Source organism: Parasteatoda tepidariorum, chromosome 7 (genome assembly GCF_982258835.1).
Source record: "Parasteatoda tepidariorum strain Cologne lab strain chromosome 7, Ptep-v5.0, whole genome shotgun sequence".
NCBI lineage: Eukaryota > Metazoa > Arthropoda > Arachnida > Araneae > Theridiidae > Parasteatoda > Parasteatoda tepidariorum.
In genome coordinates, this window is record NC_141761.1 from 13,716,243 (window position 1) to 13,860,421 (window position 144,179).

General features: G+C 30.3%; 3 protein-coding genes and 3 long non-coding RNA genes across 7 annotated transcripts in view; 5 read left to right on the top strand and 1 right to left on the bottom strand.

Annotated features, from left to right (window-relative positions):
* Positions 1–20,792: 20,792 nt before the first annotated feature.
* On the bottom strand, positions 20,793–21,914 carry LOC147806867 (uncharacterized). The gene is made up of 3 exons (XR_015435748.1): positions 21,713–21,914; positions 21,254–21,385; positions 20,793–20,929 (listed from the first exon to the last, which is right to left on the bottom strand). It is a non-coding gene; the product is annotated as an uncharacterized LOC147806867 (long non-coding RNA).
* Positions 21,915–64,902: 42,988 nt separating this feature from the next.
* Positions 64,903–69,918, top strand: LOC147806868 (uncharacterized). The gene is made up of 3 exons (XR_015435323.1): positions 64,903–65,021; positions 67,745–67,864; positions 69,796–69,918. It is a non-coding gene; the product is annotated as an uncharacterized LOC147806868 (long non-coding RNA).
* A 15,244-nt stretch (positions 69,919–85,162) lies between these two features.
* On the top strand, positions 85,163–89,491 carry LOC147806869 (uncharacterized). The gene is made up of 3 exons (XM_087167356.1): positions 85,163–85,512; positions 85,649–85,749; positions 85,824–89,491. Exons 1-3 carry the CDS (start codon positions 85,360–85,362, stop codon positions 88,432–88,434), a joined length of 2,865 nt encoding a protein of 954 aa, XP_087023482.1. The 5' UTR covers positions 85,163–85,359; the 3' UTR covers positions 88,435–89,491.
* Positions 89,492–99,410: 9,919 nt separating this feature from the next.
* On the top strand, positions 99,411–105,590 carry LOC147806870 (uncharacterized). Of its 2 annotated transcripts, XR_015435331.1 has the most exons (4): positions 99,411–99,719; positions 103,452–103,583; positions 103,916–103,942; positions 104,951–105,453. It is a non-coding gene; the product is annotated as an uncharacterized LOC147806870 (long non-coding RNA). The 2 variants fall into 2 exon arrangements; XR_015435330.1 differs by lacking the exons at positions 103,916–103,942; positions 104,951–105,453 and adding an exon at positions 105,462–105,590 and having other exon boundaries at positions 99,426–99,719.
* A 2,271-nt stretch (positions 105,591–107,861) lies between these two features.
* On the top strand, positions 107,862–120,039 carry LOC147806871 (nonsense-mediated mRNA decay factor SMG8-like). Its single transcript, XM_087168619.1, has 6 exons — positions 107,862–107,865; positions 108,180–108,336; positions 112,781–112,958; positions 114,594–114,807; positions 116,107–116,235; positions 117,908–120,039. Exons 1-6 carry the CDS (start codon positions 107,862–107,864, stop codon positions 118,102–118,104), a joined length of 879 nt encoding a protein of 292 aa, XP_087024745.1. The 3' UTR covers positions 118,105–120,039.
* Positions 120,040–130,222: 10,183 nt separating this feature from the next.
* LOC147806872 (uncharacterized) overlaps positions 130,223–144,179 on the top strand; it is a 19,118-nt gene continuing 5,161 nt past the window's right edge. Inside the window, exons 1-4 of the mRNA XM_087167366.1 lie at positions 130,223–130,308; positions 131,129–131,238; positions 133,047–133,232; positions 137,891–137,954. Coding sequence (XP_087023492.1) covers positions 133,135–133,232; positions 137,891–137,954 — 162 coding nt within the window. The 5' untranslated portion in view covers positions 130,223–130,308; positions 131,129–131,238; positions 133,047–133,134. The remainder of the gene's footprint in view (positions 130,309–131,128; positions 131,239–133,046; positions 133,233–137,890; positions 137,955–144,179) is intronic.

A 144,179-nucleotide genomic window follows, 5' to 3' on the forward strand; every position in this document is an offset into this window, starting at 1 on the left:
GAACCCTATCAAAGAGAAAACACATACCTTGCATTACACATCAATGTTAAATGATATAACATGGCTTGAATGATGCATGTATTGTAAATACATTTTACAATACCTGAAAAGAAATTTTACAGCAATCGGAAAACTTTCTTCTTCTCCCTTCCTTTCATGGTGTTTCTCTTTTCTTTCATCCACTTCTATTTCGAGATTCCTCACTTTACATCTGATTCCATTCCACTTCTCGTTCGATTCCGAACCCTATCAAAGAGAAAACACATACCTTGCATTACACATCAATGTTAAATCATATAACATGGCTTGAATGATGCAAGTATTGTAAATACATTTTACAATACCTGAAAAGAAATTTTACTGCAATCGGAAAACTTTTTTCCTCGCCCTTCCTTTCATGGTGTTTCTCTTTTCTTTCATCCACTTCTATTTCGAGATTCCTCTCATTACATCTGATTCCATTCCACTTCTCGTTCCATTCCGAACCCTATAAATATAAAACACATACCTTGCATTACACATCAATGTTAAATGATATAACATGGCTTGAATGATGCATGAATTGTAAATACATTTTACAATACCTAAAAAGAAATTTTACAGCAATCGGAAAACTTTCCTCTTCTCCCTTCCTTTCATGGTGTTTCTCTTTTCTTTCATCCACTTCTATTTCGAGATTCCTTTCATTACATCTGATTCCATTCCACTTCTCGTTCGATTTCGAACCCTATCAAAGAGAAAACACATACCTTGCATTACACATCAATGTTAAATGATATAACATGGATTGAATGATGCATGTATTGTAAATACATTTTACAATACCTGAAAAGAAATTTTACAGCAATCGGAAAACTTTCTTCTTCTCCCTTCCTTTCATGGTGTTTCTTTTTTCCTTCATCCACTTCTATTTCGAGATTCCTCTCATTACATCTGATTCCATTCCACTTCTCGTTCCATTCCGATCCCTATCAAAGAGAAAACACATACCTAGCATTACACATCAATGTTAAGTGATATAACATGGCTTGAATGATGCAAGTATTGTAAATACATTTTATAATACCTAAAAAGAAATTTTACAGCAATCGGAAAACTTTCTTCTTCTCCCTTCCTTTCATGGTGTTTCTCTTTTCTTCCACTTCTATTTCGAGATTCCTCTCATTACATCTGATTCCATTCCACTTCTCGTTCCATTCCGAACCCTATCAAAGAGAAAACACATACCTTGCATTACAAATCAATGTTAAATGATATAACATGGCTTGAATGATGCATGTATTGTAAATACATTTTACAATACCTGAAAAGAAATTTTACAGCAATCGGAAAACTTTCTTCTTCTCCCTTCCTTTCATGGTGTTTCTCTATTCCTCCACTTCTATTTCGAGATTCCTCTCATTAAATCTGATTCCATTCCACTTCTCGTTCGATTCCGAACCCTATCAAAGAGAAAACACATACCTTGCATTACACATCAATGTTAAATGATATAACATGGCTTGAATGATGCATGTATTGTAAATACATTTTACAATACCTGAAAAGAAATTTTACAGCAATCGGAAAACTTTCTTCTTCTCCCTTCCTTTCATGGTGTTTCTCTTTTCTTTCATCCACTTCTATTTCGAGAATTCTCTCATTACATCTGATTCCATTCCATTTCTCGTTCCATTCAAAACCCTATCAAAGAGAAAACACATACCTTGCATTACACATCAATGTTAAGCGATATAACATGGCTTGAATGATGCAAGTATTGTAAATACATTTTACAATACCTAAAAAGAAATTTTACAGCAATCGGAACTTTCTTCTTCTCCCTTCCTTTCATGGTGTTTCTCTTTTCTTTCATCCACTTCTATTTCGAGATTCCTCTCATTACATCTGATTCCATTCCACTTCTCGTTCCATTCCGAACCCTATAAATATAAAACACATACCTTGCATTACACATCAATGTTAAATGATATAACATGGCTTGAATGATGCATGTATTGTAAATACATTTTACAATACCTAAAAAGAAATTTTACAGCAATCGGAAAACTTTCTTCTTCTCCCTTCCTTTCATGGTGTTTCTCTTTTCTTTCATCCACTTCTATTTCGAGATTCCTCTCATTACATCTGATTCCATTTCACTTCTCGTTCCATTCCGAATCCTATCAAAGAGAAAACACATACCTTGCATTACACATCATTGTTAAATGATATAACATGGCTTGAATAATGCTTTTATTGTAAGAACATTTTACAATACCTGAAAGGAAATTTTACAGCAATCGGAAGACTTTCTTCTTTTCCCTTCCTTTCATGGTGTTTCTCTTTTCTTCCACTTCTATTTCGAGATTCCTCTCATTACATCTGATTCCATTCCACTTCTCGTTCGATTTCGAACCCTATCAAAGAGAAAACACATACCTTGCATTACACATCAATGTTAAATGATATAACATGGATTGAATGATGCATGTATTGTAAATACATTTTACAATACCTGAAAAGAAATTTTACAGCAATCGGAAAACTTTCTTCTTCTCCCTTCCTTTCATGGTGTTTCTTTTTTCCTTCATCCACTTCTATTTCGAGATTCCTCTCATTACATCTGATTCCATTCCACTTCTCGTTCCATTCCGATCCCTATCAAAGAGAAAACACATACCTAGCATTACACATCAATGTTAAGTGATATAACATGGCTTGAATGATGCAAGTATTGTAAATACATTTTACAATACCTAAAAAGAAATTTTACAGCAATCGGAAAACTTTCTTCTTCTCCCTTCCTTTCATGGTGTTTCTCTTTTCTTTCATCCACTTCTATTTCGAGATTCCTCTCATTACATCTGATTCCATTCCATTTCTCGTTCCATTCAAAACCCTATCAAAGAGAAAACACATACCTTGCATTACACATCAATGTTAAGCGATATAACATGGCTTGAATGATGCAAGTATTGTAAATACATTTTACAATACCTAAAAAGAAATTTTACAGCAATCGGAACTTTCTTCTTCTACCTTCCTTTCATGGTGTTTCTCTTTTCTTTCATCCACTTCTATTTCGAGATTCCTCTCATTACATCTGATTCCATTCCACTTCTCGTTCCATTCCGAGCCCTATCAAAGAGAAAACACATACCTTGCATTACACATCAATGCTAAATGATATAACATGGCTAGAATGATGCAAGTATTGTAAACACATTTTACAATACCTGAAAAGAAATTTTACAGCAATCGGAAAACTTTCTTATTCTCCCTTCCTTTCATGGTGTTTCTCTTTAATTTCATCCACTTCTATTTCGAGATTTCTCTCATTACATCTGATTCCATTCCACTTCTCGTTTCATTCCAAACCCTATGAAAGAGAAAACACATACCTTGCATTACACATCAATGCTATATGATATAACATGGCTTGAATGATGCAAGTATTGTAAATACATTTTACAATACCTGAAAAGAAATTTTACAGCAATCAGAAAACTTTCTTCTTCTCCCTTCCTTTTATGGTGTTTATCTTTTCTTTCATCCACTTCTATTTCGTGATTCCTCTCATTACATCTCATTCCATTCCACTTCTCGTTCCATTCCGAACCCTATAAATATAAAACACATACCTTGCATTACACATCAATGTTAAATGATATAACATATCTTGAATGATGCAAGTATTGTAAATACATTTTACAATACCTGAAATGAAAGTTTACAGCAATCGGAAAACTTTCTTCTTCTCCCTTCCTTTCATGGTGTTTCTCTTTTCTTTCATCCACTTCTATTTCGAGATTCCTCTCATTACATCTGATTCCATTCCACTTCTTGTTCCATTCCGAACCCTATCAAAGAGAAAACACATACCTTGCATTACACATCAATGTTAAGTGATATAACATGGCTTGAATGATGCAAGTATTGTAAATACATTTTACAATACCTGAAAAGAAATTTTACAGCAAACGGAAACCTTTCTTCTTCTCCCTTCCTTTCATGGTGTTTCTCTCTTCTTTCATCGACTTCTATTTCGAGATTTCTCTCATTACATCTTATTCCATTCCACTTCTCGTTCCATTCCAAACCCTATCAAAGAGAAAACACATACCTTGCATTACACATCAATGTTAAGTGATATAACATGGCTTGAATAATGCTTTTATTGTAAGAACATTTTACAATACCTGAAAAGAAATTTTACAGCAATCGGAAAACTTTCTTCTTCTCTCTTCCTTTCATGGTGTTTCTCTTTTCTTTCATCCACTTCTATTTCGAGATTCCTCTCATTACATCTGATTCCATTCCACTTCTCGTTATATTCCGAGCCCAATCAAAGAGAAAACACATACCTTGCATTACACATCAATGCTAAATGATATAACATGGCTTGAATGATGCAAGTATTGTAAATACATTTTACAATACCTGAAAAGAAATTTTACAGCAAACGGAAAACTTTCCTCTTCTCCCTTCCTTTCATGGTGTTTCTCTTTTCTTTCATCCACTTCCATTTCGAGATTTCTCTCATTACATCTGATTCCATTCCACTTCTCGTTCCATTCCAAACCCTATCAAAGAGAAAACACATACCTTGCATTACACATCAATGCTAAATGATATAACATGGCTTGAATGATACAAGTATTGTAAATACATTTTACAATACCTGAAAAGAAATTTTACAGCAATCGGAAGACTTTCTTCTTTTCCCTTCCTTTCATGGTGTTTCTCTTTTCTTCCACTTCTATTTCGAGATTCCTCTCATTACATCTGATTCCATTCCACTTCTCGTTCGATTTCGAACCCTATCAAAGAGAAAACACATACCTTGCATTACACATCAATGTTAAATGATATAACATGGATTGAATGATGCATGTATTGTAAATACATTTTACAATACCTGAAAAGAAATTTTACAGCAATCGGAAAACTTTCTTCTTCTCCCTTCCTTTCATGGTGTTTCTTTTTTCCTTCATCCACTTCTATTTCGAGATTCCTCTCATTACATCTGATTCCATTCCACTTCTCGTTCCATTCCGATCCCTATCAAAGAGAAAACACATACCTAGCATTACACATCAATGTTAAGTGATATAACATGGCTTGAATGATGCAAGTATTGTAAATACATTTTACAATACCTAAAAAGAAATTTTACAGCAATCGGAAAACTTTCTTCTTCTCCCTTCCTTTCATGGTGTTTCTCTTTTCTTTCATCCACTTCTATTTCGAGATTCCTCTCATTACATCTGATTCCATTCCATTTCTCGTTCCATTCAAAACCCTATCAAAGAGAAAACACATACCTTGCATTACACATCAATGTTAAGCGATATAACATGGCTTGAATGATGCAAGTATTGTAAATACATTTTACAATACCTAAAAAGAAATTTTACAGCAATCGGAACTTTCTTCTTCTACCTTCCTTTCATGGTGTTTCTCTTTTCTTTCATCCACTTCTATTTCGAGATTCCTCTCATTACATCTGATTCCATTCCACTTCTCGTTCCATTCCGAGCCCTATCAAAGAGAAAACACATACCTTGCATTACACATCAATGCTAAATGATATAACATGGCTAGAATGATGCAAGTATTGTAAATACATTTTACAATACCTGAAAAGAAATTTTACAGCAATCGGAAAACTTTCTTATTCTCCCTTCCTTTCATGGTGTTTCTCTTTAATTTCATCCACTTCTATTTCGAGATTTCTCTCATTACATCTGATTCCATTCCACTTCTCGTTTCATTCCAAACCCTATGAAAGAGAAAACACATACCTTGCATTACACATCAATGCTATATGATATAACATGGCTTGAATGATGCAAGTATTGTAAATACATTTTACAATACCTGAAAAGAAATTTTACAGCAATCAGAAAACTTTCTTCTTCTCCCTTCCTTTTATGGTGTTTCTCTTTTCTTTCATCCACTTCTATTTCGAGATTTCTCTCATTACATCTTATTCCATTCCACTTCTCGTTTCATTCCGAACCCTATCAAAGAGAAAACACATACCTTGCATTACACATCAATGCTATATGATATAACAGGGCTTGAATGATGCAAGTATTGTAAATACATTTTACAATACCTGAAAAGAAATTTTACAGCAATCAGAAAACTTTCTTCTTCTCCCTTCCTTTCATGGTGTTTATCTTTTCTTTCATCCACTTCTATTTCGTGATTCCTCTCATTACATCTCATTCCATTCCACTTCTCGTTCCATTCCGAACCCTATAAATATAAAACACATACCTTGCATTACACATCAATGTTAAGTGATATAACATGGCTTGAATGATGCAAGTATTGTAAATACATTTTACAATACCTGAAAAGAAATTTTACAGCAAACGGAAACCTTTCTTCTTCTCCCTTCCTTTCATGGTGTTTCTCTCTTCTTTCATCGACTTCTATTTCGAGATTTCTCTCATTACATCTTATTCCATTCCACTTCTCGTTCCATTCCAAACCCTATCAAAGAGAAAACACATACCTTGCATTACACATCAATGTTAAGTGATATAACATGGCTTGAATAATGCTTTTATTGTAAGAACATTTTACAATACCTGAAAAGAAATTTTACAGCAATCGGAAAACTTTCTTCTTCTCTCTTCCTTTCATGGTGTTTCTCTTTTCTTTCATCCACTTCTATTTCGAGATTCCTCTCATTACATCTGATTCCATTCCACTTCTCGTTATATTCCGAGCCCAATCAAAGAGAAAACACATACCTTGCATTACACATCAATGCTAAATGATATAACATGGCTTGAATGATGCAAGTATTGTAAATACATTTTACAATACCTGAAAAGAAATTTTACAGCAAACGGAAAACTTTCCTCTTCTCCCTTCCTTTCATGGTGTTTCTCTTTTCTTTCATCCACTTCCATTTCGAGATTTCTCTCATTACATCTGATTCCATTCCACTTCTCGTTCCATTCCAAACCCTATCAAAGAGAAAACACATACCTTGCATTACACATCAATGCTAAATGATATAACATGGCTTGAATGATACAAGTATTGTAAATACATTTTACAATACCTGAAAAGAAATTTTACAGCAATCGTAAAACTTTCCTCTTCTCCCTTCCTTTCATGGTGTTTCTCTTTTCTTTCATCCACTTCCATTTCGAGATTTCTCTCATTACATCTGATTCCATTCCATTTCTCGTTCCATTCCAAACCCTATCAAAGAGAAAACACATACCTTGCATTACACATCAATGTTAGTGATATAACACGGCTTGAATGATGCAAGTATTGTAAATACATTTTACAATACCTGAAAAGAAATTTTACAGCAATCGGAAAACTTTCTTCTTCTCCCTTCCTTTCATGGTGTTTTTCTTTTCTTTCATCGACTTCTATTTCGAGATTTCTCTCATAATATCTTATTCCATTCCACTTCTCGTTCCATTCCAAACCCTATCAAAGAGAAAACACATACCTTGCATTACAAATCAATGTTAAGTGATATAACATGGCTTGAATGATGCATGTATTGTAAATACATTTTACAATACCTAAAAAGAAATTTTACAGCAATCGGAAAACTTTCTTCTTCTCCCTTCCTTTCATGGTGTTTCTCTTTTCTTTCATCCACTTCTATTTCGAGATTCCTCTCATTACATCTGATTCCATTCCACTTCTCGTTCCATTCCGAACCCTATCAAAGAGAAAACACATACCTTGCATTACACATCATTGTTAAATGATATAACATGGCTTGAATAATGCTTTTATTAAAAGAACATTTTACAATACCTGAAAGGAAATTTTACAGCAATCGGAAAACTTTCTTCTTTTCCCTTCCTTTCATGGTGTTTCTCTTTTCTTTCTCTTCTATTTCGAGATTCCTCTCATTACATCTGATTCCATTCCACTTCTCGTTCGATTTCGAACCCTATCAAAGAGAAAACACATACCTTGCATTACACATCAAAGTTAAATGATATAACATGGCTTGAATGATGCAAGTATTGTAAATACATTTTACAATACCTGAAAAGAAATTTTACAGCAATCGGAAAACTTTCTTCTTCTCCCTTCCTTTCATGGTGTTTCTCTTTTCTTTCATCCACTTCTATTTCGAGATTCCTCTCATTACATCTGATTCCATTCCACTTCTCGTTCGATTCCGAACCCTATCAAAGAGAAAACACATACCTTGCATTACACATCAATGATAAATGATATAACATGGTTTGAATGATGCAAGCATTGTAAATACATTTTACAATACCTGAAAAGAAATTTTGCAGCAATCGGAAAACTTTCTTCTTCTCCCTTCCTTTCGTAGTGTTTCTCTTTTCGTTCATCCACTTCTATTTCGAGATTCCTCTCATTACATCTGATTCCATTCCACTTCTCGTTCGATTCCGAACCCTATCAAAGAGAAAACACATACCTTGCATTACACATCAATGCTAAATGATATAACATGGCTTGAATGATGCAAGTATTGTAAATACATTTTACAATACCTGAAAAGAAATTTTACAGCAATAAGAAAACTTTCTTCTTCTCCCTTCCTTTCATGGTGTTTCTCTTTTCTTTCATCCACTTCTATTTCGAGATTTCTCTCATTAAATCTGATTCCATTCCATTTCTCGTTCCATTCAAAACCCTATCAAAGAGAAAACACATACCTTGCATTACATATCAAAGTTAAGCGATATAACATGGCTTGAATGATGCAAGTATTGTAAATACATTTTACAATACCTAAAAAGAAATTTTACAGCAATCGGAAAACTTTCTTCTTCTCCCTTCCTTTCATGGTGTTTCTCTTTTCTTTCATCCACTTCTATTTCGAGATTCCTCTCATTACATCTGATTCCATTCCACTTCTCGTTCCATTCCGAACCCTATCAAATATAAAACACATACCTTGCATTACACATCAATGTTAAATGATATAACATGGCTTGAATGATGCAAATATTGTAAATACATTTTACAATACCTGAAAAGAAATTTTACAGCAATCGGAAAACTTTCTTCTTCTCCCTTCCTTTCATGGTGTTTCTCTTTTCTTTCATCCACTTCTATTTCGAGATTCCTCACATTACATCTGATTCCATTCCACTTCTCGTTCCATTCCGAGCCCTATAAAAAAGGGAAAACACATACCTTGCATTACACATCAATGCTAAATGATATAACATGGCTTGAATGATGCAAGTATTGTAAATACATTTTACAATACCTGAAAAGAAATTTTACAGCCATCGGAAAACTTTCTTCTTCTCCCTTCCTTTCATGGTGTTTCTCTTTTCTTTCATCGACTTCTATTTCGAGATTTCTCTCATTACATCTTATTCCATTCCACTTCTCGTTCCATTCCAAACTCTATCAAAGAGAAAACACATACCTTGCATTACACATCAATGTTAAGTGATAAACCATGGCTTGAATGATGCATGTATTGTAAATACATTTTACAATACCTAAAAAGAAATTTTTCAGCAATCGGAAAACTTTCTTCTTCTCCCTTCCTTTCATGGTGTTTCTCTTTTCTTTCATCCACTTCTATTTCGAGATTCCTCTCATTACATCTGATTCCATTCCACTTCTCGTTCCATTCCGAGCCCTATCAAAGAGAGAACACATACCTTGCATTACACATCAATGCTAAACGATATAACATGGCTTGAATGATGCAAGTATTGTAAATACATTTTACAATACCTGAACAGAAATTTTACAGCAATCGGAAAACTTTCTTCTTTTCCCTTCCTTTCATGGTGTTTCTCTTTTCTTCCACTTCTATTTCGAGATTCCTCTCATTACATCTGATTCCATTCCACTTCTCGTTCGATTTCGAACCCTATCAAAGAGAAAACACATGCCTTGCTTTACACATCAATGTTAAATGATATATCATGGCTTGAATGATGCATGTATTGTAAATACATTTTACAATACCTGAAAAGAAATTTTACAGCAATCGGAAAACTTTCTTCTTCTCCCTTCCCTTCATGGTGCTTCCCTTTTCCTTCATCCACTTCTATTTTGAGATTCCTCTCATTACATCTGATTCCATTCCACTTCTCGTTCCATTCCGATCCCTATCAAAGAGAAAACACATACCTAGCATTACACATCAATGTTAAATGATATAACATGGCTTGAATGATGCAAGTATTGTAAATACATTTTACAATACCTAAAAAGAAATTTTACAGCAATCGGAAAACTTCTTTCTTCTCCTTTCCTTTCATGGTGTTTCTCTTTTCTTTCATCCACTTCTATTTCGAGATTCCTCTCATTAAATCTGATTCCATTCCACTTCTCGTTCCATTCCAAACCCTATCAAAGAGAAAACACATACCTTGCATTACACATCAAAGTTAAATGATATAACATGGCTTGAATGATGCAAGTATTGTAAATAAATTTTACAATACCTGAAAAGAAATTTTTCAGCAATCGGAAAACCATCTTCTTCTCAATTCCTTTCATGGTGTTTCTCTTTTCTTCCACTTCTATTTCGAGATTCCTCTCATCACATCTGATTCCATTCCACTTCTCGTTCGATTTCGAACCCTATCAAAGAGAAAACACATACCTTGCATTACACATCAATGCTAAATGATATAACATGGCTTGAATGATGCAAGTATTGTAAATACATTTTACAATACCTGAAAAGAAATTTTACAGCAATAAGAAAACTTTCTTCTTCTCCCTTCCTTTCATGGTGTTTCTCTTTTCTTTCATCCACTTCTATTTCGAGATTTCTCTCATTAAATCTGATTCCATTCCATTTCTCGTTCCATTCAAAACCCTATCAAAGAGAAAACACATACCTTGCATTACATATCAAAGTTAAGCGATATAACATGGCTTGAATGATGCAAGTATTGTAAATACATTTTACAATACCTAAAAAGAAATTTTACAGCAATCGGAAAACTTTCTTCTTCTCCCTTCCTTTCATGGTGTTTCTCTTTTCTTTCATCCACTTCTATTTCGAGATTCCTCTCATTACATCTGATTCCATTCCACTTCTCGTTCCATTCCGAACCCTATCAAATATAAAACACATACCTTGCATTACACATCAATGTTAAATGATATAACATGGCTTGAATGATGCAAATATTGTAAATACATTTTACAATACCTGAAAAGAAATTTTACAGCAATCGGAAAACTTTCTTCTTCTCCCTTCCTTTCATGGTGTTTCTCTTTTCTTTCATCCACTTCTATTTCGAGATTCCTCACATTACATCTGATTCCATTCCACTTCTCGTTCCATTCCGAGCCCTATAAAAAAGGGAAAACACATACCTTGCATTACACATCAATGCTAAATGATATAACATGGCTTGAATGATGCAAGTATTGTAAATACATTTTACAATACCTGAAAAGAAATTTTACAGCCATCGGAAAACTTTCTTCTTCTCCCTTCCTTTCATGGTGTTTCTCTTTTCTTTCATCGACTTCTATTTCGAGATTTCTCTCATTACATCTTATTCCATTCCACTTCTCGTTCCATTCCAAACTCTATCAAAGAGAAAACACATACCTTGCATTACACATCAATGTTAAGTGATAAACCATGGCTTGAATGATGCATGTATTGTAAATACATTTTACAATACCTAAAAAGAAATTTTTCAGCAATCGGAAAACTTTCTTCTTCTCCCTTCCTTTCATGGTGTTTCTCTTTTCTTTCATCCACTTCTATTTCGAGATTCCTCTCATTACATCTGATTCCATTCCACTTCTCGTTCCATTCCGAGCCCTATCAAAGAGAGAACACATACCTTGCATTACACATCAATGCTAAACGATATAACATGGCTTGAATGATGCAAGTATTGTAAATACATTTTACAATACCTGAACAGAAATTTTACAGCAATCGGAAAACTTTCTTCTTTTCCCTTCCTTTCATGGTGTTTCTCTTTTCTTCCACTTCTATTTCGAGATTCCTCTCATTACATCTGATTCCATTCCACTTCTCGTTCGATTTCGAACCCTATCAAAGAGAAAACACATGCCTTGCTTTACACATCAATGTTAAATGATATATCATGGCTTGAATGATGCATGTATTGTAAATACATTTTACAATACCTGAAAAGAAATTTTACAGCAATCGGAAAACTTTCTTCTTCTCCCTTCCCTTCATGGTGCTTCCCTTTTCCTTCATCCACTTCTATTTTGAGATTCCTCTCATTACATCTGATTCCATTCCACTTCTCGTTCCATTCCGATCCCTATCAAAGAGAAAACACATACCTAGCATTACACATCAATGTTAAATGATATAACATGGCTTGAATGATGCAAGTATTGTAAATACATTTTACAATACCTAAAAAGAAATTTTACAGCAATCGGAAAACTTCTTTCTTCTCCTTTCCTTTCATGGTGTTTCTCTTTTCTTTCATCCACTTCTATTTCGAGATTCCTCTCATTAAATCTGATTCCATTCCACTTCTCGTTCCATTCCAAACCCTATCAAAGAGAAAACACATACCTTGCATTACACATCAAAGTTAAATGATATAACATGGCTTGAATGATGCAAGTATTGTAAATAAATTTTACAATACCTGAAAAGAAATTTTTCAGCAATCGGAAAACTATCTTCTTCTCAATTCCTTTCATGGTGTTTCTCTTTTCTTCCACTTCTATTTCGAGATTCCTCTCATCACATCTGATTCCATTCCACTTCTCGTTCGATTCCGAACCCTATCAAAGAGAAAACACATACCTTGCATTACACATCAATGTTAAATGATATAACATGGCTTGAATGATGCATGTATTGTAAATACATTTTACAATACCTGAAAAGAAATTTTACAGCAATCGGAAAACTTTCTTCTTCTCCCTTCCTTCCATGGTGTTTCTCTTTTCTTTCATCCACTTATATTTCGAGATTCCTCTCATTACATCTGATTCCATTCCACTTCTCGTTCGATTCCGAACCCTATCAAAGAGAAATCACATACCTTGCATTACACTTCAATGTTAAATGATATAACATGGCTTGAATGATGCAAGTATTGTAAATACATTTTACAATTCCTGAAAAGAAATTTTACAGCAATCGGAAAACTTTTTTCTTCTCCCTTCCTTTCATGGTGTTTCTCTTTTCTTTCATCCACTTCTATTTCGAGATTCCTCACTTTACATCTGATTCCATTCCACTTCTCGTTCGATTCGGAACCCTATCAAAGAGAAAACACATACCTTGCATTACACATCAATGTTAAATCATATAACATGGCTTGAATGATGCAAGTATTGTAAATACATTTTACAATACCTGAAAAGAAATTTTACTGCAATCGGAAAACTTTTTTCCTCGCCCTTCCTTCCATGGTGTTTCTCTTTTCTTTCATCCACTTCTATTTCGAGATTCCTGTCATTACATCTGATTCCATTCCACTTCTCGCTCCATTCCGAACCCTATCAAAGAGAAAACACATACTTTGCATTACACATCAATGTTAAATGATATAACATGGCTTGAATGATGCATGTATTGTAAATACATTTTACAATACCTGAAAAGAAATTTTACAGCAATCGGAAAACCTTCTTCACCCTTCATTTCATGAACTTTCTCTTTTCTTTCATCCACTTCTAGTTCGAGATTCCTCTCATTGCATCTGATTCCATTCCACTTCTCGCTCCATTCCGAACCCTATCAAAGAGAAAACACATACCTTGCATTACACATCAATGTTAAATGATAGATGTTAAATGATAGAAATGTTAAATGATTGCTTGAATGATGCAAGTATTGTAAATACATTTTACAATTCCTGAAAAGAAATTTTACAGCAATCGGAAAACTGTCCTCTTCTCCCTTCCTTTCATGGTGTTTCTCTTTTCTTTCATCCACTTCCATTTCGAGATTTCTCTCATTACATCTTATTCCATTCCACTTCTCGTTCCATTCCAAACCCTATCAAAGAGAAAACACATACCTTGCATTACACATCAATGTTAAGTGATATAACATGGCTTGAAAGATGCATGTATTGTAAATACATTTTACAATACCTAAAAAGAAATTTTACAGCAATCGGAAAACTTTCTTCTTCTCCCTTCCTTTCATGGTGTTTCTCTTTTCTTTCATCCACTTCTATTTCGAGATTCCTCTCATTACATCTGATTCCATTCCACTTCTCGTTCCATTCCGAACCCTATCAAAGAGAAAACACATACCTTGCATTACACATCATTGTTAAATGATATAACATGGCTTGAATAATGCTTTTATTGTAAGAACATTTTACAATACCTGAAAAGAAATTTTACAGCAATCGGAAAACTTTCTTGTTCTCCCTTCCTTTTATGGTGTTTCTCTTTTCTTTCATCCACTTCTATTTCGAGATTCCTCTCATTACATCTGATTCCATTCCACTTCTCGTTTCAATCCGAACCCCATCAAAGAGAAAACACATACCTTGCATTACACATCAATAGTAAATGATATAACATGGCTTGAATGATGCAAGTATAGTAAATACATTTTACAATACCTGAAAAGAAATTTTACAGCAATCGGAAAACTTTCCTCTTCTCCCTTCCTTTCATGGTGTTTCTCTTTTCTTTCATCCACTTCTATTTCGAGATTTCTCTCATTACATCTGATTCCATTCCACTTCTCGTTCCATTCCAAACCCTATCAAAGAGAAAACACATACCTTGCATTACACATCAATGTTAAGTGATATAACATGGCTTGAATAATGCTTTTATTGTAAGAACATTTTACAATACCTGAAAAGAAATTTTACAGCAATCGGAAAACTTTCTTCTTTTCTCTTCCTTTCATGGTGTTTCTCTTTTCTTTCATCCACTTCTATTTCGAGATTCCTCTCATTACATCTGATTCCATTCCACTTCTCGTTCCATTCCGAACCCTATCAAAGAGAAAACACATACCTTGCATTACAAATCAATGTTAAATGATATAACATGGCTTAAATGATGAAAGTATTGTAAATACATTTTACAATACCTGAAAAGAAATTTTACAGCAATCGGAAAACTTTCTTCTTCTCCCTTCCTTTCATGGTGTTTCTCTTTTCTTTCATCCACTTCTATTTCGAGATTCCTCTCATTACATCTGATTCCATTGCACTTCTCGTTCCATTCCAAACCCTATCAAAGAAAAAACACATACCTTGCATTACACATCAAAGTTAAATAATATAACATGGCTTGAATGATGCAAGTATTGTAAATACATTTTACAATACCTGAAAAGAAATTTTACAGCAATCGGAAAACTTTCTTCTTTTCCCTTCCTTTCATGGTGTTTCTCTTTTCTTCCACTTCTATTTCGAGATTCCTCTCATTACATCTGATTCCATTCCACTTCTCGTTCGATTTCGAGCCCTATCAAAGAGAAAACACATGCCTTGCTTTACACATCAATGTTAAATGATATACCAAGGCTTGAATGATGCATGTATTGTAAATACATTTTACAATACCTGAAAAGAAATTTTACAGCAATCGGAAAACTTTCTTCTTCTCCCTTCCTTTCATGGTGTTTCCCTTTTCCTTCATCCACTTCTATTTCGAGATTCCTCTCATTACATCTGATTCCATTCCACTTCTCGTTCCATTCCGATCCCTATCAAAGAGAAAACACATACCTAGCATTACACATCAATGTTAAAAGATATAACATGGCTTGAATGATGCATGTATTGTAAATACATTTTACAATACCTGAAAAGAAATTTTACAGCAATCGGAAAACTTTCTTCTTCTCCCTTCCTTCCGTGGTGTTTCTCTTTTCTTTCATCCACTTCTATTTCGAGATTCCTCTCATCACATCTGATTCCATTCCACTTCTCGTTCGATTCCGAACCCTATCAAAGAGAAAACACATACCTTGCATTACACATCAATGTTAAATGATATAACATGGCTTGAATGATGCATGTATTGTAAATACATTTTACAATACTGAAAAGAAATTTTACAGCAATCGGAAAACTTTCTTCTTCTCCCTTCCTTCCATGGTGTTTCTCTTTTCTTTCATCCACTTCTATTTCGAGATTCCTCACTTTACATCTGATTCCATTCCACTTCTCGTTCGATTCCGAACCCTATCAAAGAGAAAACACATACCTTGCATTACACATCAATGTTAAATCATATAACATGGCTTGAATGATGCAAGTATTGTAAATACATTTTACAATACCTTAAAAGAAATTTTACTGCAATCGGAAAACTTTTTTCCTCGCCCTTCCTTCCATGGTGTTTCTCTTTTCTTTCATCCACTTCTATTTCGAGATTCCTGTCATTACATCTGATTCCATTCCACTTCTCGCTCCATTCCGAACCCTGTCAAAGAGAAAACACATACTTTGCATTACACATCAATGTTAAATGATATAACATGGCTTGAATGATGCATGTATTGTAAATACATTTTACAATACCTGAAAAGAAATTTTACAGCAATCGGAAAACCTTCTTCTTCACCCTTCATTTCATGAACTTTCTCTTTTCTTTCATCCACTTCTAGTTCGAGATTCCTCTCATTGCATCTGATTCCATTCCACTTCTCGCTCCATTCCGAACCCTATCAAAGAGAAAACACATACCTTGCATTACACATCAATGTTAAATGATATAACATTGCTTGAATGATGCAAGTATTGTAAATACATTTTACAATTCCTGAAAAGAAATTTTACAGCAATCGGAAAACTTTCCTCTTCTCCCTTCCTTTCATGGTGTTTCTCTTTTCTTTCATCCACTTCCATTTCGAGATTTCTCTCATTACATCTTATTCCATTCCACTTCTCGTTCCATTCCAAACCCTATCAAAGAGAAAACACATACCTTGCATTACACATCAATGTTAAGTGATATAACATGGCTTGAATGATGCATGTATTGTAAATACATTTTACAATACCTAAAAAGAAATTTTACAGCAATCGGAAAACTTTCTTCTTCTCCCTTCCTTTCATGGTGTTTCTCTTTTCTTTCATCCACTTCTATTTCGAGATTCCTCTCATTACATCTGATTCCATTCCACTTCTCGTTCCATTCCGAACCCTATCAAAGAGAAAACACATACCTTGCATTACACATCATTGTTAAATGATATAACATGGCTTGAATAATGCTTTTATTGTAAGAACATTTTACAATACCTGAAAAGAAATTTTACAGCAATCGGAAAACTTTCTTGTTCTCCCTTCCTTTTATGGTGTTTCTCTTTTCTTTCATCCACTTCTATTTCGAGATTCCTCTCATTACATCTGATTCCATTCCACTTCTCGTTTCATTCCGAACCCTATCAAAGAGAAAACACATACCTTGCATTACACATCAATAGTAAATGATATAACATGGCTTGAATGATGCAAGTATTGTAAATACATTTTACAATACCTGAAAAGAAATTTTACAGCAATCGGAAAACTTTCCTCTTCTCCCTTCCTTTCATGGTGTTTCTCTTTTCTTTCATCCACTTCTATTTCGAGATTTCTCTCATTACATCTGATTCCATTCCACTTCTCGTTCCATTCCAAACCCTATCAAAGAGAAAACACATACCTTGCATTACACATCAATGTTAAGTGATATAACATGGCTTGAATAATGCTTTTATTGTAAGAACATTTTACAATACCTGAAAAGAAATTTTACAGCAATCGGAAAACTTTCTTGCTCTCCCTTCCTTTTATGGTGTTTCTCTTTTCTTTCATCCACTTCTATTTCGAGATTTCTCTCATTACATCTGATTCCATTCCACTTCTCGTTCCATTCCGAACCCTATCAAAGAGAAAACACATACCTTGCATTACACATCATTGTTAAATGATATAACATGGCTTGAATAATGCTTTTATTGTAAGAACATTTTACAATACCTGAAAAGAAATTTTACAGCAATCGGAAAACTTTCTTGTTCTCCCTTCCTTTTATGGTGTTTCTCTTTTCTTTCATCCACTTCTATTTCGAGATTTCTCTCATTACATCTGATTCCATTCCACTTCTCGTTCCATTCCAAACCCTATCAAAGAGAAAACACATACCTTGCATTACACATCAATGTTAAGTGATATAACATGGCTTGAATGATGCATGTATTGTAAATACATTTTACAATACCTAAAAAGAAATTTTACAGCAATCGGAAAACTTTCTTCTTCTCCCTTCCTTTCATGGTGTTTCTCTTTTCTTTCATCCACTTCTATTTCGAGATTCCTCTCATTACATCTGATTCCATTCCACTTCTCGTTCCATTCCGAACCCTATCAAAGAGAAAACACATACCTTGCATTACACATCATTGTTAAATGATATAACATGGCTTGAATAATGCTTTTATTGTAAGAACATTTTACAATACCTGAAAAGAAATTTTACAGCAATCGGAAAACTTTCTTGTTCTCCCTTCCTTTTATGGTGTTTCTCTTTTCTTTCATCCACTTCTATTTCGAGATTCCTCTCATTACATCTGATTCCATTCCACTTCTCGTTTCATTCCGAACCCTATCAAAGAGAAAACACATACCTTGCATTACACATCAATAGTAAATGATATAACATGGCTTGAATGATGCAAGTATTGTAAATACATTTTACAATACCTGAAAAGAAATTTTACAGCAATCGGAAAACTTTCCTCTTCTCCCTTCCTTTCATGGTGTTTCTCTTTTCTTTCATCCACTTCTATTTCGAGATTTCTCTCATTACATCTGATTCCATTCCACTTCTCGTTCCATTCCAAACCCTATCAAAGAGAAAACACATACCTTGCATTACACATCAATGTTAAGTGATATAACATGGCTTGAATAATGCTTTTATTGTAAGAACATTTTACAATACCTGAAAAGAAATTTTACAGCAATCGGAAAACTTTCTTGCTCTCCCTTCCTTTTATGGTGTTTCTCTTTTCTTTCATCCACTTCTATTTCGAGATTTCTCTCATTACATCTGATTCCATTCCACTTCTCGTTCCATTCCGAACCCTATCAAAGAGAAAACACATACCTTGCATTACACATCATTGTTAAATGATATAACATGGCTTGAATAATGCTTTTATTGTAAGAACATTTTACAATACCTGAAAAGAAATTTTACAGCAATCGGAAATCTTTCTTGTTCTCCCTTCCTTTTATGGTGTTTCTCTTTTCTTTCATCCACTTCTATTTCGAGATTCCTCTCATTACATCTGATTCCATTCCACTTCTCGTTTCATTCCGAACTCTATCAAAGAGAAAACACATACCTTGCATTACACATCAATAGTAAATGATATAACATGGCTTGAATGATGCAAGTATAGTAAATACATTTTACAATACCTGAAAAGAAATTTTACAGCAATCAGAAAACTTTCTTCTTCTCCCTTCCTTTCATGGTGTTTCTCTTTTCTTTCATCCACTTCTATTTCGAGATTTCTCTCATTACATCTGATTCCATTCCATTTCTCGTTCCATTCAAAACCCTATCAAAGAGAAAACACATACCTTGCATTACACATCAATGTTAAGTGATATAACATGGCTTGAATAATGCTTTTATTGTAAGAACATTTTACAATACCTGAAAAGAAATTTTACAGCAATCGGAAAACTTTCTTGTTCTCCCTTCCTTTTATGGTGTTTCTCTTTTCTTTCATCCACTTCTATTTCGAGATTCCTCTCATTACATCTGATTCCATTCCACTTCTCGTTTCATTCCGAACCCTATCAAAGAGAAAACACATACCTTGCATTACACATCAATAGTAAATGATATAACATGGCTTGAATGATGCAAGTATAGTAAATACATTTTACAATACCTGAAAAGAAATTTTACAGCAATCAGAAAACTTTCTTCTTCTCCCTTCCTTTCATGGTGTTTCTCTTTTCTTTCATCCACTTCTATTTCGAGATTTCTCTCATTACATCTGATTCCATTCCATTTCTCGTTCCATTCCAAACCCTATCAAAGAGAAAACACATACCTTGCATTACACATCAATGTTAAGTGATATAACATGGCTTGAATAATGCTTTTATTGTAAGAACATTTTACAATACCTGAAAAGAAATTTTACAGCAATCGGAAAACTTTCTTGTTCTCCCTTCCTTTTATGGTGTTTCTCTTTTCTTTCATCCACTTCTATTTCGAGATTTCTCTCATTACATCTGATTCCATTCCACTTCTCGTTCCATTCCGAACCCTATCAAAGAGAAAACACATACCTTGCATTACACATCATTGTTAAATGATATAACATGGCTTGAATAATGCTTTTATTGTAAGAACATTTTACAATACCTGAAAAGAAATTTTACAGCAATCGGAAAACTTTCTTGTTCTCCCTTCCTTTTATGGTGTTTCTCTTTTCTTTCATCCACTTCTATTTCGAGATTCCTCTCATTACATCTGATTCCATTCCACTTCTCGTTTCATTCCGAACCCTATCAAAGAGAAAACACATACCTTGCATTACACATCAATAGTAAATGATATAACATGGCTTGAATGATGCAAGTATAGTAAATACATTTTACAATACCTGAAAAGAAATTTTACAGCAATCAGAAAACTTTCTTCTTCTCCCTTCCTTTCATGGTGTTTCTCTTTTCTTTCATCCACTTCTATTTCGAGATTTCTCTCATTACATCTGATTCCATTCCATTTCTCGTTCCATTCAAAACCCTATCAGAGAGAAAACACATGACTTGCATTACACATCAATGTTAAATGATATAACATAGATTGTATGATGCAAGTAATATAAATAAATTTTCGATTACCTAAAAAGAAATATCGCTGCAATCTGAAATATTCTTATTCCTTCCTTACTAGGTGGTTCTCTTATGTTGCATCCTCTTTTTTTCGAGTTTCCCCTCATTACATTCTACTTCTCGCTCCATTCCAATCCCTATCAGAGAGAAAACACATGACTTGCATTACACATCAATGCTAAATGATATAACATAGATTGTGCGATGCAAGTAATATAAATAAATTTTCGATTATCTAAAAAGAAATATCGCTGCAATCTGAAATATTCTTATTCCTTCCTTACTTGGTGGTTCTCTTATGTTGCATCCTCTTTTTTTCGAGTTTCCCCTCATTACATTCTACTTCTCGCTCCATTCCAATCTTTATCAGAGAGAAAACACATGCCTTGCATTACACATCAATGTTAAATGATATAACATAGATTGTATGATGCAAGTAATATAAATAAATTTTCGATGACCTGAAAAGAAATATCGCTTCAATCTGAAATATTCTTCTTATTCCTTCCTTACATGGTGGTTCTCTTATGTTGCATCCTCTTTTATTTCGAGTTTCCCCTCATTACATTCTACTTCTCGCTCCATTCCAATCCCTATCAGAGAGAAAACACATGACTTGCATTACACATCAATGTTAAATGATATAACATAGATTGTGCGATGCAAGTAATATAAATAAATTTTCGATTATCTAAAAAGAAATATCGCTGCCATCTGAAATATTCTTCTTTTTCCTTCCTTACATGGTGGTTCTCTTATGTTGCATCCTCTTTTTTTCGAGTTTCCCCTCATTACATTCTACTTCTCGGTCCATTTCAATCCCTATCAGAGAGAAAACACATGCCTTGCATTACACATCAATGTTAAATGATATAACATAGATTGTATGATGCAAGTAATATAAATAAATTTTCGATGACCTGAAAAGAAATATCGCTACAATCTGAAATATTCTTCTTATTCCTTCCTTACATGGTGGTTCTCTTATGTTGCATCCTCTTTTATTTCGAGTTTCCCCTCTTTACATTCTACTTCTCGCTCCATTCCAATCCCTGTCTGAGAGAAAACACGAACAAAAACTCTACCTATAGCAATACTTTGCATGCTTTCACGTCCCTCAGTGGACTGATCGTTAAGACACGGTTCCCAGCAGATCACCGAATTTAAGCATCACTGGCTGCGGTCAGTGTGCGGGAGGATGACCACTTGGATCAGTCTGAGTAGGGACCGAGGGTGTGCGGTATTTGTCCTCGTTAAACTGTTCTACCGTAAAGTGCTCGACTTCGCGTACAGGTTGTCAGGCTACGAAAGTGGGGGTGTCATCCCCTCTGCAGAGGATCAAAATAGTGATGGCATGTCTTCTGATCATCTTCAGGGATGTTTCCCAGACCGTCGCCAATAGCCCATTGTGCAGCTCTTGTGCGATGTTAAGGAACTACAACTATTTTGTTTTGTGCTTATATCTGTGGGGATTGATATCGTTATCTTGGCGATTTCTATTTTGGTTGTGTTTATCGTCGATATTGAAAAAGCAAACATATATATTTGCATAGTTTTTTATGGGAAAATATAACACTGAAATATTTTATCGTAGTGCACAAGCAGCGGGTGCACCTGGACCGATCTACGTACACCATGGTGCCAGTGGGCATTGGGTTGGGGATCCTTGCCTTGGAGTATTACGTGCTTAGTTAAATTTATCTTTAATTTCAGTAGGTTTTTTTGAAAAAGTAATCTAATAATAACTATAATTTTGAAAACAAGTTCTTCCGGTTAACCGTTACTAAAAGTACTATCAAATGCATAATTTGTTAACCTCATTTTTTTCTCCTGTTAAAAAATTTATGTTATCATAGACTACGGAAATTTTGCCAGAATTTTTTTTCCTCCGTGTTGTTACCAATCGAATTTTTTTTCCGAGTAAAGAAAATAAATTTTGACATTAATTTTGAGTTGACACATTACACATTATAACAAACATTTAAGATTTCCGAAAGTCTTCATAATATTTTCTTATCAACTTGTCTCAGTTTCCCCCCGTAATCAAACAAGCTTGCAATGCACTTAATAATTATGTTATTGGACTTCAGTGGCATTTTATAGAATATCTTTTACATTTTATTTTTTGCCAAACTGATGAGTGGAAAATAAAAGTTTAGTGCCATTTTCATAAATTGTAAGACTATTTCGTTCATTACACCGGAGAATTTGTATCTTATCATTACTGCATGTGCTGAACGCATTTTTTGAATGAATTTAGTCAGTCCTGATCAATTTAATCTTAAGTTTCTCAAGTTTAACAAAACAGATATGCAATTCTTAAAAAGCAATTTTTCTTTTTTCCTTTTGAACAAAGAAACGAAAAAACGAGAATGACCAAAGAAAATTCTTATTAGCCCGTATTGTTGTATTTTTTTTCTATTTTTAAGTCTTCATAATGAAAGGTTTAAAACAAAGGGAAGTAAAATGAGGCAATATTTTTTTTTTCATTTTATTTTATAAACTGTCGTTGAACAGCCTTTCCAATTTTCAGTTCGTGACTGCCAATGTTCAACTCCTTGTAACTTTGAATCCAATTCAGAAGACAAGGGAACATCTGGATAAAGTATTGGGAGAAATTAATTTTAAGGCAGTATATTTTATTTTATATTTTAAAACGATCGTTTAAAAGCCGACGCAATTTTCAGGTTTATGGATACTAATGTTCAACTCCGTAACCTTGCAATTTTGAACCCAATCCAAGAAACAGGGGAACTCCTGGATGTTCAACTCTTTGTAACTTTGAATCCAATTCAGAAGACAAGGGAACATCTGGATAAAGTATTGGGAGAAATTAATTTTAAGGCAGTATATTTTATTTTATATTTTAAAACGATCGTTTAAAAGCCGACGCAATTTTCAGGTTTATGGATACTAATGTTCAACTCCGTAACCTTGCAATTTTGAACCCAATCCAAGAAACAGGGGAACTCCTGGATGTTCAACTCTTTGTAACTTTGAATCCAATTCAGAAGACAAGGGAACATCTGGATTAAGTATTGGGAGAAATTAATTTTAAGGCAGTATATTTTATTTTATATTTTAAAACGATCGTTTAAAAGCCGACGCAATTTTCAGGTTTATGGATACTAATGTTCAACTCCGTAACCTTGCAATTTTGAACCCAATCCAAGAAACAGGGGAACTCCTGGATGTTCAACTCTTTGTAACTTTGAATCCAATTCAGAAGACAAGGGAACATCTGGATAAAGTATTGGGAGAAATTAATTTTAAGGCAGTATATTTTATTTTATATTTTAAAACGATCGTTTAAAAGCCGACGCAATTTTCAGGTTTATGGATACTAATGTTCAACTCCGTAACCTTGCAATTTTGAACCCAATCCAAGAAACAGGGGAACTGCTGGATAAAGTATTGGGAGAAATTTTGCCTTCGTAGAGGACTTTTTTTATCGAACTAACCCGCATTGGCGTTACATGGAGAGGAAGACCACGAGAACCTACCGCTGCTAGTCTAACTGCAAAGGAACTCTAATCCATGATCCGTCTACCACTGATGATATTTCAGGGCAGGACTGTGGTCGGTGCAAGCCGGATGCGGAATTCGTATTGATAATCCATCACAGGGATTCCTTATTTTAATCTAAAGTTCTCCAAGTTAAACAACACAAGTATGAAATTTTTTTATAGCAAAATTTTTATAAATTTGAAAAGAAAAATTTCGCAAATCGTGGCTTTGAAGCTAAACCGTCATAACTCAAAAAATCAAAAAATTAGATATTTGGGTCATTTTGTGTAAAAAAAATCACCCTTTTAGAGAAACAACGTGTTATCTTCATAGTGCCATAAAATTTAGAGAGCAGATAAATCGTTATCGCATTGGCGCGATTCGCCATTTTGGTTTTAGGAAATAGTGTAGCAGTGTGCCAGTTGCAGCAAAACCTTGAAGAAGCTTTGAAACTTAACCGTGATAACTCAAAAAAGCAAGTTTTTCAGGAGAGCGATTTTTTCCTACACTGTTGTATGTCAAAATTTTAAAGGTAATATGTAATATTCGGGAGGATATTTTGAAGAACATCGTTGTATTTTGAAATAGCTCTCCACTTTTAATAAAAGGTTTAGAGAAAAGTGTTGCAACTCAAAGTACCTTAACTTACTTCAAAATTACCACAAAATTAGAAATGCTGCAGGAATCAGGCCTGGTTCATTGAAAATGTAAAGAAACAGGGGTTTTTTGATGTAAACTATTTTGATTTAGTCGCTATAGCTTTGAGTCAACCTGCGATGGAAGTTCCTGAAAAGTTAGAAATCGCTCTCTTGAGAAACTTGCTTTTTTGAGTTACCATAGTTTAGTTTAAAAGCGACGAAATATCCAAAGAAAATCTTATTAGTTTGTATTGTTTTATTTTATTCCTATTTTGGCGACTTGAGATTGAAAGATTTTTGAAAAAAATGGAAGTAAAATGAGACAGTTTAACGAAAAATGTGATGTGTTTTTTTCAATAACTTAAAGAACGCAAAACGTGGTTTTTATAAGATGCAGTTGTTCAATGATTTTGACCAACATCTGAGATGTCGTTTATTTATTTTGTGTTAGTATTGAATCACTTTATAAGGATGATCTAAATTCAAACATGTTAACTGGAGAATGGGCTTTTGTTAAAGCGTCAGCAGAAACAAATCCAAATGGTAACATAGCTTCGGAAGTTGTAGCAGAATGTAAATATTAGGACTTTTTCATTAAGTCGATTACATATTAAGTAAATTAAAATAAATGTAAGCACTAGTGGAAAGTACTAACGCAAAATAAAGTGGTAAAAGAGTGCTGTATAAAGACGATTCTCGTTGTAAGTACGAAACAGGTGAATTAGATTTTAAAAAATGGCTGTGAAATAACTGTTGAAATGAGAAAAAAAAATTTAATTTGAAAAGCAGTAAATTGATATGAAAGAAATGTTCCACCTAGGTTAGAAAATAGTGAAATGGCAATTAAAAAATAATGCATGTTAGGGATTATAAAATCAATAATCTAATGCAGACTGGTACTAAATTTATAAACTGAATCCCAGGAGTTAGGTAAGAAAATAGTTAAAAGTCTATTGAAAAATTTTTGTCAGGGGATCATAAAATCAGTAACTACTGGTACTAATGAAAATAATCCTTTGAGAAACATTAGTGAAAGCGAAATTGTCGACAATTTTATCAATCTTCTTCTAATTATGTTCGTCTCAAAAAGTTAATTCCGGTCATTAATCTGTCACATTTTTCGACTTTGCAATCGGGAAACCACATATTAAATTGCAGATGTTACATTTGAAGCGATGCGTCTAAAATACGCTAATTTATGAATTCCGGAAATATAATTATCTCTCTATATATAATTGTTCCAAATAGACAGGCAATTTTATTTTTTGACTTTCAAAATATGTGTCTACTTTCATCCTTAAAATATGAATTTGACTAAAATATGACTTTGATAAAAACATTTTAGAGCAATACTTTTGCCTTCCGTTAAATTTTTCACAGTAGAAGAATTTTATCGAAAAAATAAAGAATTATAATAGAAGAAATAAAATTTGGTCACCTTAAGCAGAAATAGTTGTCTACAATTTATAGTGACACTTATTAACTAAAACCATAAGATGCTTGCAAATTAAACAAAAAGGTAAAAAAATCATTATATTTCTTTATGATTGCTACTTCCGACGTTTAGTTTATGTTTATAGCTTCCCATATATTAATTATAATTATTAAACTATTGTATTTTAGAAAAAACCAAACAAACGCATAACAAGTTTAATTTGAAAATTAGTTATATGCATTGTAAAGAAAGAATATTATTTAATTTTGAATATCATTAAACCGTTAACTGACTTTGTTTTGTTTTTCTTTTATATTTTAAGAAATAAATATTTAATAAAACACTTTGGCTTACAATTTATAGTTACCTTTCTTCATCCTCGATTAGCAAATTCTTTTATTTCATCCGTCTTTAACAAATTTCTCTAAACTTCAAAGAATAACCTTCACACACGATATCCAATCTCAAAATGAACTCAATAATGATTTTAACTTTTTTTAAAAATAATTTTGCAACAATGAATACTTTTATAGCTAATAATATTTCTCACTTTTGACTGTAATTGTTAAACTGCGTCTTCTAGCTTTGTTGCAACAATGGTGTACACTCAAAAAAAAATGAAAAGCCAACTCAATATCCATTGTTAGATAGGAAATTTATTTAATTTTTCTGATACACATCACAATTTACAAAGCTATTTAAGTCGACACAATTAGTACTTTATTAAAGTTTTTCGCAAAATCCACCCCAAACAGATAATTCTGAAATCCCTGTAAAAATGTATACAAAAATTCTAAATTAACGCAGCTAATGCTGTGTAAAATTTGAAATAAGACAATCGTTTTATTTTATTTCCTAATGGTTAATTGGAGTTATTCTTTTGTTTTACTTTAGGTATGTTTTTTAAAATAGATATCTAAACTATAATAAATTTTTCAAAAACTTGGAATTTTTCAAAATTGGAGGGATCGAAATGTTTTAACTAGTTCATAAGTATCAATTTTTTTTCTTAATTAAAGGAAATAAATACAGTCAATGCAACTTCAGAGTTAAAGTTCTACAATTAAAGGGATGTTAAAATATTTTAAATTTCCCAAAGTCTCGTGTTTATAATATTTGCCTTTAAGCCTCAGTTTTCAATGGCAATCAAGCATGTTTGCATTGCATGCATAGTACTTGATTAAATATCGATAGCATTTATGAAACTTTTGAATATTTTATTTAACCGCTAATAAAGAAGAATAAATCTAAAGCTTTACTCCTTTTACTAGCTATCGTTAAGCTATTTTCTTCATAACACAGGATATTTTTTTAACGTCATTATTATTTTTGTTTTTGTAGAACACGTTTTCCTGAATGAATTTTATCAGATTTACATCTCAGGACAACCGCAATAATAATCCAAATTAACCGTAACAGATTATTAAGACCAGAGATAGAGTTTAAGTCCCGTAACCATAATAAAACCATAATAACCATCATGAATCGTGACAAATGATTAAGACAGTACATCATCTGCCAAATAGAAACCAAAAATTTTTAAATACTTTTTAATTATTATTAACCTCCTAAATTTCAACGAAACAATTCAGAAACGCTTGAAATTCTCCACTTCAGTAAAAGAAAAGGAAAAATTCTATTTCTTAGATGGCTTCAAATAACTTAGGAGATTCGTTCGTGTTCATGTATTTTATACTTATTGCGACGACTCGAGACTGAAAGATTACAATAAAATGGAAGTGAAGTTAGATACTGTAATGAAAAAAGTGATGATGAAATAGTAATAATGGTTTGGCTTTAAGACAGGACTGTTCATTACTCTATCAAGAATTAAACAGGCTGAATTTTCAAAGAGATAAAAACTAAGAGGGTATAGAATACAAATGAGTCTTGCACCAAATACTGGAACAGTTCAGGTTTTATTTGCATTTATTATTTTTGATATCAAGTAATTTCGAAATTTTAAAAAGGATAAAGACGAAACGTCACTTACAAGCTTCGAACGTCCAGGGAAAAAGGCTAAATTTTCAAAGAGATAAAAACTAAGAGGGTATAGAGTACAAATGAGTCTTGCACCAAATACCGGAACAGTTCAGGTTTTATTTGCATTTATTATTTTTGATAAAGTAATTTCGAAATTTTAAAAAGGATAGAGACGAAACGTCACTTACAAGCTTCGAACGTCCAGGGAAAAAGGCTAAATTTTCAAAGAGATAAAAACTAAGAGGGTATAAAGTACAAATGAGTCTTGCACCAAATACTGGAACAGTTCAGGTTTTATTTACATTTATTATTTTTGATATCAAGTAATTTCGAAATTTTAAAAAGGATAAAGACGAAACGTCACTTACAAACTTTGAACGTCCAGGGAAAATGGCATTTGAAGATGGATGCTTACTTTGCTTCTAAAACTTAGTACCGTAGGACATTTTAAATATATTGACCGGAGAATCTCCTAAAGATGCCAAAAAATGGCACTTGAAGATGGGTGTTTAATTTGCCTTTAAAACTTAGTATCGTAGGACATTTTAAATATATTGACCGGAGAATCTCCTAAAGATGCCAGAAAATGGCACTTGAAGATGGGTGTTTAATTTGCCTTTAAAACTTAGTACCGTAGGACATTTTAAATATATTGACCGGAGAATCTCCTAAAGATGCCAGAAAATGGCACTTGAAGATGGGTGTTTAATTTGCCTTTAAAACTTAGTACCGTAGGACATTTTAAATATATTGACCGGAGAATCTCCTAAAGATGCCAGAAAATGGCACTTGAAAATGGGTGTTTAATTTGCCTTTAAAACTTAGTACCGTAGGACATTTTAAAAATATTGACCGGAGAATCTCCTAAAGACGCCAGAAAATGGCACTTGAAGATGGGTGTTTAATTTGCCTTTAAAACTTAATACCGTAGGACATTTCAAAAATATTGACCGGAGAATCTCCTAAAGATGCCAGACTTAGTAAAGTAGCTGATTCTTAACGGATATCATACAGTAAGACATACAGTAAGTACTTAAAATTTTGAGCTCCATGTGAAAACTCCTTAGAATCAGGGGGAAATTTTGCTCAGGAATTGAATTATCATTTTAACGAATGGACTTTAAAACTAAAAAAAATAACCTTTGGTAATTTAAAAAATTTTATGAACAACTAGCAAGTGAAACGTATAGTTAGGAAACATATGACAGTTAAAACAATATTTAAAACTGGTTAGAGGAGTTCAATGGAAAGTTTCCAAATAAGAATTTTATTCACTTAACAAAGGCTCATTTAACAAAAGATTTTGACAAACTCATCGCCGAAATAATGCTTTAAAAACGGTATAATGAACAGTGGGCCACTTTTGAAATGAAGGCCAAGATTTCGTGGCCAAAGTTAGTATTTCGATCAAATTTGTTTCAAAATTTGGTGTTTTTTATTTAGGGTTTTTATGAGCAGGTAAGTTGAATTCATAGTTGAAATTTTGATTTACAAAGAAAACAAGACGGCGGCTGAAATATGGCGAGCAAAAAAATATATATAAACTAAACTCAGTGGCCCATGGATGGCCAAGGCCTACTGTGCCCATCTCTGTTTTCTTGACCTTGGGCTCTGGAGTGCAGGAGCAGGTGTTCCGGTTTGGTGGTCAGCCGAATGCGGAGCCCCCAGTGTTTAGTTCCCAAGCATGCTTGGTACTCATTTATCTACCCACTGAAGGGATGAAAGGCTGAGTCGATCTCGCCCGGCCCAAGGATCGAACCCAGGACCTGTAGCAAAGTGCTACCATTCAGCCACCGGGCGTTATATATATATAGTACGTTTAAATAATTAAATATGGCAATGAAAATATAATAATTAAAAATGAAAAGCAAATTATATTTCCGAAGTAATATTACAAAATAACGCGACTTAATTACAAAATAACGCAAAAACATGAAGAAAAAAAAACCTAATTTTTGTTTTTCGGTATATTTAGTCCACCTTTCCAACACGGGCAAAATGGGACAGGTTTTTTCGAAAAAAGAAACATCAAAGAAGACAACAACAAAAAAAAGTTCAGCTAATTACATTGTGGAACTTTTTGGAGATAAGTTTCGAAAGTGATTCAAGCATTGTAAAATGTCAAATGATAAGATATAGTAAACTATAAGTTTGTCAAGAGTACTAACTAATCCAACACGTTGAAAAATTGTACTATAATTTCAAACTAATTACTCTGATAAAAATGTGACAGAAAGGTGAAATTCCTATATATATTTCTGAAATATAAATTTATAAGTTACATTTAAAAAAAAAAAAATTTAACACATTTTTCACTACATTGTACTCTTGTCGATCCAAAAAGTGCTTGGAATGATTATGAACACTTAATTTGGACGATATTAAAGCTGCCTAAACATATTTTAGTTGAAATTTAATTTTTGACTTTTGGCCAAAGATCATGGTCTTCTGGCCCAGTGTGTAATGAGAGAAAATTTTGAAAGTAGAATATGGATCCAATTTAAGTCCTCAATGTCCGGAACTAATTGGGAATATTGAAATTATTGGCTCTTGTCTTGCATTTAAAAGCAGATTCCCGGCATAAATTATATTATTTCAACTAAAGAAAATAGGGGGTAAAAGCTCCTATTTTACAAGATATTGATATGACTTAATTCATAATAAAGTATGCAAAACCCGAAATGGGTACTGTCTGATTAAATTAATACCCTTTAACGCCGTGATTTGGGTCAAATCAATTATCAAATCAATCGTTTTGAGAAAGAGAAGAAAAATAAAAACATTATTGGAAAACAAGAAATGTACGTTATTAACCTATTGCTAAAAACGGATCAATTGCCAAAACTTAAAAAAAAACGATTTTAAACAAACTTCACAAAAAAATTTAAATTACTTCATAATTAATGAATTATTTTAATTCTTGTCATGAAAACTTTGAAATCTGAATGTTAGCTTGTTAAACAAAATGAATCAACTGTAATTGCGAATATTTAAATTTTGATAATGTTGACAAAGTTCTTATTAGAAAAGATTCGTGCATTTAATTATACTAATTTCTATTGTAAAATAATCGAAAAATGTAAAATGTATTAACACTAGATTGCCTAGGGAAGGCATTTTAACTGCTTTTAATTTCAATCAGAAAAACAATGATGTATATAACTACACATTTTCTTAGAATTTTGTACATTATGTATTTTTTTATTGTTAAAATTTAATAATATGTTAGATGACTGTAAATAATATAAAAAATATTAAAAATTAATTTTAAACAAATTTCTTTACACGTTATTTATTCTTTTACAATCCAGTAATTTTGACTGCTTTTGGGCAATATAGGTATTTACTAAGTATCAGTCTTTCTAGTGTTTAAATGTATAACTATAATTCACCTTTAAAATCAAGATACGAAAATCTAAATAAAAATCATGAAGCTTAAATTTAGTAAGTATCCCGACCACTTGTAAGAAAAATCAAAGAAATGAGAACATTAAAAAAAATCATTAAATGTAAATCTGGGAAAGTATGCAATCGAACTGAAAATAGTTTCTAAGTTTCAGTCTTTTCAATTAATTTATAAGTGGCATTTAACTCACAAAGATATAGAACAGGGGTTTCCAACTTACATGAGGCCGGGAGCCACAATTAAAAACACAAATCAAATGGCGGGCCACAACTTTATCAAAATTTTATGTAGGACTCTTATGTTTGAAGGAACATTAAATATTACAGTCAGATTTTTAACAAATTAAAATAATAAATTACAAGTTAAAATAAGAAGTAGATTTTTTAAAAATATTTAAATGCATATTAAAAAATTCAGGCTACTATAATTTTAATGTGCACCTATGTATTAAACAATTAATGTGCAGCAGATATCTAATTGTTATGATATAAAACTTTAAAAAGGTTGCTATTAAAACTTACATAGTAGCACACAAAATGTTCAATAACAAAATTGAGGTTTGTCTGCTGCAAGCACCAGAGAATATAGATTTACATTTTAAATTTACAAATGTATGTGTAAATATTTTCGTCCAAAATAAGGAGTTTCAAAAAGTTAAATCGGAGAATTTCTTCAAGAAAATTTCTGATACACACATGCTAAATTATATTCACAAGATACAAGCAAATGAAATCTAAAAAAAAGAGCAACATACACGATTATTTTTGTATTTGAATAAATATTTCTTGGATGCAAAACCTGAGAAAAAAAATTTTTTTACACCGTTGGTATGATAAATTTCACAAAAACTAAAAAATTTGGTTTTTATTAACGAGAAAAGCATTTTAAACCCATATAGATTTTTTACAAAAATTGTCCGCAAAAAAATGACAACTATAATATATTTTAGTTCGCGTGCCTTGGGCAGTCAGTTGGAAACCACTGATATAGAATGTAATTAGTTTTAATTTTGCTTTTCAAGAAGCGATTAGTCTAAATTATGATTAAGAATGAAGTTATTAAATATAAAATGCTGTAATTTATAAATTTAAACTCAATTGTTTTAAGCTTGATGCACTACTATTTTGATTCTTTACTTCAAAGTCGTTGTAATAATAACACAAAAGCAGATATGTTAGTATGTTATAGTAATTAGTAGTTATAAGGACAGTATATTGGCGGTTGCTTTTCCGCCTGTCGCCAACGAGAACATTATTACGTATATCGGATAAATACCAAGTTTTAATACAGAAATCAAATATATATATATATACATATAATTATCAAAATTATCGATATTTAGCAATAATCCCAAAGTTTTTTCTTTAAATAACGTCTATTATTTTTACTGGTACTTATATTGGTCATGACTTTCGTTAAATAAACTTTATCAACACTCAATTGAATATTATAATTATTAATTATCATTATTTGGTGTGCAGAGTTATCCATGTTGATCAAAATATTCTCGGTTTTGATATGTATAATTTTCAGGAAGTATGGTTTTTCGAAAAATTTACTTATCACTATGATCTTTCTAACCAGAATCTGGAATATTTTCTTCGTGGTTCTTTAGAGACGATAACAATCTCAAATACAAATACAACAATCTCAAATACAACAAATTTCTCAAATAGTCGCATGTTAACCTTAAAAACATATAATATATTGATAGATGGACAACTTGGTGTGTGAAAAATGGATTACTAGATTAAATGCTATTAATTGTGATTTTTCTTTTCTTTTGGCTACTCATTGTTTCAAATTATAAAAGCTAAATAGAGAAAAAAACTATTAACAAACATTGACGAACAATCATACAGTTCGATGATAAAGATACATTTTTTATGTTAATTACTTTAAAAACTGCAATAAATAATGAACCTCGTAGCATAATGTCTGAAAGCATATGAAAAAGTACACTACTACAGAAAGCAATAACTATCACTAGAATTTATAGCGTTAAATTTGTGTCAAGTAGACATTTTAAACTTAGTTCATACTTTCTCTGTTATAACAGTAATTGTATTATAAAATATTCAATCATTATTATTACATTATCATGAACAATTTAAAGTAAAAATTTATACTAAATGCATAATTTGAAGAAGTTTAAATATTTCTATGATGTTGCAAAAAATGACTTATTTAGGATTAACAGTTCATCTGGATTTTAAACTATTTTTACTTACAGTTTTTAATCAGCTTTAACTACTTCGTATTCGCTACAGCTACAGCACCATCATCACTTGAACTGCAAAACTTTCAGCTTTTGGAATTCAAATACGACCGACACTCACAAATGTTGAATATAAAATGGCTTTAAGCAACTGTTGAAATTATTTTAAACAATGCACACTATTGCAAAAACATGATTTGCAATTTATTAATTTAATCAATTCTTTTACTGCTTCTATTCTTGTGATGACACAATGGTATAGTTCGCTCACCAGAAGTTGGCACTTGGCTCCACCTTCTCGTACGAAGAGTCTATTTGAGCGCGGGAGTAAGAGGAGAAACGTCTTCCCGCTTGAATTTAAGACAACTCTTAATGCGCGCCAAACACAAACAGCGAATTCTTTTTCGTTCACTCACTTCGCTTCATCTGCTATTATACCTTTCGTAATTCTAGTTAATTAAATATATCGCAGCAAAATGTCTCAAAAAAGACAAACTATTCACTCGAAAGAGAAAAATATCAAATTGATGAAATATTTAATGTTAAAAAAATGCAGATAAAGTTTGCGAAATAAATATTTTTGCCAAATAGTCACCTTATTTAGTACTGTTCACATCCTTCTCCCGATAATAGCGAAATAGTATCGTCGGATACTACGTGAAGGCGGTGCCAAGTGCCAACTCCTGGTGAAGGAATTAAAAATAAAAAATTAACTTTCATTGACTAGAAATGGAATATCCCAGGGGTCCCATTTTCCCTGCTCTTAGGGTACATTTTTAAAATTCTATTTTATATCGTTTCTGATTATATTCTTATGAGCAATTAAACTATTTTCGAATGTCATAATTGCAGTTTTAAATGCTTAAATAAGTAGTACTGCTAATTTTACACGAAAATATAACATTTTCCATTTAAAATTACTCTATATTTTATTAACTTTTAAAATTTTAAGACTGTATGCTAATGGCAAAACATATTCAGTTTCGTTCGTAATAATTTTTACTTTTTTTACTAATAAAATATAATAAAAATGACACCGAAATTGATTTTATCAAAAATTAGATTTTTTTTTTGCCGAATTGTGTGTTTTTAACGTCCGCTAATACGACCTTCGCAAACAATGAAATAACCTTTATATATTTTTAGAAACGAATACTGATACATATTGAGGGTCAAGATCAGGTGGCCGAGGGGAAAGAGCACTCGCTGGCTGATGAGGGGGCCCAGGTTTGAACCACAGAGGTGACTGGTCGATACGAAATCTGCATCGGGCTCACAGTATACCAAGATAAAATTTCCTCACAAAGAAAGTTCCCTAGCTGATTTAATAAATTCCTCACCATGCAAATTATTTACAAAGATTTAGGTCCATCGAGCCGGGATATCCCGGTTGGTAGGGCACTGGAACCATGTCCAAGAGGTCGTGGGTTCTATCACCGCTCGCCGGAGACTCCCAGTGTGGTAAATGGTAACTGATTCTAGTTAAATCAGTCGAATCACAAAATCCTTCATGCTTTTGTAACAAATCACTCCTCTGGGAGTATTGATCCAAGAGTTTCCTTGTCTTCTGGATAGGGGTCAAAATTACAAGGCTACGGAGTTGAACATTAGTAGTCGTAAATCCAAAATTGGGTCCGCTATTCAACAACGGTTATAAAATAAAATAAAAAGATAGATCGAGAGATCCCCGGATCAAACCCGGATGCCCCCTGCTATTTCTTTCGAGCCGTGATGCATCATGGGGATAGAACGTTCGCTTTCTAATTAGGTGAAAAGGGTTCGAATCCCAGTGATGGCTGGTTGATTCGAATACCGCACCCTGCTCGAACCGACCACAGTACTGACGTAAAATATCTTCAGTTGTAGACGAATTATGGGTAAGAGTCCCCTTGCCACCAGGCTAACCGTGGGAGGTTTCCGTAGTTTTCCTCACCATGCAACGCAAATGCGGGTAAGTTCCATCAAAATGTCCTCCACGAAGGCAAAATTTCTACCAATACGGGAGTTCCCTTGTCATCTGGATTGGGTTCAAAATTATAAGGATACCTAGTTTGACATTAGTAGGCTGTAACTCGAATATTGGGTCGGCTGTTCAACGACGGTTATAACATAAAATAAAAAGAGTAAGAAGAAAATAATCTGTCCCTTAATTGCTAAATTGCATTAAGAGAGGTTTAAATTGTATTGAAAATCGTGTAATGGTTATCTAACTCGCACAGTTATTAATTCTAGGCAATTTATCATTTTTGAAGGGAAAAAATGCAATAAATTTTAACAACTTTTTAATGAATTTTATTTTATTTTTTATTCCATAATGCTTTCTTTCACAAAGAGACACCATTGATTTTGTACTTAGAACAAAAAATTGCGCCTGTTAAGCTATCGTGAAAATATTGTAAAAGAAGTTTTAAAAAATAATATAATATAAATAAACTAATTTTCCGGGATTTTTCCAGTTTTTCAGCATTATTTGAAATTTGCCGATTAAAAAAAATCTTTTTTATATATGGGAATCTTTAATATATCGAAAAACACATTAAATAAATAAATTAATGCAAAATAAACAAAGGAAGAGAAAAATAAAAAAAAAATTAAAAATTGACCACTGCTGGGATTCGAACCCACGCCCCCTCGCTTCATGCGTATGTCACTAGCACATGGTCTTACCCGTTGGACCACGCTTATACAAAAGCGCGCTACAACATAGCTTCAAGGACCCTCTCCCGGGTTGCTAAACAAAAGACTTAACGGGCCATTGCTTCCCCCCTAATTGGGCTATGAAAATATGCTTCGGTAGAGGGGTTCGGCTCATAGAGGCCTAATTTCGGTCCGAGTTTGAAAGCTATAGCTTAATATTAAAGGGAAGTAGGTTGGCTTGAAATTTGATCCTTTTTCCCGCCATTTCATTTTATTTTATTTCTTATTCCATAATGCTTTCTTTCACAAAGAGGCACAATTGATTTTATACTTAGAACAAAAAATTGTGCCTGTTAAACTATAGTGAAAATATTGTAAAAGGAGTTTAAAAAAATAATATAATATATATAAACTAATTTTAAGGGATTTATCCAATTTTTCAGCATTATTTGAAATTTACCGATTAAAAAAATTCTTTTTAATATATGGGGATCTTTAATATATCGAAAAACACTTTAAATAAATAAATAAATGTAAAATAAACAAAAGAAGAAAAAAATAAAAGAATTTTAAAATTGACCACAGCTGGGATTTGAACCCACGCCCCCTCGCTTCATGCGTATGTCACTAGCACATGGTCTTACCCGTTGGACCACGCTTATACAAAAGCGCGCTACAACATAGCTTCAAGGACCCTCTCCCGGTTTTCTAAACAAAAGACTTAAGGGGCCATTGCTTCCCCCCTAAATGGGCTATAAAAATATGCTTTGGTTGAGGGGTTCACCTCATAGAGGCCTAATTTCAGTCCGAGTTACAAAATTATAGCTTAATATTATAAAGAAGTAGGTAGGCTTGAAATTTGATCCTTTTTCCCGCCATTTCATCTTATTTTATTTTTTATTCCATAATGCTTTCTTTCACAAAGAGACACCCTTGATTTTATACTTAGAACAAAAAATTGCGCCTGTTAAACTATCGTGAAAATATTGTAAAAGGAGTTTAAAAAAATAATATAATATAAATAAACTAATTTTCCGGAATTTTTCCAGTTTTTCAGCATTATTTGAAATTTACCGATTAAAAAAAATCTTTTTTATATATGGGAATCTTTAATATATCGAAAAACACATTAAATAAATAAATTAATGCAAAATAAACAAAAGAAGAGAAAAATAAAAAAAATTAAAAATTGACCACAGCTGGTATTCGAACACACGCCCCCTCGCTCTTTGCGTAAGTCACTAGCACATGGTCTTAGCCGTTAGACCGTGCTTTTACGAGGATCGCGATGCAACATAGCTTCAAGTACCCTCTCCCGGTTTGCTAAACAAAAGATTTAAGGGGCCATTGCTTCCCCCCTAATTGGGCTCTTAAAATATGCTCTGGTTGTTGGGTTCACCTCATAGAGGCCTAATTTCGGTCCGAGTTTGAAAATTATAGCTTAATATTATAAGGAAGTAGGTAGGCTTGAAATTTGATTCTTTTTCCGGCCATTTCATTCTATTCTATTTTTTATTCCATAATGCTTTCTTTCACAAAGAGACACACTTGATTTTATACTTAGAACAAAAAATTGCGCCTGTTAAACTATCGTGGAAATATTGTAAAAGGAGTTTAAAGAAATAATATAATAAAAATAAACTAATTTTCCGGGAATTTTCCAGTTTTTCAGCATTGTTTGAAATTTACCGATTAAAAAAATTCTTTTTTATATATGGGAATCTTTACTATATCGAAAAACACATTAAATAAATAAATTAATGCAAAATAAACAAAAGAAGAGAAAAATAAAAAAAATTAAAAATTGACCGCAGCTGGGATTCGAACCCACGTCCCCTCGCTCTATGCGTAAGTCACTAGCACATGGTCTTAACCGTTGGACCACGCTTATACGAGGATCGCGATGCAACATAGCTTCAAGTACCCTCTCCCGGTTTGCTAAACAAAAGACTTAAGGGGCCATTGCTTCCCCCCCTAATTGGGCTATAAAAATATGCTTTGGTTGAGGGGTTCACCTCATAGAGGCCTAATTTCAGTCCGAGTTGAAAATTATAGCTTAATATTATAAGGAAGTAGGTAGGCTTAAAATTTGAGCCCTTTTCCTGCCATTTCCTTTTATTTTATTTTTTATTCCATAATGCTTTCTTTCACAAAGAGACACCATTGATTTTATACTTAGAACAAAAAATTGCGCCTGTTAAGCTATCGTGAAAATATTGTAAAAGAAGTTAAAAAAAAATAATATAATATAAATAAACAAATTTTCCGGGATTTTTCCAGTTTTTCAGCATTATTTGAAATTTGCCGATTAAAAAAAATCTTTTTTATATATGGGAATCTTTAATATATCGAAAAACACATTAAATAAATAAATAAATGTAAAATAAACAAAAGAAGAAAAAAATAAAAGAACTTTAAAATTGACCACAGCTGGGATTCGAACCCACGCCCCCTCGCTCTAAGCGTAAGGCACTAGCACATGGTCTTAGCCGTTGGACCACGCTTACACGAGGATAGCGATGCAACATAGCTTCAAGTACCCTCTCCCGGTTTGCTAAACAAAAGACTTAAGGGGCCATTGCTTCCCCCCTAATTGGGCTATAAAAATATGCTTTGGTTGAGGGGTTCACCTCATAGAGGCCTAATTTCAGTCCGAGTTGAAAATTATAGCTTAATATTATAAGGAAGTAGGTAGGCTTAAAATTTGAGCCCTTTTCCCGCCATTCCATTTTATTTTATTTTTTATTCCATAATGCTTTCTTTCACAAAGAGACACCATTGATTTTATACTTAGAACAAAAAATTGCGCCTGTTAAGCTATCGTGAAAATATTGTAAAAGAAGTTAAAAAAAATAATATAATATAAATAAACAAATTTTCCGGGATTTTTCCAGTTTTTCAGCATTATTTGAAATTTGCCGATTAAAAAAAATCTTTTTTATATATGGGAATCTTTAATATATCGAAAAACACATTAAATAAATAAATAAATGTAAAATAAACAAAAGAAGAAAAAAATAAAAGAATTTTAAAATTGACCACAGCTGGGATTCGAACCCACGCCCCCTCGCTCTAAGCGTAAGTCACTAGCACATGGTCTTAGCCGTTGGACCACGCTTATACGAGGATCGCGATGCAACATAGCTTCAAGTACCCTCTCCCGGTTTGCTAAACAAAAGACTTAAGGAGCCATTGCTTCCCCCCTATTTGGGCTATAAAAATATGCTTTGGTTGAGGTGTTCACCTCATAGAGGCCTAATTTCGGTCCGAGTTTGAAAATTATAGCTTAATATTATAAGGAAGTAGGTAGGCTTGAAATTTGATCCTTTTTCCGGCCATTTCATTCTATTTTATTTTTTATTCCATAATGCTTTCTTTCACAAAGAGACACACTTGATTTTATACTTAGAACAAAAAATTGCGCCTGTTAAACTATCGTGGAAATATTGTAAAAGGAGTTTAAAGAAATAATATAATAAAAATAAACTAATTTTCCGGGAATTTTCCAGTTTTTCAGCATTGTTTGAAATTTACCGATTAAAAAAATTCTTTTTTATATATGGGAATCTTTACTATATCGAAAAACACATTAAATAAATAAATTAATGCAAAATAAACAAAAGAAGAGAAAAATAAAAAAAATTAAAAATTGACCGCAGCTGGGATTCGAACCCACGTCCCCTCGCTCTATGCGTAAGTCACTAGCACATGGTCTTAACCGTTGGACCACGCTTATACGAGGATCGCGATGCAACATAGCTTCAAGTACCCTCTCCCGGTTTGCTAAACAAAAGACTTAAGGGGCCATTGCTTCCCCCCCTAATTGGGCTATAAAAATATGCTTTGGTTGAGGGGTTCACCTCATAGAGGCCTAATTTCAGTCCGAGTTGAAAATTATAGCTTAATATTATAAGGAAGTAGGTAGGCTTAAAATTTGAGCCCTTTTCCTGCCATTTCCTTTTATTTTATTTTTTATTCCATAATGCTTTCTTTCACAAAGAGACACCATTGATTTTATACTTAGAACAAAAAATTGCGCCTGTTAAGCTATCGTGAAAATATTGTAAAAGAAGTTAAAAAAAAATAATATAATATAAATAAACAAATTTTCCGGGATTTTTCCAGTTTTTCAGCATTATTTGAAATTTGCCGATTAAAAAAAATCTTTTTTATATATGGGAATCTTTAATATATCGAAAAACACATTAAATAAATAAATAAATGTAAAATAAACAAAAGAAGAAAAAAATAAAAGAACTTTAAAATTGACCACAGCTGGGATTCGAACCCACGCCCCCTCGCTCTAAGCGTAAGGCACTAGCACATGGTCTTAGCCGTTGGACCACGCTTACACGAGGATAGCGATGCAACATAGCTTCAAGTACCCTCTCCCGGTTTGCTAAACAAAAGACTTAAGGGGCCATTGCTTCCCCCCTAATTGGGCTATAAAAATATGCTTTGGTTGAGGGGTTCACCTCATAGAGGCCTAATTTCAGTCCGAGTTGAAAATTATAGCTTAATATTATAAGGAAGTAGGTAGGCTTAAAATTTGAGCCCTTTTCCCGCCATTCCATTTTATTTTATTTTTTATTCCATAATGCTTTCTTTCACAAAGAGACACCATTGATTTTATACTTAGAACAAAAAATTGCGCCTGTTAAGCTATCGTGAAAATATTGTAAAAGAAGTTAAAAAAAATAATATAAATAAACAAATTTTCCGGGATTTTTCCAGTTTTTCAGCATTATTTGAAATTTGCCGATTAAAAAAAATCTTTTTTATATATGGGAATCTTTAATATATCGAAAAACACATTAAATAAATAAATAAATGTAAAATAAACAAAAGAAGAAAAAAATAAAAGAATTTTAAAATTGACCACAGCTGGGATTCGAACCCACGCCCCCTCGCTCTAAGCGTAAGTCACTAGCACATGGTCTTAGCCGTTGGACCACGCTTATACGAGGATCGCGATGCAACATAGCTTCAAGTACCCTCTCCCGGTTTGCTAAACAAAAGACTTAAGGAGCCATTGCTTCCCCCCTATTTGGGCTATAAAAATATGCTTTGGTTGAGGTGTTCACCTCATAGAGGCCTAATTTCGGTCCGAGTTTGAAAATTATAGCTTAATATTATAAGGAAGTAGGTAGGCTTGAAATTTGATTCTTTTTCCGGCCATTTCATTCTATTTTATTTTTTATTCCATAATGCTTTCTTTCACAAAGAGACACACTTGATTTTATACTTAGAACAAAAAATTGCGCCTGTTAAACTATCGTGGAAATATTGTAAAAGGAGTTTAAAGAAATAATATAATAAAAATAAACTAATTTTCCGGGAATTTTCCAGTTTTTCAGCATTGTTTGAAATTTACCGATTAAAAAAATTCTTTTTTATATATGGGAATCTTTACTATATCGAAAAACACATTAAATAAATAAATTAATGCAAAATAAACAAAAGAAGAGAAAAATAAAAAAAATTAAAAATTGACCGCAGCTGGGATTCGAACCCACGTCCCCTCGCTCTATGCGTAAGTCACTAGCACATGGTCTTAACCGTTGGACCACGCTTATACGAGGATCGCGATGCAACATAGCTTCAAGTACCCTCTCCCGGTTTGCTAAACAAAAGACTTAAGGGGCCATTGCTTCCCCCCCTAATTGGGCTATAAAAATATGCTTTGGTTGAGGGGTTCACCTCATAGAGGCCTAATTTCAGTCCGAGTTGAAAATTATAGCTTAATATTATAAGGAAGTAGGTAGGCTTAAAATTTGAGCCCTTTTCCTGCCATTTCCTTTTATTTTATTTTTTATTCCATAATGCTTTCTTTCACAAAGAGACACCATTGATTTTATACTTAGAACAAAAAATTGCGCCTGTTAAGCTATCGTGAAAATATTGTAAAAGAAGTTAAAAAAAAATAATATAATATAAATAAACAAATTTTCCGGGATTTTTCCAGTTTTTCAGCATTATTTGAAATTTGCCGATTAAAAAAAATCTTTTTTATATATGGGAATCTTTAATATATCGAAAAACACATTAAATAAATAAATAAATGTAAAATAAACAAAAGAAGAAAAAAATAAAAGAACTTTAAAATTGACCACAGCTGGGATTCGAACCCACGCCCCCTCGCTCTAAGCGTAAGGCACTAGCACATGGTCTTAGCCGTTGGACCACGCTTACACGAGGATAGCGATGCAACATAGCTTCAAGTACCCTCTCCCGGTTTGCTAAACAAAAGACTTAAGGGGCCATTGCTTCCCCCCTAATTGGGCTATAAAAATATGCTTTGGTTGAGGGGTTCACCTCATAGAGGCCTAATTTCAGTCCGAGTTGAAAATTATAGCTTAATATTATAAGGAAGTAGGTAGGCTTAAAATTTGAGCCCTTTTCCCGCCATTCCATTTTATTTTATTTTTTATTCCATAATGCTTTCTTTCACAAAGAGACACCATTGATTTTATACTTAGAACAAAAAATTGCGCCTGTTAAGCTATCGTGAAAATATTGTAAAAGAAGTTAAAAAAAATAATATAATATAAATAAACAAATTTTCCGGGATTTTTCCAGTTTTTCAGCATTATTTGAAATTTGCCGATTAAAAAAAATCTTTTTTATATATGGGAATCTTTAATATATCGAAAAACACATTAAATAAATAAATAAATGTAAAATAAACAAAAGAAGAAAAAAATAAAAGAATTTTAAAATTGACCACAGCTGGGATTCGAACCCACGCCCCCTCGCTCTAAGCGTAAGTCACTAGCACATGGTCTTAGCCGTTGGACCACGCTTATACGAGGATCGCGATGCAACATAGCTTCAAGTACCCTCTCCCGGTTTGCTAAACAAAAGACTTAAGGAGCCATTGCTTCCCCCCTATTTGGGCTATAAAAATATGCTTTGGTTGAGGTGTTCACCTCATAGAGGCCTAATTTCGGTCCGAGTTTGAAAATTATAGCTTAATATTATAAGGAAGTAGGTAGGCTTGAAATTTGATCCTTTTTCCGGCCATTTCATTCTATTTTATTTTTTATTCCATAATGCTTTCTTTCACAAAGAGACACACTTGATTTTATACTTAGAACAAAAAATTGCGCCTGTTAAACTATCGTGGAAATATTGTAAAAGGAGTTTAAAAAAATAATATAATATAAATAAACAAATTTTCCGGGATTTTTCCAGTTTTTCAGCATTATTTGAAATTTGCCGATTAAAAAAAATCTTTTTTATATATGGGAATCTTTAATATATCGAAAAACACATTAAATAAATAAATTAATGTAAAATAAACAAAAGAAGACAAAAATAAGGAAAATTAAAAATTCACCACAGCTGGGATTCGAACCCACGCCCCCTCGCTCTAAGCGTAAGTCACTAGCACATGGTCTTAGCCGTTGGACCACGCTTATACGAGGATCGCGATGCAACATAGCTTCAAGTACCCTCTCCCGGTTTGCTAAACAAAAGACTTAAGGGGCCATTGCTTCCCCCCTAATTGGGCTATAAAAATATGCTTTGGTTGAGGGGTTCACCTCATAGAGGCCTAATTTCGGTCCGAGTTTAAAAATTATTACATTTATTATTTATATTTTGGGGAGAAACATATTAAAAAATTAAGCCGAAATAACAATTAAAAAATATTAATTTAAGTATCCAAAATCAGCGTTTACAAATGGCGAAAAATTACCACAACGATAGCCTATACCCAAATACTACATAAATCTAAATGATACTGTTATAAAGAGCACCGGTCCGCCGGAAAATAAAATTTTACAAAATTGAAAAGATTATCGTCTGAGCGAATGGAATGATGTATTATTAGCCGAAAGTGAAAACGTTTAAATAAAGAAATTTGATGTCAAATTTAGCGATAGAATTCGTTAGCATTGAAATACGTGTTAATACGGCGGTGTGGTACTCTAAGCCTAAATCAATGGAACATCGGAAATCAAAATCTTAAAAAATTAAAAATTAGGCCTCCCAGAGGCTGGAAAAGACTCACCAGTAATGCCAGAGGGAATCACATTTTGTTTTTGATAAGAATTAACTCGAAAAAAGAGACATTTAACGCTTTGAAAGCGATTTTTTTAGGGCTACCAAAGGAGTTGATGCTGCTGCGGTAGTAAGTATATGTGAATTCGTAAAGCTATCAAGCAATAAATTTCAAACTCGGACAGAAATTTGGCCTCTATGAGACGAACCACCCTACAAAGAAAAATTTTTATAGACGTATTAGGGGGGCTGCAAACGACCCTTAAGTCATTTGATTAGCTAACCGGGAGAAGGTACTTGAAACTATGTAGTAGCCCGATCTCCGTATGAACGTGGTTCAACGGCTAAGACCACGACGTGCTAGTGACTTAAGCCTTAAGCGAGGGGGTGCAGGTTCGAACCCCGGCTGAGGTCAATTTCTAAAAATTTTTATATTTTTTTTATTTTTTTTATTTTTTACACTATGTTATTTATTTAATGTGTTTTACGATATATTAAAGGATCCTATATGTAAAAAAAATTTTTTTTTTCGGGAAATTTCAAATAATGCTTAAAAACTGGAAAAATCTAGGAAGATTAGTTTATTTTTATTATATTATTTCTCTTAACTCCTTTTACAATATTTTCACGATAGTTTAGCATTCGAAATGTTTGCCATGCTTAAAATCAAGTGTCTTTCTTGGTGAAAGAACGCATAATGGAATAAAAAATAAAATAAAATGGTGGGGAAAAGGTTCAAATTTCAAGTCCATCTAACTCCCTTTACTATTAAGCCATAAATTTCAATCTCGGACGGAAATTTGGCCTCTATGAGCCGAACCACCCTTTAAAGGAAAAATTTTATAGACCTTTTAGGGGTACTGCAAACGCCCTTAAGTCTTTTCTTTAGCTCACCGGGAGAGGGTACTTGAAGCTATGCAGTTGCCCGATCCCCGTATAAGCGTGGTTCAACGGTGCGTGCTTGCGACTTTCGCCTTAAGCGAATAGGTGCTAGTTCGATCCCCGGCTGAGGCTAATTTTTAAAAATTTTTATTATTTTTCTTTCGATCATTTTACATTATATTATTTATTAAATGTGTATTTCGATATATTAAAGGATCCTATAAATAAAAATAATTTCTTTTTATTCGAAAAATTTCATATAATGCTTAAAAAATCGAAAAGTCCCGAAAAATTAGATTATTTTTATTATATTATTTTTTAAATTTCTTTTACAATATTTTCACGATAGCTCAGCATGCAAAATGTGTTCTGTGTTTGAAATCAAGTGTTTTTTTTTTTTTTTTTTGGGTGAAAGAACGCAAAATGGAATAAAAAATAAAATAAAATAAAATGACGGGGAAAAGGTTCAAATTTCAAGTCCATCTAACTCCCTTTATTATTAAGCTATAAATTTCAAACTCGGACGGAAATTTGGCCTCTATGAGCCGAACCACCCTACAAAGGATAATTTTTATAGACCTATTAGGGGGGCAGCAAACGCCCCTTAAGTCTTTTCTTTAGCTCACCGGGAGAAGGTACTTGAATCTATGTAGTAGCTCGATCACGGTATAAACGTGGTTCAACGGCTAAGACCACGTGATAGTGTCTTACGACTTAAGCTAGGGGGAGCAGGTTCGAACCCCGGCTGAGGAGAATTTTTAAAATTTTTTTTATTTTTTTATTTTCTTTTTTTTACATTATATTATTTTTTTAATGTGTTTTTCGATATATTAAAGGATCCAATATGTAAGAAATAATTTTTTTTATTCGGGAAATTTCCAAGAATGCTTAAAAACTGGTAATATCCAGGAAAATTAATTTATTTTATTATACTATTTTTTTCAACTCCTTTTACAATATTTTCGCGATAGTTTAGCATTCGAAATGTGTTCCATGCTTAAAATCAAGTGTCTTTCTTGGTGAAAGAACGCATAATGGAATAAAAACTAAAATAAAATGACGGGAAAAGGATTCAGATTTCAAGTCCATCTAACTCCCTTTATTATTAGGCTAGAAATTTCAATTTCGGACGGAAATTTGGCCTTTATGAGCCGAACCACCATACAAAGGATAATTTTTATAGACCTATTAGGAAGGCTGCAAACGCCCCTTAAGTCTTTTCTTTAGCTCCCCGGGAGAGGGTACTTGAAGCAATGTAGTAGCCCGATCTTCGTATGAATGTGGTTCAACGGCTGAGACTGCTTGCTTGCGACTTACGCCTTAAGCGAATGGGTGCACGTTCGAAACCCGGCTGAGGTCAATTTTTAAATTTTTTTATGTTTTTTCTTTTGTTTATTTTACATTATATTATTTATTTAATGTGTTCTTCAAAAAATTAAAGGATCCTATGAATCAAAATAATTTTTTTTCTTTATTTCGGAAATTTCAAATAATGCTTTAACACTCGAAAAATCCCAAAAAATTAGTTTATTTTTATTATATTATTTTTTTAACTTTCTTTTACAATATTTTCACGATAGCTTAGCATTCGATATGTGTTCCATGCTTAAAATCAAGTGTCTTTCTTGGTGAAAGAACGCATAATGGAATAAAAAATAAAATAAAATGACGGGAAAAGGGTTCAAATTTCAAGTCCATCTAACTCCCTTTATTATTAAGCTATAAATTTCAATTTCGGACGGAAATTTGGCCTTTATGAGCCGAACCACCATACGAAGGATAATTTTTAAAGACCTATTAGGAAGGCTGCAAACGCCCCTTAAGTCTTTTCTTTAGCTCACCGGGAGAGAGTACTTGAAGCTATGTAGTAGCCCTATCTCCGTATAAGCGTGGTTCAACGGCTAAGACTGCGTGCTAGCGACTGACGCCTTAAGCGAATGGGTGCGCGTTCGAAACCCGGCTGAGGTCAATTTTTAAATTTTTTTATGTTTTTTCTTTTGTTTATTTTACATTATATTATTTATTTAATGTGTTCTTCAATATATTAAAGGATCCTATAAATAAAAATAATTTTTTTTCTTTATTTGGGAAATTTCAAATAATGCTTAAACACTCGAAAAATCCCAAAAAATTAGTTTATTTTTATTATATTATTTTTTTAACTTTCTTTTACAATATTTTCACGATAGCTTAGCATTCGAAATGTGTTCCATGCTTAAAATCAAATGTCTTTCTTGGTGAAAGAACGCATAATGGAATAAAAACTAAAATAAAATGGCGGAAAAAAGGTTCAAATTTCAAGTCCGTCTAACTCTCTTTAATATTAAGTTATAATTTTCAATCTAGGACGGAAAGTTGGCCTCTATGAGCCTAACCACCCTACTAAGGAAAATTTTTATGGACCTATTAGGGGGGCAGCAAACGCCACTTAAGTCTTTTGTTTAGCTCACCGGGAGAGGGTACTTTAAACTATGTAGTTGCCCGCTCACCGTATAAACGTGGTTCAACGGCTGAGACCACGTGCTAGAGACTTACGACTTAAGTGGGGGGTGCAGTTTCGAACCCCGGCTGAGGTCAGTTTTTAAAATTTTTTATATTTCTTTCTTTTCTTTTTTTTTTACATTATATTATTTATTTAATGTGTTTTTCGATATATTAAATGATCCCATATGTAAAAGATAATTTTTTTTATTCGGAAAATTTGAAATCATGCTTAAAAACTGGAAAAATCCAAGAAAATTAGTTTATTTTTATTATATTATTTTTTTAAACTCCTTTTACAATATATTCACAATAGTTTAGCATTCGAAATGTGTTCCATGCTTAAAATCAAATGTCTTTCTTGGTGAAAGAACGCATAATGGAATAAAAACGAAAATAAAATGGCGGAAAAAAGGTTCAAATTTCAAGTCCGTCTAACTCCCTTTAATATTAAGTTATAATTTTCAAACTCGGACGGAAATTTGGCCTCTATGAGCCGAACCACCCTACAAAGGATAATTTTTATGGACCTATTAGGGGGGCAGCAAACGCCCCTTAAGTCTTTTCTTTAGCTCACCGGGAGAAGGTACTTGAATCTATGTAGTAGCTCGATGACGGTATAAACGTGGTTTAACGGCTAAGACCACGTGATAGTGTCTTACGACTTAAGCGAGGGGGTGCAGGTTCGAACCCCGGCTGAGGAGAATTTTTAAAATTTTTTATATTTTTTTATTTTCTTTTTTTTTGCATTATATTATTTTTTTAATGTGTTTTTCGATATATTAAAGGATCCAATATGTAAAAAATAATTTTTTTTATTTGGGAAATTTCCAATAATGCTTAAAAACTGGTAATATCCAGGAAAATTAATTTATTTTATTATACTATTCTTTTCAACTCCTTTTACAATATTTTCACGATAGTTTAGCATTCGAAATGTGTTCTATGCTTAAAATCAAGTGTCTTTCTTGGTGAAAGAACGCATAATGGAATAAAAAATAAAATAAAATGACGGGAAAAGGGTTCAGATTTCAAGTCCATCTAACTCCCTTTATTATTAGGCTATAAATTTCAATTTCGGACGGAAATTTGGCCTTTATGAGCCGAGCCACCATACAAAGGATAATTTTTATAGACCTATTAGGAAGGCTGCAAACGCCCCTTAAGTCTTTTCTTTAGCTCCCCGGGAGAGGGTACTTGAAGCTATGTAGTAGCCCGATCTCCGTATGAATGTGGTTCAACGGCTGAGACTGCGTGCTTGCGACTTACGCCTTAAGCGAATGGGTGCACGTTCGAAACCCGGCGGAGGTCAATTTTTAAATTTTTTTATGTTTTTTCTTTTGTTTATTTTACATTATATTATTTATTTAATGTGTTCTTCAAAAAATTAAAGGATCCTATGAATCAAAATAATTTTTTTTCTTTATTTCGGAAATTTCAAATAATGCTTTAACACTCGAAAAATCCCAAAAAATTAGTTTATTTTTATTATATTATTTTTTTAACTTTCTTTTACAATATTTTCACGATAGCTTAGCATTCGATATGTGTTCCATGCTTAAAATCAAGTGTCTTTCTTGGTGAAAGAACGCATAATGGAATAAAAAATAAAATAAAATGACGGGAAAAGGGTTCAAATTTCAAGTCCATCTAACTCCCTTTATTATTAAGCTATAAATTTCAATTTCGGACGGAAATTTGGCCTTTATGAGCCGAACCACCATACGAAGGATAATTTTTAAAGACCTATTAGGAAGGCTGCAAACGCCCCTTAAGTCTTTTCTTTAGCTCACCGGGAGAGAGTACTTGAAGCTATGTAGTAGCCCTATCTCCGTATAAGCGTGGTTCAACGGCTAAGACTGCGTGCTAGCGACTGACGCCTTAAGCGAATGGGTGCGCGTTCGAAACCCGGCTGAGGTCAATTTTTAAATTTTTTTATGTTTTTTCTTTTGTTTATTTTACATTATATTATTTATTTAATGTGTTCTTCAATATATTAAAGGATCCTATAAATAAAAATAATTTTTTTTCTTTATTTGGGAAATTTCAAATAATGCTTAAACACTCGAAAAATCCTAAAAAATTAGTTTATTTTTATTATATTATTTTTTTAACTTTCTTTTACAATATTTTCACGATAGCTTAGCATTCGAAATGTGTTCCATGCTTAAAATCAAATGTCTTTCTTGGTGAAAGAACGCATAATGGAATAAAAACTAAAATAAAATGGCGGAAAAAAGGTTCAAATTTCAAGTCCGTCTAACTCTCTTTAATATTAAGTTATAATTTTCAATCTAGGACGGAAAGTTGGCCTCTATGAGCCTAACCACCCTACTAAGGAAAATTTTTATGGACCTATTAGGGGGGCAGCAAACGCCACTTAAGTCTTTTGTTTAGCTCACCGGGAGAGGGTACTTTAAACTATGTAGTTGCCCGCTCACCGTATAAACGTGGTTCAACGGCTAAGACCACGTGCTAGAGACTTACGACTTAAGTGGGGGGTGCAGTTTCGAACCCCGGCTGAGGTCAGTTTTTAAAATTTTTTATATTTCTTTCTTTTCTTTTTTTTTTACATTATATTATTTATTTAATGTGTTTTTCGATATATTAAATGATCCCATATGTAAAAGATAATTTTTTTTATTCGGAAAATTTGAAATCATGCTTAAAAACTGGAAAAATCCAAGAAAATTAGTTTATTTTTATTATATTATTTTTTTAAACTCCTTTTACAATATATTCACAATAGTTTAGCATTCGAAATGTGTTCCATGCTTAAAATCAAATGTCTTTCTTGGTGAAAGAACGCATAATGGAATAAAAACGAAAATAAAATGGCGGAAAAAAGGTTCAAATTTCAAGTCCGTCTAACTCCCTTTAATATTAAGTTATAATTTTCAAACTCGGACGGAAATTTGGCCTCTATGAGCCGAACCACCCTACAAAGGATAATTTTTATGGACCTATTAGGGGGGCAGCAAACGCCCCTTAAGTCTTTTCTTTAGCTCACCGGGAGAAGGTACTTGAATCTATGTAGTAGCTCGATGACGGTATAAACGTGGTTAAGCGATGGGGTGCATTTTCGAACCCCTTCTGAGGATTTTAAAATTTTTTATATTTTGTTTTTTTTACATTATATTATTTATTTATTGTGTTTTTCGATATATTAAAAAATCCTATACAAAAAAATTATTTTTTTTATTTGGGAAATTTCAAATACTGCTTAGAAACTCGAAAATTCCTGGAAAATTAGTTTATTTTTTTATATTTTTTTTTACTCCTTTTACAATATTTTCACTATAGTTTAGCGTGCGAAATGTGTTCTGTGTTTAAAATCAAGTGTCTTTCTTAGTGAAAGATCGCATCATGGAATAAAAAATATAGAGCAAGGAACTAACGCTTCACCGTTATAAATTTTGAACATTTTATGCCAGTGATACAAACGAAAAAGAACTAGAGCTATAATTAGAACATTTTAAGCATGATTTGGCCTAGTAGAATAAGTTAGATGAATTTGGAATAGATGCATAAAATAGTAAAAAACAACAATCTCGGAGACACGTTTCCATACATTGACGTTTGTCATATTTTTTTCAAGCGTAACATTGAACAATTGTCACTCATGATAACTAGATGTAGTGGCGCACGTTCATTCTCCATACTAAACTTGATAAAAAATGAACTAAAAATGACTTAAGAAAGAATGATTTTCCATGAGCATTGAAAATGATGTGTAGGAAATAGATTTTAGCAATGTAATAGAAGGCTTCACCTCTCAAAACGCGTAAAAAGTATTGCTACCTTAAACTTTTGGTGAAAAAAATGTAGTTAAAGCTTTTATAATAATGCATCAATGTTTTACTTTCTTAAAATAAAAATTATTCAAAAGCAAAATTTTTTCTTTGAAATTACTCATAAAGAGCCCCCTAATGAAGGCAGGCCGTGGGCCCCCAAAACGGCTCTGCTTTTTGTATTATACATTTTTATTAAAAAAAGTTTAATATATTGCCTGAACGCTAGTTTCGTGTGCAAAATGAATAAATAATGAAAATGTGACCGAGCTTAGACTTTATCGCTCTCATGTATCTGCTATATAACTAAAGTTTTTCTGGAGAGTATGCATAGCGCTATCGAAAGACGGAGCTCCAAAGCTAGTACAGCAGTACGTTTTAGTTCTGGGAGGTAATGTCCCAATAGTTTCGTCAAGAGAGCAGTCCAATGTTTAGAACAATTAATGTTAATTTTACTTTTTGTGTATTTCCCCATATCTCGAAAAATTATAAAAAGAATTTGAAACATTTTTGCTCTCAGTTATATAATTCGTTTATCCAAAAGAAAATTCTATGCAAAATATAACTTTTAGTAAATGCTAATTATTTTATTTAATAATAGTCGAAAAATTGAACTGCAAGGTAGAAATTTTTTTCAAAATTTAACTTTTCACTAATTGACCGATTTTATTGAAATTTTGCTATTTAAAATTGCATTCTTTAAAATGATATAAAAAAAATATCTACTATGCAATTCAAAAATTTTAAGACTTATATTAAATAAAAAAAACAAATATCATTTTCTAAAAGATATATTTTGAGTGGAATTAAATGTAAATAAACGAATTTCATTATTGTGAACAAAAAATTTTCAATTCGTTTAAAAAGTACTCAACAAAAAAAAATTTAACATGAAGGGATCCAAATTTTGGAATTATCCTCTGTCCAAACTATTGGAACCGTATTTCCAGAGTTCTGGCTGCCCCCAATATCTTGGTGGTCAGACATCTACATCACTATAAAAAGGAAGTTGGTTTACTCAGAGAAAGTGCATTTTTGTGTCTGATTTCATAAAATATTGTTACTGTAAGACTGTCTTTTTCGTGTTAAAATGGTATTTTTATTCTATTTCTTTACTATTTGATTAAAAGCGGCTAAATACTGTTTTTGGAGATTCCTGATCTCATTTCAAATCAACTTAAATAGAGTTAAACCGTTTAATCCTCATTATATGAATTATTTGCTTATGCTTTACTGCTACTTTATAACCTGAATTAATAGTGCTTTGTTTTTTAAATAAAGTGGAAAACTGTATTCTTTCTTCTTAGAATAAATCAATTATAATTTAAATGGGAATAAAAAGTACATTGAATGCTTAATTTCTGGATCATTTTTATCAATATTAATGTACTTAAGTGTGTACTCAATAAAAGTCCATTTAAAAAAAGGAGCTATTTTTGTAAATTGTTTTCAAAAATGTTGTAAATCAAGTTTCGTTTCTTTTTTGCCTACTATTGCGGGTAACATAACTTTTTTTTTATTATAATTAATTTAAGACAGAAAGTAAGATTTGTATACTATTGAATTTGTAGTTTTTGTTGAGAAGAATATAATGACATGTATAGAATTGGCATTTTACTTGTATGTTTAAATATCATATTGGTACAAAATCTAAGTCACTGATCCTAACCAATTTCAAGCATTGATTTGAAATAAATACTGTACTGAAATTTGGATATATGTCCAATTTTATTGTGTTTTTAATCGAATTTATTAACACAGAAACTGTTCGTGTAGAACAGTTTCTGTGTTAATAAATTAATACAATTAATTCAAATATGGTATTTTATGTTTTTTAAAGTGTTGACCACGCTGTAATTGGTCTTTTACCTGGAAGGTACTGGGTTCGAATCCCGCTTAGTGCATAGGTGTAATCTATCTGTCCTTTTAAGGGTGACATTGATCCATCTTAATGGGACCCACAAAACAGAAATAAACAATAGTGCCTGTCACGTGCCATATGTTGCCAAAAGTGGTGGGCATTGAAATAATATTTCTGAAAAATATTAATCTTTGGAATGTCTTGCACATCAAAGTCATCTTCAAGACTAACAGTTAAAATTGAGTCAGCCACTTTTAAAAAAAAAGTCTTTCTTGTGTTTCAAATTTTATAAATTAGAATGTCTTTAAAGATTAACAGAATATTGTATTTTAAGTTTATATGATTGTATAATATTTTTATGCTCAATTGACTTAATTAAATGATAAATTTTATATTATGTCTTTTGAGCTAACAATATGTCTTTGTAAATCTATATATATATATATATATATATATATATATATATATATATATATATATATATATATATATATATATATATATATATATATATATATATATATATATATATATATATATGTTACGGCGAATGACCGAAATAGGTGGTTGTTGACTTTCACCGGTGAATGTTGACAAACACCAAATACGTAAGTGAAAGATCGAATATTTCATTACATTATTGTACATTCGGACCCTCACCGGTGTATGTCAACAATCACATAGTCGCTTTGGTGAATGTCCGAAATATTTGTTATATCCAATTTTATAATAATTTATTCGTTGAGATTATTATATTTATTTGATATATTTATTCTGTATTTTAATACTTACTGACGATAGATTAGAAGAAACATCAGTGTTTGGAGTATCGGGCAAATATATACCGGGCAATGGCACTTGACCTTAAAAAAACATCAGTGTCGGGTATAACGGGCAAATGTATACCGGGCAGTGGCTCTTAACCTTAATAAAACATCAGTGTAGGGTATACCGAGCAAATGTATACCGGGCAAATGTAAATGTATGGTCCGATACTCCAAACACGTTTCTTCTGATCTATCGTCAGTAAGTATTAAAATATCGAATAAATGTAATTATATCCACGAATAAATTCATATCAAATCGAATGCAATAAATATTTCGGACATTCACCAAAGCGACTATATGATTGTTGACATTCACCGGTGAATGTCGACATTGTCGAGACTTCGGTCATTCACCGTAACATATATCTAACGTCGTTGCCGAGAGGAAGGATAAAAACAGGTCTTAGGCAGGGAAAGAGGGCACAATATTTAATTTTTAGAGAGAGAACAATCATCAAAGTGACACAAAATCGTTGTGTTCTTCAATAAAAGTTATGTTTCCCAAAACTGTGGCTTTTCTTCAAGTCAAGTGCTAGCTTCTATTGTTCAATACTTATCAGTGTTTCAATCAAATGACTTCTACTAATGTACTATTGGACATATTTTCTAAATTTAAGAAGTTTTTAATTAAATACAGTAGCATTAAATTCTAAATTGAAATTTATTTAAACTGAAACAGTTGAAGTGAAATAGTAGTAAGCTTGTATATTAAGTGAATTAAGTACCTTGGATATGTATTCTATAAAATATCAGCTTTCCCTTAATACTTTCCCTTCAAGAAATGATAAATAAATGAGATACATTTTCCTTTGATAATCTTTATTTTTACCTTTTTATTTATTTTTTTAGTGTCAAGTAATAATACAGCATATGTAAAAAGTATAAAATAGGACGGAAAAAAATTTATAAAATTGGATCAGACAATTTGAAGCATGTATATTTTTTTCATTAGATCTTTCTATGTAATATTTAGGTTTAACGAGTTGCTTTGCTCTAATTGGTATAAAATAGTTGCTATATGTTCTTTATGTCCATTATCTGATATAGCTATAGTTTAAAATTGTTCTATGCTATCCCTTCGAAAATAAATTTGATATTGAAGTACATAAATGATTAAAACAATTTTCTACTCCTAATTTTAAAAAAAACTATATATCTATTTTCTCATTCTTTAAACAAGTTTTTTTTTATCAAGCTTAGTTCTTTGAAAGAAAATTTCATTGATATTTAAAATCGAACAATTTAAATCAAATTAATTTAGATAGCCTTTATTGATTAGTAGATGTAGTTTTAATCTGTTTATCAAATATATGCGATTATGTACATGTTAATATGTTGTTTTATTGTTGTGTTATTCTAGGTCCTGTTTTATACCAAGACGTACTTATAGAAGCTAATGTTGGCTGGAAACTTGTAATAAATTGTCACAATTTTTTTTACTGATAAATGAATTGTAGTGGTATCATCAATGAAGAATTTTCTACCCCATATAAAAGTTGGATAAAAATGAAAATTATTATTATAATATCTGGTTATTGTAACTAAAATTGTCCGCAATATAAAGAAATGTCTACCTTTTTAAAATGTTTGACTTATGAGCAGGATTGTTGATTTTGCAAATTCTTATGAAAAAAAGTCAGCTTTTATATAATTTATTTTCGTTTTGTTACGACATATCTCCTAAAAAATGCATAGAAGGAAAATTATTCAACAATCAAAGAATATTTTCTAGTTAAGGATTAAGCTTTTACTTAAATATATCATTATGCAATGAGAATTGTGTATTACAGTATGCACTCAATATGTTGAAAACCTTGTTATGTCAAAAAAATGTTTTTCTCCTTGACATTATACATCCACCAAATGCTAATTTGAATTCCTATGTTGTAGAATTTCTTCTCAGAACATTATGTTGATTTTTTTTTAAATAAAAGATCATTTCTACTTAATGCATAATTATTTTTGTCTCACTTTTAAAAATAAAATTATTGTTGTGTTTAAAATTATATGTGAATGTACATTTCTGAAGCATTGATGTTAATTCAATAGAAGGGAATATATACATTTTCTGTAATTTTTTAATTACTTTGCATTTTAGAGTAAAAAAAAAGCATTAAATCCTTCAGGATCACAAAGACCTCCAAGGTCCGATAACAATTCAGTGTGGCTGAATGAATGGAGTATGAATGGGCCCTCCTGAAAAAAAACGGCTGTGGCAGGTATATGACTGAAAGTTTATTCTTGGCCATAAATTGCACCGCTGAAAAACAAGACATGAACCCTCAGCCTGAAATTCGTTTGGTTTTCCATTGTTGGTATTGGCAAGTGGCATAAATAAAAACAACAGAAAACTTATGTCTGACCGAGGTATAGTAAACCACCAGAAAACCCAGCAAAATCTACAATAAACAGCGTTTCACAATATAAAAAATCTTTGAAAAAATATTTTTTTCCAGTATAATGCAGAGGTATAGTGGGAAATAGTGTGATTGCAATAGTATATAGTTTGCTTCATAAATTATTAACTAACTGAATAAGTGGAGTCAATCTACAAAAAATAGTTTCCTTACACAAAATTTTATCATACAATGAAATTTTATTCAGAATGTTAATATAAAGCCATTTATTCAAAATATTTTTTGTATAAGGAAATGGTTGCCTCCAGGGCTCGAAAAAACGCAGAAATTTTACCCGTCCCCGAGGACGGCTTGTCCAACAATGTACCCGTCCTCCTTTGAAACTAACCCGTCACTTCTAAATAAATAAAAATATGATTTTCTCTTATTTATTACAAACATTTATATAAATTGCACAATGAATTAGTAGTTACTAGGATTACAAATACTAGGATTACGTTATACAGTGATAAAAGAAATACTAGGTTACTAATAGTAAAACCTAGTATTTCGATTGTGAAATAATTTATTTCTTTGATGAAATAATTTAAATAACAAAGGTTAAGTTATCTGTCAATTATCATGTCAATTTATCCGATGGTACTGCGTTTTTTAAATGAATCAAATATGATGCTTGCCAGTTCCACAATCAAGTCAATGATTTACAGAGGTTTCTGCACAGAAATCTGAAAGAGGTTTTCCATTTAGGTAAATGTTCATAAATTCGTTTAACGCTTCTTGTTTAAGACCAGTAAGTAATGTGTTTTTTTGTAAGTTCATTGCTGAAAAGCCCCTTTCAACCGCTGCAGTACTCCCAGACAGAGAAAACATCAATTCCACCTTGCGCAGTATGTTGCTGTATTTTGAGATTAGAGGGTCATTTTAAAAGTGAGGCGCTAGACTCTTGTAAGATAACAAAAATTTAAATTTATCACGAACATTAACGGGAAAATGGCCGTCCGCGCGGACGCCGGATTCGAGAAATGTCTTGTCCGCGGGGAATTTTTGACTGCCGAGGACGGGCGGTTTTTCGAGCCCTGATTGTCTCTGCTGATGTATGGTAACTATAGAACTGTATAGTGGCTATAGAACAGGGGCTGTATAGTGACTAAATGTTCTATAACAGGGGCTGTATAGTGACTATAGAACATTTAGTCCCTATACAGCCCCTGTGGCAGAACTTTTTCGAGCTATCTACAACAAAACTCTCTATCACTAATATCTTTCTCCAAGATACTTTCAATAATAGCAAACACTTATGTTACTAATTTAAAATAATAAAAGCGCTGTGTTTACAAAGAAAAAAAACTATATAATTTCTTTAATTGAACATGTAACAATTTTTTATTCTAATATTATGGGTGACATTCTCGCCTTTTGCTGGGAGGGGGGGACACACAAATTATTTCTCTCTTCACATTTTGTAAAGAATCATCACAGTAATAAAAATAAAAATCATGAAATCCACTCAGTGGTAATTGCCGAAAAAAAAGATTGACGACAAAATCACGCTAATCGGACTCCTCAAAAGCACGTTTTGTTTCGAGATTAGGTTGCTGTAATAAATAATATTGTATAAAAAATATCGGATTTAAAAACTAAGGTATAACTAACTAATAGCAATAGCTGCACAAAATTTGGTAGAATCATTGCCTTAAAAAAGTATTAACTCAAATGCGCGATTCAAATTTTCCATATTGTTTGAAATATATCGGGATATTTAAAATCCACGTGTTGCTGTTGTTGTTCATTTACGTCGCACTAGAGCTGCACGATGGGCTATTGGCGATGGTCTGGGAAACATCCCTGTGGATGATCCGAAGACATGCCATCACAATTTTGATCCTCTGCAGAGGGGATGGCACCCCCGCTTCGGCAGCCCGACGACCTGCACGCGAAGTCGAGCACTTTACGGTAGAACAGTTCAACGAGGACCAATACCGCACACCCTTGGTCCCTACTCAGGCTGATCCAAGTGGTCACCCACCCGCACACTGACCGTAGCCAGTGATGCTTGACTTCGGTGATATGCTGGGAACCGTGTCTTTACGATCAGTTCACTGCGGAACAAATCCATGTGAAAATCAATATCAGTAACTGCCAAAAAATACAATCGGAACATAAAGGCAGGATTAAAATATTACAAGTAAACTGAAGAAAAGCAATTATTTTCACTTTTCAAAAGAAAAAATCATTCTTCAAGAACTCTAACGTTCTGCGACAATGTCACCGTGTCGCTACGATTCTGCCTCAGGGTATACAGCATACGGCCTTTTCGCCCAATATTCGGTTGGCCTGATGTGAATAGATTTAATAAGGAATAATCTAAAATCGCATATTTTACTCCACATTATTAGAGATTGTTTCTTTACATATTTAAAGTTTTATATCTTGTTTTATGTTTAAAAGAAGAATTAATGTTTTTGTTCGATCGATTCACTCTGCTACTGTCTTTTTTGAGATCTACTCGCATTATTCATTTTAACGAAATGACTTACCTTAAACACTCCTTTACAAGCGTTCATTTTTAATTAAAATTCATAATCATTCACTTTTGAACTTATGACATTGACTAAAATCTTGAATATTTATTTAAATACCTTAAAAAAGGGAAATTAAAGTTCAATAAACTTTTTACATTTTTTTGGAAGAACATATTCTGCAGATTCTGTTGTTGTCCAAGTGCTTCACATTCAGCTTCCTTGTGAATTTGATCAATAGTTTTAAGGATTATTTACATCTCATCTAGGAACCCAATCATTCTAAAAGACAAAAACAAATTTAAATACTCAATTTTAAACTAAAACAAAACTTATAGTGGTAATTTGATATGGTATTTAATGACTTACCCTTTTTAAATCTATAACATCTTGCAACATGAACCTGACCCTAGAGCTAGTTAACCGTTTGTCTACTATCTTTTGCATTTGTGTGAAATAATTTTCCATCTGAAAAAGAGAGATTGCCAAAATATGGGTTTAAAATAAGAGAAAATATGCTAAAATATGGTTACTTACAATATATATTACATCAGTAATAGATTATGAAAAACAAATACACCAGTTTATGTAATTCCTTTTGGTAAAATAGAAGCTAACAATTTCAACTCATTGTTGGTAATTTAAATCAATAGGATAAATTTTTGAACTGTAATGTGTAATATTTTTAGCATCATATTAAATATAGTAATATAGGATAGCAAAATCCGAAATAAAAATAATTACTATTTTAAGAAGATCATCAGAAAGGTTAATAATAATCGTTAAGTTATACAAATGCATGTGTATATATATATATATATATATATATATATATATATATATATATATATATATATATATATATATATATATATATATATATATATATATATATATATATATATATATATATATATATATATATATATATATATATATATATATGACGTAAATGAAGAGCAACAACAACATGGATTATTGGTTCATGAGAATCAAACTTCTCTTGATGGTTTACCACCAATAGTATTAAAGTTGCATTTTCCATCACGGAATAGAGGAAGTTTGTTGGCATATCAAGCACGAAAATGTTTGATGATGGTGACCATCATGCTGTTGTAGATCATTTACTCCACACCAAAGCTACACAATGGACTATTGGCGACGGTCTGGGAAATATCCCTGAGTATGATCCGTAGACATGCCATCACAATTTTGATCCTCTGCAGACGGGATGGCACCCCCGCTTCGGTAGCCCAACGACCTGAACACGAAGTCGAGCACTTTACGGTAGAACAGTTTAACGAGGACCAGTATCACACACCCTCGGTCCCTACGCAGACTGATCCAAGTGTTCACCCACCCGTACACTGACAGCAGCCATTGATGCTTGACTTCGGTGATCTGCTGGGAACCGTGTCTTAACGATCAGTCTACTGCGGGATGAAGCCAACATTAATCACGAAAACTTTTTGATGGGACCATCAAGAATTTTGACTTGAATATGCTACAAGGTGTCTTCATAAACATCTACGGTGGGGATGGAAATCGAACCCGGTACTTAAAATGCCCTGTTACGCTTGGTGGATGCTCAATAACCCGTGAAGTCTCTCTGCTGATATATGTTTGCCATTTCTAACAAAAATACAACTAAATATCAAGATGCATATAATAAAGTTTTACAGAAGTACTCATTCAAAAAAATATTGATAACGCATAGATTTAGCGCTTGCGAAAAATGTCAACTGCTATGTAAAAAATTAGCCTAATTCTCACCTAAAACTTGTTTTTTTGGTAAAAATAGCTCAGTTACAAAGTGATTGCGAAAGACCTGATTAAAATTACACGTTTTTTTAATTATCGTGTTTCACCTCCTCTCAATTACCTCCGTAAATCAAACAGGTTTTGGATGGTTTTTATCTCGCCTCCTTTCTCTTCAGTTATTCGTCACTTTCTGATCTAATTATTCATTTTTTTGGGTGCTCTAATGTTATGATCCTTATAGACTATCATTTTCTAACTTCTATTTTGACCAGGATTCTAGAATTCTTCTGGGGATTATGGAAAATTCATTATAAAAATCTAAGACATCTAAAAATAATGTAAAAATATTGTTTTTGTTTCATAAGGCGTTCTGTTTCGACCATATATTATATATTTTTTAGAATTTTGGAATATATTTATAATATATTTTCAGAATCTTTGTAAAAAAAGGCAAAAATAAGACACATTTGGGATTGATTAAAATTATTTAGGCGAGAATGAAATTTTTTTTTTTTTATTATTTAAAACAAATTTTTTTAATGTTATTTACTTCATATTTTATAATCAAAACTTCTTTGTAAAATGAATCGACCAAAAGTGTACATTTGCTATAAAAACATAAATCTAGACTCATTTCATAAATAATGTTATTTACTTCATATTTTATAATCAAAACTTCTACGTAAAGTGAATAGACGAAATGTGTGCATTTTGTTAACTACCGTAAAATGACTCAAGTAAAATACATACTAAAGATTTTGTTACTATATCAGCAAAAATTATTTAAATTGATTTGAGAGGTTTACGTGGTTTTATTCTTCATGTAACGCAAAGGCTATTAAATTCTATCAAATAATCTACCGCAAAGGTTTAGTCTTTCCTAATTTTTAATCTAGTAGTTTGATTGTCTTCTGACCTTAGCTCGAAATTACAAGGTTACAACGTTGAACACTGATAGTTATAAACGATAACAGTTGTATTAGCGAGAGCATATATACCTAGTGATTTCAAGATCATTTCGAATTATGCAAAAAAATTTTAAAAAAAAGTTTAAAAAGCATAAAAGTTTAAAATTTAATGATATCGAGTGAATTTTAAAACTGAGTAAAATTGATATATTTTTAAGATTGCCACATTATAAATTTAATTTTTTGTGGTTTTTTTTTGGTAATTCCAAGTATAAAAATTAAAATAACTTTTGGTAGAATTTCAAGCCTTTAATGGTTCAGGGTCCTTTGAAAACTTTCAATCTTATTGCCGAGTATGAAAAATCGCATCTCTAAAGTTATTAAATAATCTTTGAAGTATTTCTTGAGGAATTTTGAAAAAAAAATGCCAAAAATGGAAAGTGTCTCTTCTATTATTGTAGGTTTAGTGTACATGGCCCTTAATAATTTCTATTACCCCATAACTTTTACATTCGGTCGAGTGTTATGTTATAACTAACCACATACACAACTTGTTCTAAGTCAGACGGTCAGGGTTTAGTGGTATGAAGCCACAAACTGCTAGTTCCGAGGGTTCGGACATGATCCATATTGAACAACCATATTCAGTAAACAAAAAAAATCTGTGTATTTATTTTAATGGATTGAAACGCATACTTAAGAGTATTATTTTTAAAATATTCCTATACTTTTAAGTATTACTTTTTCCTTTTCTAAGTGCGTTAATTACACAAAACGTAAAAATGAAGAAATTGTTGCTTAAATACTGAATATATAAATGGTTCTATATCTCCCCATATGATTATTTTGCAATTTTCAAACAACGTCAAGAGTTAAATTATAGCATACCATACTAATGGAAATAAGTATAGACCTAGAATATGGGGTAGAAAGTATGCGTATACTTCTTAGTGCATAAAATAGCGCTAAAATGAAAAAATTATTGTATATATCTCCTCTAGAACTTTCAAACTCGATTGGGGGTTATATTATAACAAACTATACAATTATTTCTTAGGAAATAATTTTAGACTAATTTGGGAGTCCACAATGTGGTACAATATGTAAGTCTGTATGTATATCTATATATAAAATGTCTATAATAACGTTAAAATTGAGAAATTGTTGCTTATATATATATATATATATATATATATATATATATATATATATATATATATATATATATATATATATATATATATATATATAAGGCCCGTAACTTACCTTAATATTAAGCTACAAGTTTCGAACTCGGTCAGGCGCTATATTATAACATACTATACTACCCTTTTAAAGGAAATAATTGTAGACAAATTAAGGGCCCCACAATATGTAAGTATGTATGAATATACCTCAAAGTGCCTATAATAGCGTTAAAATGGAGAAACTGTAGCTCACATCTATATAGCCCCAAATCTTTCCTTCATATTTACTTCTAACTTACAAACTCGGTCAGGTATTATATTATACCATGCTCTAATATAGAGAGAAATTCGGGAAATCACAATGATGCACAAAAAATGGTCCCGCAGAGGACTGATCGTTAAGACACGGTTCCCAGTAGATCACCGAAATCAAGCATCAATGGCTGCGGTCAGTGTGCGGGTGGGTGACCACTTGGATCAGTCTGCGTAGGGAACGAGGGTGTGCGGTATTGGCCCTCGTTAAACTGTTCTACCGTGAAATGCTCGACTTCGCGCGCAGGTCGTCGGGCTACCGAAGCGGGGTTGCCATAGGCAGATGGGTATTTAATTTACGTCGTACTACAGCTGCACATCGGGTTATTAGCAACGGTCTGGGATTTGAAGACCTATCATCACAATTTTAATCCTCTGTAGAGGGACGGCTTGCATCCGAAGTCAAGCACTTTACCGTAGAACATTTTCACGAGGACTGATATCGCGCACAATCGGTCCCTACACCGGCTGATCAAAGCGGTCACCCACCCGCTTACTGACCTCAACCAGTAATACTTGACTTTGATATTCTATTGGAAACCGTGTCTTTACGATCAGTTCACTGCGGGACAAAAACTCGAGAAGGATATTGCAATGATACATTCAGGATGGCGGTGGAATCCGTTACTTCCAAGTTAGAGTGCGTTTGGTGGAATGGTGAGATCACTTATCCAGGGAGGCCCCTTTTATCGTTCTCTAAAAATGTCATTTCCTCAGCAACTTTTGCTAGAATTTTTCTCAACCCTTAAAAGTCACCTCATCTCACTCAATTCACAGAAGATATATTACAAACGAGTATTTTATTCATTGATACATGCATACTTGTGTGCTCAATTACATGCATGTTCTCAAATACATGACATAAATTCAATTACGCAAGCACTGGTTTTAAGTCTTTATCAAACAGGTACTTTATTTACGTCACACTAAAGCTGCACAATTGGCGACGGTCTGGGAAACATCCCTGGGGATAATTCGAAGACATGCCATCACAATTTTGATCCTCTTTAGAAGGGATGCGAAGTCGAGCACTTTACGGTGGAACAGCTTAACGAGGACCCATGCAGCACACCCTCGGTCCCTACTCAGACTAATCCAAATGGTCACCCACCCGCTCACTGACCTGCTAGGTAATCTGCTAGGAACTATGCCTCTGCGGAACCTTTATCAAGTAGAAAGACAGATAGTACAATTTAAATAAAGACAGAACCCGCTACCTCCACACTACAGAACTTTTGGCAGGGGATAACGCTCGGCCTCAAAAAACGCGGGTGGCACGGATCCTCTTCATCATCAACTCAATTCGACTTTGATAGACAATAATTGCCAATCGTTATCGATATTAAGGGATATATAATACGGGGCAAGACTGGTACCAAACGAGCTCTTCGTACCTCTGCTTTGTTGTTGTGAGTTTTTTTTTGTGAGTTGGTTGTGTATTTAGTCTAATTTTAGATACAACGAAGGAAATCATGTGTCTTTCTAGGTGTGGTGTAATTTTTACTGAACTTTACAGTAAGTCTTTTTCTAATTTTCGCTACTTTTACATACACTTAAAGTTTTTCGAGATAATTGATGGTATGCTTGTAATTGCCTAAATTTCGGAATAATTAATATATCTCTTTTATTAACTTGGTTCAATTGTAAAATCTAAAAATAGTTCTTTTTCGAATATTTTGATAAATATTGGTTTATTTAGAGTATTACTTTTAAAATTATCAGTTTCGCTTAGTTAAAATTCTCTTTAGATTATTGAGTAAAAACGACTTCAGTTTTACGAAACAATAGTTTTACTCTTTTATTTATATATATATATATATATTTTCACGGGATTTAACGTGATTATTAGTTTTTGAATACTAGACATTGCACATACTTTAAATACTGTATCTAACAGTCTGCTTTCTAAACTTAGTAATTTTAAATTTTTTTTAAAATTTAGGTTGCATAAACTTTTAATTTTGTTAAACAAAGTCTTTGTGAAGTCCGAGCTTAGTTCGTTTCTACCTTAGAACCTTATATGGCAGTACTTTTACTTTCGTTATTTGTACTGCCGGTACAAGTAAAAAATGCGTACTTTTACTTGTAATTCGTTACTTTTAAAATTTAGTACTTTCGTTACTTTTTTAGGGAAAAAGTACAAGTATTTGTAACGGAAATACCAAATTAAATCGTTACTTCTTTCTAAAACTCTGTAAGCTTTCTGGAAAGAAAAAAAAATTTAAAAAAAATGCTTGCGTTTTTGCGGAAAATGATTTTCTCGCATGACTTCAGCATTAGCCATTGTTAAAAATAAAACTGTAGACTGTTCTGTTTAAACTTATACTGCACGTTCAATTATTTTTTACTAGCTCAAAGATCACAAAGCTATCTGAAACCCCGTGTTTGCTTTGTTTATGTTTGTGCTTTTAAAACTAGTTTCTATAGAGTAAAACAATTTTACATCAATGGTAATTTAAATAAATAAAAATAATAAACTAAAAATTAAAATCAATTGATAAAATTTCTTTTTCGGGCAAATCCATAAAAAGTTTGATATTAAAATTAAATTTGATTTTAAAATTGTATTATACGATTATATTATAAAATTATATTATAATATTCTTCCGAATTTAAAAGTAAATTAATGTCCATAACTTTCAAAATTAAAAATAATTAAATAAATAACAGCAATTTTGCAAAAACATTAAAGAACATAAGGATATTATTCAATAAAATTTTAGGTTACTTTGAATTTTCGATTTCCTGGAAATCTACTTTTAAATCGTTACTTTTTTTAAAAATACTTGTACTTTTACTCATTACTTTTTAAAAGTAACGTTGCCATATATGCTTAGAACACTGAATTCACTATTTTCCTGATGAGTTCTAGTTTTTCACCGATAATGACTTCAGTCGAGTGAGGGAAATGTGGCTGGGGGTTTTGGGATATACCATACTGTAAAATATATGTAAAATTTATGTATTGAAAATCATATTTTTTTTTATGCTAGTTATATTATATTTACCTTTAAAATTTCGTTTAATTGAATAAGATGTGTGTGTGTGTAATCCATTACCTTTTATGTGTATGCAAAAATTATGAATACAGTAGTTGTTGCATTTAAAATGTTATTTTTGTAACGAAACCATTTTAGCTTTTATATTAATATAAAGAACAAAATTGAAGAGTCAAATTTTCCATTTTTCGTCAATTTTTCTGAAATATTACATTTCGTATGTCTGCTCTTCTAGAATGACAAACGCTCGTTGGCTCCAATCTACGGCTATTCTATGAGCTTCTGCTTGCAACATTTTACCAATTGAAGCTGTATGTGTTGGCTATTGCCATCAATTTATGTTTTGTGGAACAAAAATAGATTAAGTAAAAACGTCATCAGTACTTTGTTATAAAAGGATTCGCCACGGATCGGCGAGTTAAAATTCTATCCGCTGACTGATTAAAACATTCCTGCGGGCAGCAGTTTGCCCATCCCTGCCCTAGAGTGAAGAGAAGCTACCCTCCTTGAAATGCGCTATTGTTTCCATAGCAGCAGTCGGCCTCAGACTTTGTGGCGGGGGTAGTTTTTACCGTAGACAAACTATAGGTTTGCAAGTCCATTTCGTTTTTATTCGGTTTCGCTACCCCATATATGTCTAGGATCTCTCCTCTTCTGTTTCCTTAAATCAGGAAAGTTTAATATCGTTATACAGTTAATTAGTTCGTATGTAGTTACTCAAATGTGATAACCTTCAGCCGGTGCGATTAATTATAATGAATTTTACCTAGAGTGCTTCTAATATGGCCAGGTACTAAAAGATTCTTTGTAAAATCTTGCATATTATCAATATCATCAATTAGCATATTATCATTTTATGTATAATCGATTTCATGATTTTATTCGGGATTTCAGGATTCGGGATTTACTTCTGAAGTAAACAGATTAAAAAATTCGAAACAGTTAAAATCTCATTCAGACAAGAAATTTGTCGGAGAACTGTAAAATGAACTAAAATATTAAGTCTTTTATTTTTTCAATTCTTCTCGGAATTGGAGATTTTAAGTTAACCGCCTGAATATACAGCATCGAACTCTAGTATTGTAGTAGTATTAGTTTAATTTCATCTATCTATTAGTAATAAGTATACAACGTTCATCAACGAACTTGAAGTATATTTTGTAAAAGTATAAAAACATATTTCACTGTATATGCAACAAATTTTATATTTTTAATGACAGGTTTCCCATTTTCTTGCAGGATCCAAGAAACTACCTGAAAATAGATGTTTGATACTTTACTTCACAAAGTTTTTTACGCTAGATTAAAAATCTATTCCATACAGAAGAATGTTGGTCATCATTATCCGATTTAGATTGGGTAAGGAAGTTAAGATTTATTTTGATCTGATCAAAAAATTGTTTAATAGAAATTTTATTCTATGAGTCTACTGTTTAACATTTCATCATTAGAACGTTCGCTTTTGAAAACCTTTTAAATTTTTGATCCATCTTTTGAAATGATATTAATTTTTTCGCACTCACAAATGAAAATGAAAGTAGACTCATAAAGACACTTGAATATTTTTAAGCTTTGAAAATTTAACCTTTTAGTTTGAATAAATTAAATTTTCAAGTTATTATATATTATATAAACTTTATAAAAAGACATATCCTTTTCTGAAAATTTCGAGTTTTTGCCCTCAGAATTTTGTTACAATTTAAATGCATTTCAAGAACGTAGATTTTTTACTCCAGGACACATAATAGTTTACTTTAGACTTCCTTGAAACTTTGCATGTAGATTTTGTATAATGTTGGAGACTAACTAAGTGCTAGGGTGCAAGCGTGAATTTGTTATTTCTATCAAGCCTTAAGAATATTAAATTTTTCATTAAAGATTCAATATTAATGTATAGTTAATTCTTTTTGAAATTACAAAATAGTTAAAAACTCGGGTAATAACGTTAATTTAGGTATTTTGAAATTTATGAATTAGAATTTACTGTAGAGCCTTTAGCGTGGCATGAAACATGTGTAGTTTTGAACTTATTTTGACTAATATTTTATACATTTTTAAACTTTACATTAAATTTAATTTTAAGTCTTAAAAATTGCGTAAATCCTTCCATGATCAGTCTGATGGTATCGAGCTTCTAAACCATGAACAGACTGAGGATATTTTACGTCAGAATCGTGATACAAATTCTTGAGATTTTATTATGCTTTTTATAAAACATTTGACAATATTAGTGTTATTTTGCTTTTTATTAGAAAAACATTTTTCTCGATAAAAATTTTGCATTGAACTGAAAATTGAATAAGTTCCATGCTCTACAATTTTGACTATCCCATGAAACTTTTTTGACACTCTAGATCAATAAAAAAAAACTTGTGCCCACTTATTTTGAAATTTTCTAGCTGCAACATATTTTATAGTAATTTCAATATTCCAAAACGTTCATACTATATATCAAACTATTTTCATGTTTTTTTTTTTTTCAAAACTTTCTTTCTGCTCAGTATGGAAATTAGTTGAAAAATGCGTAGATTTTTCCCTACAATCTAAAAAGAAATGTAAATAGAGTTGAAATTAACAAATCTTTATATTTAAAGAGAAATTTAGTGCAAAGAGCTTATTTAAACTTAAAAATGGAAATTTTTTTTTAAAAAAATTGAATTTTCTTGTTATAGCATGAAATACGTACCAAATTGTTTTTTAATATTCTCTATAATTATAAACAATCTTTCAAGTTACAGCAATGTAACAGTATTTTTAAGTACTATTTAGCAATGTAAAGCATTTGTGAGTCATTTTGTTACTTGGTTGTATACTTCTGTTGATGAAAGCCAATTAACAACCAATAAAAGCCAATTATCGATGATCAGGAGGCTAATAAAATTTGGTAATTTCTCCAAAGCTCCAAAATAACTTTTACGAATATCTGACTGTAAATCTCTTAATTTCGTGGTTATTTAGAGTTTTTGGTAATTGAAATTTCGTTCTCATTCAAATTTCGTCTGTCTTTGTTAATAGATTTCTGGGATAAATATTTGAAAAGCAAGCATATAGTTCAGAGGTCCTGCGAGTAGAAATTAAATGTTCGGACTGATATGGACATAGTTACAAGTTTTTAAGAATTTTGCAAAATGAAGATTTTGTAAATGACTCAGGAGGTTTACTGAGATTTGCGTAGCTAATAGTTATAAAACTTCACCCAATAATATCAAACACTGCCTCTAACTAAAGTAAAATCCCTATGTTAATTTGACCATAAGAGTAAAGACATTTTGTTTTATGTTTAAAACTAGGCTTTGCATTGAGTACTTCATCGTCATATAGTCTCCTTGGGAACCATATTTTCAAAGATGTCCGTTGCTGACCTAGCTGCCATGAGGATCGTAGTTTGCCAAGATGTCCATTGCTGACCTATCTGCCATGAGGACCGTAGTTTGCCAAGATGTCCATTGCTGACCTATCTGCCATGAGGACCGTAGTCTGCCAAGATGTCCATTGCTGACCTATCTGCCATGAGGACCGTAGTCTGCCAAGATGTCCATTGCTGACTTGGCTGCCATGAGGATCGTAGTCTGCCAAGATGTCCATTGCTGACTTGGCTGCCATGAGGATCGTAGTCTGCCAAGATGTCCATTGCTGACTTGGCTGCCATGAGGATCGTAGTCTGCCAAGATGTCCATTGCTGACTTGGCTGCCATGAGGGTCGTAGTCTGCCAAGATGTCCATTGCTGACTTGGCTGCCATGAGGGTCGTAGTCTGCCAAGATGTCCATTGCTGACTTGGCTGCCATGAGGGTCGTAGTCTGCCAAGATGTCCATTGCTGACTTGGCTGCCATGAGGTTCGTAGTTTGCCAAGATGTCCATTGCTGACTTGGCTGCCATGAGGATCGTAGTTTGCCAAGATGTCCATTGCTGACTTGGCTGCCATGAGGATCGTAGTTTGCCAAGATGTCCATTGCTGACTTGGCTGCCATGAGGATCGTAGTCTGCCAAGATGTCCATTGCTGACTTGGCTGCCATGAGGATCGTAGTCTGCCAAGATGTCCATTGCTGACTTGGCTGCCATGAGGATCGTAGTCTGCCAAGATGTCCATTGCTGACTTGGCTGCCATGAGGGTCGTAGTCTGCCAAGATGTCCATTGCTGACTTGGCTGCCATGAGGGTCGTAGTCTGCCAAGATGTCCATTGCTGACTTGGCTGCCATGAGGGTCGTAGTCTGCCAAGATGTCCATTGCTGACTTGGCTGCCATGAGGGTCGTAGTCTGCCAAGATGTCCATTGCTGACTTGGCTGCCATGAGGGTCGTAGTCTGCCAAGATGTCCATTGCTGACTTGGCTGCCATGAGGGTCGTAGTCTGCCAAGATGTCCATTGCTGACTTGGCTGCCATGAGGGTCGTAGTCTGCCAAGATGTCCATTGCTGACTTGGCTGCCATGAGGATCGTAGTTTGCCAAGATGTCCATTGCTGACTTGGCTGCCATGAGGATCGTAGTTTGCCAAGATGTCCATTGCTGACTTGGCTGCCATGAGGATCGTAGTTTCCCAAGATGTCTATTGCTGACTTGGCTGCCATGAGGATCGTAGTTTGCCAAGATGTCCATTGCTGACTTGGCTGTCATGAGGACCGTAGTTTGCCAAGATGTCCATTGCTGACTTGGCTGTCATGAGGACCGTAGTTTGCCAAGATGTCCATTGCTGACTTGGCTGTCATGAGGACCGTAGTTTGCCAAGATGTCCATTGCTGACTTGGCTGCCATGAGGATCGTAGTTTGCCAAGATGTCCATTGCTGACTTGGCTGCCATGAGGATCGTAGTTTGCCAAGATGTCCATTGCTGACTTGGCTGCCATGAGGTTCGTAGTTTGCCAAGATGTCCATTGCTGATCTAGTTGCCATGAGGATCGTAGTTTGCCAAGATGTCCATTGCTGATCTAGTTGCCATGAGGATCGTAGTTTGCCAAGATGATCTACTTCAGTTGCCTAGTCGTCATGACATAATAGAAACGCTGATCATATTTCTTCAACTTAACACGAGGTTTATTTTTATTCTCCTTGAATTATATGAAAATTCCATTTTTAATATTTTGATTATTTAAATTTTTTTTCTTATAAGAATTAAGTTCTATAATTATTTTTAATTAAATCTAAACACATATTTATAAATTATATGAAATTTAAGTGTACATCTTTTAAAAGTTTATTTCAGAGATTTTTCTTAAGCGTAAAGAATAATTAAATCTTATTTACCTAAATATTCCTTTTTATCATATCTAGAAGTTTTTAGGCTTAAATTATTTTGAGTCATATTTACCCATTAAATATTTTAAATTAAATTTAGTCTCTAAAATTTAGATGCACCTTTTGTAATGTCTATATACGTACTGTTAATAGTCTTAAAATTATTAAGACAAGCTTATTGTTATCTATCGCTCGTTATCTGCTATGACATAATATTTAAGAAAAATTAAATATTAGCGCAAAAGAACTAATTTCGATTTATCTGTGGTTTTCCTCAGAGCTATTGTCCAGTACACTAACTAAAATCTAAAAATTGTACTATTCAAAAGAATTGTTTTGGTGTGCCAGTTTAAATTCAAATCATTAGATTCAAAGAATTGTTAAAAATTTCGTTCGGTTCTCAGACGAAACTTATTTAGATGAATAAAATTTTATATCTGATTTAATTTTGGTATTACAAGTTTTTAAATTCTTTTTCAATGTATTTCCACCAAATACATCATGCGTTACTTTCATATTTTAGAATCGTAAATGTGTGTGTGTGGGGGAGGGGTGAGTTAATTTCAAAGTCAACTGTTAAAATACACTTAATCTGAAGTTTAAGCAAAACTTAAGTAAAAAAGATTTGAGGAATTAATATGATAGACAAAATTCGTACCTAAAATTTGCAGGATATTATTAAAATAAACTAACTCTTAAACTCTTCAGGGCCCGGGTAAAAACCGGTATTTATTAAATCAACATTTTAAAACTCTTTGAGGTAACAGGATGCATAGAAACCGGAAAACTAGTACATAAAATATCAAATTTAGTGTTAATAAAACACTCGTTATGAAGTTGATAGTTATCAATTAATCCCACCTCACCAGTAAAATACTATTAAATACCAGTTTTCGTATTTAAGGTAACCCGTACTGTTCGAAATACCAATTTTATCTTACTATTCCGGATCTGTCTGTTTGTGTACCTATCACTTAAATTATTTAAAACCCTTCATGCTATAAAGACTAGCTGTCTCGTCATAGTATCGCATTTTTGAAATTTTATTTTTCTCCTAATCTTAGTTAACTATACAACATTAATTGTTTGCTATCAAAGCTAAGTTGGCACTTCACACATTAGGTCTTATTTTCATTTACGTAACTGTATTAAGATAGATTTCACAAAACCAATTTAAATTTATAATTTGTCGATCATTTCTATAGTATCTATAGGCAATAACCATTTTAGGTATTTATTCCAAATTTAAAAGAATGTGCTTCATATAAAGTTTGAGAACGAAACTATTAATAAAAAAATTATGAAAAATCAAAACTGTCTAGTAATTAATTTAGCGTAGCGGAACTCGTTAGGTTTGCTCAAGAAATGTTATAATTTTTACACTCAAAAGAAAACTGGTCGCTAACACGCTTTGGCGTAACAGTAATTTTTATCTGTAGATCGAACTAATTATACACATTATCGCATGCACTGAAAATGTTAGATAAGTTAGAATTTTGGTAAATAAAATATTTCAACTTGCCAGTTGATTTCTTAAGATAAACTGAAATTATATTTCTAATAAGATATTTTTAATACAATGATAAATGGGTCTCTACAAAACTAGTCTTGTTTTTAATCTTATTTCTCCGCCGAGTCTTTTTGCATAACGATAATCTTTAAATGGATTTGCCTCAATTTGCTTCATTGCCTCTTAAATATTTTTAGCTGTTTTGATACATATTCAGTATCAGAAGTATCTGTTCAAATAAAAATTTCAACACTGAACAATATTTATTACGGATGATTCCGTTAGTTTAGTTATCCGAAACTGGCTATGAGCATAGCACGTGATAAAGGGATATTTTAAAAATTTAAAAGAATCTGTGACACTATCTAGCCATAGTTTCAAAAAGTAAATAAATTTAGAAAATTTTCCCTTTTAATGTAAATATGCCTGGATGAGTAAATTTGAAGCAATTCATGTTTAAGGAATTTAGTTATGCATTCATATTTCATGTACGTTATTTCTGCCTAAATACTAACATAAGACTAACATAATACTAACTATAACATATACTTTATCCATAAGCTAACATTAATTCATTGACTCGGCGGCAAAATAAGTTTAAACAATGGGGCATAATTACGCGGTAAAAGTTTTTATATTAAGAGTATACATAAAATTTATATTTTGAAATTAAATTTTTATCAATTATGATATGGAAAGTTTTTAATTAGGGTTATGCAGTTTCGATCATTTTCAGTTATTTTATTAAGTTTAGTGAAAATCGCGTGGAAAAAAAACTTTTTTAGAAATACTGAAATTCAGCTTTGTTCGAATTTTGAAATTTCTAATTCGGATAAAATTGTCACAGGTGCATTAAAGATACCAATTAAGTTTTAAAAACTTGCATCTATTTTAATAACTATTTACGAAGTCAGAAATTGAAAATTTTATTTTTAAACTAAAACAAATTCTTAACTCGGAAGACATTTTAGAACTAGTGATTTGTACTAAGACTGGATGACTTATTACTTATACCAAAAAGCTAAAATTAATAAAATACAAAACACAAATTAAACTTTCTAGCTTTAATTTTGAAGACAACATAAACAATAAATACCCTGAAACAGTCTTAGTTCGTGAATCTTTTTTAAATGCATAGTCTTGTAATTGTCCATGCTCTTACACATTTCTGAATTATTTTCTTACAGTAAGAATTTTGAAGAATAAAATATAAATAAACGTTTAAAATTTTATAATAATTATTTTCATTAAATGTTGAATTAGTTAATATTTTATTAAAAGTGAAGTGTTAAATATTGGTCACTTATGCGCAATTCAGGAAAAAATGTTAATTGGCTGTAAAATTTGATCAAAAATAAAAACATGTTAAAATGACGTATGGTTGAAATTTTTCCCGGATTAACTCTTTTGCAGAGTTAATCTTATCACAAACCATAACATTCTCATAGTGGATGCACGGTTCCAAATGTTAAATTCCCGAGCCTGACTAATCAGGCCCTAGTTAAATAATATTTTAGCTCTACAAAGTTACGCAAGAAAATCTGAATTCATTTCTGAATTTAACGCGTTGGCAGAGCGTAGCAGTGCAGAATTGATTAGCGGGTATATGAAATCGTTATACGTTTAGTGTATAAATGAATAAAACAAATCTTAGTTTAATGCGAAGAATGTTAACTTAGTAAAAATACCAGATTTATTCGACCTATCCAAATTCAAGATAATTTATTAAAATTTTAAAATATATTTTTAAGGAAGGGGTTTAAATCTTTCAACATTCATGTTTCTAATAAAACAAAATGCGTATTTATGCGTTTTAAAAAAAAAATAATTGGTTCAACGTAATCACGTATAAATTAAATGTTGCCAATTTAAGATTTGAAAAATCATAAGTTTGGTGCTAAGTAAATAAATAGATTTCGACTCAAATGAGTGTTTCAAAAGTTCTCTAACTCTTATTTTTAAATTGAACTATTTCTTTTAACTATACCGATCTTGTGCAAAAGTGCTAGAAATATAGGTTCTTGGTCAGAGAGGGCAAAAATTTCGGATAGAAGTTTGAATCTACTATTTGAACAGATACCAGAATAATCTATAAGGTAAAGTATAAGCAAATTTTCTTAATGTGTTCATTTTTATATCTAACAGCAAAATTTTGAATAATTTTCAGATTCTCATAATAAATTGCAATTGCGTTTAATACATAGATAACAAAAAGCTTGTTCAATCCTTAAATGTTGTCTGAAATGCAGATTTGCAAATTCCAAAAAATGATTCATTAATCTTCAAATTTGCATTGATTTGTGTTCTATCCTAAGCGGATCATTGTTAAAACTGGTGAGAAATGTTTTGTGCAAATATAAATTCAATAGAACTAGTGAGCTGTGCCCCCTGCTCGCTAACGCTCTCCAACCCCGAAAATTGCTACGCAATCTTGTATGGTTTGCTTCGCTCGCTACTAACTTAGGTACATTGCAAATGCACAAAATTCTAAGAATTCAAAACAATCATTCAAATCCATATAACAACTTTTTAAAAAAAATAATTACATCTTTTTAGTAAATACTAAGTCATTAAAATAAATTTGGATTCAAATAAATGACATGTAATTCGTTAAACCTATTAGAAATGTGTTATAGTATAATTCGTGATATGAATCAAAAATTGTCAAATAAATTCGTAATATATAAATTCGTGGAAAAAAGCGCTTTCGACAAAATACTAGAATAGAGATCTATCAACAAAGACTACTCACTTCTGCCTAGCCTAATAGTATGAGATTGCCGCAGCTGATGCTCTCTGGTTATTTCAGTTTCCGTTTTTAAAAGCGCTATATGTTGAGCCACCTCAGCTAGGTTTGGCATGTGACATTTTTAGCGGCAATCATTGGTCGATTCGCCGTGTAAGAGAAATAGTAACGTAAACAAAACAAAGCAAACGTTCCACCGGTGGAAGAGAAATAAAGCCAAAATTTGGGAGCCACGTAAGATAATTATATATATTAGAAGTCATAAATGATACGAAATCAGGGTCATATAATACAAAACGTTAAACCAGCTTTTGGAATCTCTAATAGTGTTTACCTATATTAAGTTAAATTGTCTGAAGTATAATTTCTATGAAATTCTCATTATCTACTTTTAGATGTAGGTTCAACTTTTAACCGTTTGAGTGCTGAAGAGTTTTCTTATATATATGCTAATAGTGCGGAATGAAATGCGTACAACACTACTAAGCAACTACTACTAACTATTACCAACCAACTACTAACCAACAGCAACGTCTCAGCATTTTCGGTACAATACCGCTTCTCCGAATTTTTGGCGCATAACAAGCGATAGCTCTTCCCCTCACTCAAACGGTTAATATAGCACCACTTAACTCAAAGCAAACAAAGAGCAGCATAGTAACCAAATTCACATGGTAATGCCATTAGAGATTCCATCGTAAACATCTGATCCTTTAGGCTAAATTTTGAGATACTACATCGAAATTGCAACCGTATCTATCATTTTATAAATGTCTAGAACCAAATTTAAGCCTAATAATACGCAAATATTAAGACTTCGATTGAAACACAGCTGAATGAAGTGCAGCCAGTATTAGCTCGGTTATAGTCGGTGATATAGTAGATCTGCGCAATTTGGGAATATCGATCTGCAGCATAAGTGTGCAAGTGTGAATCGGAAGTTTCGGAATGTTTTAGACGAGTGTGGAATATGACGTGGAGGTGGTAGACGGCCGTTCTGCTTTCTCGTCATGTTTCACACTCGTCCAGCCGTTTCGGAGTTTCTCGATTCACACATGTGCGCTTCTGTGGTGGATCAGTATCCTTGAGCTGTGTAGAAACCTTGAATCTTCGTAACGGTAGTGTCTTGTTTTAAGAACTTGAAACTAGTTGTTCTTTTTTGATGTGTGCTCGTTGAGCTTTGACTCTTACATAATAAAAAGGATACTACAGTGACTTATCGAACGCAAGAGTTCCCCGATTTCTTCAGACACTATACTGATCGTCTTTTCAAAAATCAAACTTTATCTATTTTTTGCTCGAAACACTAAGTAGCAGTAAATCTTCAGGATTTTACTATACACCAGACTAAAGGTGAAAAATCCGTTCTTAGAAAATGTAGCTAAATTTCTATAAAAATTTACTCTTTTAACTGCCCTCTTCGGAAAGTTAATTTATAACAGTTTAAATTTTATACAGTCTGATAACTTGAACTGAAAGTAAAATGTAGTTCCAATTATATGTAAAATTGCTGTCTAAAATCTAATCTAGTGAAAGCCTAAATGCGCAAATCTGCATTTTATATAAATTTGTTTTAAATTATATTTTGAAAAATTAAATTTTTAAAATTTTTCAGAAGTTAAGTTTCAGGTGCAATAGAGACTTCTTAATTTTAAAATTAAAATATTTTTTCAAAAACCTTTTTTTTTTGAAGAATTTTTTTTTTAGATACTATTTAAAATTACAAAATTGAGAATTAAATTTTAATGCATTCAGGTTCATTCTTTTTGTTCTGATACATGTTTTTACAAGGAGAATTGCAATAGATTATAAATATTTGACTCTTGCATTGTGTAATTAAATATCAAAGATATATGATAGCATTTTGTATATTTTAAGAAATCCATGTTAATATTTCGTATTATGTGTAAATAAAGCGCAAGTTTAATGTGAAATGTTGCTAACCAAAACTCCATTGTAAATGTTGTTAGAGCTCCATGTAAAATACGGAAGATATTGTTTTAAAACTAATTTGTAAATGTAATGTATGATGTAATGTAAGTTGTAAATGTAATGTAAGATGTAATGCCTAGATGCAGTTTGAAATATGTAATTTATAAAATGTTTTAATAAATTATTTGAACAAATTGGTTAGTTTTATTTTTCGTATTAATAAGATTTTCTTTTTCCGTACTAATAAGTTCAGTTTTAAATTACCACTTTACAGATAAGACAAATTTGTGAATATTATTATTGAGATTTTATTTGAAATTTGCATTAGGGAAATATTATGTTACTTGAACTAGTCTTTAAATACTTTACAGATAGCTATCAAAGATTTCATCAAAACCGAATTTAGTTAATTGTTGAGACACTAGACAAGTATTTAGAAGAATTTCCATGCCTGACAGCTTTAAAAAGTATTCATGAACTTTTCTTAGTGAAAAATCGAATTCAAACAAGTAACATCGACAGTAAAATTCTCCCTACTAACAAGAATATGTGCTTTTATCTGATATACATTTGTTTTCCTTCATACTCTTGAGAATTGAGATCCAGATTATGTTCTTCGACGCACAATTTTCATAAAACAGAAAGGGGCTGATCCCCCTTTCGCTGCCTCTCACCAACCCCTATGATTGCTTCGCAATAATTGTTATTTATTGAGATGAAACAGTATTTATTCTAAAGTTAAAATGATTCATTTACATATACGTACTAAAAGTAATTCCGTTTGCTTACTCTTGTGCCTCTATTTCCATGTCCAAATATTATCTATTAGTATTATAAATATTTAGATCTATTGGTGAACAGATGTAATTTCTCCAAGTAATCAGTTTTTAAACTAACATTTATATTGTTCAAACATTTTGTTGCTCGAACAAATTTGAGTCCGCGACAATTATTTAATATTACCAAACGGGCGGATAAGTTAAATATCATTTTTGCTTGCATCACATTGTGCATGAAGCTGATCTTTAAGTTCTAAATCATTTAAAGAATCTCGAACTGTATTTATAACAATCAATATATTAATGATTGCAGAAAAGTAATTATAAAACTCTTAATAAGAATACACTTTTTAATAAACTTTATTTTATAATGTAGTCCAAAATTCCGTTAGAATAATAAAAGAAAATAATTCTCATAGTCTTAAACTCTTGAATTTGAATTAAAAGCGTAATAATAGAGAAAAATGTTTTAAATTTATAGATATTTATAGAAAAACAATACCTTTGACTTTTTATGCTGATAACAATATGGAAAAACTGTATCCTACCACGTGATTTTTCCAGCCAATAAGTGCTCCGACAACAGTGGAAAACTGTGTCAAAAATTTGTTATATAGATATATTTCATACCTTTTTAAGTTCAAAACGGACGAAAATATATTAAGCATTTTAATTTTTATCATAAAATACAAAATGAGACAGTACTTTTTGCTCCTGTAAAGGTAAAATTTTTAAACCGCGGCTCACTTTCATTTACAAATTTGCTTTCATTTGCAGTTATTTAGATCTAAGAAGCAGTTATTCATCATTTAAACTTATGTAATGTACAAAATCAAATTTTTGAAATATTACAAATTTTTTATTTCGATTTTTTTATTTTAGTATCAAGTACCGATAATCTAACCGGCTTTTTAGTAACTACTAAACTGTTTTTAGAATTAAAAATAACAAAATATATTTTTACTTGTAATTATAGAGATTGAAAAATACATGAAAGGAATACCGATGTCCCATCTGCGTCAAAAGTTAAAGAATTATTTTCATTGTGTATTAGTAAGAATAACGGAATTTAGTTTGTTAATCATCTAATTCTTTTTGTTCACTGACATCTTTTGAACAAAGTTATTAAATTAAAAAAGTTTTTGTACTTAAAGATTAGATTAATAAAGTTTCTTAAATTTTTAAGCATGTTTAAAACTTTCAAAAACTTTAAAAAAAATTAAAATTTTATGAATAGGTTAAATGGAACAATATTTACTAAATGAAATCAACTGTTCACTCAGTTTCTACAGAATTCTAATTTTCCAAATGCTGAAGGGCTGGGAAGAGACCTTGTCAAAACCTTTACTAAATTTTAATTTTAATTTTCCATTATTATTAGAACGTAATATTTTAGTTCTATAAATTCTCCACTATGATAAGCAATCTACTGACTAAAGTGCACACATTTTCAATAAAGTTAATGAAGTGTTAACTCTTTTATTTTTCATTAAAAAGTATAAAAGTCAAAACAAATGAAATGATCATTTCTGGTTATGAAATAGAGAATGTCATTTTTTTTTTTGCTGCTGTAAAGGTAAAATTCTTGTACCGCGGCTCACTTCAAAATTTGCAAATTTACACTTATTAGAAATTAATTACATCTAAGAAATAGTAATTCATCATTGAAGTTTCCTTAATTAACAAAATCACTTATTAAATTTTTGACTATAAATGAAAAAATTAAAACTACTATTTGAATTATATATTTCAGAATAGATTTCAGATTATTTAAGATTTTTAGTAAACATTAGACTGATTTTATGATTTATTATACCGAAATATATTTTTACTTGCAATTACAGTGTCAAAAATATAAAGGGAAACTGTCTCATCTGCGTCAAAGGTTAAGGAATTGCGTATTGGTAGGTTAACAAACTAAGTTCCGTAATTTTATGTAATTCTTTTTATTCATTGAAAGCTCTTTTACGCCTAGTTTCCAAATTTAAAAAGTTTTTGTATTTAAAGATTAGACTAATAAAGTTTCTTAAAGTTTAAAATAAAAACTTTCAAAAAAATTCTGAGTAAAATTTTGTGACTAGGTTCAATAGAACAAAATTTAAAGAATTAACTGCTCAAAGGGTTCCCTTAGTTGCTTTAAAATTTTCCAAATGCTGAGGTGGGGGGGCGGAGATCTTTTTACAACCATTATTAAATATCAACCCTAATTTTCCATTATTACAGGTAATTTATAAAATGAAATTTTTGAAATATGACTGAATATTTTACACTTGGATTTTATATTTTAGTATAAAGTACCGATTTTTCAGTAACTATTGCATTGTTTTTCGAATTCAAAATATATATTTTACTTTTAATTAGAGAGCTTGAAAATAAGGAATACCGGTGTCCGATCTGCGTCGGTTAAAGAATTTTTCTCATTGTGTACTAGCATGTTATCAAGCTAAATTCCGTTATTTCATGTAATTATTTTTATTCATTGAAAGCTCTTTATGTACCTGGTTATCAAATTTAAGCAGTTTTTGCATTTAAAAATTAGACTACTAAAGTTTTTCGGAACATTTTTAAAACTTTCAAAATCAAAAAAAAATATATATATATATATATGTTTAGTAACATTTTGAGACTAGGTTCAACAGAACAAAATTTACTGAATAAAATCAACTATTTTTGAAGTTCAGGATTTTATTTTCTTTCTATTTGTACATTTTTCCCCCTTCTACTTTAAAGTGTGGAGACGGTATCGATTTCAATGGCGAAATTTTTAAGCTTCTTAAAATAAGAAAGAAAAAAAAAAGAAAGAAAACATGAAACATAATTCATTGCAATCTAGTACATTTTACAGTTTATTTGATATCACCTTTATGTTTTCTGAAATAAAACATGGAAAATTGAGTTTCCTCATTTTGTGTTTTAAAAATAATTCTTGCCAGTCACTATCGCGCAAGCTGATATTTAACTTCCACTGTTAAATGTTTGCAGTCAGATAAGAAACCTCAAAATGAATATAGAAAACAATGAATGCATCGAAATGAGTTTTAAAAAAAGAATGGTAGTTACATCGCCGCCTTGACGTCACTGACTGAAATCGGAGCGGCACGAGTCTCTTCAAAGGAGTGAGCAGAGAGAGAGAGAGGAAATGAGAGTGGAAAAATCCCAGTGGTGGTCAAATGTATAAACAAGATACCGGTGACCGAGGAGGTTATTAAGGAACATTAAGAGGATGAATGAGATAAGGTTTGTGAGGGAAGGGGACAAAAAGTACCTTGCAGGCGAGAATTCCGACAAGAGAGGAGTGCGCATCACTCTGGGGGGTCCGGAGTAGTGATAGTATTTTATGAATCCTGGAAACTGTAACTGTAACTATTAAATTTTTTCAGAGTACCTAGCCTGATAAGGCTGTCTGCTCTTTCATCTCGGTTGAAAAGGAGGAGGAAGGGAAGGGGGAGCGTCATATAATCGCATGATTAAGAAATCGCATAGTACATGAGTTAACAAATTTGAACTGGGTTATATAATATAAATCGCAAAATACATATAAAACATTAAATAGGGATGATAATAATACGAAAGATAATAATAAGAAACGGAAAAATTATTTACAATATATACAAGGACGCGACTTTACAAATTGTCGACTCCCGGGCACCTCCACTCGCCGCAGTTTAATTTGTCAACTGTTTCACCGCCTTATCTAGTAACCCTCACTCAGAGGCAACCCTACGCTCGACGCAATACAGCACTCGCAAAAGTCATAAACGAATCTTCGCGCTCATGGATATGTTTAAAAGTTGCTTGTTGAATTAATTTAAAATTTTATCCTCGTTTAAGACTAGAAAAATTCAAATAACGAGATCAAAATACTTCGTCCTTCTGTAAAGAAAAAGTTACATACACACAATTATTTCAGCTAATTACACACATATTTCGGATAAAAAAATTTTCAAATAGAAACTATTCTTGTAAATTAAATAAAAATCTGGAATAATAAAATATTTATATCTTCAGAATAATCAATTTCTTTTGAATATCTTAATTAATAAACAAAGTTTAAAAAAATAATCCCCTATATAAATCATCACATTATTAAGTGTACATATTTTTGAAGATAAAAGTATTAAAAAAAATTTAAGCAGTTTGAAAAATAATTATTTTTATTTCCTTCATTTTTACCAGGTTTTTTCAATTGTTTCTATTTTGGAAAAAATATGTATTCTTCAAAATGCTTACAATATCTTAAAAAAATTGCATATATTTTATACTGAACAACTTTTGATTGACAATATTTTCTTCATAAGAGAGTCCTTAAAAAAATTTGAAAATATTTTCATTAAATTTGTTCAAATATTTTCTGTAAAATGCGTGCTATTATGAAAACAAGGAGAAAAATATTTTTAGTAAAGCCATGTCATAAAGAAACAAATCTATGACATATTCACTACTATTTTCGTATAGTTAATTTATTTTTCATAACATCAAATCATATTTATTAAAACTTAAAGTTGTGGCTGCTCAACTTTTTTTAATGTTTCTTAAATTTGTCAGGGAAAATTCCGATATTTTCCATTTTTCTTGCTTCTATCACTATTATTTGTATATATCTGAAATTACTCACCTTCGTTTTAATTGTTTTCTAATTAATTTTATCATATATTTTGCTATATATATTTATCCTTTCATTCTATGCTTCATTAATTTCATAACTTATCCATCTTGTAACTTTTTATTCATAATTTTATAACTACTTTAGCTTATTAGATTCTATAACTCAACAATTGGTCTATATATTTTATAATTTCTTTATTCAATTTTTGGGCTTCTAAATAAGATATGGAAAAAATACTATGAAAATTATTACATTTATTGTCAATCTAAAATTAGGCCTTTTTTTCCTCCTAAGTACGAAAACACATTTACTAACTTAATGTAACGTAATTTAACATGATTAACATGATGATTCAATAAGAACGATTCAGAGAAAAGCAGGATCAGTAAAAGTGAAATGTGTATTTTAATTTATATTCTGCTTCAAAAATGAGACAAAAGAGACGCAGAAAATTTTTCTGTTATTATTTAATAGTATCCATTAGTCTTTAAAATTCCAAAAGAATTTTTAAGTTGCTGGAATTGTATAATAGTCTCATTTGTTACAACTTGTTTTTTAATTTTTTTTCACACAATAGCTTTTATTGTATGTAATTTGCTTTAAAAGTTCAAACATTTATTCTTACATTGTCATGCAGTCTGTGTGTCTGAAAACTGTATGACCTATTTTATTTTATTTGTTCCTTGCAGAATGGTAATAATTGTTTCTTATTTGGTAATAAAAACCTTACTTTTGCTGAAATAACTGATCGCAAGAGTTTTGTTTTATTATCATAACATCGATTAATTTTTTTGAGAAAAGTGTAAGTCCTCAGCCTTTCAACCATATTGCTTTAAAACTACTTTCTTTATTTAAAGTAAATTATTAAATTTAAAAATTGTTGAGATTCTCTTATTTGACTCAATATCTTGTCTGTAATGAATCAAAAATAAATAAACAGATTGTCCTTATATGATATGAGTTATGATATGAGAATGTCAAAGTTGATGCTTACTGTTTACATTATATTTTTATTTTACAAATCATAAAAAGTTTTCTTTAATCAAAATTGTTTTCACCTCATAAATATACTTTAACTGCTACAACTTTTTAAGTCCTGGCTACCAAAGCTGTGGAGTTGGCTAATACGTATGAAGGAATTTAGCGTTTGGGACATAACATTTACAAAAAAGTGTCAAATCTAAGTACAATTGTTTGGAAGCAAATATTATTCGCACTGCAAATGGGAATCATTACATCAAATTTAATCATAGATATCAATGTCAGAAAAGTAAAAAAGAATAAATTCATGTATAAAGCTGACAGCAACAATCTCCTCATCATTACACGTATATAAAATGAAAATGCTTAAAACTCATAAATTGTGTAGTTACTTAAATTAAAGGTTTTAAAAACTAAACAATAAGGTACAAAACCCTGCTGCATTATTGAATATTGCGTCCACATGCTTGATAAAGACACCATAAATTATTTGCAATAAATTTATAAAAATAATTATAAAGCTATATTCTACTCATATATCCTACACCCACAACAAAACTTTATTCTAAAAAGGATATAAAAAAGTAAGAAATAAATATGTGTTTCAGGAAGTCCGAATAAAAAGAGAATGATAATACACAAAAACTTTTAAAGCAGCTAAATTTATTCTCACCTCATGTTCACTCATGCGTTTTTTAAATCGTATGTCGCAAGTGAAACATGCGCGAATTAATATTCGAAGATTTTCGCGAGAAAACTTGAAACCCGACTTGGCGAATGTAACATTGGCGAATTTCAAAATATGGTGCCAAAGAAGTGCCCGGGAGTCGACAATGTGTAAAGTCGCTTCCAGGAGTCCTTGTAGCGACTCGTGACCTACGAGATGAGAAGGCCTTCCAACTGCGTCATCAACCCCTCGTGACGTCACCATACTTCGATCATTCCCCGCGACATGTGACACTTTCTTCTTCGTTTGTTTTAGTCAGGCGTACTAGTATTTTGATTTGGATATTTGTAATCGAAACTCATTCTTATGCAATTAATTATTACAAAATTTTAAACAAGGTATGCCTCATCCATGTTGTGTACCAGCATGTCGAGGGAATTACAAAAATGGCCCTAAAGTCAGTGTTTTTAGCTTCCCTAAAAATGACGCATTGAGAGAAAAATGGATTCGCGCCATTAAAAGAGAGCATTTCAGTCCTACAAAACACAGCAAGGTAAGCATTATGCTAGTATTTTTCTTTTTTCTTTTTTTTTTCCTTTTCTTTCTCCCATATATTCTCTTGGCATTTGAAATTTTGGAATTTCTTCAAAGATTTAAACATGATTTAACCTATTCTTAATTGTTTTTAGGTGTGTGAAAAACATTTTAGTGAAGAAGACCTCCTTACAACTACATCTGCCTATGATAAGAAAACGGGCCTACTCATAGAAGCCGAACTAAAGATTAAGAAGTAAAATTTATTTTAAAATCAAGTATTTGTGTCTCTGGTTATATATTATATTCTAATTTTCTTTTTACTTATAGATTAAAGCCTAATGCAGTACCATCTCTCCATCCAAATTTACCGAAGCACTTCTCTTCCACAGCTGTTAGTAATCGAGAATCTTCGGATGACCGAAAATTAAGAAAGGAAATGGAAAGTATTCAAGCTGCAACAGCTGAAAATGTAAAACGTCAAGAATTGTATGATGCAACACAAAAATTTTCCTCTTTTTCAGACCTAAAGTCTAAGCTGCCGGATACGAAGAACTCCTGGAATATTATAAAAAGTGAGAGTTACATTCTTTTCATGTTATTAGATGTTCAGCCAGTACCAGAAGTAAATATCTCTTTATATATAGATTCCAATTGTGAAGTAAAAGCTTATGTTAAAAAAACAGAAATAAAAGTTTTAAAAAACTTTAAATTTCCACATCAACTTGTTGCTATTGATACAATAGATGATATTTTGAATGAATTAAAAAAATTAGCTTTGGATGCACCACCAACGGATAAAGATGTAAAAATAATTATAAATACTGTTAAAGAATTTTTAAAATCCCTTTTAAATGTCACAAGTGTATGCAACGATGTAATTTTATTCATTATCGATCAACTTTCTTACATAGGCGATGATAAGCATGCATACAGGTATTCTGCCGAAACTTTAATTTTTGCTTCCTTAATTTATACAATATCCCCTAATGCATATAGATTTGTACGTAAAAGTGGCAATATTATTTTACCACATCCAAACACAATAAGAAACATCTGCTTAAAATCAAATATTAGTCCGCAGTTCGAACAATCCGATGAATACTTTTTAAAGTATATCCAACAAAAGTTTAAATTTTTAAATGAAGACGATAAAACTGTCCTTATAATGCTAGATGAAATACACATAAAAGAATATTTTGATTATAAAAGTGGCAACATTGTAGGAACTTCTTATGATGGTAACTGTACTTCCAGTGCCCAAGTATTTATGTTGAAAAGTGTTCTCTCTTCTTATAAAGATGTAGTGCACGTCTTACCCGTAAAAAAAATAACTGGGGAAATACTCCACGAATTCCTAAATAAAGTAATACTGGGATTAGAAGAGTTAGGATTCTTTGTTATTTCTGTAACAACAGATAATAATTCCATAAACAGAAAAGCTATGTCCCTATTTGTTAATCCTCCTAAACTGCAATTTGTTTATCCTCACCCCATTGACAATAATAGACCTCTTTTTTTCTTAATTGATTTTGTGCACCTGTTAAAATGCATACGCAATAATTGGCTTAACCAAAAAAATCCCGATAAATGTTTTTTTTATCCTATGTTTGGTGAAAAATCAGGTAATGACGTAGGGCACAATTTTTACACTGCATCATTTTCAGCATTAAAAACGCTTTATGATATTGAACTCAATAGCCTTGCAAAATTTGGTTTTAAATTAAGTCTAAAATCTCTTAATCCTTCAAGTTTTGAAAGACAAAATGTTAAGTTAGTTTTGCAGATTTTTAATGAATTTGTCCCTCAAGGATTGCTTGAATTAGGTAAAAACCATAGTATTGTTCATTATGAAAATACTGCCAATTTTATAAAAATTATTAATAACTGGTGGAATATAGTAAATGTAAAAACTCCAACTAAAGGTTTTCACCTAAAAAATGAATTTCAATATCCCCTTTCCTATAAGAACGAAAGAAGCATAAACTTTTTAAACAAATTTTTAGACTGGTTGGATGCCTGGGAATCAATGAAATGTGATACAGGAATGTTTAGTAGAGAAACGCATGCAGCTCTAAAATTAAGTACTGAAGGTATTCTGCAACTTATGGATTATTGTGTCAATGAATTGAATTTTAAATATATTATGCCTGGGAAATTTCAAACCGATGATTTGGAAAGTAGATTTGGTTGTTATCGACAATTAGCTGGATGCCAATACAATATCTCAACTAGGCAGTTATTTGAATGTGAGGCAAAGCTCAGATTAAAGTCCCTTTTGTATTTAAACATCCCCACAAAATCATTTGGTCTTGTCCAAGTCACAGAGTTGCTACACAATGAACATTTTGCAGAAGAGTTTCAAAATGATAAGATATTCTCCTCTTTAAAAATTATGACACCTGATCTATCCTCTGCAAAAACTCAATTGCCTGTTATTGTGTATGTTGCAGGTTATTGTGCCTTTAGTGCTTTAAAAAAAACCAACTGTTTAGATTGTAGAGAAATTCATTTATTTGACAAAGAGCTACCTATATCTAAAGAATACAATTACACTCAAGCTCTTGACAGAGGGAGCCTCTTACTTCCAAAAAAACATGTGGTAAATGCGGTTCTGTTAAATTATATTATTGTAAAGAAGTTATGTTTTGAATATGAGGCCGAATTTAACAAACGAATTAATCAGCGAAATGTTGTTACAAATTTAACTAAAAATTATCTTGTAGAAAAGGATTTGCTTGGAAATGAGGAATTTTGCCCCTCTGGACATTATATGGAAAAATTTTTGGATATGGTTGTTTGGTCTTCCACTAATGTATTTTTAAACAACTACACGAAAACAAAAAATGATGCTTTACTGAAGGAGAAAAAAAACGCAGCTTTATTAGCTGAAGTAAAGAGAAATAAGAGAAAAATTGAAACATTAAGCAAGAATAAATAATACTAAGCATTAGTTAATCCTCAGACATAATAAACACTAAATTTTCAATAAGCAACTTTGTGCATGTCAATTTTTAGTTAAAACATTATTATACATAATTTTTGAGTTGTTAGGTTTTTATTTTTATTATCCAGAAGAAAATTATTTTATATCATTAAATATATTTTTATTAGTTTTTTTTATTTTTACTTTAATTTATTAAATAAAAAATAAACTAAAATAAATTAAACACTTCTACAAAACGTTAAACTCTCTACAAAATTAAAATAATTAAATAATGAAACAAAATAATTATTTTGTAATGTTTGATCACTGTTTCTCTGCAATATCAAATTTGTTATAAATACACTTCAGTAATATTGTTATGTTAAAATCCATATTATATTTCAACAATTGTATTAAAATTTTAATCACTCTTAGTTTAAAACTTGGAATTTTTTCTAATTGTACTTCAATAATTGTATTATTGAAAATCTTTTATATTTTTCTAAGCATTTAATGCAATTTTTAACACTCATTGTCTAATGATTTTTATAATGATTTACAATATATTTCAATGTTTATTTTTAAGTAGGTAAGAAATGGAATCTAATTTTTTTTTCATTTGTTGTGATAGAAATAATGTCAAAATAAGCATTAAAAGTTTGTTGTTACTTTTTTGTGTAATAAAGTATTCCTTTTTTGTGATTTACCATGTTTATTTTTCTATTAGTATTCGATAGGAAATTTTTATTCTGTTCACAAATAAAATATTCAAAAATGGTATCTAAGCTCCAAAAATCACTCTTAGTTTAAAACTTGGAATTTTTTCTAATTCTACTTCAATAATTGTATCATTGAAATTCTTTTATATCTTTCTAAGCATTTATTGCAATTTTTAACACTCATTGTCTAATGATTTTTATAATGATATACAATATATTTCAATGTTTATTTTTAAGTAGGTAAGAAATGGAATCTAATTTTTTTTTCATTTGTTGTGATAGAAATAATGTCAAAATAAGCATTAAAAGTTTGTTGTTACTTTTTTGTGTAATAAAGTATTCCTTTTTTGTGATTTACCATGTTTCTTTTTTTATTTAGTATTTGATATGAAATTTTTATTCTGTTCACAAATAAAATATTCAAAAATGATATCTAAGCTCCAAAAATCACTTTTTTCTTAAGGACTGTGATTCATATATTTGTACGGATAACATATTTTTTGATTATCACGAATTTTTTAGTTTTCAAATTTTTCTTTTAACAGTTTTATTAATTAAATTTAAAGAGAAAGAAAAAAAGGTTTCAGTCCTTGTTCCCAACTATTTTTGCGGCATTTTAATGAGTGTCTAATATTATATGAAGAGACAAAGTAGAAATAATTATATTAGGAAATCTTTCCCCATGTTAAAAGCTCGCAACAAGCGCAGAGGAATGATCGAAGTACAGTGACGTCACGAAAGAGTTGTAAGGCCTTCTCATTCTCGAAGGTCACGAGCGACTTTACACATTGTCGACTCCCGGGCACTTCTTTGGCACCATATTTTGAAATTCGCCAATGTTACATTCGCCAAGTCGGGTTTCAAGTTTTCTCGCGAAAATCTTCGAATATTAATTCGCGCATGTTTCACTTGCGACATACGATTTAAAAAACGCATGAGTGAACATGAGGTGAGAATAAATTTAGCTGCTTTAAAAGTTTTTGTGTATTATCATTCTCTTTTTATTCGGACTTCCTGAAACACATATTTATTTCTTACTTTTTTATATCCTTTTTAGAATAAAGTTTTGTTGTGGGTGTAGGATATATGAGTAGAATATAGCTTTATAATTATTTTTATAAATTTATTGCAAATAATTTATGGTGTCTTTATCAAGCATGTGGACGCAATATTCAATAATGCAGCAGGGTTTTGTACCTTATTGTTTAGTTTTTAAAACCTTTAATTTAAGTAACTACACAATTTATGAGTTTTAAGCATTTTCATTTTATATACGTGTAATGATGAGGAGATTGTTGCTGTCAGCTTTATACATGAATTTATTCTTTTTTACTTTTCTGACATTGATATCTATGATTAAATTTGATGTAATGATTCCCATTTGCAGTGCGAATAATATTTGCTTCCAAACAATTGTACTTAGATTTGACACTTTTTTGTAAATGTTATGTCCCAAACGCTAAATTCCTTCATACGTATTAGCCAACTCCACAGCTTTGGTAGCCAGGACTTAAAAAGTTGTAGCAGTTAAAGTATATTTATGAGGTGAAAACAATTTTGATTAAAGAAAACTTTTTATGATTTGTAAAATAAAAATATAATGTAAACAGTAAGCATCAACTTTGACATTCTCATATCATAACTCATATCATATAAGGACAATCTGTTTATTTATTTTTGATTCATTACAGACAAGATATTGAGTCAAATAAGAGAATCTCAACAATTTTTAAATTTAATAATTTACTTTAAATAAAGAAAGTAGTTTTAAAGCAATATGGTTGAAAGGCTGAGGACTTACACTTTTCTCAAAAAAATTAATCGATGTTATGATAATAAAACAAAACTCTTGCGATCAGTTATTTCAGCAAAAGTAAGGTTTTTATTACCAAATAAGAAACAATTATTACCATTCTGCAAGGAACAAATAAAATAAAATAGGTCATACAGTTTTCAGACACACAGACTGCATGACAATGTAAGAATAAATGTTTGAACTTTTAAAGCAAATTACATACAATAAAAGCTATTGTGTGAAAAAAAATTAAAAAACAAGTTGTAACAAATGAGACTATTATACAATTCCAGCAACTTAAAAATTCTTTTGGAATTTTAAAGACTAATGGATACTATTAAATAATAACAGAAAAATTTTCTGCGTCTCTTTTGTCTCATTTTTGAAGCAGAATATAAATTAAAATACACATTTCACTTTTACTGATCCTGCTTTTCTCTGAATCGTTCTTATTGAATCATCATGTTAATCATGTTAAATTACGTTACATTAAGTTAGTAAATGTGTTTTCGTACTTAGGAGGAAAAAAAGGCCTAATTTTAGATTGACAATAAATGTAATAATTTTCATAGTATTTTTTCCATATCTTATTTAGAAGCCCAAAAATTGAATAAAGAAATTATAAAATATATAGACCAATTGTTGAGTTATAGAATCTAATAAGCTAAAGTAGTTATAAAATTATGAATAAAAAGTTACAAGATGGATAAGTTATGAAATTAATGAAGCATAGAATGAAAGGATAAATATATATAGCAAAATATATGATAAAATTAATTAGAAAACAATTAAAACGAAGGTGAGTAATTTCAGATATATACAAATAATAGTGATAGAAGCAAGAAAAATGGAAAATATCGGAATTTTCCCTGACAAATTTAAGAAACATTAAAAAAAGTTGAGCAGCCACAACTTTAAGTTTTAATAAATATGATTTGATGTTATGAAAAATAAATTAACTATACGAAAATAGTAGTGAATATGTCATAGATTTGTTTCTTTATGACATGGCTTTACTAAAAATATTTTTCTCCTTGTTTTCATAATAGCACGCATTTTACAGAAAATATTTGAACAAATTTAATGAAAATATTTTCAAATTTTTTTAAGGACTCTCTTATGAAGAAAATATTGTCAATCAAAAGTTGTTCAGTATAAAATATATGCAATTTTTTTAAGATATTGTAAGCATTTTGAAGAATACATATTTTTTCCAAAATAGAAACAATTGAAAAAACCTGGTAAAAATGAAGGAAATAAAAATAATTATTTTTCAAACTGCTTAAATTTTTTTTAATACTTTTATCTTCAAAAATATGTACACTTAATAATGTGATGATTTATATAGGGGATTATTTTTTTAAACTTTGTTTATTAATTAAGATATTCAAAAGAAATTGATTATTCTGAAGATATAAATATTTTATTATTCCAGATTTTTATTTAATTTACAAGAATAGTTTCTATTTGAAAATTTTTTTATCCGAAATATGTGTGTAATTAGCTGAAATAATTGTGTGTATGTAACTTTTTCTTTACAGAAGGACGAAGTATTTTGATCTCGTTATTTGAATTTTTCTAGTCTTAAACGAGGATAAAATTTTAAATTAATTCAACAAGCAACTTTTAAACATATCCATGAGCGCGAAGATTCGTTTATGACTTTTGCGAGTGCTGTATTGCGTCGAGCGTAGGGTTGCCTCTGAGTGAGGGTTACTAGATAAGGCGGTGAAACAGTTGACAAATTAAACTGCGGCGAGTGGAGGTGCCCGGGAGTCGACAATTTGTAAAGTCGCCTCCTGCGAAGAAAGTAGGAGATAAGGAGCAGGTGGCGAAGGATTGAAGTGACTGATAAATCAACGCTTCTAGGAGAGTGGAATTACCCTGTGAGAAAAGAAATGTAGATTTGTACACAGTTGCAAATTCGGACACCCCCGATATAAAATTTAAAACCAATCCGGTGTAGGCTAAAATATGAGTTTGTTTTCAGAAAGGATTTGAAAGAAAAAAGTAGAACAAAAGAGATAATACCACGTGAGAGATAACAGCGGGGGTTATGTGGAAAGGGATGCTATGTAATTTTTACTTTATAGCAATACTTGTAGTTTGGAATTTTTAACCAGAATATTTTTTTTATTTACGTACAGGATGAATTAAAAAGTCAAGTTAATAAAAGTCCATGTTAGAAGTGATGTCAAAATTGACAGGGTTTTTGGGAAGAAATAAGGTCAGTACCGTAACTTCACCCTTCAGGATTTTCGGCCGGGGCCCATTCTAAAAATGTGTGTACTTCATCTCTAATCGTTATTTTAGCTATTTATGTATCATGTCATTATGTATTATGTATCGGTGGCATGGCATTGATGTATGCCATGCCACCAAGGGTTCACACATAGAACACCTGTAATGTATGTAAGTAAAACTTGAATAGTTTCACATGTTTCTTTTTTTCATATTCGTCTTCTTTTTTTTACTATAACGCTTCGAAACCCCGGTGGGAATTATGAATAACCCTGTATATTTATGAAAATGACTTACTTGTTCACATATAACTGGGACTACAAAATATTGTAAATTTAACACTAGAATCAGGGCTCGAAAAACAGCCCGTCCGCCCGTCCTCGGCGGTCAAAAATTTCCCGCGGGCAACGAATTTCTCGAATCCGACGTCCGCGTGGACGGCCATTTTCCCGTTAATTTTCGTGATACATTTTCAATTCTTGTTATTAGAATTGATGTTTTCTCTGTCTGGGAGTACTGCAGTGTTTGAAAGGGGCTTTTCAGCAATAAACTTACAGAAAAAAAACCCACATTACTTACTGGTCTTAAACAAGAAGCGTTAAACGTAATTATGAACATCTACCTAAATGGAAAACCCCCTTCCGATTTCTATGCAGAAACCTCTGTAAATCATTGGCTTGATTGTAGAACTGGCAAACGTCATATTTGATTCATTTAAAAAACGCAGAACCCTCGGATAAATTGACATTCCAGATAACTTGACCTTAGTCATTTAAATTATTTCATAAAAGAAATACGTACTAGGTTACTATTATTAACCTAGTATTTCGTTTATTACTGCATAATATAATCCAAGTAACTACTAATTCATTGTGTAAATTTACATAAATGTTTGTAATAAATAAGAGAAAATTATAATAAATGTTTGTAATACATAAGAGAAAATTATATTTTTATTTATTTAGAAGCTACGGGCTAGTTTCAAAGGAGGACGGGTACATTGTTGGGCAAGTCGTCCTCGGGGACGGGTAAAATTTCTGAGTTTTTTCGAGCCCTGACTAGAAAGTAAAATGTTATCTTATTTAAAAAGAATTCCTTTTTGGTTACGAAACACAAATAAGTGTTTAAAGACAATTTAACAATTTTTCAATAATTTTTTTTAAAAAAAACCTAAAAAAAAAAGGAAATTAATGTAAAATTTAAAAAAAATCATAAAATTAATGTTTATAATTTGCGCAAAATATAAATCCATCCATCATTTAAAGCACAGCCCACTAAATTTTCTAATCTGTTGTTAATTAATAAAAATTAATAATAAAATCATTATTTTTTTTTCTTCTTCAATATTGTTTATTGACCGGGAAACTTTATTTACTTCACCGGATTTTTTTTTTTTTTTTTTTTTTTTGAGCAGTAAATTTTTAATCAAATCAACTGTTTAATGTGGAGCATCCATCAATGTTGGAAATCACGCCCGATTCACCATTGAAGGGTCATCTATCAAAAGGTAGAATCAATGTCTTATATACAAGGGTATTTAATATTTATAGTGGTAGTTCTTTCCTCTTCAATAAAGCAAGTTGAGACATCCAACTCCTCAAAAAAAAATTTATAATGTAGAGAAAGTCCTTTCGGCCACGCCTACTGGTACAAGGTTACTGATATCAATCCAATAACTAGTGAGGAAAGCGAGATCAAAACAACTAAGGATATCGAGGAAAGCTTGAAAATTTTTCTCCTTATCGTCTTACAACCCCTCTTTTTCTTCCAGCCATCAAACGTGTTTTGAAATCTTCAGTCCCGCTTTCTTCTTTAGTAATTCAAAGAATTTCGTAATAATTTTTTGTTTTAAATTGCTTTAAAATTAATTTGATTAGTTAGCCCTATTGCGTGTATTTTAGATGATTCTAAAAATATTCATCTTTAAGCCTGGTTATGAGTGAAAATATCTTAATAAAAGGGTAAACATAGAAACACGCGATAGTTTAGCGTAGTCAAGACGATAGTTGAATAAAAAATGGCAACTATAACTGCTTTATCTAGTTAAAGCATCTCATTTCTTCTCTCTTTATTAGAGTCTCTGGCCAAATCATTAGACGCTAAGATTCTATGTAAAATCTTAACTATCAGGCGATACTCTATACAGTTGTATTGTTTTTACGTGACTTTTTGCACTTGGCTACGGTCGTGTATCAATTGGTTACATTAGAAGAGATATCATATAAATTAGAGGATATATTATATAAATATAGAATATTTATTATAACAGATATTATATTATAACAATTAGACCAAATTATTCGACTCTCTGTAGTATATTAATAATTAAATGTTTTGCACGAGTTTATACTTTTATATTTGAACATACATGTAATGGATTTTTATTGAGGAGATTTTTTACATTTGCATTTATTTTTAACGTATTGCATGACAATGTTAACCCATTGATACACTAACGTAAGCAAGTGCAAACCGGTTTCAGTCACATAAAAATAATAAAACTCTATAATATTTCATTATAATTAAGATTTTACATAGAATCTTACAGTGCGTCGAATAATATGGCCAGGAACTGTATATCAAACAAAGTTATTTACTTTTAAATACTCAATTTTTTCAGATCTTCGCTGGGCCCATATCCAAGAGGTCGTGGGTTCGATCCTCGCCTGCCGAAGACTCCCTGTGTAGTAAATGGTGACTGATGCACGTTAAATCTGTCGAGTCTCAAAGTCCTCCATGCTCCCACAACAAATCAATACCTCTGGGGGTACTGATCCAGGAGTTTCCCTGTCTTCTGGATAGGTTCAAAATTACAAGGCTACGGAGTTGAACGTAAGTAGTCGTAAACCCATGAAATTGGGTCGGCTGTTCAACGACGGTTATAAAATAAAATAAAAAAATACAAAAGAGAGGCAACTTCAGTTCATTTCAATCAATAAAGATGAAACGTTTTGCTATTACCACATGATATATATGAAAATAAATTATATTTTGACCACCAGGAGATATATCTATAAAGCATTTTTGAAAAGTATTTTATTTTATCCTTGTCTTTCTCCATATAATAGTTAGCACAGGTGTCACTGAAATTGAAGATGGTGTAAAATACGATATGAGGCGGTAACAATATTCTGTATGGCCTACACTTAATGTATAATGTATACTATTGTTTACTTCATCTATAGGTATTCCTCTTTTATTATTATTGATTGCTGGTTTTAAGGGGATCATTTGGTGGACACTTTAATAACTTTTTTTACTTTTTGGGTTCAACTGACAATGTTGATACTAATACCAGATCAAAGGTTAGCTGTCGAAATTTCAAAAAATATATACATAAGCTGAGAAATATTTATAAAGCATTTTTAAAAAAATATTTTATTTTGTCCCTGTCTCTCTCAGTATAATAGTTAGCACAGATGTCGCTGAAATCGAAGATGGTGTAAAATACGATATGAGGCGGGAACAATATTCTGTATGGCCTACATGTATTGTATAGTATTGTCTATTTCGACTATAGGCATTCCTATCCATTGCTTTCTAATTATTATTATTAATAGCTGGTTTTAAGGGGATCATTTGGTGGACACTTTAATAATTTTTTATAATTTTTCGGGTTCAAATGACAACTTCGATACTAATACCAAATTAGAGGATAAGTGTCAAAATTTCGAAAAATATATACATATGCTGAGAAATATCTATAAAGCATTTTTGAAAAATATTTCATTTTGGCCCTGTCTCTCTCCATATAATACTAGTTAGCACAGGTGTCGCTGAAATCGAAGATGGTGTGAAATACGATATGAGGAGCTAACAAAATTCTGTATGGCCTACATTTAATGTATACTATTGTCTACTTCGTCTATAGGTGTTCCTTTCTATTTATTATTGATTGCTGCCAATTATTAATAATTTTTTATAATTTTTGGGTTCAACTGACAACGTTGATACTAATACCAGATCAAAGGTTAGCTGTCGAAATTTCGAAACATATATGCATGTGCCACTAAGAAATATATATAAAGCATTTTTAAAAAATATTTTACTGAATAGACCCCTGGATCAGTACAGCCAGAGATATTGATTTGTAATGGGAACTTGGAGGACATTGTGACCTCGATAGATTTAACGTGCAGAAGTCACTATGGATGGTGTTTTCTACACTAGGGAACGCTGCAAGCTCGGGACTGCCTAAATTTCCGGGTTACTGTTTCAGTTGTATTATAAAGCCATTTGGCATCATTGTGTTTTAAGATTCTTGCAAACAATGTATTTGATTACTTATATTTACAATGCTAACAATACTTGTGTTTACAATACTAAAAGTGTTAACACTAACGTGAGATGGTGCACAGCTTACAACACGAGCAAACAGTAATAAACAAATGGAAAGAGGCCAAATCAAGACTGCCAAAAAAGCGAGTTATTCAAAATCTAGCAGCCATGTCACTTTTTTTAATAATAAATAACAAAATAACTAAAACAAATTTTCACTCCAAACTGCCCAGAATTACATTATAACATTATCTATCTTATGAAATACAGCAGATTTGAGCTCAGAAATTATCTAATTTATTTCTTTTATTGAAAACAAGATTATCCGTTTGAAAACATCACCTATCAGAATAACATGTAGTAAGCAGCTGTAAACTTTTTAACCGGAACTAGAGTAGGTCCGAGCTTGAGATTGTTATTGTTTACTTTTCTACTGAAAACACCATCCATTCGAATGGTAATATTAGATGAAAATTTAAATCATAATTTTAATACTAAAACTTTTTAAAGCATCAGGTCCTCTTAACGCTGCAAAAGCGAAGAGATACACAGCGGAAATTTTCTAAGCACTTTCAGAAAACTGCATATCGGCGATCGAAATTGGCTACAGGTGGCGCAGAGCTAAACTGTCTACCTTTCCCCCAATGGCAGGCACTGAATTTTAATATTTGCCTATGAAGATGCCGGAACTGTTACTCATTTAACGTTACCCAGTGGGCACCTGTGAACCAAAGTCACGAAGGCGAGCAACACTGCCCATAAACTGTCTACCTATTGGCGATCGAAATGGGCTGCAGGTGACGTAGAGTAGAGCACTGTACCTATGGCAACCGCATGCTTACCCCATTAGCGTGTAGAAAGTTACAGAGGAAAGAAGAATTAGTTTCTCTCTTGATTTTCATATAGATTAAAATCTTTTAGCTTGGAAAACTATATGGAACTGAAAACTGCATTAAACATAGTTCTAAAGAAGGGTATCACGAAAATTTTAAAAAGTATTTTTATTACATCCTTCCTTCCTCACTGGCTCGACAGCCCAGGATGGGCCTTGGCCTTCTCCAGGTGTGATGAGTCATTGGAGAAAGAAGCAGTTAGCTAATTTTAAATTAGGGAATATTATATGGAATCGAAAACTACATTGAACATAGTTTTAAAACAAAGCATCGTGGAAATTTTAAAAAAAATATTTTTGTCAATAAAATCAAAAAATTTTAAGAGTGGGGAAAATATCGTAGATATGTAGTAATATGTATATACGTGCGTAGATATGTATCAAAATATCGTAGAACAACTGATAAGAGAAGGAGAGTGAAGGAGGATGGTCAAGCATGCCTTAATCTTAGCGTGTGGAGAGTCATAGGAGAAGGAAGTACGTTAGCTTCCGTCTTGATTTTCAAATAGATTAAAAAATTTTGCACTAGGAAATTGTATGGAACTGAAAACTACATTGAACATAGTTCCAAAAAAAAGCGTCATGGAAATTTAAAAAAATATTTGTGGTAAATAAATACGAAAAAATTTTAAGAAAGGAAGAAATATCGTAGTACAGTCCAATACAACTGAGAAGAGGGATAAAAGGGAAGGATTGAAACATGGAATCGAAAGGTGTTCTTCCCAAATTACGTGTCCCGCAGTGGACTGATCGTTAAGACACGGTTCCCAGCAGATCACCGAAGTCAAGCATCACTGGCTGTGGTCAGTGTGCGGGTGGGTGACCACTTGGAACAGCCTGCGTAGGGACCGAGGGTGTGCGGTATTGGTCCTCGTTATACTGTTCTACCGAAAAGTGCTCGACTTCACGTGTTGGTCGTCGGGCTACCGAAGCGGGGGTGCCATCCCCTCCGCAGAGGATCAAAATTGTGATGGCATGTCTTCGGATCATCCTCAGGGATGTTTCCCAGAGCATCGCCAATAGCCCATTGTGCAGCTCTAGTGCGATGTAAATGAACAACAACAATTCCCAAATTACGTTTTCGAGTGTTGTGATTGCAAATTCAAAACCAGTGTTGTTTGATTTCGGTAATCTACTGAGAGAAGTGGCATCGTTAACTTTCAGTGAGGAACACATAACTGGAGCAGAAATAAACAGGCGATAGCTTCAAAACAGTATTTTCCTCTTTGCAGCAATTTCAGATGTGTTGTTTCTGGTTATTTAACTTTTACTACTTTTAAAAAGAATATTAGAAGATTTTTATGATGTCAACACCAACAGAGGATGAAAACACTATAGAATTTAGTTTATTTGATCTAGTCAATAAAGATTTAAAGTAAGGCGTGCTTTTAATTATTTTTTAAATTGCTTGAAAGTAATTCAATTATTGATCTCTGCAGAAAATTTTTTAAAATGAAAATTGGGGTGATTTCGTAATCAGTATCTTCATAATAATTTCGTCCTAAAGTTCTTTGTTGCCCTTCTAATCTTGAATAAGAATAATAGAATTTCCGTAAACATAAACACTGGTGATTCGAAGTATATTGAAGCATTCTTTCCAATGTGGTTCCTGATCAGGGTACCGCAGAAAAATCTGAGAATGTTATCAATCTGGAAAACCTGATAGTCTTATCAAAATACTTCCAAGAAAGGAGAGGGTGATATTTTGTGCTATGTACACTACAGCATAAAGCACAAATTAACGAACTTAAATTGTCATACTATAGTTTCAACTCAATTAACAAGAACCTTAGGATAGTTCTTTTAAGAATCAGAATTTTGGAACTTAAAAATATTATAATAGAAAGATTGTTGTAATGATATCTCTGCAGAAATGGTTTTATTTTATAACCATGGTTGAACAGCTGCCTAATTTTTGAGTTTAATGACTACTAACATTCAACTACGTAGGTTTGTAATTTTGAACCCAATCCAGAATACAAGAAAACGTCTGGATTAAGTATTGGTAGAAATTTGCATTTCTGAAGGACATTTTATGGAACTAATCATTTTGCGGTTAGCCTCACTACAAGGAGACTTTAACCCATAATCCGTCTACCACTGAGGATATTTTATGTCTGCACGGTGGCCGGTGCAAGTTGGATGCGTAATTCATTTTGACCAGCCATGGCTGGCATTAGAAGACAAACGCTCTATCCTCTGAGCCATCATGGCTCTGCACCCCTACATTGAACCAAAACAGAAAATAATATACCTTCTCTAAATCAGTTCTGTCTTCTCTTGTACGAATTGTTTACCCTTTAGTTTTTAAAACCAAATAGTAGCTCATGAAAAAAAAAAGTCAGAATTATACAATTTTAACTATAAAACTAGTAGCCTATTCCATGTAAGTTGGCTCAAGCAGATACTGATCTGGAAATATCTCACTTTATTGGAAGAAAAAAAAAATAGATTAACAATATGAAATATTGTGACCCCACGTAATTCAGAATCACTCTGTTTCTGGGGCAAATAATGATCATCTAAGTCAGTGACTCCCAAAGTGGTCTATATCGATCCCCAGGGATCGATGATAACCTACAAGATGTTCATGTCAAGTCGAAAAAAAATTGAGGGTCCTTGAAATGAAGATGGGGATCAACAATAGTGGATCTCATATAAGCAGGTCGTAACTTTTAATTTTGGCATTTCATGAATGGACTAATCAACACACACTGATCATGCATAATTACTTACATTATACTACCTTATAATATGAAGATATCTATCTATCTACATTCTACATAATTTATAGAAGTAGCTATGAAGTAAAAATTTTATTAAAATTTGAGTTATTAGGATTATTTTTCGATATACGAAACTGAATTATTATAAACTAGCAGTTGCCTGCAGCTCCGCCCATGTACGTTTTTATTTTCTCTGCGTGTATGGTTTTGTTTTGTAACAAAAAAGTATTTTTCCACTGTAAATTGTAGCCTCCCAAGTGTGTCAACTCTTTAGCTAGCTACACCTCCAATTTAATTTGAGCACAAGATACGGGAGATTTGTTGCTCAGTTTTTACGAGAAAACTTAATAAGCAGGTTTTATAGTGCACTATTTTATTCCATTTACATATTAATTAAATTAGTTTGAATTTCATTAATAAATGCATAAAATTAATGTGTGTTTTTTTCTTAAGTTTTTCGCACTACTCTTCATTACAGTTAGAAATTTAAATCTTTCACAGTGAATAGCACTATACCAGCTGTCAAAAATGTATTTAAAGTTGATGAATTTACAAAAAATCAATATCAGGTAAGTCTGCCCAAAACTGAAAAACATGGCAAGGGGTCTACGGGACAAAAAAGTTCAGGAACCACTGATCTAAGTTTTATTTTTTAAGAAAATTATTATAATTTTTTTTTTTTAAATTTGAGACTTGGACAAGAGACCTTGTACACTTTAAATTACAACTACATTTAGGGTGACCCGGGGTAATTCACAATCACTCTGTTTCTGGGGTAAATAATGATCACCTAAGTTTTATTTTAAAAAAATTATTTTTTTTTTAAATTTGAGACATGGACAAGAATGCTTGTACATTTTACTAAAGTATAAATGCATTTACTTAATATTAGTTTTTTTTGTTTGATCTAACAAAATAAGTATCTTTTAAACTGCTTTCTGTATTTTCCATTTCAAAGATGGGTTTCAAAATGTGCACATTTCTGCAAAGATCCCCCTCCATCTCTTAATAATAAATATTTCGTTTTACTTTCTTTTTCTTTGATATCAAAATGGAGTAAGCTTTTGTTTAATTATTTCACAACTACTGTAAACATTATAATTAATTATAGGAAACTATATCAAATGTTGACCCCTACACATGGGGTAATTATTGATCACTGGTGTAATTCCTGATAATTGTCATTCTTTTTATAAATAGTATAAAAAATAGCTAATAAATAGCTGATTGTCTTTTCATAAATAACAGTTCATATTTATTAAGTGGAACAACTATAAAATATATTTTAACTGTAATCACAAAATTTGCTTTTAACTGCATACAAGACAAATGTGTTCTGACTTTTACCATTGATGGTTTGCCTTACCTTGCTTCTATCTTAATTTTATGTGTGTACATTGTTAGAATAATTTTTAAGTTTATAAATTTGCCTAATATAAATAGTGTGAGAAATTATAAGCCTAAAAAGGATACTAAGCTTCTAGAAAGCAAAATTAGTGAATTTCTTTTAATGATTGAAAATGAAAATTTCAGTGTGAAAGCTGCTGTCAGAGCTGTTGACATACCTTACTAAACTTTACACTCTCACTTAATGAAGTTAAAAAATCCGGCAAAAGTAACCTATGCGGGAACTTTTTCTTATATTCTAGTAGAACATTAGAATGAGTTAACTGCTTGCCTAAAATGTATGGCACGATGCAAAGATTTTTGGAAAATTTAAATTGTTAATCTTTATTCTTGCTTTTAAATAAATCGTTTTATTAGCTGCTTAAACATATCTCTTTGGTTTATTTGTTTGATCTTGATGTCTTATTTGTTAATTACCACTGTATAATTATTTTTAAACAGCCCCTTTACTATAAAAACTGGTGATCAGTAATTACCCCAGAAGTGATCAGGAATTACCCCAGAAATGATCAATAGAAGGGGTAATTCCTGATCACTAAAAATTTAAAATCTTTTAAATTCTAATTAGATTTTCAAACAAAAGAAGGTAGCAGAGAACTCATCTCATATAGACTCAAACTTCCAGTAAATATTAAAATTCTATCTTGAATAGTTTTTTCACAAAATAGATGTTTGCATTTTTTGATCAGGAATTGCCCCAGGTCACCCTACTTAATAATAATTTTTTGTTTAATCTAACAAAATAAGTATCTTTAAAACTACTATCTGTATTTTCCACTTTGAAGATGAGTTTCTAAAAGTGCATATTTCCATAAAGAAAGCAATTTTCATGACTGAATTTATTTTTCTTAAAAGTTTAAAATTGCTGCTACTTGAAAATCTATATAATGCTGTTTTACTTTTTCATTGCATTTTCTGAACATGAGAATTCATCTGGAAACCATTGTTACTAATAATTTTTATTTTATGTTTAGATAATTCTTTTTGGAAGAAAAAGTAAAAATGAGAAAGTGGTGGTGATATCAGTATTCGGCAAGACTTCCCTGAATTCATCTCAATTTAAGGATCATCTCATTGCTGAGGTTTTGAATGAACATATTTTTGAGGTTAATATTAAGTCATTTTAAAATTAAGTGTAACATTTATTCATTTTCAAAATTATTTCCTTAAAGAAAATCTCAAGTAGCTTTTTATATTATAGAAATTTACTATTAGTGTCATTTAAGTAATTATAACTCTAAAGTGAACAGTAATTACTTTAAATTTACCAATGTCAGTTTAATATTTCATTGTACTTATAGTTTAAAGTTCTTTTTTTTTACTCATTAATCAGTTTGTGATATCTAATCTGATTAATATGCTGTGTTATGATGAAATCTTTTTTAATGTGTAATTTATTAAGAATAGTACTTAATTGTTTTTTTTTTTTATTCTTTAGAATGAAGAAGCTTGTCAGTCTACTTCTGTAAGAAAATGTTTATTCATTTATACTAGTTGGGCAATCCACTGTGTAATGTATAGTAATTTTATTTGTAGTTTTAAAAATGCAAAGAATATCATTAGATGGAGATAGTCAATTTAGAAATGTAACTCTCCCTGTAGCAGAATTTTTTTAGGTTTTCTGCGACAAAAACTCTCTAGTGCTAATATCTTTCTACAAGATACTTTTAATAATAACAAAGATGTAGGTTACAAATGTAAGATAACAAAAATGCTGTGTTTACAAAAAAAAGCAATGTCTTTTTTTAAATTGATTTATGTAATATTTTTTTATTCTGATATTATAGGCGATATGCTTGAATTTTGTTGGGGGGAGAAGCATACTAATTCTTTTCTTTACAAACTGGGAATTCAATTTTTTTTTTCGTCTTTTTTTAAAGAAAAGGTGACCACTCAAAGAGCATTTGATATTTAGGGAAGATATTTCAGCTATACTAAACTATTTCATTCACTATGGCATTATTTAAATTTGTTCAGCTGTTCCTTTTTTTCCCTCAAAATTTTAATTAAGACTAGCATAGTTAGTCGAATTTAGCTACACACAAAAACAATGATTTTGTTTCCTCATAATATATTGTGTATAATATGTACAGGGAAAACACAGTTAATTTTTTTTCTCCAAATTTGAGTGGCAACCCTACATTAACATTGATTGAGCATCATTATCGTCAGTTAAAGTACGGCAATGCTTATTTTTTGTTGAAAAATCTGGCTATGCACCCTATTTCATCCAAAAGCTGACACTTACCATAAAAAATTCAACCTATTCTTAAGATAAGCACAGGGCTCCTTTTGTGTAATAAAACCTTTGTTTAAAGTGAGAGAAACACATTTAATAAATGAAGTTTTGATTGCATATTTAAAAAATAAATTTATTCACACATTATTTCAACTATTAGTATTTTATTTTTTGTCTTTTTTGTGTAATAATTTGTCTATTGTAACATTTAAATAATCTATATATTTTTTACAGGATTGCCACTCCACAGGGAATTTAAAAATCACCTAAAATAACAGAGAAAATGCTGTAAATTTTAAAATTTTCCTTACAAACTGGGAATTTTATTTCTTATTTTTGTCTTTTGAAAAATTCAGAACTCTCAAAAAACAATCTATGGGATATTTAAAGATAATAATTCAGCTATTATTTCATTTATTATACCATTAAATATGTTCAGCTGTTCCTTCTTTTTCCTCAAAGTTATACCAGCAATTTAAACTAGTATAGTTAGCCCAAAATAGCTCACAGAGGAGAACAATAATTGTGTTTCTTCTTAATATATTGCATATAACATGTGCCAAAAAATTTTTTTCTTCCAAATTTAAGTGGCAACCCTGTTTTAAAAAATTAAAAAAAAATTTTTTAATTAAGTTTGTCAATTTGTTTCAATAATGCTCTCAATAATTATTTGAAATGCATATTTTTATTAATATAAATTTACAGTAATTCATAACCATCATAATACTGATCTTTTACTTTCAAGAGGAGTTGTGAAGTAAAAGGGTATTACGATCCTTCTGTCAGCGCCATATTTCTTCAAGCAACTGGCATATCTGATACAAGTGTTTTAGTTCGTAAATGTAAAGAGTTAGGAACAGAGTTGGAAACAAAGGTAAAAATCAAAATTTGTGTTTTAATTTACTTCACTTGTTTTATTTTCACTCACTTGGTTTATTGATAACTAAGCATATATTTTAATTACTTTTCGGGGTTTTTTCCCAACCCTTTTAAATATTGACTAAGTTGTTCTCAGTGATAAATTGTCAGGATTTGCTGTCACCGATTGCACAGCTCTAGTGTGACATTAATAATCAACCTTAATTATGATAGATTTAGTAGAAATATTTCGTCTAATATTAATACCAAGGCAGTAAGAGAATTAAAAAAAGATAACTTATCAACATTTTTATTTATAATGGCACCTATATTAATATTGGGTTAATGCATAAGTTCCCACGTTTGTTTTTTTAAAATTTTTTATAACTTAATTTTTTTACATAAAATAACAGCAATTTAATCAATAAGGTACTCTTCATTGTTGTTTACGCCTTCCTCTCAACATTCAACTAGTTTTTCGATGCCTCTTCGACAGAAATCACCCGTAAGCGTCTCAAAAAAGTCGTCCAACCAAACCCATAATTCGACGTCAGTATTGAATGAAACGACACGTGAAGCATTTGAGCAGCTCTGTGCTTGCTCTCTCTAGCAGCTTCTGTGGCTTTGGCACCGCGATTAAGCGCAAAATAAAGGTGGCGTCGGAAATGCTCATTTTTGTCAACTTGACACTCCATTGCTTTAAAAAGTAACAAAAATAAAGTCAACAAAAAGCGAAATACACTATTTTATAGAGTGAAAAATTCTCTTTTGAATAACACAAAAGATTATGCCAAAACATTTCCTTTTCAGCGCAAATTTTTTAAATTAAACAAAGCGCGGGAACTTGTGCATCTTCCCAATAAAACATGTATATTAATTATCATTAAATTTGCTCTTATTCCCTTTTCAATGGTTCAATATCCAGGAGTGAGCTCAGGCTTTCTCCAGACATGCCTACTTTTCACAACTTATTAGACTCTTGAGTCATGATGTCTCAAGGGATAGAACATTCACCTTCCAATGAAGTGAACCAATTATCAATATTTTTTTGTCATACTAATTTGCTCACTCTGTAATTTTATATTTTCCACTTGTCTCTCTCTCTTCTATCAGTTAAAATAGTGTGGCTTTATTAAATTTTACAATATGAGTTAATTAGGCCGGGATAGCATGGTTAGTAGTCCAAGAGTTCTTGGGTTTGATCCCCCCGGCCAAAGACTCCCCATGTAGTAAATGGTGACTGATGCGCATTAAATCTGTCGAGTCGCAAAATCTTTCATGTTCTCATAACAAATCAATACCTCTGGGGGTACTGATCCAGGAGTTTCCTTGTCTTCTGGATTGATTCAAAATTTACAAGGCTACAGAGTTGAGCATTAGTTGTCGTAAACCCAAAAGTGGGTCAGCTGTTCAACGACGGATATAAAATATTAATTAATTCGTAGCTTGATTTTTCCAGTACAGCTTTTAAAAAAGTAATAGAAACATACCTTAATCTCTTTAAGTAGTTGACATTTTAATGTTTAAACAAAATAAGTTTTTTCCTTCATGTATCAATAAATAAATAATTAAGTTTATATTTTTAGAGCTTCTTAGAAGTATGGTGTGATTTGCATTTGGATTTTGCTAAAATATTACTTACTCTGTTCTGTGTTTCTCATATAATCATTGTAAGTATAAAAAAAAATTTTTTTTTTGCTTCTTTATCGTCTATTTAATAAATAAAAATAATTTGCGTGTCTGTCCAACTGTGCATCAATCCTATAACTAAAAAATCATTTGTGTTGGAGTTTTGGAATTTTTAAAGTAGGTGTAAAGAGGAACTCCCTCGAGCCTAAAAGTTTTCCTAAAATGTCAATTAGTTTGTTTGGGAAGGTCATTTAAAAAGTGAATTTTTAATATTGTTTCAACATTAGATATTGCTACAAATTAATATGTATACAATTCTTTTTCAAACATTAAGAGATAACATCTCTGATGTTTGCTTGCGTATAGCTCTGTTTGATCAAGAGCCACATTTATTGCATACACTTAGTATATTATTTTTACTCATTATGTAAAGTAAGCTTAAAGATCAATAGCATGTAAAGGTTTTGTCACGGTTTTAGTATTTCTTCTTAAATTATCTGAAACCACATGTTTATTTTGTTTAATTACGCTTTTGAAAAATGGTTCTATAAAATTGAATAGTTTAAAATTAATAGTAGTTGAAATAAAAATATCATGTTAAATATTAAAAATCAGAGTAATTGTGAAAATTGTTTGATTTTAGTGTACTATGAATAACATGAGTTAGAACTAGATGATGCTTAAATTTTAGCTTGATGGGATAAACTTATGAAATCATGTTTTGCATAATATAATATAATAATTTGCTTAATTTACAGAACTGAAGATAATAAAAAATAAATAAAAATTGTGCAATTATTTTAGCTTTATTAAATGTGTCAATGTATGCCTTTCAGCTTGAAACAATATTTTTACATACCAATTAATTAATTACTTACTTTCTTTTTTATTTTCTACAGGCAATCAAAGATCAGGCAATAAGTAAAATCTAAAAAAAAGTAGCATCTAATTAACCAATGTTCTTTTTTTATTTAAGCTATTTTATTCTTTTCAACATACTTAGTTTATGTATTGATTTTTTTTTTAATTGAAGAACTTAATCTTTTTCTCAAATCTTTTTTTCCGATAACGCATCCAAAAGCAGGTTTTGATGTTAGCTACATCCAGCTTTTCAGAGCTCTAGACACAATTAGGTATTCTTATTTCATTTCTTTTTTTAATATGCAGTACTTATATGCTTAAATCTGGTTATGGCTACTCAAGAATCTAATAAAATAAAAAGATAATTAATCGTATTCAGCAATCTATAAAAATTTAGTCCACGAGATTCACCCTATTTTAATCCCGCTATCTCCACGGAAAGTAAAGGTCAATTTTTAAATGGAGAGTGGTTCATGTGGGATTTCGATAAAGAGATTATTTTAATCATTTGCATGATATTTTTTACATTAGTTGAAGGCATGAAAATGATGGACATTAAATTTCTGACATAATATAAAGCCATCTGATGAATAGGCAGGCATATCCTCTGGAAACTGTAATTCTCTAGCTAGAAAAAAAAAGTAGCTCACATGAAAATTCATGTCAAAAGTATTAAACCAAATATAATTTTTTTTTTTTTTTTTGTATTTATAACAGGAAAAAAATGAAAATAATTTTAAGTATCAAATTAAATTGCTGCTTTTCCTTGATGTAAGTGTTGGATCAGTTTTAATTAAAAGCATTAATGTTAAATATAGCTCTGTTTGATTACTCTGTATTATTGTTTTGCCAATCAATTGATGAGGTTCTTATAATTGTACAGAGAAACAGACTACCCTAAGTAACTTTTGATCTAATGATCAGGGCTCAATTTTAATGGTTCAAAGGTTTGATCTCAAATATGATAAATAATTAGTGCAGATAATATTATTTTAACATACAAAATCAGACACAAAAACATACTTTCTCTGAATAAACATAGCTTTTTTCCAAGGGATTCATATTTCTGCACTCTGTAATGTTAATTTTACATTTTGCATATTTCACCATAGCTCAATATAATTCCATGCAATATATAACTTTTAGTAAATATTTATTATAAAATATATATTTAAAAGTGGAAAATATTTTAAATTGTAAGCTATACAATTTTTTACATATTTTTAAAGATTATAATTTTAACTGAAAAAATACAAAATTTGTGAGAAATCGATTGAATAGTTCCTAAGAAATCGAATTTTGAAAAAGTTGTATGTTTTAAATTTGATTTATCAGTAACTATTCAACTGAATTTGCTCAAATTTTGTATTTTGCTGAAAAGAGTTATCAGATAAAAAGCCAGGCTCTTGATAAAAATTTTCATATATTTTCTTACTACCTTCAAATCAAACATATAGTTCAAAATTATATTATTCGATTATATATGTCTGCATTTTTTAATACAGTTTAACCTGTTTATCTGGAATCTCACGGGAAAGGCAAAACAATCTGAGATAAAGAGGTTTCGAGTTATGCAGGTACTTTAAAAATATTTAATTTAATTAAGAAATTCTATTAAAAGTGCTTTAATTGTTTTTAGTAGAAAAATATAGGCATTTCTTCAAATTACTTATACAGTAGAGAACCATTTATCCGGTATCCAGATAACCGGGAAACCAGAAAACCGGGAAAAATTTTGATCGGTTTTAAACTAGAACGATTATGAAAAAAAGCGGAAATGAACTCATCCTTGAAGTTGAGTAGAGGAAAATGTAAGGAAGGGGAGATTTTTTTTCCCCGTTTACCCAGAGAAACGTCATTTCCTCCGTGACCTTGAAGGCAGGGAAGAGAGGAATGTTTTATTTTCTCCTTTAGGCCGTCAATCAAGCTCAAGGGTGTGGCATGCTGATTTCGTTTTCTGTTTAATTTACGAGGGGGGTGGGGAAAATGCATTGCATGCATATCAGTGAACAGAAGATGAAAGAGAAAAATATATTTATCTATTTGACATCGATTAATAAAAATAAAATCTTTTTCTTCTGAATAAATTCAAGTGCGGTATCATTTGCAAGTTTTTATTGATGTGGAATCACATCTGCTGTAATTAAATATCGTGTTTTTATCAACAACAAAAAAAAATAAAAGGAGAATTGTTTATTAATTTAAACATAGGATTATTTTATGAAGCAGATTGCAGTTTTGTTTTTCTGATTCCACTACGTTTGATTTTTTTTTCTTTTCACAATAAATTTCGTGATAAATTCATTCAATAAATTAATTCTTTATATTCATAAATTTTATCATTAGGTTTTTTTTTTTAAATTCCGTTGATCTTGCCTTGTTCCGGGTTTCAATATTTATGCTAGTGTCTTTTTTAACTATCGTTTCGGTTCGATAATTTTCAAGTGTTTTTATTTAGATTAATAAGTTTTCCTTTTATTTTATCGTTTCCCCCGTATAATTAGGTATGAAATATATTGCGTTATTTAACCATTGGTTTTGTTTACATTAATTAATTTAGGAATTGTTATTATTTTTAAAAAATAAATACAAGAATTTTGTATTTTTTAATCTTGTTTTTCTTGTCTAAACTTGCAAATTTTTTTATTCTTTTAAATGTTATTTGTTTACCTTTTTTTTTCTTTTTAAAGTTAGGAGTACCTTTCTTTTTTCTCTTGCATTATGCATTACACTTTTTCCTTGTAATTCGGGTTCGATAAAACATCGATTAACGACACTTTTTGGTCGATCCAGAAAACCGGGAAATTCAGACATCCGGGATAGCGATGTTCCCGAGCATCCCGGATAATTGGTTCTCTACTGTACCACATATATTTACCTAACATCCATTTACATAATATTTTTTTAACATACATTTAACACTGAAAGTAATTTTTAAAAGATTTTTGATGTATAACTTAATTTGTTTCGATTATTCTTTTAAAGGTTAGAAAGAGCGCAAAGCCCAAATAGATAACATTTTCCTGGGATTCAAGAATATTTTATTAGAATTCTACAGCTTTTTTCTACCTCTGTTGCATTCACTTTTGGTTCATTAATATGATCTTCAGCTTCTTCCTCATCATCTGATATTCCTTTGACATTATCTATGATTTCTGCATCTGTTAATGTTCCGCAAGTTGTCAGGCAGTTGTTCACTTGTAAAATTCTTCAAAATTAATGTCAACATTAACTCCAGATTTTTTTGCATTCCATTCTGGCAAATCTGGCACTGTATTTTCAGCATCAGCAGTTTCTTCTTCTTTACTAATGCCTTCAACCTCTTGCTCATCATCTGCACAGCAATTCTTAAAACCATTTTGGATAAATTTTAGAGACACATTTCTCCAGGCAAAACAGTAATTCTGATAGCATCCAACACATTTAATTTTGGAAGAGAACTTTTTTCATCGATGGCATCTACAAGTTTGCATACCAACTGTTTTCTACAGTTCACTTTAAAACTCCTAATTATCCTTTGATCCATTGGTTGCAATTTTGAGGTGAAAATGAATTTTTAGCTTTCATATCTATGTTGAAAAGCTCACCCCTGGTGGTCTGGTCACTACTCATTAACTTAATGTCAGAATCATTGTATTCTTTTCTAGTTAAAGAAAGTGCAGGGATAGTGATTGAAATTCCAAGAAACACCCCAACCAGTTCATCCCTACCTCCTGTGTGTTCACAAAATGCATCTCTGTAGCAAGTTCTACTGATAAAGAAAACTTTGACATTTGTACTGTATTATTAGAAATTCGAGAAACGGAGGATTTGAAGGGGAAAAAATTTGACATAAACATGAAAAATACATTGATTTTAGCCAGTAAATGTAGGGAATTTCAGAAATATCGAGATATAGGGGTTTTCAAGATAAACAGGTTCAACTGTATAAGTAATTTAATAGTTATGATGCTGTTATAGGCCTTACATATTTCCTAGCTTTTAAAATTTCTTTAATTTTATGGTTTAATTTTTTTTAATCATTCTTAATTCTCTTATAATTAAAATAAATCAATTATTTAATTTTTATCTCATTTTATTAAACACAACTTTAAATATTCTTATTATTTTCTTAACAATCAATGTGCAGCCTGCCTTTTAATTTAATACGAAGGTATAACTCATTAAAAGAGTGTTAAGTTAAATATTCTATGTTAAGTACAAAAGAAATTTTCACTATTACCAATTCTTCGACGGTAATAGTATCAAATGTCATGATTCAAAAATAGATCATCTCAAATAATGTATCTTATATTTACCTAAATTTTGGTTTATAATTTTTTAAGAATTTTAACCTTTGTTTTGCAAATTAAATATTATCTTGAGCTTGTATTATCCCACTGGCAGTTTAGCAAATGAGTAAAATTGGGAGGAATGTTTTTCTCCTATATAGTAACATGTAAAAACAAGTTTTGCTATGCGGAGAAGACTGCACATTAAAATGCGACTTTTTACATGCAGAACTGTCAGTGGGTTAAAAGTCTAAGTGGGTTTATACTTTTTAAAACTGTGCGTTAGCCCATCTGTTCTGGGCATGTTTTTGACAGACATAGTCGGCTCAAATTTAATGCCATTGAGTACATGTCTGAATATTTTGTCGTTGTTTAGTGGTTGTTATTTTTACTATCTTGCGATATTGTATTTCATGTGTGATAGTTTTTTTCCTTCTTCTTTCAGATTGAAAGCATTGCCCTGGTTTAAAGAAGTTCTATCCGATTTGAAACTTTCTGCAGAATGGATACAGAATGGAAGACCATGCTCTCCCCGTGTTGTGTTTGTGTTCGAATCTTCTCCTTTGTACACTCCACCCGACAATTTGACTTCTGGCGAATTTTCAACAAGACCAAAACCAAAAGTATGTTGTTAAAAAATTACTGGCATCCAGCTTGCACTGGCCACAGTACTGACGTGAAATATCCTCACTGGTAGACGGATCATGGGTTAGAGTCCCCTTGCCTTCAGGCTAACTAGGGGAGGTTCTTGTATTCTTCCTCTCAATGTAATGCAAATGTGGGTTAGTTCCAGCAAAAAGTCCTCCACAAAGGCAAATTAATATTCTGTGTTGAACAGTATAGGCTAAATACCAAATATTTGTATGTTGCATCTCTAATTTAGTAGAAGCAATTGTTGAGCAGAATCTTGTATCTCTTTACAATTGAATAACTTCTTGAAAAGGTTTTTATCAATTTTTGCTATAACAGGACTCTATTTGTACAAATTCACAAAAGCAGGACCCTGGTTAAAAGAATGTGACTTAACGCTTATTTTATATTCACAATTTATGAATATTTTTTTCACAATTTTGGAAAAACAGACCTTTTACAAAATGTCTGGATAGACCCCTGTACAATGTAATACACATTTATATTTTTATGTATATTGTAATACACATTTTTATTTATAATTATCTAATATTTTCTACTCTAAAATCTTAATTTTTGACAGTAATTTTGAAAACAAAAAGAGTTTTATGTTAAAGTAATTCAAGAACATAATATTGATGGAGCACTTGTAATTTCACATGTATGTTAATTTAAAAATACTTCATATTTATTATAACCAAAATTTTTGGTTTTCGGCAATTGTCAGAAACTTGAAACTTGCCACCCTGTCTAATTATGAAAATTTTTTAAAGTGCTTAAAAATATTTTTTGTTTGCTTGAAAAGTGCTTATTTTTTGTTGAGAAATTTGGCTATGCACACTGATTGAGAAAACATTATGAGTGATGGATTAGGAAGTGGGTTCGAGCATTTGAAGATGGTCATACAAATGTGCAGGATGACGAACAAGGTAGGCGACCTTCAGTCACTACTGACAATTTGGTGCAGAATGTTGACCAAACAGTGAGCGAAAATAAGTGTGCTTTAGGACTAAGTCGTTATCTGATGACTTTCCTCAAGTTTGTCAAAGTGCTCTTTATGTATTAGTAACTGAAAGATTAAATTACCGAAAGCTGCACTCACGCTGGGTTCCGAAAATGTTGCTAAAGGTGAACAAAACCAAATGTATGGGAGAGGTTTCAACCTTCCTTGGGCTTTACCACGTATAAGGTGATGATTTTTTTAGCCTAATCATAACAGGCGGTGAAACCTGGGCGACCTTCAGTGCGCCTGAATCAAAGCATCAATTAATGGAACAGCAGGATTCAACTTCATCCTAGAAAGTGAAGTTTAAGCAAACAATGTCAGCCCAGAAAATCATGTGTACCATGTTTTGGGACAGCAAAGGGGTGTTGCTTGTGTTTTCCATTCCGTCTAACGCAAGTGCGTGTTAATTCCATAAAAAAGCCCACCTTGAAGACAAATTTCTCCCAATACTTCATCCAGGAGTTTGCTGGATTGGGTTCAAAATTACAAGGCTATGGAGTTTAACATTAGTAGTCATAAACCCTCAAAAAATGTGTCGGCTGTTCACCGACGGTTATAAAATATCAGTCTGATAGTAATGTGTTTGATGTTCAAATTCTTCATTTATTAATTGTCATTTTAGGCAGCAAATTGCGACTTCTACGTTCTACAGAGAAATCAGTGTTGTCGTGATTTAGACAGGGTAGAATTTCCAATTTTTCAAGCCAGTTCAGATGTGGCTCGTCCGGCTCCATCTTCCTCCTCCTCTCCACCCCCTGATAATGATGTTCCATCTGAGAAGTCAAGGGAAGTCACAAACTCCAACATACCTGTTGCTAAATCTGAACTCTCTGAAGGTATGACTGTATTGTAATTGCCCATCACACTGTATATTTTATGTTATGGTGAATTATTTCATTATCTTTCATTTTAAAATAATCTAAAAAAAATTTGTAAGTATCTTCTTTTTTTTTTAATCATCCTATGTTTTCTGCTTTTGTATTTGTGTTACACTTTTTGTTTTTCATTTCAAGAACTTTTTTTTTCAATGACTGAGAGTTTATAGTATAAAAATGAAATAAAGCAAATGTAAAATCAGATAAACAGAAAATCATTACCTCATTAGGCTTCTTGCCAATGAATTGCTCTCAGTTATCAAAGTTCCATGAAGACCTTTGCACTGAATAATGTGGTGACCATCCATAAGAGAAAGGCCACCAAGAAAGGAACAATGAAACTATTCATTTACTGAAATGTTTGCAAATGAAAATGAGTAAAAAGAAAAAACAGAAAACAAACTTACTGAGCTGAAGTAAAAGTTAAAATGCCTATATATATATATATATATATATATATATATATATATTTGTATTATATAGTGGTTGACAAAATCATTCTGAATTAAATTTATTAAATCAATAATAGATTGTTAAATTAAAATTTGTTTCCACTCAAACTATTTAAACAAAAATGTCCTGATAATTAAAAACAAGTAAGCTGCTATAAAATTTAAAGTTGGAGAAATAATAAATTGAAATAAGAACTGAAATAATAAACCACTATAACAAACATACTATAATTCTTACAGTTAGAGTCGTGATGGGTCTGGGAATAGAGTGTTTGTCTTTGAATGAAGTGAACCAGGTTCGAATCCCAGTGATGACTGATTGTTACAAATTCCGCATCCGGCTTGCAGAGGCCACAGTGCTGATGTAAAATATCATCATTGGTAGACAGATCTTGGGTTAGAGTCCCCTTGCCGTTAGGCTAGCTGTGGAAGGTTTTCATGATTTTTCCTCTCCATGTAACGCAAATGTGGTTTAGTTCCATATAAAAGTCTTTCAAGAAGGCAAATTTTTCCCAATACTTTGTCCAGCAGTTCCCTTGTCTTCTGGATTAGGATCAAAATTACAAGGCGATGAAGTTGAACATTAGTAGTCAAAAACCCAAAAAATTGGGTTGGCTGTTCAATGAAAGTTATAAAATGTAAAATAAAATCTTACAGCTGCTTACCATAAATAGATAAAATAAATCAGTTATATTAGAGTTCAGATGGGACTACTAAAAAAGCTTGCTACAACCAAGTGTTTGCTATTGACCGTAGTTAATAATGTGAAACATAATTTAGGTGATCACATTTTTGTCTTTTGAAACAGGAAACTCTGAGGAAAATTCTTTGACCAATGAGATGGAACAACTGACCACAGAAGATAAGTCTTCTCAGAGTCAAGAAGAAAGGGATGAAATTGTCATCAGCATCCAGGAAGAAAGCAGCATTAGCAAAGGTTGCTGTTTTCTTTGTTGTACATTTTATGAGTTAAAGTAGATGCCCAATGGTGGCAAATCTGAATTTTTTTTTTCTGTAGTTTTCCTCTTTGATTGGATAAAAATTTATTTTTAAGTGCATTTTTCTATTCCTACTATTTATTCCCGCTCTCCCTATATCTTGTTCAAATTTTCAATCGTTAATAAAACACTTTTTATTCACCCATTCAAGTACAAATACATTTTTTAAAACTTTTAGTGAGATGTTAATACAGTTTTTTAAAATATTAATTCATAAATTTAATTATTTAGTTTTATATGGGAGAAAAAATTCTTAATAAAATATTATTTAATAAAAATGTAACTAAAATGAAATGTTTCTTTGTTGACTAAAGTAGGAATTGAATCTTTTATATATTTCTTTTAGTGTAATATCAAAATAAACAGATAAACAAAACTCCGAAATAAGATACAAACTTCTTATTTCATTTAATTTTATATGCTTTTGATCCTTTCAAAACTGCTTATATTGTCTGCCAAATAAATTAGGAGAAATTAGTACATATCTGTGTCAAGGATGATAAAGAATTTCGAAATAATAATCCTTTTTTTATTATGGTATTTGGGTGATTAGGGTTCTATGGTATGTGAATTTTGAACTTTTGTGAAAATGAATGAAATTTATGACAAAGTTAATTTCTTTGGTATTTATCTGGCACTTATTGTACTTATTCATTTATGAAATGAATACAGGGTGCATAGCGTTTTTAAAAAGTGCTTACTTTTGATTTACGTTTTTTAAAAGCTCTCTTTAAAGAAAAAAATTTTTCTTTGTCGTATCGTATTGAATACAAAATTACAAAAAAATTCATGATTTTCCCAATTTTCTCTGCAATATTTATCAGAAGCTAGTTATTTTATCATGATTATGTAAAGTCTGTGAATTTTTTTTTTTTTTTTTTTGAATTTCATTGATTTTATGTTTATAAATTAAGAACTTTAAATGACAGGAAAAAACTATATTTAGTACTGCACGATTCCTAATTATGATTATTATTATTTTTTTTGTGGAAAGTGATTAAAAATATTCTTCGAGTGCTTATTTTTTGTTGAAAATAGAATAAATTTTTTTATGAAATAAAAATGAAAATAAAGACATTTCCTCTCTAATCAAAATAATAGAATAAAAAACATTTATGTTTAAAAACCATTTTTTTTCTAATTTTATTAATCACGCATGAGATTCTTCCAATTTTTGGAGATATTTTGAACTAAAAATAATAAAAGAAAAAGCTGCGTTAAGTGACTATTTTTCTTAATATTTCTACATTGTTTTGTTGATTTACTTTATTATTATTTTATTTTCTTTAATCGTGATTTATGTATGTAAATCTTAACAGTTTTTAATTTTTTTTTAAACTAATCTTAAGTTCATTGTGTTGTCAATGCACACATATAGCAAAAAATAATAAGTATGTAGTTAATTTAATTTTTTTCTTTCAGTAAAAAATAGTTTCACGCTCTTTTTCATTTATTTTTTCTTGATTTGACTTGATAGATACTTTCAGACTTTTTTTTATTTTCCCACTCTCATGCTAATATGATATTAATAATCTACAATATTTTAAGACAATCGAAACTAAAATTTGTTTTGTGTAGTTTTCTATGAATGACTTTTTTTTAAAACTTTAGATAAAGGAAATCTTATGAGACAGCCTTCCACTACAGAATATCTGCCTGGTATGTTGCATTCAGAAAGTAGACCAGGATTACTTCCAATGTTTTCCTCTTGGTCCCTAGTGTGTGTGGGACCCTCTAATCTCTACTCCCATAACATTGATGAGAGTTCTTACTGTCTCTGTATAGTTATGAAATTTGTCTTCATTTAATCATTTCAGGGCAACAAAAGAGAAGAAATATTCAGCTCTTAAAAATACAACCATAACTTTTAATTTTTATTAGATCCGTATCTATTTTATCTTGACTTCTTTATTATTCATGCACATTTATGCTCCTTTTTATTATCTTAGGAAAGATAACTTTTTCCTTCTGATTAAAAACAGGGTTGCTACTCCACAAGTAGAACAGGAAAATTAAAAATCACCTAAAATAACCAGGAATTCCCAGCAAACTGGAAAATTACAGGGAATTTTATTTGTTATTTTCGTCTTTGGGATATTCAAGGTGCAATTTTTATGACATTTAAGGATGATATTTCAGCCGTACTAAACTATTTCATTTACTATAGCGTTATCTGTTTTAAGTATGTTATTTCTTAAAGCTTTTCCGGCAATTAAAACTAGTATAGCTAGACTAATATAGGTTTCTCAAGAGCACATCAATTGTGTGTTTCCTATCAATATATTGTGTATAATATGTACAGGGAATTATTTTTCAGATTTGAATGGCAACCCTGTAAAAGAAGAGTAAAACAGTAGTTTAAAACCATGTGTGGAAAAATTTGTTTTCTATTGTCAGTATTGTTTGCATTGTCAACATATACATTGCATTCTAATGGTTTAATAATGAAAGAATCTAGGTTCACCCTTAAAGTTTATTTATTTATATATTTATTATGACTATTTTGATTCTGTACTTAAACTTATGCTGTTCAGTTAACCTATTTATTTTTCAGTTTCTGAGTTGTTTGTAAAGAAAATTTACAGTTGCAGTTTCTTGTAAAAAATCTGTAAAACTCTTAACTCTTAAAAAGGAAAGATAAAGTGAATCTTATGAATGGTATAGAAAGGAATTTAACCACAATGAGGAAATAAATAATATTTTCTCAACAGGCGGCATCAAATGATCTACAGATGCTTCTCGCAAAATTCTTACGTTTGCTTACATTTCCAGTTTTATTGTTAACACCCGAGTAGTTTGAATAGTTTTCTGCGGGATTTTAATTATTGATTGACAAATGAAAAAAATGTTAGTTTTGAAAGCTCCTAATTATCTTAGCACCTATTTTTGGAGTGTTTTTCTTGGAATTAATCAAAAATCAAACAAAATTTTTATCGCCTTGTTTGAAAGTAGGGTGCAGTTCAGATGTTCTTAAGGGGAAGTCATACTGTGGTAGAAAATTTTCATTGCAAAATCTCCTTCATTACTAATTTAAAAGTAAGAAAAAGTAAGTTCATGCAGACCTACTGTAAGTCATGAAGTTTCTGTTGCTCAAAAAAATACTTTGAAATATTAAAATGGAAACAAATTATTAGAAGAGAATTTCTCAGTTACGTAATCCTAAGTTATTATCTCATAATTTATTTTCATTTGTATATTTTAAAATTTTCTTTTCAGTATTTGAAATTCATGACTTACTCTAGGTTTCTTTGAACTTTATTTTTCTACACTTTAAATTAGAATTAAAGGAGAAAGAGAATTTGTTATAAAAATTTTCTTATGGCGTCTTAAGGGCGTTAAAATAAAATTGCGTCTAGGGACCAGCAAACAGGACTCATGCAGTGGTCATTATAATGAAAGAATCATACTAATTGAGTCATGCTAAATGTTGGCTGAATTTTATGTAAAAGCTTAGTAATTCTATAAGTAATTGATTTATTTACATATTAAGATTAAGTTTTTCTTTTCTTTTCTTAAATACAGTAGGGAACCGATTATCCGGAACGGTCGGGACCATCGCTATTCCGGATAACTGATTATTCCGGTTTTCTGAATCGCTACAAAAAGCCGTTTTTTTTTATTGTTAAACCCAACTAAAAAAAAAATGTTGGAAATAATCTTAAAAAGAAGATAAAACGATGAAGTAATACACTAACGATTCTTTTCAAAATGATGGTAAGGTAAACATCTTTAAAAAAAGAAATAAAAATCGTAAAATCTTATGAGGAAAAAAAAAATTTTTTTTTAAATGGCAAGAACATTTATCCAATTTTGTTCCGGTTTTTTGGTTTTCCGGTTTTCTGATTTCCGGTTAACGGGTTCTGTACTGTAGTATAATGACTATTGGATTTTTATATTGTAAAATGTTTTAATAAATATTCTAATCTGCTTGTTGCTATTAAATCTGTAACAGGTTTGCAAGATCAGCCTGGATTCATACCTGGAACAAATTACTTACTTCCTTGAGATGTGGCTGCAAAATTGGAACAAAAAGAACGCTGGCCTGCATTGTGGGAAGGGAAGAGATCGTATGGTCTGAAATCTAAAAAGACTGCTAGAGGTGATTTTTTTTTAAATGCATTTATTTTTTAGAGGTTATAGATAACATAAAAATGCTGCTTATAGAATTATGTTCTTTCTTATTATTCATCTATTTTATTTCATCAATATTCAGCTCTGTTTACTACTATGAACATCTATCAACTAATCGAAATTTAGAATTTCTTAAAAACCTTCAATTATTATTATTATTTAGAAAAAAAGTATAACTGTTGTGACTAGGGTTGGTGAAATTAGTGATTTTTAAAAAAAGATAAATTAATTAAAAATTGAAATAAGTTTTTTTTATAATTTAAATCAGATTTTTTTCATTTTTTAATCTAAACTATGATAAAATGTATTAATAATACTTAATTTTATTCAAAAACAAATATGTAGCTAAAATACTTTATTTTTCCAAACTAAAATAGTTAAGATTATTATTTAATTACAACAATATATAATTACTGAATATAATCAAAATAATTTTTATTAAAGCTCAACAATCTCATGAATTGCAATAAAATTTCATTTTTTATGTACACAAACGACATATTCTTAAAATTTTAAAATACTTGAATTTATATAAATTTAAAACTCAAGATTATTATTTAATTACAACTATATAATCACTCAGTAAAATCAAAATTTTATTCAAGTTCAACAACCTCATGAATTTCAATAAAATTTTATTTTTTTATAAACACAAACTACATATTTATAAAGTTTTAAAAATACTTGAATTTAAATAAATTTAAAACTAAATGGATATAATTGAAACATGCTCATTAAACAGTGAATTGTTTTAAAAGTTTTATACTACTTTTATCCACATTTAAATTTTTTATTTATTATTTTTTTTGAATATCAAATAATAATTTACAAACATCGCTGCCCTTTAATTATTTCTCTTGATGAAACCTTCTTGATGGACTTTATTAAGAAATATCTTTTATACACCTCATTGTAATATCCTTAATTAAAATGCCGAGATCTTCCAAAAATATCTAACTTGATCTTTCAAGTTTTTAAAATGTTCATAGTTTCTTTGTCCCATTGAAAAACTATTATCTTCTGTAGTAAAATGGTCAATAATGGTGCAACATACAATATAAACATTTTCTACAATGCATATATTTTTGTACAATATATACACATATCAGACTACTTTTGAAAAGGATAAATAACAAACTAAAAAGAGACATATATTATTGCAGACATAATAAAATGTATCTTTATTATATATTTAATTAAATTTTGCAGTTAGTTTAATGTTTTTTAACTGTTTGTTGTTGTTAACTTTTTAGTTTGTTGTATTACAGATACAATAAAATATACTGTTTTTAATTTCAATTTTATTTAGAACAGAAAGTTTTCACAGTTTCAATAAAATTTTATTAATGGAGTAATGAACAACTCATAATAGTTTGACATCAATATTTTAGAAGATTTAAATGGTACTGTTGTATAAAAAAAAAATACAAATTTCCATTAGTTAACCTCTTCTAATGCCAATATTTAATTAAAATTTATAATTTAGTTGAAAATTTCTTTAATTAAATAATTTTAAAGTAGGGTTTAAATAATTTCAAAATAAAAATTAAGTGAATATGCAACTCAGCATTTGTGTTTAAGAATAATTTTGTGGATAAGGCATCTGCTCTATAATTAAAAATTATACAATATGATTATTGTACTGTTGATTAGAATTGTTCTTTTTTAAAATCATATGAAAAAGAAAAATCGACGTTAGTGAAACTATTAAACTCCACCCTAATGATTTCTTACTGCATTTACTAAAAATTATAAATTAGCTCATAAGCTCCTAAATTCACAAAATAAATTAAAAAAAATGAGAAAGCGAAATTGTTACTTAAGTTTTTTTTTCCTCATAAAATGAAGGAATTCTCAAGAAGTTAGAGAAAAAAAATCCTATGGGTAAGGCCATGAACCATGTATATAGTTAGTGGATGGTCTCTAACCTAAATTTGGACAATTTAATTTTGCAGTTTTTGCTAGCATCATTACTTAAAATAAAAAGATGTATCAAAAATCCAAATCTTTTGACTCTTCAAATCTATTATTTTAAAATCTTCATTTATATTCATGTTTTGAAGAATCAAGAGTATCAGGACAAAAAGTTATACATCTTAAAAAATTTAACAAATAATAAATAATTGAAACAATTTAGAATATCATTTGAAAGCCAAAACATTTCTTTTAATTTTTCATCCATATTGTATTTCTCATTTTAGATTAGTTCAGTTCAAACTGTGAAATTGCTTAAGGACTGAAAAGCAGAAATAGTTTCTGTTATGTTTAAATATTTTAATACAAAGAAATGAAGAGACATTACATTTATATTTTGCATTTGAATGAAGATGCATTTTATTTTGTATCTATGAATCGTATTTTTGTTGTTAATATTTTATTTGTTAAACATTTTGTTTATTACAAAAGAAAGATTAAGTTAAATAGTAAACATCTAATTATTTATTAAATATGAATGCATATTGTAGAGATATAGAAATATATAAGAAAGGATATTCATACATAATTATCAATTACATTTAAATAATTCCTTTGTGTTCATTAAAATCTTAAATCAAGTACTTTGAATACTTAAAAAACAACTGTTTAAATTTATTATCTTTTTTCATTCATTTTAAAAGCAAAATGTATAGTAAAAAAAAAATTCATAATTTTTTGTACCATGTGCAACAAAACAATATGTGCTTTTCATTTCATAAATGCTTCTAAAAATACCATTCTTTAACTTAAAAGCAAGTTATGTGTTTATTTAATTCATAACTAATCACATAACTTATTATTCATGAATCATTTTAGTAATTGTATCATTATGCAATCATTTACAGGGCATAAAAATGACAAATAGTTAATCTCCTAACTGTTTCTTCCTTTGATAATAATCAATCAATCCTTATTATGTATATCTAATATTTATATTTAGTATGAATGTAGAATATTCTTGAAAAAACTAACTTATCTTCGGTCAGGTCTTTTCGTGAAACCCACTTATCCCCTGACAAAATTGGGTTTTTTTCTCGAAAAAACCCATGTGGGCTGGTTTTTTTTTTCAAAAACCTGCTTTAAACTGTTCTAAATTTATTTTAGCATTCACTAAAACATTAAAGTTTTTTAAATCTTATCAAAATTTCTATTTCTTGAACATTGTTACTTAAAAACAGAGCAACATCTTTATACTTTCGAGAATGCAAAAATCAGGAGTATTTTAGTAAGAACTTCATTATTATGCAACAACAAAATGAAGTAAAATGTGCACACTGAACAAATGACTAAATTATTGTGTAAAGAGCAGTTGCATACACTGTATCAAAAATCTATACTCATAGGCAATGATCTCAGATTATTTGTCTTATAACTATTTATTTGGGGAATTGAAAAAAATTCTTGATCTTCAGTGTGTAGATATTTTTCTGATGGTGTGGCACAATATTTTTAAAATGAAAGAAAAAATCAAATAAAAAAAAGTACTAGCCTATCACAGATCAAAAGAAAACACTTTTCTAATTTTTCTCTATAACAAAGTTCACTGCTGCATTGTAAATTTCTTACGTAAAAATCAGAATATGAGCATTATCTATTTCTTACTTAAATAGCAAACATGGTTAAAAAACTAACTTTTTACTTAATAAATCTTTATATAATCATATATTTTGAAAAAAAAAGTGCACAAAAAGTATTGGTTTTACTCAAAAATTTATTATTAAAATTCTCTCTTACTTATCAAATATGTTCATAAAATTCTTAATTATTAGTCATACTTTTTGTAATCTTTTATTGGTTTCCATTTTGTAAAAGCTAATTTATGATGTAAAATCAGAGAGTGTTATGTCAGTAACACCAAATGTTAAGCCAGTAGCAAATTTATATGTGCTTTTTCTTAATTATTGAGAGTCACAATCTTTAGAACTTGAATGTCTTCAAAAATGTTATTATATTATCTCTTGATATGAAAAACTTTTGATATTTGTGTCTGTTACGTCCATAACAAACAGTTTTTATTTTCTTAAAACATTCGCGGAAGTTAAAAAGTTTCAGCACAAGTGCATAAGACCTCAAGAGTTATCCTTACAAAAAATATTTAAAGTATTTTAGGATTTTTAATTAAGTTAAATGCATTTCAAGTTTACAAATATAACATCAGTATTAGTAGAATTACCCTATTTTATATGGAATTTTAATTACTTAATATAAAAAGTTAAATATTGCCTTAATTTTACATTAAAATTTTTATTGTTTCAAACAAATAAGAAAAAAAACAAGAAAGATTTATATGATATATAGATGAAACTAATAATATGATATGTAGGTATACAGTAAACAAATGACAGTAATTAAATAATTCTAAAATATGATATTTTTATAATACACACAAGCAGGGGCAAAATTACTCTTCAATATTCAGTTCTTTTATTTATTATTATGTTAGCAAATTTGAAGAACAAAAAATTTTATTTTTGAATTGCTTATTGAAAAGTAATATTCTTTTCGATAATATTCTATTTAGAAAAGTTTATCGAACAAAAGTAATATGATTAAGTAATAGTTAAATGAAATACTCCAAGATACTTTTGGATGGTTTAGTTAGTTTCAATTAAGGACTTAAAATATTATTTCACATTTTATTTTTGTTTTAAATGGTTTTAACAAAAAAAAAGCTTTTCTTTTCAAAAGCTTATGACACCGGAACAATGTATCACAACGGAAGATATTAAGCAAAACCATTTTTGAAACCTTTTTTTCTTCTTTTAAATGAAAAGCTATTTCATCAAATTTGTTCAATATTTTCTTCCTGTATTGAATTGATCAGCACATTGAAAAAGCAATTTGTTGTAACTGAAAAAAAAATATATTCCAACTCATGATCTCAACTAAGTATGGCTGTTAAGAGGACGCAATACCTACCCTCTCAATGCCAGCAGCTAATGCTTTTTCTATGGGAGCTTCATTTACTAATAACTTTTTTGCATTTTGATATTTTGAAAAAAATTCTTTCAGCATTTGAAACTTCATAGTTTATTCTAAGATTTTGTGAAATCACTTTTTGTTTTACTATAAATTTAAAATTATTAATGGAGGTGAAAGATCAGTAATAGAGTTATCTTCTGGAAATACGTTTTTTATCAAAATTCATTCAGTAAATCTTTATTTTTGAGTTCACGTAATCGAACTATACATTTCAAGCTTCCGAAAGAAAAAATTCGCAATTATTTTCTTCAATTATGAAATGTGTTATTGTAAAAGAAAGATGAAAAAATTCTTAAAAAATTTGCGAAAAGAGCCTAAACCACGCCTTCCATCTGTCCTCCCTTCATTTACCAATACGGGTATAAGTTCTAGTAGGGGGGATCTTTTGGTGGTTAGGAGAAAAGCCTCTTCACTTTCCTTGAATAGTTGAGGGGTTAAATAGCCTGGGGTCTTCTATTGTGGTTGAAAATAGTTTTTATTTCATTCGCTTTCTTTAAAATGAATTAGAATGGAAGACTTTCTTTCGAATTTTCTTATGTTTCTTATTATTATTTCTTCTTAATTTTGGCAATAACAACTTATCAAAACATTTTAGGATAAATATATTTAATTAGTTAGTAATAATATATATGTATATATATATATATATATACCAACTAAGCAACTACGAAAAAATTTCGTAATTACCCCCATAGACAGAGCAAACAATAATTATGCAATCTTCTGTAAGAAATTCTATGTAGAACTTTTAAATACGGAGTTAGTTAAAATTTTAAACTTCGTAATTTAAATAATAATATTATCATTAAAACTTTTTTTAGCTTTGTATAGGAGGTTAAAATTTTAAATTAGCAATATACAATTTCCTTACTTAAATATCAGTCCTAAATTTTGTAAAATTACTATAAATTTCAGAACAGTCACAAGTGGGTCTAATACTTGCCTAATTAAACTTGGCAACTTTTTCTTTAACTACTTAAATAAAATTATGAACAATATTGTTAGAGAAAGTTTTTCTTGGATTATCACTAATAATCCACCAATTTTGGAATTTATTAAACATAATAAATTTAATTCTATTGCCATTTATGATTTCCAAGATCTTTTCAATAGCATTCCCCTTTCTAAACTAAAAGATGTCCTTTTGAATTATTACTATGATTTGAAAAAAATCTTTAATTGCGATTTTGATTATTAGGAAATTCCAATTAATTTTAGGCTATTTAATAATTATCTTTAAAATGGAAAAGATATTTTTTTTTTCTAATTGAAACAATATCGGAAGGATCTAATTTTTCATCTCTCTTAACTAATTTATTTTTGCACTAAAAAAAATTGTACTCTTAATATTGAACTTGTTTTTATATTTATTGATGATTTAATTATCTTCAATTTTTATGAATATACTTTTTTATTAAATACTATTTACCTCTAGGAATTAACCTCGCTTCGTAATCATGATAATTTTAATTTTTTGGATCTGGGTATTATAAAAGAAGAAAATATCTGCTTTGTTGGTCTATTGGGTAATAGAAATTATTTTTATTTTAAGACAAATAAACTAATTACTTGGAATTCTAATGTTCTTAAAAACATCTATTTAAATACCATTTTTAATCAAATGAATAGAATTAAAAAATTATGTAGTAATGTTTAGTTATCCAAGAAACAAATAGACAAAATTTGATTAAAAAAAAACAATGGTTACCCATATAAAGTAATTAAATTCTATATAAAAACATTAAGTTAATTGCATGCTACTGTTAATAAATTTACTAAAAAACTCCTTTGCTAATTTATACAATTTTTACTGTTTGCAAATCTATTTCGGGCAAATCAGAATTGCTTAGTATCATGAGTTTTCTCAGTAAAATTTTACTTTTACAGTGTCAACGATTCATATTATAATTTTCCTTCTAGCAAATACTCTTTTTTTCTCAACAACGCATGTTGTTGCTCAGCATTTATTTTATTTTATAAAGTATTGATAGATATAAACATGAATATTATATTTTTTAATTTTTATTGTCTGTGCATTATAATGCCTATCTGCTTTACATATTCTTGCCTGACTTTATATTTTAGTATTATTTTCTTCTTTTATTTTGACTTTTTGTCAGCATTATTCACAATTATTGAATCAAAATTATTATTCTCTAAAATAAGTAGTATTTGCAATTAAAAGTCGTTACTTTATATGTATTCAAATAATCATCGCTAAAACTACATTTTAAATAAATCAATTTTTAATTTATGTCTCCATTTGATTTATTTTAATCCATTAACACATACAATAAATGTAATAACATACAACGTATTCTAAATAATTTAATCATTAGACAATGGGGATCGGGGAGTATGTTGGTGATATTAGCAAGTTGTATTAAAATTTTAAGAAAAAAATATATAATACAAATTTTTAGTATTTTATTACAAAATAGGTTTTATCTTTAAAAAAACCGCCAATCTTTTGTTGAGAAACTCTTTTTTAAATCGTGCAGGAAAATTCGATGACTATTTAAAAATGACGGGAAAATGTTAAGAATATAAATGTTCTCTTCAACTTTTAACTACTAGAAAATGCCCATAATTAATTACCATTGTATTACTTACTATGCCAATTTTACCTTTAATTATCTTTTTGATATTACATTCCTTTTTTCCATTTGTGATAAAATAAGAGTTTTGCTCTTGTTTTTAGCCCTTATTTTGTCACCATATGTAAACGTAATAAAATATTCCCAATTGTAAATTTCTTGTGACTCAAGTTATACTGCTTGTAATACACATACACATGTAAATTATTTATATTTTCTCTATTTTGTATTTTTGTTATTTATATTTTTTATTTTTCTCTTTTTTATGTTTTTATCTTGATTATACAGAATTAAAAGATCAGGATCGTTATAAAAAAATATATGATTTAAATTAGAGATTTTTTTTAATTGCATGCTTTGCCCACAAAAATGGAATTTTTTGTATTATTACACAGTCATTTTCTCTATTTTTGATTTATTATTTATTTTTGTGTGTGCGAAGCTCTGACATATGTCTACAAACTTACCTGCGTTATGAATAAATTAATATTTCATTATGTAAATAAGAAATACATCAAAAAAGTAGTTTGAGAACATTTTTTTCACTAAATTTAGACCCCAAAAATGACACACTAGTGATCATTTTTTGTTTGAAATATTATGCCTCTTAGCTTTTATATGTATCTAAACAGGTGTGTTTTCGTCGATACACAATTAAAATGAAAGTAGAGAATTCAAGATGGGATCAAAACAAAATTTTAAAACTGTAGACAGAGTACAATAACAAAATAAATAAATAATTAAAAAACAAGTTAATTCGCTGATTATCAAACTACACGCTAACAGATGTTTCATCTGAATTCCATTTTTCTGAAGCTGAAGTAATATGGAACTTGTGGTGCAAATTCACTTTAAAAAAGGAGAGTAAATAAATAATACTAAAATACAAAAATAAATAATACTCAAACAGAAAATTTAATAATTCAAATAGAGATTGAAATATATGAAACAGAAAGCAAATAAAAAATTATTGAAACGGAAAAAAATATAAAAGTATTTTTGTGTAAAAATATTTTTTATTTATTTTCTTTTTCCTTTGCTTTAACACACACACATATTGAAATGTACGTATGTGTCTTAAACTATTAAAAATGAAAGGAGAAAAATTCTCAGACAAATACAAAACATAAACTTCAGCAAAATTGCAAAGCAATAGAAATAAATTATAAAATTTATTGAGAAATTATTATCCTTATTTACAGAAAATTAAAACTTCCCGGATGGTGAATGTAAGATTGAAAAAGATACATTAAAACAAAAATTTTCTTTGATGCAACCTAAAAAGCGTTTGATTTTTCTTTTATCATATTTTAAAATATAATTATTATTTTTTTTATTTAATTTTTTTATTATTAACTTTTTATTATATTAGTATAAGTTTTAATCATTTTTTAGTTCTGCATTATGACTTTATAAATTGCCTACGTTTTTAGAAATTGTATTTTTCTCAGAATTCTTATAATTATAATTCTTCATATATTTACAGCTACTTAGCAGTTCTAGCGCCGATTATTAAAACTAAGTTACTTTAATTAATTACATTAATTCCAGACACATAAATAAAAATTTATATTCTTCTTGGTGTTTGAATTTGAAACGAATTAATTGTAAGATATAAGTTAATCCCCATTATCTTGTAAACACCTATTAAATATTTACATGCAAATAAATAGTTAGAATGTTTATTCTGGATATTTCACAATGAAACTAAGAAGTTTAAAAATAAAAGACCGCGAACCCAGAATCACTTTTCGAAACTAATGCTTATATTGTTCTGTTTTGCTTAGGGAAGGATGGGATAGTTTAACTGACCATCTATCATATATCACTGTCACTGTACCAATTCGCTTCTCCCTCAAAGAGACGCCCCCAAAGTGTGAAACTTACAACTGATTTTGCCAATTCAGTTTTTTTTTTATCTGGGTATGGCGTCCTCCTAAGACTTTTAATTTAGTACATTGATCACCAAAAATTCTGGTAAATACTTAATATTGAATAATGGATTTTATACTTATGTGGTTTCAAGTTTATCTATTGATGCAAAAATTAAAATGAAAAATAAATTTCGGATGACTTAAAGAATGTTTAAGAATTTTTAAATTACTAAGCTTTTGTTTTCAGCAGAGGATAAGAATTTGAAAAAAGTTACTCATTGGTTATATTTTTATTGCAATTCATATTCATACTTAATTTAATTTTTTTTTCAGAAATAAGTGCTTTATGTTTTAATGAAAATTATTTTGAAAATTATTTCACAGGTATTTATTTGCACAAGGAAAGCAAGTTAGGAAAAAATGGAAAATAAGATATTTTTTGCTGGTTCGGGTAGGTGTTTTTATTGTTTATTAAAATGTCTTAAGATGCACACTGATCCATGACTAATCAGTTGTAAAAAATTACTAAAACATAAAAGTTTGGAAATTTTCAAAATTTTCTGCTATTATTATTTAGCTAATTTAGCTGCTATTATTATTATCTGCTATTACATATTTAGTAGGCATTAGATACTTTTTTAATAAGCAAGCAAATTTTGAAAAACATTGCGCTTACAAAATGGTACCTCACCATTTGAAAACAAACTGTAGACTGATCACTTACTGGCTAATTTTGACAATTAGATAGGAATGTTGTCTAAATATCACCAACACTGTCATATATCATTAAGAAAATTACATTAAACTCTTTTTTTTTTAACTATTCTGGTTTGAAATGGTAATTAGTTTAGACTGTTTCAGATTTTGAAGAATTTGCTATTGTCTAATTATTTGCTTTTCAATTTATGAATAATTTAGGTGATTAGTATTTAGTTGTAATATATTTCAAATGTGAGTTTTGAAAAACAAAATAAAAACTAAAACAAAAAATATCTATTAGCTTTTATTATTACTATAATAACTTGCATTTTTTGTGTATGTTATGTTCAAGCTTGTATTTTTTTCCCCCAAAGTAATAGAGTAATATCAAATTCTTGCTATATATTACATTATTTACAACCTGTTTTATTAGCATCGGTATCAATTCAATAAAAATATAGATGTTTGCTAAAAAAATATCATGAAAAATATCTTGTTTTGCTATAATCTTTTTTCAATTTATTAAACTTATGCATGTGCCTTTCTTTAATATTATCTTTTAATATTACCAGTTATCCTCAGTATAGTTTTGCAATGTGCAGTTACAGAGAAAAGAAATTGGAACCTACGGAAATGATGCAGCTGGATGGATATACTGTAGATTATGTTGAGCCAGTACTTGGTAATAAATTTTCTATTTTTCACTTTATTTACTTAGTTTTTTAGTTTCTATTTAATTTATAAGCATAAACTCCAATAACTAAACATTTATATCTTTATGAATTATTCTAAATAATTTGTCCAACCAATTTAATAGACCTTTAATTGAAAGGAAAAAAAAGCATATAACATGATTATTACCCTGAACAACTAATCTGAAACAATTAACAGGTCAATTCAACAAATGGCAGAATTTTAAGCTTTAGCAATTAAAACTAAACTTAAAATAATTCTTGATGGATTTTCTTATTCTGGTCTATTTTGAATTTAGAGTTTTATAAATAATCAGTGCTGAACTGCACACACAGTGGAGTGGTGGTTATAGTGTAGCTTAACAAATATGAACTCAAGTATAAAACAAAATTATTTGGGGCCAGAAGGCCTGGGGTTATTCAGACTGTGTTTTTTTTTAAACATTTTATTTGTAACAAATGTCTTATTTATAAATTATATTGAATTTTTTACTTACTTTTGATATGGAATGTGCCCATTTTATGATTAAAAAAATACACATTAGTTTTGTGTATTATGAAATTTGATTTAAACTAAGATGGGTAAAAAATTGTATTTTTTATTTTTAACAGTCGTTGAACAGACGACCCATGTTTTTGGGTTCATGACTACTACTAATATTCAACTCCGTAGCCTCGTAATTTTGAACCAATCCAGAAGACAAGGAACTCATCTCCAGAAGAAACTCATAAATCAGTATCCCCAGAGGTATGATTTATGGGAGAATGGAGAACTTTGTAACTTGACAGATTTAATGTGCATCAGTCACAATTTACTACGCGGAGAGTTTAGGGTTTGCGGAGATCGAACCCATGACCTCTTGGACATGGGCCCGGTGTCCTACTAACCTGGCTTTCTGGCCCTTTGGTATAAATCTTGTCATTTTTTGGAGTGCAATTTGTTTTTGGGTTTGTTCAGTATGAAATGAACTAATTTATTGTTCAGATTGTTTTTATCTCCCCAGGATCTGATATGAATCACCAGTTAATGTTTCATAATAAAATTAATCTTCATTAATGTGATAGTGATTTTAAAAATTACTCATAGTTAATGGTGTTCTAACTAGTTTTACTTCCTTTTCATTTAATTAAAAGTGTCTTCTGAAATCTGTTACTGTTATCTGGAGAAAATCTGTTACTGTAATATTTTTATTAATCTTATTCAGGGTTGCGAAAAACCCACTTGCCCAGAGAAACCCGGTCAGGTTTTACTAGGTAAAACCCACTCTGAAAAGCCCAGTTAAACCCACCCTAAAGTGGGTTTTTTTAAGATTGATTTCTTTTTTATCCTCTGTTATATTAAAGAGCTATTCTATTGAAATATATATGTAGTCTAGCCTAAGAAAATGAATCTATGGTAAAAAAAACTAACAACAATCTGCAAAGAAAAATTATGTTTGGAATTCATGAAAAAAAAATTTTTTAAAAAACAGAATAATTTGACTATAAATCATACAATAAAAGTTATTCCATAAGGGTTTTAATTACACAGACTGAGGAAATACATTAAAAATTCATCAGGTTATCAGTGTTATAATTCATCTATCTTAAATGTCTATGTATTTTAACGCCTTTTGTACACCCAGATTTTGTATCCAAGATTCTTATTAAAATTAATGAAATAGAATTTGGTAAATTGAATATTTAGAGCAACTTCAGTTAGTGCAAGAAAAAAAAGATGGCATCTCTGAACTAGAATCTACTTTTGTTTGAATAAAATCGCTTTTCCTGTTTTGTTTAATGCTACTTTAAATTTAAGATCTTAAAGGTGGAAGATTTTTCTTCAATGTGGGCGAGGAAGGTAATAGCGGACTTTATGCCAGTGGCGTTGAAAATGAGTGCCATCTATGGATCATGGCCATGTACAGGACTATCTCGTAAACCAATTCCCCTCGTTTAACCTCAAACCAGCAAAAACTTCAAACCATATCTATGTTACAAGGAGGTATGTAGCAATATTTGGCTTCAAAAATTAGCTCATATGATTGACACTGTAAAAAATGGATATTTTATCTCCTCTAACGTTTAGAGTAGAGATAGGACATTACTCCTTCCCAATTATTTTAAGATAGTTCTCATTTCACAAAAAATATTTTAATCTACTGATAAGATAGACTTTAAGCAAGTTTTTATACAAAATGCATTTTTCTTCAACTGTGGTAGAAAAACCTTTTAAATATTTGTTTAGAAAATTAAAGAATGAAGAAGAAAAAATCTGGGTTTGATAATTTATTCTTAAATATAAGAAAAAGCAGCTGTTTTTAATCAAAACTGTTTTTAGTAAAAACTACTGAATTACAGAAACAGGGGGGAAAGAGTAACTGGTTCAAAAAGAAGTTAAATATTATTAAGTTTATATTGTATTATTAGGCATATATATGTGTTATTTTTCATTGAAAAGCATTGCTTCTTTTTCCTTTTTAGAACTAGTGCCCCCTTCAATATTTTTCAGTGAAATGAACTTATACAGGTTTAAAAAATTAGATACAAAGAAACTTGTTTTAGATTGACACTTATTATTTAATATTTATATGTAAAAAACTCTTTAATTTCTTTCACATGGTGGAAAAATTATTTTATAGTATTATGTGATATTGTTTATCCTTTTACGTGTCTACACTCTGCCATCAAAGCTTTTTATGTAGTTCAGTCACATGTCTGATCACAGTAAACTGAAACAAGTAGGTTTTAAAATCAGTTTTACTTGCAATTGATTAAAATTTACTCTTTCTCGTTCCCGCAAAAATAACGAGACGAAATTTTGCCTTCTAAAGTTTTATTGTGATATTTCTAGGCTGAAGTAATGTTCCAAAAGGATTGAAACAATCTGTTGCTTATGCCCGTAAACATGTTGATTTCTCTATGTTTCAGATAGCAACACTAGACTATTTGTAATGCGTTTTGAGAAAGTTTATTTTAAACTAGATATCAGCATGCATCGAACATGTAGATTTGCGATTAAACCATAAATTAAGAATGAATACATATTGTAAATGCAATTCTTTTTTTATATAATTTTCTTGAATAAAAAAAATTTGGCACTTATATCATTGTTTTCAAAATTATGCAACCATTACAGGGTTAATAGACAGATTAATAGCTATGTAGATTGAAAAGATTTAATAAAATTTCTCCAAACTTAATTACTTTTCTAGTCTTTTAGTTACTGATAATCTCATAATTTCCATTTATGTCTCTAATTTTCCATCAGCTGTGTGAGCAACATCTAAATCGACTGTGCCAGTAAGTACCTAAGCTATTATTGTTGCATAAGTGCTTGAAACAAATTTTCTCCTGAAATTTAGAATCACTGATTTATATTTAAAAATCAAATTTATAATAAGTTTTATTTAGAGTTATTTCAAACTTAAATTTTGTTATGGTATCCTTACCTAGTGTTAAGAATTAAACTTATCGAGAAAGCACTTTTTTTTAATAAATTAGTTTTTGGATGAATAGGAACTGTGATAAGGAACATTAAAAAATAGTATGTATTGTAAGGAGAGCAGAAAAGCAAAACAAATTGGTAAAATTTTTCCTTCATTATATTTAATTTTTGGAATAAAAACAAAAATACTTTTTTCCTTCATAATAATTTCATGTTATTATTTTCGTTCGAAATCTGATAAAATAATGTACTTAATTTAAATTTAGGAATTAAAGTTATACTACACAACATTTTCAAAATAATGTTTTTTTTTTCTTTAAAAAAAATATCAACACCAATAAATGTATTCCAAAATTATCATTGTTGTTAATAATTTCACATTAGATTTTTCATTTAACAGCTCAGTTTCTTTATATTGTATTCTTTTCTATTGCAGCTCATTAATCGATTATATGTGCTCAAAAAAGAAACATTTTTTTTCCATTATTCTGTTAAGTTCTAAGTACTTTTAAAGAAAAAAAATTCTTTTAGAAAAGTTTTAGTTGTACTGCACTTTTTTTTTTCTTTTTTTGGATACATCTTTAGTTTAAATATTTAAATATTAAGAGAAGAAAAAAAAACTATTTAGCCTATTAGAACCTTGATAATTTTGTAGTTCTTTAGATTTATACTGTGAGTTTTGTAAAATAAAATGTTTTAGTTGCATAGGTTAGTAGTAGAGAACAATTGCAGTGTAAAGAATTTTTTACAAAAAGTTTTACTATTCTTTGAAAAGTTGTTTAACTAATTAAACTTCTTTTTGCAATGAAGTTTTATTGTGCGTATTTATTAAATATTGAAAACTGATTTAGAAATCGGTGGTAAAAATAGAAAATCATCTCAAAAATATAAATTATTTACATTCATGCTAGTATCGTTTTTAATTTAATTTAAAATTTGCATTATCATTCAATACTTTACATAAAAATAAATTGTTATACTATAAAAGTTAATTTTTCTATTTATGCATTACATTTGGATGGTTTGTTCAGTGTCTAAAATATTGTCGAAACATACCTTAAAACCTTTTTAAAAGCTTAAATTGTATGAAACAGTGAGACATGAATGTATAAATTACATATTAAAAGAAATCTAAAGCTTTTTTATGTATCATTTACTTTATATGAATGATGCTTGATAAAAATTTATAAGAAACAATATTTTTTTAATTAATTTTTTAATTGTTAGCCATTTTTAAACACACTTCATAGCTTATTATGAAGATTGTATCAATGCTGAGAACAAGTTTATGTATATTATAAATAATTAAGTATACTAATTTTATTGTAATATTGTGTATGCTTTACGAAAATAACATTCTAAAAAAGTTAAAGCTATTTTCTACCTAAGGCCGGACGGCATTGGAACTGCGACTGTTGAAGAGAAAGATTTTTTTTGCCGATATTAATGAACGTTAAAGAATACTTCTCGAAAACCAAATTACTCATTTTAGGTAAATATATTACTCTTTTCTTTATAATTTACTCTAAATTAGCTTATTGTTTAAAATCCACTCTCAAATTTGTTTTTCAGTTATCCTCATAGAGGTTGTCTCTAATATACTCGCTTTTTTTTCTCGCTCTAGACTTAGTTAATAGCAAACTTTTATCAGTTTTCCCCGAAGCATATAATATTGTTTACATTTCATTCAGTATAGCTAATTTTTGAAGCTCTTCTCATAACTCAACTTTTTTTTTAAAATTTAAAATATTGTATATAAGAGAGCCATTCACTGTATTCAGAAGTTATTTTATTCATCTATCGTAACTTTTGATTTAGTATCTGCTGTGGCGCTACAGAACAAGAAACTTTGTGGATTTTTCCTTGAATTGAATTTCCCTTTTCTTTAGAGTTCATATGTACCTTAAATGTGCTTAATTGAGTATAATTTTGTATCATGGAAATTAAGCACTGTTAAAAGTGCTTAAAAGTTCTTACTTGTTCTTTAAAAGAAAAAACGTAAATAAAAGCTTAACTTTTAAGTTATATTTTGTATTATTATTTTTTTCCCTTTTCAAAAATTTGATTCTTTTTTAATAAGTTGTTATTATGTCATGCAAATTTCTGTAATGTATTTTTGACACGTATTTTCTAGCTTTATAATATAAAAAAATATTTTCTAGTTTTGGATTTGTTCAATCAAAGCTGTGCTGCTGACAGGCTAAACGTGGGTGGTATTCTAGGTTAACCCACGAAAAAAAATCTGCATAAATCAAAAATCATAAATCTGAAGGGGAAAAAAATTATGGCTTTTGAGAATATCTGTAATAATCTGCTTAAAACCAAATTTTCTAGAGCTATGAAATTTTATTGTTTGCAACTAATCTACGATAATTTTTTCTACTTTTTGCGTAATTTAGAAAACCAAAACAATTTGATTGAAGCAACTGTATTCTTGTATGGAAATACTGTATTGTTTTTATGAAAATTAAATCATCATCAAAATTAAATAAATGCTGAACATTTTGTTCTTTCATAAACAACAAATCTTTCCAAAAAATAAACAAAGAGGAATTTCATTTTTTTATAGCTTTCATGAAACTAACTTTCTCTCTTTATAATGTAAACTTAAATCTGTAATTTTGTGAGGGAAAGTTTTTAGTGCTTCAAGTATAGGATGCTAGAGAGACTAATTTAACTTTAAGTTGCAACATTGGAACAATTTTATATTGAACTATAAGTTTTAATTTTCAATATAGTACTGATATCTAAATGTTACTTTTTTTATTTAATTATAAATTCATGCATAATTTTATTAATATTACATACCTGTGAAGAATTAAGCTGCATGTGCATCTAAAAATTGTGCTGAATTAAGCTTCGTAAACGCTAACTAGTAGATATTTTTGTGTTTATTTATTTTTTAAACCCTGAGCATATTCATAATTACACAAATATACATTTAAAAATTAGAAGATAGTGTCTACTAGCATCGAATGATTGCTTCCCTATTTGATAAAAGTGGGCTTTTTCTAAATTAATACAGTTATAAGTACAAAAGAAAAAGTTTTAGTCAAACGATTCACTGTTTATTTTGTTAATACTTATTTTATATAAGTATTTAATTTATTTTGTGTAATTGGAAAATGTTAATTCAAAAAATTTTGTTGTTAAGCTTTGTGTTTTTCTTGTTATTAATAATCTGTTTTTAAAATACTTTTTACTTTTTTTTTTAGTTTTGATGCAATTGCCCCTACCTTGATGATGAAAGTGCTTACAAAAATTAATAACTCACCAAAGGTAAGGGGTCTTTTATACTTCAGATCTCATTGAAGGAGACAAATGAATATGTTTCATTTCTTTTAAATTTTAGGTGTATTCCAGCTACAAAAAACTAAGCAACTCTGAAATTGTAAATATTGTTGGATGTATACGGAATGCCATAAATTCTATGCATGTCTTATACATTATTTAGATAATGATTCACATTTTAATAAACATGTGATTCTCATTTTGTGTGCAATAAAGACACTATGGAATTGATAGGGTTATCTTGGAGTTGACTTTTATTTTTATTGCAATTTTTAGAAATCACTTAGAAACATTAGTAAAGACTGTCATATAAAAATAAAGAAACTTTAAATTTATTCCCTTAAATGTTTTTATATTTCTAAGAGTTTTTTTTCCAGTTAGCACAGAAACTTAGAGAGTGCAATACAAATGTTTGAGAGTATAGAGTGATATGAATACTGTTTGTTTGTAAAGTGCAAGAGATAATTTTTTAAACTTCATGCCTATGCAGAAATGCTATGATACACTTACTACATAATGACTAAAACATTTCAGAAGCTCTTAGCGATATGTTATCTAAAACAAAAAGAAGAAGAAATGTGTGAAAAATCTTAATTTGAAATTAAATATATTTAAAGCATAAAAAATATTAGATAACAGAAGAAAATTCTCTAAATTACTTAGTTTTTAACATAAAAGAGAAAGAAAAGAAATTCCCATTTAAAAGTGAGAAAGTAAAATTACGAAATTTATTCAATAACTTGTGTGCAAAAATATCCAGATGGAAAAAAAAGAAAATATAAATAAAGTTAAAAGGAATACAAAAATGGCTGAATAATATTACAGTTGACTTTTAATTAAAGAAATTAAATGTTAACAGAAAAAGTGGATATAGAATTTGTCTTTCTTCGTTCATTAAGCTTTTGAAATTAAAGTTATATTTTTTTCTAACGTTTAAAAAGCCACATAATATTTTTTGGCATTTCTGTTTTAAATCAGAGTGCAAATATTATTGTTATGTGAATTTCATGGCTGTTGCAGATTCTTGTATGTCGCAATTTAAAACATTTTAAGAAAAGGTAGATTTTTCAAATTATTTTGCCAAAAATCGACGTGAGGAAAATGAGATGCTTTGTGTAATAAATTGTGTGAACTTCATGATGAGAAAAAAAACATGACCTTTAGGATGTTTAACACTTTATTTTGTACAATTTAGTTAATAGAATGTCTTAATTTGTAAAAATACTGCACATATTAGAAAACAATCTTTACATATTGTGTCATGAAAAATTAATTAATCTTCGAAAATTTTTCTTTCTCTTACTTTTAAGAGTTTCAATATTTATTTTCACATTAAATTTGATGTCTCTAACTGCAACTGTTTGCACTCACTCCACCCATAAAAATCTTGTGTGGATTATCAGCTTCATTTTGCTGTTAATTTTCTTTTCCTGTTTTAAAATTATCAATATTTTTTTAGACTTTAAAAAGCCCTTAGCAAGAGAGTGTTTCTTCCTCTTAAGATGGGAGTAAAAGGGATTCCTCTCTGTTTCATGCAATGGGAAAAATTCTTTACCCAAAGCTTAAGTTTAGTTTATTTCCTATGGGATTCAATATTGATTTTGGCACTTGCTAAATAATTTAGATGATGTTTATTTTATTTAGGTGATGCTTCAAATAAGTCAAATTACAATGTACTTCCTACTTGTCTAAAAATGTTTGAGAAGAATCCTTTCATTTCTAATCCTGAAATAAACAATTCAGAAATAAATACTCAATACAAATCTAAACTGCTTTCAAGTCTAAGCCACACTCCAAATTCTTAACACGTTTTGTTTCACGCAAAAAATAGTTTAAAAGGTTTTATTAATATCAGACATGGACTGCAGGAATTGAAACCAGGATAGCCTGGTTGGTATGGCACTGCACTCAATTTCGTGAGAATGGGAATCCAAATCCAGCCTGCCGAAGACCCTCTGTATTGTAAATGCAGGGGTCTGTCCAGGCCGAATTTACTACCGTTTAGCGGTACCTTCACAAATTCAACTTTAGAAAAAACGGTAGTTTGACAAAATACTTTTTCTTAAAATTTTATTTTTGCATCCCTTAAGAAACGATAAATTCATATTTTTACCATATTTTTGTGTTGATTTTTTTAATATAATTTTTAATTTTTCACAAATTAATTCTAAAATTTCACAAAATAGGTACCTCTCAGAAAAACCTAGACAGACCCCTGAAATGGTGACTGGTGCACGTTAAATCTGCCAGGTCACAAAGTCTTCCATGTCCCGATGACAAATTACACCTCTGGGGGTTTTGGAAAGGAGATTGATCATTCTATGATTCTGGTCAAAATTACGATATGACACAGAAGACTGCAAAAGAATTCATTACACATTTTTAATTCTTAATCATGAAGAGTAACTTAAATTCCACCATCCTTTTCACCATAGAATACGTTGTGGGATTTATTTATAGACTATGTCAACCGTCATCTATCTAAAGGTACCTCATGATAGAGTCAAGTTAACATGTCTTATATAATAGTGAATTGGTATTTAATATTTATAGTGGTAGTTATGCCACAACGTCAAATTTAAGAAATTATGGTTCTTTTGTACTTCCATAAGGAATTCAATATGCTCTATGTTCATTTGCTCTAATGTCAAAAGAATAGGTGGACTTCCATGAAACTTTTGCTATCCATTGAATTTTTGCCTATGAAAAAAAAATTTTTTTGAAAGAGCAAAAAATATTTAACTCCTGTTTTTGACGTGGTTTTCTTACAAAAAATTAAGCAAAAATTTCATGTTATATTGGAATGAAGAGTTCAACATTTATCAAAAGTAAGATTAACTTTTATATTGAAAATATTATGATTTTTACTACTACTGAGTGCTATCATATTTTCATTATTTTAAAACCAAATGTTTAAAAGCGCAAAAATATTTAGCACCTGTATTTGATGTGATTTTCTTATAAAAAATTAAACAAAAATTTCATATTATATTGGAATCAACAGTTCAATTCAGATTTTCTTACTCACGTTAAAATAACATCGTGTCTATAAAATAGATATATTGGTCGCAGTAATGACTGTATTTAATAATTATAGCCTTAATTCATTTACTGTTGTTTTCTAATCTTGTATTGTATATTTTTAGGAGGTGTTTTATAGGACATCAATTTCTGCAGAATCTTTTACTTTGTTTTTGAAAGAGAATTCCCTCTGTTGATAACATTGAAGCAAACTTTGAATGTGCACTTTGGTTAAGTGATGCTGATTATGTGAGTGCTCCATAGATTGTATGTATCTTTTTTGAAACTACTAATAATATAATTAAAAATTTTGAGAAATAGTGATCAAAGCTCTTATGTATCTTTCAGTTCACAAATTTTTGAGAACAATAACCCCTAAAATAATTCTCTTCTGAAAGCCAATCACTCTGTTTTTATGGTTACATTTGCTTAAATTTCAATGGAGTGCCCATTAGCTTTTCCAAACTTTCTTCTACTCAATTTTTGCTTTAACAATTACTACTCAATTAACAATTACTAACGCTCTACTCAATTTTAACTTTACTCATTTAAAAAGTAATGTAAGAATTTCAATACCCAAAGGCTCTATGATAAAGGAGTTTTTTTAATGTTATATGTTCATTAAAGAAACCATTTAGTAGAAACTTTCTTGAAAAATTCTTGTTTCTTAATCAATTTGTTTCTTGTTAAAAAAAATCTGCGACTGAAAGTCATGTGACATTTTATTTATTTGCAGTACTCCACTCCCTAATTTTAGAATTACTTGTTTCTGTTGAATTTTTTTTCTGCGTTATTTATTTTAGTTAAGGAAAATCTCTGAGCAATATAATAAGGAGTTTTTAAAGTCACATATTCATATGTCTGATGATATACATTACATTTTTCTTCCTTTTAAAAAACATCAAATTGGTCTTAGAGTTATTAAATTTAGTTTAATCATTATTTTCTTAAGAAAAACTTATCTTGATCATAAAAAATCATGTCATATCAAATCATATCACAATCAGAACTTATCATAAAACTAATCACATAAAAATTATAATTTCTTGCAGCCATGTACTCTTTTGTCTGAAGACTAAATAATCTTTGCCTTTTTTTTAAAAAAATTTCAAAATATTTAACGAACAACTAATCTTAATATTTACTTCATTTATTCATTTCTTTTTTTGGGGGGAGGGAGGGTTTCTCAATTAAACTCATTTATGTAATTTTGAAAAGTTAGCTGAAAATTCCTTTTTTCCATTTTTGGAAGTTATCATAACTATACAATCTACCTTCAATATGAATTTTCTGGAATTAGTTTAATCGGAAAACTAAATCATTTATATTTATTTAAATGTAGAGAGATTTTTAACTTATCAAATAGAAGGATTTTTTTGTTCTGACCTCCCATCACCATAACATTGCATTAGTCACATGTCAGCTGATAACAGAAGGAAACTCATTTTATTTGTATCAATCTATCTTCTTTGTAATTTCTATATATATTTAAAAATAACTCATCTTTTCATGTAAGTTATTTATAACCAGAGTGAGTCTTATTCCTTCAATTTATGAATTATACAATGATCTTTGCATTCAGATTGTTTTCAAATTACTTATCATGATTTTTATTCTAGCAAATTTAGGAATTTTACATTCTGACATGAAGACACATTGCATTTCATTTTGACATGAATTATAAATAGCACACATCATGTTTGAGAATTTATAAATCAGTGATTTAGCTGATTATAGAAAACCATAATGAAGATTAAATAGGTTATAAATGAAATCTTTAGCAATGTACTGAGTGTCTGTTGCTACTATTGCCAACTGGCAGGAGGGTTAAATTACAGAGTATGTAATATAATTTGAATCAAGATAACTGATTTTATGCTATAATCAGGCATCTCCTGTTGTAAATGTTTTTATTAGCCTCAATGTGAAAATAAATAAAATCCTTTTTTTTTTTTAAATATTTTCCTTCATTTAAAAAAGTAATCAGATTTAGTTTGTTACACATTACCCTAAAATAATGGTACACTTTCAGTTTTTGACATTTTTTAAAATTTCTCAATAAATGCTTAGAAAACTATTTATTAACTTTAGAGATGTTTAATTTGTGTGATTTTTCTTACCTAGCAATGAAGGTTAATGCTTTCAGAGATTTGTGGGACTGACAATAAATTACAAAAGAAAACAAGTATTTTTAAACATCCTATGACAGATAATCAAGAACTAAGCTTATAACTTGTATCAATTACTTTGATTGGTATTTTACTTTGAAATAGCAACACAAAATTTCCTAAACTTAGCCTAAATATTTCTGGAAATATGGACAATTTTGTAAAAAATGTATCTTTTTGTTTTACGTTATTAACTTTAAGATTATTCTATAAAATTAAGCAAATTTTTTGGAACATTTTAAAATTTATTACAAAATTATAGTTTTAAAATTTGAAATAAATTTGACAAAAACTGCATAAAATATGAGTTTATAAAGTAATTTTTTTATACTGTAATTTTGTAAGGAATTGTATTTAGCTACTAATGAAAAGAGTATTTCAATATCTCAAAAATTTAAAACGTTTCAACCAATTTTCTAAGTAATTTTTGTACTTTTTTAAAAAAATTACAAAACTATTAGGAGTTTTCACAAATTTCATTTTGAAGCCGCAGCTGTTTTTGCCGGTGACATTTTTAATAAATCTTGTTTCATAATACAAAATGAAACTTGTAGTAAAACCCTTATCGTTTTGAGCTTACTTTTAAAGAGTACAAAAACTACTTAGAAAATTGCCTGAAATTTTTTAAATTTTTAAGATACTCAAATCAGAATATTTTCATTAGTTGCCAAATACAATTCCCTACAAAATTCTGAAATTTTTTTTTTAAAACTTTTCTCTGCATGCGCAGTATTAAAGAACTACTTTAAATGCTCATATCTTAAGCAGTTTTTATGGAAGTTTTTTAAAATATTAAATCAATAGTTTTGTAAATAATCTGAAATATCTCTAAAAATTTTGTTTACTTGTGTAGAATATTTTTAAAGTTACAGCAAAAAAACATGGGACAAGGAAAAAAGTTTTTTATAATCTCCATAAATATTTAGCATAATATAAATAATGATAACCAAAATAATCAATACAAATTAAAAGCTTCTTAACTGATTTCCTGGCATAGGGTGATCAAAAATACTATTTTTCTTTC

Bases quoted from the DNA above. Each gene is read 5' to 3' on its own strand.
- LOC147806869 (XM_087167356.1), top strand. From the start codon at position 85,360: ATGCCTCATCCATGTTGTGTACCAGCATGTCGAGGGAATTACAAAAAT. The intron at 85,513-85,648 runs GTAAGCATTATG...AATTGTTTTTAG, and splicing joins GTCCTACAAAACACAGCAAG to GTGTGTGAAAAACATTTTAG. The intron at 85,750-85,823 runs GTAAAATTTATT...TTTTACTTATAG, and splicing joins GCCGAACTAAAGATTAAGAA to ATTAAAGCCTAATGCAGTAC.
- LOC147806871 (XM_087168619.1), top strand. The intron at 112,959-114,593 runs GTATGTTGTTAA...TTGTCATTTTAG, and splicing joins CAACAAGACCAAAACCAAAA to GCAGCAAATTGCGACTTCTA. The intron at 116,236-117,907 runs GTTGCTGTTTTC...TTAAAACTTTAG, and splicing joins AGAAAGCAGCATTAGCAAAG to ATAAAGGAAATCTTATGAGA.